Here is a 144,179-nt window from a genome sequence, read left to right on the forward strand (position 1 = left end):
CTGACACCAATGATGGGGCACTATTCCTCCCACTGACACCAATGATGGGGCACTATTCCTCCCACTGACACCAATGATGTGACACTATTCCCCCCACTGACACCAATGATGGGACACTATTGCTCCCACTGATACCAATGATGGGACACTATTCCTCCCACTGACACCAATGATGGGACACTATTCCTCCCACTGACACCAATGATGGGGCACTATTCCTCCCACTGACACCAATGATGGGACACTATTCCTTCCACTGATACCAATGATGGGACACTATTCCTCCCACTGACACCAATGATGGGACACTATTCCTCCCACTGACACCAATGATGGGACACTATTCCTCCCACTGACACCAATGATGGGACACTATTCCTCCCACTGACACCAATGATGGGACACTATTGCTCCCACTGACACCAATGATGGGACACTATTCCTCCCACTGATGGGACACTATTCCTCCCACTGACACCAATGATGGGACACTATTGCTCCCACTGACACCAATGATGGGACACTATTCCTCCCACTGACACCAATGATGGGACACTATTCCTCCCACTGATGGGACACTATTCCTCCCACTGACGGGACACTATTCCTCCCACTGACACCAATGATGGGACACTATTCCTCCCACTGACACCAATAATGGGACACTATTCCTCCCACTGACACCAATGATGGGACACTATTCCTCCCACTGACACCAATGATGGGACACTATTCCTCCCGCTGACACCAATGATGGGGCACTATTCCTCCCACTGACACCAATGATGGGACACTATTCCTCCCACTGTGACCAATGATGGGACACTATTGCTCCCACTGACACCAATGATGGGACACTATTCCTCCCACTGATGGGACACTATTCCTCCCACTGACCAATGATGGGACACTATTCCTCCCACTGACACCAATGATGGGACACTATTCCTCCCACTGACACCAATAATGGGACACTATTCCTCCCACTGACACCAATGATGGGACACTATTCCTCCCACTGATACCAATGATGGGACACTATTCCTCCCACTGATACCAATGATGGGGCACTATTGCTCCCAACTCCCCCTGCATTTGGCCCACGGGCCGCAGTTTGGAGACCACTGCTATAATGTATTGGATTAGTTGTGACCATCATGGGGCGTTTAAAAAAAAACAAGCTGGAACTCCACATTAAGATGATAAAACGGAGGATCTCTGTGTTGGGTGAGAAGTTCTTGTCACACTCTGTAGAACTTCTGATTAGTTTCTCTCTCATTCTGAGTCATTTCTTCCATTCCTCGTAGTTAATCTATTTTTACACTTCCTTCGTGAAATGTTAGGGGTACAGTGTACCCCATTACCATTTCACACAGGGGGGGGGGGGGGCAGGATCTGGGGGTCCCCTTTGTTAAAGGGGTTTTCCAGATTCTGATAAGCCCCCCGCCCGCAGACCCCCACAACCACCGGGCAAGGGTTGTGGGGATGAGACCCTTGTCCCCATCAACATGGGGACAAGGTGCTTTGGGGAGCACCCCAAAGCACCCTCCCCATGTTGAGGGCATGTGGCCTGGTGCGGTTCAGGAGAGGGGGGGGGGGCGCACTCTGTCCCCCCCTCTTTTCTGCGGCCGGCCAGGTCAACGTGCTCGGATAAGGGGTCTGGTGTGGATTTTAGGGGGACTCCATGTCATTTTTTTTTAAATTTGGGGTGGAGTTCCCCCTAAAATCCACATCAGACCTGAAGGGTTCCCCTTAATATCCATACTAGACCTAAAGGGTCTGGTTATTGAATTTGGGGGGACCTCCGCGCATTTCTTTTTTCCGAACCCGGACACAAACTTTTTCCAATTATTCGGGTCCAGGTTCGGGAAAAACCCAAAGTCTGTACCGAACCCGAACTTTACAGTTCAGGTTCGCTCAACTCTAGTTCCGGCACCTCCAGCACAGAATGTATGTAATGGCGAGGGCTACTAGAGTGTGCTGGCTGCTGGGTGATCTATGGTCGCTGTGGGGATCTATTGTTGTGGGGGATCTAGTGTTACTGGGGAGGTTTATTGTTGCTGGGAGGGGGGTCTATTGTTGCTGGAGTGGGGTAAATTGTTGCTGGGAGGGGTCTATTGTTGCTGGCTGCTGTGGGATCTATTGTTGCTAGTGGGGGGTCTATTGTTTCTAGGATTTGGAGGTTATTTTTTAGTGGTGGCTCTAATGTTAAGGGGCGGATCAATTGTTGCTGGGGGTCTATTATTGATAGACCCCAGCCCATATTGTTGTTGACTGCAGGGGATCTATTTTATTGCTTTTCTTCTTATAAGTATCAAATTACATACAAATTACTTGGTTCTGTATTCTCTAAAACTGATGGGACTGGATCCATGGGAAGGTGACTGGAGGTGGGTGGATCCAAGGGAAGGTGCTCGGAGGTAGATGGATACAAGGGAAGGTGCTCGGAGGTAGGTAGGGGGGTGGATCCAAGGGAAGGTGCTCAGAGGTGGGTAGGGGGTGGATACAAGGGATGGTGCTTGGAGGTGGGTAGGGGGGTGGATCCAAGGGATGGTGCTCGGAGGTGGGTAGGGAGGGTGGATCCAAGGGAAGGAGGTTGGATGTGGGTGGATCCAAGGGAAGGTGCTCGGAGGTGGGTGGATCCAAGGGAAGGTGCTCGTGGTGGGTGGGGGGGTGTATCTAAGGAACGGTGCTTGGAGGTGGGTAGGGGGGTGGATCCAAGGGATGGTGCTCGGAGGTGGGTAGGGAGGGTGGATCCAAGGGAAGGTGCTCGTGGTGGGTGGATCTAAGGAACGGTGCTTGGAGGTGGGTAGGGGGGTGGATGGAAGGGATGGTGCTCGGAGGTGGGTAGGGAGGGTGGATCCAAGGGAAGTTGCTCGGAGGTGGATACAAGGGATGGTGTTCGGAGGTGTGTAGGGGGTGGATCCAAAGGAGGGTGCTTGGAGGTGTGTAGGGGGTAGATCCAAGGAATGGTGCTCGGAGGTGGGTAGGGGGTGGATACAAGGGATGTTGCTCGGAGGTGTGTAGGGGGTGGATCCAAGGGATGGTGTTTGGAGGTGGGTAGGGGGGTGGATCGAAGGGATGGTGCTCGGAGGTGGGTAGGGAGGGTGGATCCAAGGGAAGTTGCTCGGAGGTGGATACAAGGGATGGTGTTCGGAGGTGTGTAGGGGGTGGATCCAAAGGAGGGTGCTTGGAGGTGTGTAGGGGGTAGATCCAAGGAATGGTGCTCGGAGGTGGGTAGGGGGTGGATACAAGGGATGTTGCTCGGAGGTGTGTAGGGGGTGGATCCAAGGGATGGTGTTTGGAGGTGGGTAGGGGATGGATCCAAGGACAGTGCTCGGAGGTGTGTAAAGAGGTGGATCCAAGGATCGGTGCTTGGAGGTGTATAAAGAGGTGGATCCAAGGATCGGTGCTTGGAGGTGTGTAGGGGGGTAGATCCAAGGGACAGTGCTCAGAGGTGGGTAGTGGGCGGAGACAAGGGGTAATTCAGAAGAAGGGAGTACCGGCACCTATACAATGAGAAAAAAAGCCCTGGCCAAGGGTCTAGCAGAAATTCTATCCCACATTTTTCCTGTAGCACGTCTTTGTTTTATGTGATCGGGCAATGCCATCCTAGGTGGGTGAAGGTAACCAGAAGATCACACCCTCTCCAGCAGTTTGTAGATGTATGCTAAATTGTCAAAAGTATTGGGACGCCTGCCTTTACACACACATGGGCCCAGATTCAGGTAGAATGGAGCAATATTTGCGTGGGCAAAGAGCAAAGATTTTTCTCTGCGCCCACGCAAATATTTCCATTTGCCCAGCGATTCACGGAGCAGTAGCTCTGTAAATTGCGTGGGCGATATGCTAAACAGCCGGGCGTAAGGCTGCCTAATGTAAATGATCCCGCCGGGGGCGGGAATCATTTAAATTAGGCGCGCTCCCGCGCCGAGCGAACAGCGCATGCTCCGTCGGGAAACTTTCCCGACGTGCATTGCGGCAAATGACGTTGCAAGGACGTCATTTGCTTCTAAGTGAACGTGAATGGCGTCCAGCGCCATTCACGAATCACTTACGTAAACGACGTGAAATTTAAATTTCACGAGCGGGAAGCGCAGCTATACTTTAGCATTGGCTGCCCCTGCTATTAGCAGGAGCAACCTTATGCTAAAGTCGCCGTACGGAAACTCCGTACCTTGCGTGCGCAGGGCCCGCGCAACTTTTGTGAATCGGTGGTAGTATGCAATTTGCATACTATACGCCGATCACAATGGCCGCGCCCCCTAGCGGCCAACGCAAGAATGCAGCCTGGGATGTGAAGGCATAAGGAGGCTTATGCCTGTCATATCTTAGGCTGCAGTCGGTGTAACGAGGTTCCTGAATCAGGAGCACTCGTTACACCGGAGCAAGTAAGCCCTTGCGCCGCGCAACCTATGGTTGCGCGGGCGCAAGTGCTTCTTGAATCTGGGCCATGAACTTTAACGGTATACCAATCTTAGTCCAGAGGGTTCAATATTGAGTTGGCCCCGCCCTATAACAGCTTCACCTCTTCTGGGAAGGCCGTCCACAAGGTTTGTCTATGGGAATGTTTGACCGTTCTTCCAGAAGATTTGGATCAGTACACAAAGGAAGGAGCATAAAGACATGGATGAGCGAGTTTGGGGGTGGAGGAAATTGGAATATAGGGGGTCAATACATCCCAAAGTTGTTCTATCGGGTTGAGGTCAGTACTCTGTGCAAAGCCAATCAAGTTCCTCCACACCAAACTTGCATATCCATGTCTTTGTGGACCTTGCTATAACAGCTTCAACTCTTCTGGGAAGGCCGTCCATGAGGTGTCTATGGGAATGTTTGACCATTCTTCCATTTGTGAGGTCAGGCGCTGATGTTGGATGAGAAGGCCTGGCTCGCAGTCTCCTGTCTAATTCATCCCAAAGGTGTTCTATCGGGTTGAGGTCAGGACTCTGTGCAGGCCAGTCAAGGTCCTCCACCCCAAACTCGCTCATCTCTATCACTTCCATATTGGGAAATATCTCTGGCAGGACGCAGACTACAATACAAACCTGAGAGAGGCTGGAACTGTCCCCCACTTTATACATTGTGTCTGGGGGGGTTGGGCCTTAGAATAGCGCACTGATGCAAGCATGCAGCAAGATAAACCCACACTGCCTTGTGACAGCAGCGACCCATAAATGTGATGCAGAATGTCCGGGACAGGAAACCTCTGTGTACTCACACCCTGCAGGAAGACAACATTGACTCACTGCGACGGCTTGTGAAACCGAAGGTGAAGGAAATGTGCGATTTCCTGCGACATCAAATACAGCTTCACCTTCTGAAGTATACGACCCCGGGGCATGGATGATAATATAGCGCCATCTAGGGTTCGGAGAGGTCAATGGTTTCCCATGGAAGTAGAAAGGGTTGTGCCGACATTTCTAAATAAGAAGCCAGCAGAACAAACGGCAAGAGCGACTTCAGCTTGGGGGCCACACCCGGTCTACACCAGAGAACCAGGCTGCCCTGCCCCTTGCACCAGAGAACCAGGCTGCCCTGCCCCTTACACCAGAGAACCAGGCTGCCCTGCCCCTTGCACCAGAGAAATAAGGCTGCCCTGCCCCTCACACCAGAGAACCAGGCTGCCCTACCCCTTACACCAGAGAACCAGGCTGCCCTGCCCCTTACACCAGAGAACCAGGCTGCCCTACCCCTTACACCAGAGAACCAGGCTGCCCTACCCCTTACACCAGAGAACCAGGCTGCTCTGCCCCTTACACCAGAGAACCAGGCTGCCCTGCCCCTTACACCAGAGAACCAGGCTGCCCTGCCCCTTACACCAGAGAACCAGGCTGCCCCGCCCCTTACACCAGAGAACCAGGCTGCCCCGCCCCTTACACCAAAGAACCAGGCTGCCATACCCCTTACACCAGAGAACCAGGCTGCCCTGCCCCTTACACCAGAGAACCAGGCTGCCCTGCCCCTTACGCCAGAGAACCAGGCTGCCCCGCCCCTCACACCAGAGAACCAGGCTGCCCCGCCCCTCACACCAGAGAACCAGGCTGCCCCGCCCCTCACACCAGAGAACCAGGCTGCCCCGCCCCTTACACCAGAGAACCAGGCTGCCATACCCCTTACACCAGAGAACCAGGCTGCCCTACCCCTTACACCAGAGAACCAGGCTGCCCTGCCCCTCACACCAGAGAACCAGGCTGCCCTACCCCTCACACCAGAGAACCAGGCTGCCCTACCCCTCACACCAGAGAACCAGGCTGCCCTACCCCTTACACCAGAGAACCAGGCTGCCCCGCCCCTTACACCAGAGAACCAGGCTGCCCCGCCCCTTACACCAGAGAACCAGGCTGCCCTGCCCCTCACACCAGAGAACCAGGCTGCCCTACCCCTCACACCAGAGAACCAGGCTGCCCTGCCCCTCACACCAGAGAACCAGGCTGCCCTACCCCTTACACCAGAGAACCAGGCTGCCCTGCCCCTCACACCAGAGAACCAGGCTGCCATACCCCTTACACCAGAGAACCATGCTGCCCCACCCCTTACACCAGAGAACCAGGCTGCCCTGCCCCTCACACCAGAGAACCAGGCTGCCATACCCCTTACACCAGAGAACCAGGCTGCCCTGCCCCTCACACCAGAGAACCAGGCTGCCCTGCCCCTCACACCAGAGAACCAGGCTGCCCTGCCCCTTACACCAGAGAACCAGGCTGCCCTGCCCCTCACACCAGAGAACCAGGCTGCCCTGCCCCTCACACCAGAGAACCAGGCTGCCCCGCCCCTTACACCAGAGAACCAGGCTGCCCTACCCCTCACACCAGAGAACCAGGCTGCCCTGCCCCTCACACCAGAGAACCAGGCTGCCCTGCCCCTCACACCAGGCTGCCCTGCCCCTCACACCAGAGAACCAGGCTGCCCTGCCCCTCACACCAGAGAACCAGGCTGCCCTGCCCCTCACACCAGAGAACCAGGCTGCCCTGCCCCTCACACCAGAGAACCAGGCTGCCCTACCCCTTACACCAGAGAACCAGGCTGCCCTGCCCCTTACACCAGAGAACATGACAGCCATGCAGAACAGTATGATGCAGGCCTGGTCTCGGAGTGGTTAACCACTTAAGACCCGGACCTTTAGGCAGCTAAAGGACCTGGCCAGTTTTTGCGATTCGGCACTGCGTCGCTTTAACAGACAATTGCGCGGTCGTGCGACGTGGCTCCCAAACAAAATTGGCGTCCTTTTTTTCCCACAAATAGAGCTTTCGTTTGGTGGTATTTGATCACCTCTGCGGTTTTTATTTTTTGCGCTACAAACAAAAATAGAGCGATGATTTTGAAAAAAATGCAATATTTTTTACTTTTTGCTATAATAAATATCCCCCAAAAATATATAGAAAAACTATTTTTTTCCTCAGTTTAGGCCGATACGTATTCTTCTACCTATTTTTGGTAAAAAAAAAATCGCAATAAGTGTTTATCGGTTGGTTTGTGCACAATTTATAGCGTTTACAAAATAGAGGATCGTTTTATTGCATTTTTATAAAAAAAAATTTACTACTAATGGCGGCGATCAGCGATTTTTTTCGTGACTGCGACATTATGGCGGACACATCGGACAATTTTGACACATTTTTGGGACCATTGTCATTTTCACAGCAAAAAATTCATTAAAAATGCACTGATTACTGTGAAAATTACAATTGCAGTTTGGGAGTTAACCACTAGGGGGCACTGAAGTGTGACCTCATCTGTGTTTCTAACTGTAGGGGGGTGTGGCTGTAGGTGTGACGTCATCGATTGTGTCCCCCTATAAAAGGGCACACACGATCAATGACGGTGCCACAGTGAAGAACAGGGAAGCCGTGTTTACACTCACCTCTCCTTGTTCTTCAGCTCCGGGGACCGATCGCGGGACTCCAGCGGCGATCGGGTCCCGCGGTCACAGAGCTTCGGACTGGGGGGCGCGGGCGCGCGCCTGCGACCCACAGCTGGGCACTAGAGGACGTACCTGTACGTACATGTGCCCAGCCGTGCCATTCTGCCGACGTATATGTGCAGGAGTCGGTCCTTAAAGGGGTTGTAAAGACAAAAATATTTTCCTCTTAAATTAAAGTCTGACAGTAGCTGATAAAGTAAAAAGTAATGTTTTGCATTATAACTAGTTTGATACCTGTTGAAATCGAGCCGTTTTATTCACCTCCGTCACTCCTGAATCATTATTCTCACTGACTTCCTGGTTTGCGGTGCGCATTCATTCTTGCTACATCACGGCCTAATGGGAACTACAGTTCCCATTAGGCTTAGCCTCCATGCCTGTGAGGGATAAGAGAGCATCTTCACACAGGGCTGTAGTCATAGGGAGGGGGTGAGGGGCACATTCTGCTTTCCACCATGGAAAACGGCTCAGATGCTGGTGGAAAGCAAGAAGAGGAGAGACAGGAAATGGAATTTTCAAACCTGGATTACTGTATTTTGGAGGTCAGAAGGAAAAACGAGGTAAGTGATATTTAAATGCTCTAGCTTACAGCAATCAATTGATCTAATAAAAAACAAACCTTTAGTGTTCCTTTAAGTGGTTAAAGTGTATTCCCCCCCCAAAAAAATTGCATTTGAAAGACCACTGCGCAAATACCGTGTGACATAAAATCTTGCAATGATGGTCATTTTATTCTCTAGGGTCTCTGCTAAGAAAAAAAAAAACATGAATAATGTTTGGGGGGTTATAAATGTTTTAGAAAAAAATAAATACAAATTGCAACCAAAAATTCCAGAAAAGGTCCGGTCAGAAAGTGGTTAATGTCCATGGTTTTGATAATGGATGGTCAACAAGTTCATATAGGTGGGATGGTCAGGAGTCCACAACCGTCTCTCCATACAGTCAATACTTATTTATTACTGGCATTTGAATAGCTTTCCATCTAAGGTCCCCATCTTACATACAGTGGGGGGGAAGAACTATCGTCTCCCCTGCAGATTGTGTCATTTCCCCCCTTACATAGAAATGAAGGCCCAGATTCTCAAAGGCGTTACGATGGCGCAACACCATTAGCGCCGTCGTAACTCCTCATCTGGCCCCGGGTATCTATGCGACTGATTCTTAGAATTACGCATAGATACCCATTAGATCTGACAGGCGTAAGGCTCCATACTGTCAGATCTTAAATGTAATTTTTTTTCCCGCCGCTAGGTGTCGCCGACGTCGTTTTCCCCGTTGCTTATGTAAATTAGCAAATTACGACGATTCCCGAACGTACGCGCGCTCGACTCAGAGAATTTACGTCGTTTCCGTAGCCTTTCCGGCGCGTGAAGTTGCCCCTGGGTCTATGAGGCGCAGCCAATGTTAAGTATGGCCGTCGTTCCCGCGTCGAAATTTGAAAAATCGACGTCATTTGCGTAAGACGTCCGTGAATGGCGCTGGACGCCATTTACGTTAACGTCTAAGCAAATGACGTCGGTGCGACGTCATTTAGCGCAATGCACGTCGGGTAATTTACCCGACGGAGCATGCGCAGCACGCTCGGCGCGGGAACGCGCCTAATTTAAATGGTGCCCGCCCCATTTGAATTGGGCGGGCTTGCGCCGAGCGCTTTTACGATACACCGCCGCAAGTTTACAGGTAAGTGTTCTGAGAATCAGGCACTAACGCTGTAAACCTGCGGCGGTGTAACGTAAATCACATACGTTACGCTGCCCAGGAGCAACGTAATTGTATGAGAATCTGGGCCGAAGTGTCTATAATTTTTATTATAGGTGTATTTTATATGATAGAGACAGAATATCAACCAAAAATCCAGAAAAACACATGATACAAATGTTATAAATGGAGTTGCAGTTCAGTGAGTAAAATAAGTATTTGATCTCCAAGCAAAACATGACTTAGTAGTTGGTAGAGGTCGACCGATATTTGGCCTTTTTTATGAAATCGGCACAGATTTTTGTGCAAATTCGGCCAATTACTGACTGCACTCCTCCCTTCCCCACACTCTAGCGCGGCTCTGCCCGCTCGGTGTGTGAAACTGATGTTTGCAACTGAATGCAGAGAGAGAGAGGAGCTGTCATACTAATGCCCAGAACCAGCAACAGTCATCTGTTCCTGTGCGCCGGCGCGCGCTCCAAATGCACGCGGGTGTGCGTCAAATGTGCGCACGCGCATGTGCCTAGTACACACACACATGCGCGACGGGTGCACGCTCGGCGGGAACACGCGTGTGCTTGTTAAAGCAGTAGTTCCCCCTTAAAACACATTTCTAACAATACATTTGGAAGACTGCTTACACTGCGGGTAGGCTGGCTTTTTTTTTCGTACATACCTCGATATCGCCGTTTCATCCCTCGACTTCCGGGTATGAGTCTTATGGCGGTGGGCGTTCCTAGTTGATTGACGTTCCTCCGACCGGCGCATACTGCGCGTCACGACTTTCCGAAAGAAGCCGAACGTCGCTGCGCAGGCGCCGTATAGAGCCGACTCTATACGGCGCCTGCGCAATGACGTTCGGCTTCTGTCGGAAAGTCGTGACGCGCAGTATGCGCCGGTCGGAGGAACGTCAATCAACTAGGTCCAGCAAGACTCGTATCCGGAAGCCGAGGGATGAAACGGCGATATGCGATATGATCGAGGTATGTACGAAAAAAAAAAGGCCAGCCTACCCGCAGTGTAAGCAGTCTTCCGAATGTATTGTTAGAAATTTGTTTTAGGGGGAACCACCCCTTTAATGCACGATTGGCGCCATCAATCGTGCCGGACTGCTGTCATCACCAGGCACTCCTACCTCGCCACGCTCCCGAGCTTGCTGTCCCCACTCCAGCAGCTCCAGAGCCGGGGCTGTAAGAGAGGCCTCCTCCTGCACACTAGGCTCTGGCTACAAGGTACGTTCCAGTACATAACAGGAGCTGTCAGAATTCAGCAGTGATATCGGGGGTGGGTGGGACCCAGCAGCTATCAAACACCAGCCAATGGGATGGGATCTGGGCGGGCCGCTACGTGTATGTGGCCATGCCCCCCTTTTTAAACAGCCCAATCATTGGCTGGTGTTTGATAGATGCAGGGTCCCGCCCACCCCCGACATCACTGCTGAATTCTGACAGCTGGTCTCTCTGCATTCAGTTACATATAGTGTAACTGTGAAACTGACAAATCCACTCAGTGTGAAACCTGCCAGTGCCAACTGCCAGTGCCACCAACCAGTGGCAACTGCCCCCAAAAAAAGAAAAAACGGCCTAAAATATTGGCCGCAAAAATCTGCATCATATATCGGCCACCCCAATTTCTAAGTATCGGCATCGGCCAGAGAAAAACGCAAATTGGTCGACCTCTAGTAGTTGGTGGAGGTTCCTTGTTGGGAAGCACAGAGGTCGGACGTTTCTTGTAGGTGGTGATCAGGTCTCCACACATCTCAGGAGGGATTTTGGTCTCCACTCTTCTTTACAGATCTTCTCCAAATCCTTAAAAGGAGTTGTAAAAAAGGCAGAAGGTGCATTCCATGCATTAAGATAAACAGCCTCCTGATTGCCGGAGACACAGCGGCGACGCCATTGGCTCCCACTGCTGATGATCAAAGTCCGTTCTCCAATCAGTAGAGTGGGGGGCAGGGCCAAACCGAGGCTCTGTTTTCTGAATGGACACACAGAGCTGTGGCTTGGCTCGGGTGACCCCCATCTTGGCTGTCGGTTGACATCTCGAATTTTCAGCTCCCTCCATGAATTTTCTATAGGATTAAGGTCTGGAGACTGGCTAGGCCACTCCATGACCTTAATGTGCTTCTTTTTGAGCCACTCCTTTGTTGCCTTGGCGGTATGTTTTGGGTCATTGTCATGCTGGAAGACCCGTCCATGACCCATCTTCAGTGTTCTGGCTGAGGGAAGAAGGTTCTCATCCAAGATCTTACAATACATGGCCCCGCCCATTGGCCCCTCAATACGGCAAAGTTGGCCTGGACCTTTATCAGAGAAGCAGCCCCAAAGTATCATGTTTCCCCCTCCCCCGTGTGACTGTAGGGATGGAGTTCTTAGGGTCATAGTCACCTTTTTGCTTCCTTCAAACTCAGCGAGTCGAGTTAATGCCAAAGAGCTCGATTTTGGTCTCATCTGACCTCAGAACTTTCTCCCGATCTTCTCTGAATCATTTAGATGTTCATTGGGAGACTTCAGACGTTCTGTACTTGTGTCTTCCTGAGGAGGAGGACCTTGCGGGTGCTGCAGGATTTCAATCCATGGCGGTGTGTTGTGTTACCAATGGTGTGTTTGGTGACTGTGGTCACAACTGCCTTTATTCTTTCACAAGCTCCTCCCATGTAGTTCCAGACCGAGGACGATTGATGGTTATTTTGTATTTCTTCCATTTGTGAAAAATCACTCCAACAGTTGTCTCCTTCTCACCAAGCTTCTTGCTGAGGGTCTTGTAGCCCATTCCAGCCTTGTGCAGATCTCCAATCTTCTCCCCGACGTCCTCTGACAGATCTTTGGTCTTCCTCATGATGGTGAGATGTGATTGGAGGAAAGAGATTCTGTGGACAGGAGTCTTTTATACACATAACGAGTTGTCGTTAGGAGAACCTTCTTACATTGACAGGACTCATCTGTGTAGAAATCAACTGTGGGAGCGATAATTAGAAAATGGAAGACATACCAGACCACTGATAATCTCCCTCCATCTGGGGCCCCACGCAAGATTTCACCCTGTGGGGTCAAAATGATCACAAGAACGGTGAGCAAAAATCCCAGAACCACACGGGGACCTAGTGAATGACCTGCAGAGAGCTGAAACCAACATAACAAAGGCTACCATCAGTAACACACTACGCCGCCAGGGACTCAGATCCTGCAGTGCCAGACGTGTCCCCCTGCTTAAAGCGTTCACCCAATTATTTATTTTTTGATCTTTTCCCCTTAGATTCCTGCTCGTTTTGTCTAGGGGAATCGGCTAGTTGTTTTAAAATATGATCCGTACTTACCGTTTACGAGATGCATCTTCTTCCGTCGCTTCCGGGTATGGGTCTTCGGGAACGGGCGTTCCTTCTTGATTGACAGTCTTCCGAGAGGCTTCCGACGGTCGCATCCATCGCGTCACTCGTAGCCGAAAGAAGCCGAACGTCGGTGCGGCTCTATACTGCGCCTGCGCACCGACGTTCGGCTTCTTTCGGAAAATCGTGACGCGATGGATGCGACTGTCGGAAGCCTCTCGGAAGACTGTCAATCAAAATAGGAACGCCCAGTCCCGCAGCCCATACCCGGAAGCGGCGGAGAAGATGCATCTCGTAAACGGTAAGTACGGATCATATTTTAAAACAACTAGCCGATTCCCCTAGACAAAACGAGCATTCATCTAAGGGGAAAAAGTGTCATGTGCGGGTGAACCTCCGCTTTAAGCCAGTACATGTCCGGGCCAGTCTGAGGTTTGCTAGAGAGCATTTGGATGATCCAGAAGGAGGATTGGGAGAATGTCATAAGGTCAGATGAAACCAAAGTAGAACTGTTTGGTAGAAACCCACCTTTTCGTGATTGAGAGAGAATGCGGAGTTGCAACCAAAGAACACCATACCTACTGTGAAGCATGGGGGTGGCAACATCATGCTTTGGGGCTGTTTCTCTGCAAAGGGAACACGACGACTGATCCGTGTACATGAAAAAATGAATGAGGCCATGTATCGTGAGATTTTAAGTGCAAACCTCTTCCCATCAGCAAGGGCATTGATGATGAAACATGGCTGGATCTTTCAGCGTGACAATGATCCCAAACACACCGCCCGGGGCAACGAAGGAGGGGCTTTGTAAGAAGCATTTCAAGGTCCTGGAGTGGCCTAGCCAGTCTCCAGATCTCAACCCCATAGAAAACCTTTGGAGCGAGTTGAAAGTCCATGTTGCCCAGCGACAGCCCCAAAACATCACTGCTCTAGAGGAGATCTGCATGGAGGAGATCTGGGCCAACATACCAGCAACAGTGTGTGACAACCTTGTGAAGACTTACAGAAAACGTTTGACCTCTGTCATTGCCAACAAAGGATAGATAACAAAGTATTGAGATTAACTTTTCATATTCACCAAATACTTATTTTTCACCAGAATCTGCAAATAAATTCTTTCCAAATCAGACAATGTGATTGGATTTGTTTCCACATTTTGTTTCTCATAGTTGAGGTCTACCTATGATGACAATTACAGGCCCCTCTCATCTTTATAAGTGGGGGGAGAACTTGCACAATTGGTGGGGACTAAATACTTTTTTGCCCACTGTATGTGTGGAGAACAGAGCTCCGGCGGGTCACAGAAACAAAGAGCGGCGCTATTTGGCACAACTATATTACGGAAACACACACATTGTACATTATATAATACTGTAATAGAGAGGATTATAGGATTTTACAAGCATTTTATCTCAGTTCACACTGGGGATTCCTGACAGGCAGGGAGGGAGAGAAGACATCACATTACATGGTAAGACCTTCCCCGAAAATAAGCCCTAGAGGCCAAAAACGTTTCCAAGATGGCCGCCGACATGCAGAAAAACAGCATGCGGGCTACAAGAAAATGGCCGCCGATACATAGAACCGCATCACCGGTAAAATGGCGGCCATACACGTGTTTAAAAACCCAGCAGAACACAGTCCAGCACACACAGCACCATAAGTACAATAAAAAATAGCACCTCACAGCAGCACAGCCCCCCGGCAGTAACGGAGCCCCCCCAGGTGGACCCCCCACCTTACAGCCGCCACCCAGAACGGGTAAAGAGGGAGAGGAAGGTAGAGAGGAAAGCAGGGCGGACCCTCAATCGACCTCCCCAGGAATGCACCAGCCGAACCACCCTGCCAAGGCAAGGGGATACTACTTACCCGTCCTGCGACCACCGGCTGGAGGCATTCCAGACAGACCCAACGTCCGCGGCAGATACGGCATGGCTGTCGGCCCGGCACACTGTGACACAGCCATAGAGACCGGTCATATGTGTGCCCTGTAGCATACAGCTCACCCGCCACCCCTGGAGCAACGGGGCATGTCGTGGACGGCCCAGCGCGTAGCTAAAGGACGGCACACGCTCGATGGCCGAACATGGGGGGACAACAAGGATCGAGGATCCAGCCTGTCACCCAGTCGGCAGTTGATTGTAGATCCCAGGATCAAAAAAATGCAGGAAAAAAAAAATCAAATAAAAGAGAAAAAAAAAAAAAAAAAAAATCTCCAGAGCACATGGGCTCCAGAAGGGCCATGTCTTCTCCTAACGCTAGGCAGAAAAAAAAAACTGAGGCTGGATGATACAGAGAGTGGGATGTACCCGGGGGACCCGCCCTCTGGGAGGTGCTGTATTGAGAGAAGCGTTTTTAACACTTGAAGTGTTGTTTTTTCTGCCTAGTCTCTCCTGAAAGGAAGGATATATAACCCCTAAGGTCAATACTGCTGTGTCCGTCCATGAATAAGCCCTACTGTGTCTTTTGTTGCTAAAATTAATAGACCCGGCTTATTTTTGGGGAAACACGGTATGATAAAAATGATAGACCCTTCATTTCTTTGCAAGTGGGCGAACCTACACAATCTGCAGGGGAGACGATCATCATTTCCCCGACTGCGCATACACACACACACACTACATCCAACTTGGACAGCAGCCAGTGAACCTATTGGCATGTCTTTGGAGTGTGGGAGGAAACCCACACAAGCTCCGGGAGAACATGCATACTCCAGGCAGATGTTGCCCTGGCTGGGATTTGAACGGAGGACCCCGGTGCTGCAAGGCAAAAGTGCTAACCACTAAGCCAGGGTTTGACAAATGTGCTTGGAATCTAGGAGCCAGCTAAAAAAGTTAGGAGCCAGAAAACGCGACACCCGTCCCGACGAGCTTGCGCGCAGAAGCGAACACATGTGTGAGTAGCGTCCGCATATGTAAACGGTGTTTAAACCACTCATGTAAGGTATCGCCGTGATTGGTAGAGCGAGAGCAATAATTCTAGCCCTAGACCTCCTCTGTAACTCAAAACATGCAACCTGTAGATTTTTTTTAAACGTCGCCTATGAAGATTTTAAAGGGTAAAAGTTTGTCGCCATTCCACGAGCGAACGTAATTTTGAAGCGTGACATGTTGGGTATGAATTTACTCGGCGTAACATTATCTTTCACAATATAAAAAAAAATGAGGATAACTTTACTGTTGTTTTATTTTTTAATTAACCACTTAAGGACCAGACCAATATGCTGCTAAATGACCCAAGGGGTTTTTACAATTCGGCACAGCGTCGCTTTAACAGACAATTGCGCAGTCGTGCGACGTGGCTCCCAAACAAAATTGGCGTCCTTTTTTCCCCACAAATAGAGCTTTCTTTTGGTGGTATTTGATCACCTCTGCGGTTTTTAGTTTTTGCGCTATAAACAAAAATAGAGCGACAATTTTGAAAAAATTCAATATTTTTTACTTTTTGCTATAATAAATATTCCCCAAAAACATATAAAAAACATTTATTTTTTCCTCAGTTTAGGCCGATACGTATTCGTCAACCTATTTTTGGTAAAAAAAAAAAAAAATCGCAATAAGCGTTTATCGATTGGTTTGCGCAAAATTTATAGCGTTTACAAAATAGGGGATAGTTTTATTGCATTTTTATTAATTTTTTTTTTTTTACTACTATTGGCGGCGATCAGCGATTTTTTTGTGACTGCGCCATTATGGCGGACACTTCGGACAATTTTGACACATTTTTGGGACCATTGTCATTTTCACAGCAAAAAATGCATTTAAATTGCATTCTTTATTGTGAAAATGACAGTTGCAGTTTGGGAGTTAACCACAGGAGGCGCTGTAACATTTAGTGTTCACCTAGTGTGTGTTTACTAGTGTAGGGGGGTGTGGCTGTAGGAATGACGTCATCGATCGAGTCTCCCTATAAAAGGGATCACTCGACCGATACGCCGCCACAGTGGAGCACGGGGAAGCCGTGTTTACAAACGGCTCTCCCCGTACTTCAGCTCCGGGGAGCGATCGCGAGGGGGCGGCTATAAACGAATAGCCGGGCCGTCATCCCGGATCGCTCCCCGCGGGTTACCGACCGCCGCATGTGCCGGGGGGGGGGGGGGGTCCCGATCGGACCCCCGACCCACGTCTAGGCAGGCACGTGCAGTTACGTTGATGTGCCTATCCGTGCCACTCTGCTGACGTATATGTACATGAGGCGGTCGGCAAGTGGTTAAAAATAGTGCAATTTTTCCCCAAAAAAGTGCGCTTGTAAGACCGCTGCGCAAATACGGCGTGACAGAAAGTATTGCAACAATCGCCATTTTATTCACTAGGGTGTTAGGATAAAAAATATATATAATGTTTGGGGGTTCTAATTAGAGGGAAGAAGATGGCAGTGAAAATAGTGAAAAATTACATTAGAATTGCTGTTTAACTTGTAATGCTTAACTTGTAATACCAACGGCCACCACCAGATGGCACCAGCTCACACAAGGAAAAGCTGGGGACTTCAGAAAAAAAAAAAAAAAAACTTTTTTTGTCCACCTTCCAAGCCAAGTCGCCACACCAACATTATAAAAGTTGAGTTTTATTACACAGAACAGAGATAACAGAAATAATAAAATAAATAATACAGACGGCGACACTCACAGGCCGCGTAGTGTTTTCAGAAACACTCATAGAAGGCACCCAAACAGATAAATAACAGTTATCCACGTTATATCCGGAGCCCCCCCATCCAGATGTAGTGTGGGGAGGGAAGACCAGCGTAGCCAGCGCAGGATCACCACACTACACCGGCGATGGAGCGACCAACTCGGGTTACACCCCAAACAGCAGCCGCAGATCGGCCAGCGTGAGTTTGGTGAAGGTGGTGCCGTTTCCGGTGAGGACTTTCTTTGCCAATTCCTTCTTCTTCTCCTGAAGTTGGGTGATCTTCTCCTCCACCGTCCCCTCACACACAAACCTGCAGGGGGCAGCACAGAGTGATTACAGGGCGACACCAGACAGGAAAGGCGGAAGAAGCGCCACGTGAGAATTTCACATCTAAAAATGCAGAGAGAGCTTCCGGAAATAAAACAATCTCCTCCGGGTCAGCTCTATACGGGATAATAGTTCTTTATTGCAGGTTCTTACCTGCTTCTGTTCTGTAGCTGTAATGATAGGCTAAGCCACAAGACACCCAAAATGAGGTCCGGGTGAAATAATCTGCCATCATTCTGGTCACAGTGGGTTTCAGTGTAATAAGAAACAACATCACATCCTACTCTAGGGTTGTCCCGATACCACTTTTTTAGGACTGAGTACAAGTACCGATACTTTTTTTCAAGTACTCGCCGATACCGAATACCGATACTTTTTTTTAAATGTGTCCCCAAATGCAGCCATGTCCCCCCACAAATGCAGCCATGTCCCCCCCCCCCCATGTCCCTCCATATCCAGCCATGTCTCCCCCCATATCCCCCCCCATGCAGCCATGTCACCCCATATGCAGCCATGTCCCCCATATGCAGCCATGTCCCCCATATGCAGCCATGTCTCCCCCCTCCATGCAGCCATGTCCCCCATATGCAGCCATGTCTCCCCCATATGCAGCCATGTCTCCCCCCATATCCCCCCCCATGCAGCCATGTCACCCCATATGCAGCCATGTCCCCCATATGCAGCCATGTCTCCCCCCCCCATGCAGCCATGTCCCCCATATGCAGCCATGTCCCCCATATGCAGCCATGTCCCCCATATGCAGCCATGTCCCCCCCCCCCATATGCAGCCATGCCCCCCCCCCCCATATGCAGCCATGTCCCCCATATGCAGCCATGTCCCCCCCCCCATATGCAGCCATGTCCCCCCCCCCCATATGCAGCCATGTCCCCCCCCCATATGCAGCCATGTCCCCCTTACATGCATCCCGCTGCCGCCGACTGGTTAAAACGCGCGGGGAACATTACAGCTTTCATTTGAATAGCTGTAATGATTCGCGCCGCGCTGCGTATAGACACTCCCCCTTGCTCGGGATTGGACAGTTCACCCGAGCAAGGGGGAGTGTCTATACGCGGCGCAAATCATTACAGCTATTCAAAAGGAAAGCTGTAATGTTCCCCGCGCGTATTAACCAGTCGGCGGCAGCGGGGATGCGGCGTAACGGCGGCGGCAGTATTCTATTTGGGTATCGGGGGTATTTGCGGGAGTACGAGTACTCTCGCAAATACTCGGAATTGGTCCCGATACCGATACTAGTATCGGTATCGGGACAACCCTATCCTACGCGATTATTTAATGCATTAAAAACTTCAGCACAGTTCATTCAAGGCCACTTTCTCCTCCCCTCCCCCGAAAACCATGGAATTGGAGGACCCACCTATCTAGCCATTCACTCTATATCCAATCAGGGAGGCCTTTCCTCTAGTCAGGGGTGTCTAACCTGTGGTCTGCGGGCCTAGAGAGGTTTAGCATCCGGCCCGTCTGAATGGACACTGGGGATGCTGTGGCAGCTTACATAGACGAGCCAGGCAAATGCACGCCTGGAGGGATGCTGACAAACATAGTTGATGGGTGCAGGGTGTATGCCAATGAGGTCAGCTGGTGAACTCCTTCCCTGGTCCTACTGGTTTTCTCATCCAATGCTTGTGCACCACCTACCTGAAGAATTTGGTCATTTCATGTCATGGATGGGTGGGTGTCACTATGATAAAAAGGACATGTGGAGGGTGGGTGTTACTATTATAGTAAGACATGCAGGGGGGCGGGTGTCACTAGGATAGGAGGATATGTGGGGGGTGGGTGTCATACTAGAATGTGGAATAAGGGGTGGCACTATGATAGGGAGATGTGGAGGGAGGGGTGGCACTATGATGGGGAGGGACGGGTGGCACTATGATAGGGAGATGTGGCACTATGATAGAGAGATGTGGAGGGAGGGGGTGGCACTATGAAATAGGATGTGGAGGGAAGGGTGGCACTATGATAGAGATGTGGAGGGAGGGGTGGCATTATGATAGAGAGATGTGGAGAGAGGGGTGGCACTATGATAGAGAGATGTGAAGGGAGGGGTGGCACTATGAAATAGGCTGTGGAGGGAGGGATGGCACTATGATAATAGGCTGTGGAGGGAGGGGTGGAGCTATGATAATAGGCTGTGGAGGGAGGGGTGGAGCTATGATAATAGGATGTAGAGGGAGGGGTGGCACTATGATAATAGGATGTAGAGGGAGGGGTGGCATTATAATAGGCTGTGGAGGGAGGGGTGGAGCTATGATAATAGGCTGTGGAGGGAGGGGTGGAGCTATGATAATAGGCTGTGGAGGGAGGGGTGGAGCTATGATAATAGGCTGTGGAGGGAGGGGTGGAGCTATGATAATAGGCTGTGGAGGGAGGGGTGGAGCTATGATAATAGGCTGTGGAGGGAGGGGTGGAGCTATGATAATAGGCTGTGGAGGGAGGGGTGGAGCTATGATAATAGGCTGTGGAGGGAGGGGTGGAGCTATGATAATAGGCTGTGGCCCCTGTGTATTGTCTGTGCGATTCCCTTGCTATGATCGCAGTGGAGATCGCCTATAATTCAGTAGAGAGGACTCCTCTCACCTGTGTATCACCACGTCCTTGCGTTGTCCTACGCGGTATATGCGGTCACACGCCTGGTCCTCCAGTGCCGGATTCCTGAGGGAGAGGAAGATAAATCAGACGCTTCACTTTTGATAACTGCGAAGAGAGATGGAATATGAGAAGGGTGTGGTCAGTAGGGGGTGGAATATGAGAAGGGTGTGGTCAGTAGGGGGTGGAATATGAGAAGGGTGTGGTCAGTAGGGGGTGGAATATGAGAAGGGTGTGGTCAGTGGGGTGTGGAATATGAGAATGGTGTGGTCAGTGGAATATGAGAAGGGTGTGGTCAGTATGTGGGGTGGAATATGAGAAGGGTGTGGTCAGTAGAGAGATGAAATATGAGAAGGGTGTGGTCAGTATAGGGTGGAATATGAGAAGGGTGTGGTCAGTATGGGGTGGAATGTGAGAAGGGTGTGGTCAGTAGAGGGTGGAATATGAGAAGGGTGTGGTCAGTATGGGGTGGAATGTGAGAAGGGTGTGGTCAGTAGAGGGTGGAATATGAGAAGGGTGTGGTCAGTAGGGTGTGGAATATGAGAAGGGTGTGGTCGGCAGAGTGATGGAATATGAGAAGGGTGTGGTCAGTAGAGAGATGGAATATGAGAAGGGTGTGGTCAGCAGAGGGTGGAATGTGAGAAGGGTGTGGTCAGTAGAGGGTGGAATATGAGAAGGGTGTGGTCAGCAGAGGGTGGAATGTGAGAAGGGTGTGGTCAGTAAAGGGTGGAATATGAGAAGGGTGTGGTCAGTAGGGTGTGGAATATGAGAAGGGTGTGGTCGGCAGAGTGATGGAATATGAGAAGGGTGTGGTCAGCAGAGTGATGGAATATGAGAAGGGTGTGGTCAGTATGGGGTGGAATATGAGAAGGGTGTGGTCAGTACCAGGAGGCGGTGCAATTGGAGAAAAGAGGAAATGGGGCGTTACCAGTGCATGTCCAATAGGAAGAGGTGGTTCCCACCAATCAGGTTTAATCCGACTCCTCCGGCACACAGAGACACGAGCATCACCTACACAGGAGAAAGGACCATAAATACATCACCCCAGAGAAGGAATGGAGGTGTCTGTACACCATTCTCCCTCATCCACCGTGTCTGGGTGAGCACTCAGCCAGTGTGACATGTTGGGTATCTATGTACTCGGTGTAACATCTTTTATATGAAGTGTTAATGTGAGATCCGAGGTCTTTTTATTCTCCAGGGTCTCTAATGCTAAAAACATATATAATGTTTGGGGGTTACAAGTAATTTTTTTTAGCAAAAACCCGACAGATTTCACTTGTATGAGAGAAGTGATAGAAATTGGCCCCCGTTGGTAAGTGGATAATGGGAGGACCGTGTCTCATACCTGGGGCCCCCGGGACGTGTCTCATTCCTGGGGCCCCCGGGACGTGTGTCTCATACCTGGGGCCCCCGGGACCTGTGTCTCATACCTGGGGCCCCCGGGACGTGGCTCATACCTGGGGCCCCCGGGACGTGGCTCATACCTGGGGCCCCCGGGGCGTGGCTCATACCTGGGGCCCCCGGGGCGTGGCTCATACCTGGGGCCCACGGGACGTGTTTCATACCTGGGGCCTCCGGGGCGTGGCTCATACCTGGGGCCCCCGGGACACGTCTCATACCTGGGGCCCCCGGGGCGTGGCTTATACCTGGGGCCTCCGGGGCGTGACTCATACCTGGGGCCCCCGGGACACGTCTCATACCTGGGGCCCCCGGGGCGTAGCTTATACCTGGGGCCCCCGGGGCGCGTCTCATACCTGGGGCGTGTCTCATACCTGGGGCCTCCGGGGCGTGTTTCATACCTGGGGCCTTCGGGACGTGGCTCATACCTGGGGCCTCCGGGACGTGGCTCATACCTGGGGCCCCCGGGACGTGGCTCATACCTGGGGCCCCCGGGACGTGGCTCATACCTGGGGCCCCCGGGACGTGTGTCTCATACCTGGGGCGTGTCTCATACCTGGGGCCCCTGGGGCGTGTCTCATACCTGGGGCCCCGGGACGTGTCTCATACCTGGGGCCCCGGGACGTGTCTCATACCTGGGGCCCCGGGACGTGTCTCATACCTGGGGCCCCCGGGACGTGTCTCATACCTGGGGCCCCCGACACGTGTCTCATACCTGGGGCCCCCGGGACGTGTCTCATACCTGGGGCCCCCGACACGTGTCTCATACCTGGGGCCCCCGGGGCGTGTCTCATACCTGGGGCGTGTCTCATACCTGGGGCCCCGGGACGTGTCTCATACCTGGGGCCTCCGGGGGTTTACATTGAACTCCTCCACCACGTCCATGCGCTGTTTGGGATTGACAGAACCGTCGATCGTGGCGTAAGAAAGTCCGATCCGCTTCAAGTGTACGGCTACGATCCTCAGCATGCTGGTCCACTGAGACACGATGACGCTGGGGGAGGGGCGGTACAACAAGGTCAGGGGGAGGGGTGACAGAGGACAGACTTTTATCCATCCAATCCCAATGACAGACACATTACCCAGAATCCTCTGCTCTGTGACAGACAAGGAGACACCATGGAGCTTCTCTCACCTCTTCTGGGGCTCAGCGCTGGAGCTTATGGATTTCAGGTGTGACATCAGAGAGTCGATCTGGAGGAAAAGACAAGGAAGAGGGGGAGGAAAGAGGAGACAAGGAAGAGGGGGAGGAAAGAGGAGACAAGGAAGAGGAAGAAGAGACAAGGAAGAGGAAGAAGAGACAAGGAAGAGGAAGAGGAGACAAGGAAGAGGAAGAGGAGACAAGGAAGAGGAAGAGGAGACAAGGAAGAGGAAGAGGAGACAAGGAAGAGGAAGAAGAGACAAGGAAGAGGAAGAAGAGACAAGGAAGAGGAAGAAGAGACAAGGAAGAGGAAGAGGAGACAAGGAAGAGGAAGAAGAGACAAGGAAGAGGAAGAAGAGACAAGGAAGAGGAAGAAGAGACAAGGAAGAGGAAGAAGAGACAAGGAAGAGGAAGAAGAGACAAGGAAGAGGAAGAAGAGACAAGGAAGAGGAAGAAGAGACAAGGAAGAGGAGACAAGGAAGAGGAGGAGGAAGAGGAGACAAGGAAGAGGGAGAGGAAAGAGGAGACAAGGAAGAGGAAGAGGAGACAAGGAAGAGGAAGAAGAGACAAGGAAGAGGAAGAAGAGACAAGGAAGAGGAAGAAGAGACAAGGAAGAGGAAGAGGAGACAAGGAAGAGGAAGAGGAGACAAGGAAGAGGAAGAAGAGACAAGGAAGAGGAAGAAGAGACAAGGAAGAGGAGACAAGGAAGAGGAGGAGGAAGAGGAGACAAGGAAGAGGGAGAGGAAAGAGGAGACAAGGAAGAGGAAGAGGAGACAAGGAAGAGGAAGAAGAGACAAGGAAGAGGAAGAAGAGACAAGGAAGAGGAAGAAGAGACAAGGAAGAGGAAGAAGAGACAAGGAAGAGGAAGAGGAGACAAGGAAGAGGAAGAGGAGACAAGGAAGAGGAAGAAGAGACAAGGAAGAGGAAGAAGAGACAAGGAAGAGGAAGAAGAGACAAGGAAGAGGAAGAAGAGACAAGGAAGAGGAAGAAGAGACAAGGAAGAGGAAGAGGAGACAAGGAAGAGGAAGAGGAGACAAGGAAGAGGAAGAAGAGACAAGGAAGAGGAAGAAGAGACAAGGAAGAGGAAGAAGAGACAAGGAAGAGGAAGAAGAGACAAGGAAGAGGAAGAAGAGACAAGGAAGAGGAAGAAGAGACAAGGAAGAGGAAGAAGAGACAAGGAAGAGGAAGAAGAGACAAGGAAGAGGAAGAAGAGACAAGGAAGAGGAAGAGGAGACAAGGAAGAGGAGACAAGGAAGAGGAGGAGGAAGAGGAGACAAGGAAGAGGAGGAGGAAGAGGAGACAAGGAAGAGGGGGAGGAAAGAGGAGACAAGGAAGAGGGGGAGGAAAGAGGAGACAAGGAAGAGGAAGAGGAGACAAGGAAGAGGAAGAAGAGACAAGGAAGAGGAAGAAGAGACAAGGAAGAGGAAGAAGAGACAAGGAAGAGGAAGAGGAGACAAGGAAGAGGAAGAGGAGACAAGGAAGAGGAAGAGCAGACAAGGAAGAGGAGACAAGGAAGAGGAAGAGGAGACAAGGAAGAAGAGGAGACAAGGAGGAAACAAGGAGTAAGAGGAGGAGACGACAAGGAGGAAGAGGAGACAAGGAGGAGGAGGAGAAAGAGGAGGAGACGACAAGGAGGAAGAGGAGACAAGGAGGAGGAGGAGAAAGAGGAGGAGACGACAAGGAGGAAGAGGAGACAAGGAGGAGGAGGAGAAAGAGGAGGAGACGACAAGGAGGAAGAGGAGACAAGGAGGAGGAGGAGAAAGAGGAGGAGACGACAAGGAGGAAGAGGAGACAAGGAGGAAGAGGAGGAGGAGACAAGAAAGAAGAGGAGACAAGGAAGAGGAGGAGGAGACAAGGAAGAAGAGGAGACAAGGAGGAGGAGAAAGAGGAGGAGACGACGGCAAGGAGGAAGAGGAAGAGGAGACAAAGAGGAGGAGGAAGAGGAAGAGGAGACGACAAGAAGGAGGAGGAGGAGACAAGAAGGAGGAGACGACAAGAAGGAGGCAGAGGAGACAAGGAGGAGGAGGAGGTCAGACGTTGTGTACCAAAGGCAGATTGTGTCACTAGTGACATTTTTTCTTTTACACCCGGTGATGTCATTACTGGGTCTCTGTGCTTCTCTATACAATGCATGTCTGGTGGGAGGGGCCAGAAGAGTGCTGTACACAGCTTCCTGAAAACATCACAGTACTCCTCCCAAGAGCCCTCAGCTCTGATGCAAGCAGTGGGAGGGCTCTTGGGAGGAGTTATGCAAATATAAAAATATGTCTTGATGGGTGGGTGAGTCAGTCTGGAGGAGTGGGCGTGTATTTTCAGGCAGAGCACCCTAGGTAACGCCCACATGTCACGGCGAGCCTCCACGTTCAAAGGTAAGTGTAATTAGTGGTAGGACACGCCCCCTTCTGAGTCTCCGCCTGATCTCTCCATTCAGCTGGGCGCATGAACTTGCTAATTGCAAAGACAAACACTACATTACCAAAAGTATTGGGACGCCTGCCTTTACACGCACATGATCATTAATGACCTCCCAGTCTTAGGCTCCATTCAGACCCCATTCACACCTTCGCGTTTTGTCGCATGTAGCGTGACGCGAACAAACGCCAGAGGGACGAAAAGCAATGAAAGTCAATGGGGATGGTTCACATCTGCACGCTGATGCGCCTGACGCGCATCGCCTGTAGTCAAAAGAAGTTCCGGACCCTTTTTTGTCGCGCAATACGCGCGTATTTGAGCGTTTTTGGTTTTCCATTGAAATCAATGTAAAACGCCAGATACGCGCGTATTGCGCGACAACAAGCGTTTGCTACGGGCGTTTTGTCAATAGAACTTGTCGCCCATGCAGAAGATTAAAAAAATCTACCAACATAGCAACAAGTGATGAAAAGATGATAGTTTTTCCTATTGGCTAAAAAAAAAACGTCTAAGTACAAAAACGTCGGACAACGCTGTATGCAAACGCGCATATTAGCATGAATACGCGCAAAAAAACTGCCGAAAAAAAACGCCGGAAAACGCCGCTATTGCCTACGCCTAGGTGTGAATGCAGCCTCACACCTAGGCGTTTTTACGCCTGTAGCGCGACGCGCACAAACGCCAGAGGGACGAAAAGTAATGAAAGGCAATGGGGATGGTTCACATCTGAACGCCTAAACGCCTGTAGCTCAAAAAAGTTCCGGACCCTTTTTTGTCGCTCCTAGCGCGCGATATGCACGTATTTGAGCGTTTTTTTTTTTACATTGAAGTCAATGTAAAAGGCCTGATACGCGCGTATTGCGCGTAAACACGCGCTTGTACAAGCGTTTTGACGCCTGTGTTGCTGAAATCCGGAAGAGGTATATTCACCCAGGAAGAGGAATAAAAAATTCCTAGGAGAGCAACAAGTGATGTCAGGGATGATAATTTTTCTTATTGGCTAATATGGAAAAAGACAAAGTACAAAAACATCGAACGCCACTGTGCGAAAACGCGTGCAAACGCGCATATACGCGCGACAAAAACGTCGGTAAAAAATCGCCTGTAAAAACGCCTGTACGCCCTACGCCTAGGTGTGAATGGAGCCTTAGTCCGGAGGGTTCAGTATTGAGTTGGCTCCGCCCTTTGCAGCCATAACAGCTTCAACTCTTCTGGGAAGGCCGTCCACAAGGTTTAGGAGGGTGTCTATGGGAATGTTTGACCAATTCTTCCAGAAGAGCATTTGTGAGGTCAGGCACTGATGTTGGATGAGAAGGCCTGGCTCACAGTCTCCACTCCAATTCATCCCAAAGGTGTTCTATGGGGTTGAGGTCAGGACTCTGTGCAGGCCATTCTGTATATTGTTTGCCTTTACCAAAAAGTGCCCTTGCTATAGCTGTTAGGTTACATACCTCCATACAGGCTAAAAAAACTCCCAGGGAGGTGGCATCACCCCATCCTGCCTCGTTGCTAGGACGTTGCTAAGGTGCTCCCAGCTGCTACAGCTTCCCCCCCATCATAGGAGTGAGCCCCCCCACATGTGTGGTCCACTATCTCTAGACTCCTTTACTGCACTGCTGAGCTAAAATCTACTGCAACATGGAGGAGGGAGCGCAGGCAAAGGGGTTCAAACCAGCTGGAGGCGTCTTAGCAACAGCCTAGCGATGAAGCGGGATGGGAGTTTTTCAGGAGCTATGTAAAGAGATTACACCTAGAGCAAAGCCACAATTTAACTTCAGTCAAAGCTGCACAGGTGCCCCCCCCCCCCCCCCGGCATAGACAGCTCTGTGGTAACCCTTTGAACCCCCAATTTCTGATGACGAAGACGCCCTGTCTGTTATGTCTGGCAGGGGGTCTCTCACACAGCTCATCCCCGGTCACCTTTGTGCTGTTGCAGTCGCTCTCGAACAGCTTGGCGCTGAAGTTGGTTCCGTTGAGGGAGACGGTGGATTTGGGGTCCGGGGTCTGGAGGTCACACAGGGTCAGGGCGTTGAGTTGCTCCTCCAGGGTCAGGCTCAGCCCTTCGCTCTTCATCTCCGTCTGGTCCAAAGTCTGCAGGAGAGATCCGGGCACAGAGAGGAGATACAAGAAATGGATGGGAGGTGAGAGACGCCGGAGAAATGGATGGACAGGAATCACTCAGAACATTTCTCATTACAGGGAATACATAATCCGTTCCAGGAGAATGCTTGTAATCCAAAGCGCTCGCATATCAAAGCGAGTTTCCCCATAGGAATCAATGGGAACCCTGAAAATTCGTTCCACATTGACTTATATTGTATGCAGTACTGCATTTGGCCAGAGGTGGGGCGCCGAAGAGACTCGGAAATACGCGGAGACCGCTCGGATGCACTTGGAAACCCTCGGAGAGACTCGAGAGCGGAGTATTTCCGAGTGCATCTGAACGGCTCCGAATGCCACCGGCGCCCCCCACACCTCTGGTCAAATGCAGTACTGCACACCGCAGAGGCTTGAATCCTCCTTGTTTTGCGAGACGACACTCGCAAACCGAGTCAGGTTTTTTTTTTTTTTTTAAAGTAACAGCTTGTATTGCGAAACGCTCAAAACCGCGTTACTCGCAATCCGAGGTATTCCTGTATTCAGAATCAGCCCTGCCCCACAGAACAGCCCTGACTGGCAGGAGCCACAATGACGTCACTCCTACGTGGGAGCCGCTGCTTATTGCTTATGGGGGGTTGTGAACTAGTGCTTGGAGATTGATATTTATGTTACAAAAGAGGATTTGGGGGGCGGGGGGGATTGGAGATTGATATTTATTTTACAAAGAGGGATTTGGGGGGGGGGGGGGATTGGAGATTTATATATTTATGTTACAAAGCAGGATTTGGGGGGGGGGGGGGGGAGCTTTGAGATTGATATTTATGTTACAAAGCAGGATTTTGGGGGGGGGGGGGGGGGGGAGCTTTGAGATTGATATTTATGTTACAAAGCAGGATTTTGGGGGGGGGGGGGGGGGGAGCTTTGAGATTGATATTTATGTTACAAAGCAGGATTTTGGGGGGGGGGGGGGGGGGGGAGCTTTGAGATTGATATTTATGTTACAAAGCAGGATTTTGGGGGGGGGGGGGGGGGGGGAGCTTTGAGATTGATATTTATGTTACAAAGCAGGATTTGGGGGGCGGGGGGGATTGGAGATTTATATATTTATGTTACAAAGCAGGATTTTGGGGGGGGGGGGGGGGAGCTTTGAGATTGATATTTATGTTACAAAGCAGGATTTGGGGGGGGGGGGGGATTGGAGATTTATATATTTATGTTACAAAAGGAGGATTTGGGGAGGGGGGGGGCTTTGAGATTGATATTTATGTTACAAAAGGAGGATTTGGGGGGGGGGGGGGTAAGAGCTTGGAGATTGATATTTATTTTACAAAGAGGGATTTGGGGGGGGGGATTGGAGATTGATATGTATGTTACAAAGGAGGATTTGGGGGGGGGGAGCTTGGAGATTGATATTTATGTTACAAAGCAGGATTTGGGGAGGGGGGGGGGGGGGATTGGAGATTGATATTTATGTTACAAAGGAGGATTTGGGGGGGGGGGGGGGTATTTGCGCTAGTAGGGATGATTAGGGGGGGATTTGTGCTAGGAGAGGGGAACATTTCTGTTTTGGGAGAATTTTGGATTGCAAGGGTAAGTGTTAAGATTAGTGACCAGTTTTGGGGGGTATTTTTTCTGACACATAATTTTGGGGGGGGGGGGGGGGGGGGGGAGGGGTCCTGGGCACTAGATGTCCTTGTCCCGGCACGGCATACAGGGGACACTTACCGTCTTCAGCAGGGACGGGTGGCAGCAGCACTGACGTAGGCGGAGAAGGAGGGACAGAATGTGCACCGTACTGGTCCCCTGAGCGGGCGGAGCTGAGGACAAGGCATTCTGGGTGGAGCCAAACTCCCGAGCAACTGTGAGGAGGGAAAGGAGAGGCGGTGAGAGAGACGACAGGATAGTAAATCCACCCAAACACATCTAGAGACACCTAACATAGGCACAGAGAACCGGGGGGTGGGGAGATTCCAGACTTACCTTTCTCAAAGGGATTTTCTGCCCCCTTTGGTGTGGTCTGTGCCCCCCCTTCATGTCTCTTCAAGTAATTCTGCAGAGTAGATCTGTAGGGGGAGGTAGAAGGAGATGTTAGAACCGAAGGAGACCATGTGACTGATAGTAATCCCCCGCCCCCCCCGGACACTTCTGAACTGTTCTTATTACTTTACCCACCACACCATCTTCCAATCATCACTTCCTGTACCCACCACACCACTATCCATTCCATGGTCCTCCTTCCCGTAGTCTTCCGTTCCATGGCCCTCCTTCCCGTAGCCTTCCGTTCCACGGTCCTCCTTCCCGTAGTCTTCCGTTCCATGGTCCTCCTTCCCGTAGCCTTCCGTTCCACGGTCCTCCTTCCCGTAGCCTTCCGTTCCACGGTCCTCCTTCCCGTAGTCTTCCGTTCCATGGCCCTCCTTCCCGTAGCCTTCCGTTCCACGGTCCTCCTTCCCGTAGTCTTCCGTTCCATGGTCCTCCTTCCCGTAGTCTTCCGTTCCATGGTCCTCCTTCCCGTAGTCTTCCGTTCCATGGTCCTCCTTCCCGTAGTCTTCCGTTCCATGGTCCTCCTTCCCGTAGCCTTCCGTTCCACGGTCCTCCTTCCCGTAGTCTTCCGTTCCATGGCCCTCCTTCCCGTAGCCTTCCGTTCCACGGTCCTCCTTCCCGTAGTCTTCCGTTCCATGGTCCTCCTTCCCGTAGTCTTCCGTTCCATGGTCCTCCTTCCCGTAGTCTTCCGTTCCACGGTCCTCCTTCCCGTAGTCTTCCGTTCCATGGTCCTCCTTCCCGTAGTCTTCCGTTCCATGGCCCTCCTTGCCGTAGTCTCTTCCTTTCCATGGTCCTCCTTCCCATAGCCTTCCTTTCCATGGTCCTCCTTCCCGCAGTCTTCCGTTCCATGGTCCTCCTTCCCATAGCCTTCCTTTCCATGGCCCTCCTTCCCGCAGTCTTCCTTTCCATGGCCCTCCTTCCCGTAGCCTTCCGTTCCATGGCCCTCCTTCCCATAGCCTTCCGTCCCACGGCCCTCCTTCCCGTAGCCTTCCGTCCCACGGTCCTCCTTTCCGTAGCCTTCCGTCCCACGGTCCTCCTTCCCTTAGTCTTCCGTTCCATGGCCCTCCTTCCCGTAGTCTTCCGTTCCATGGTCCTCCTTCCCGTAGCCTTACGTTCCATGGTCCTCCTTCCCTTAGTCTTCCGTTCCATGGTCCTCCTTCCCGTAGCCTTACGTTCCATGGTCCTCCTTCCCTTAGTCTTCCGTTCCATGGCCCTCCTTCCCGTAGCCTTCCGTCCCACGGCCCTCCTTCCCGTAGTCTTCCGTCCCACGGCCCTCCTTCCCGTAGTCTTCCGTTCCACGGCCCTGCTTCCCGTAGTCTTCCGTTCCACGGCCCTGCTTCCCGTAGCCTTCCGTTTCATGGCCATCCTTCCCGTAGTCTTCCGTCCCATGGTCCTCCTTCCCGTAGCCTTCCGTTCCATGACCCTCCTTCCCGTAGTCTTCCGTTCCATGGTCCTCCTTCCCGTAGCCTTCCGTTCCATGACCCTCCTTCCCGTAGCCTTCCGTTCCATGGTCCTCCTTCCCGTAGTCTTCCGTCCCATGGTCCTCCTTCCCGTAGCCTTCCGTTCCATGGTCCTCCTTCCCGTAGTCTTCCGTCCCATGGTCCTCCTTCCCGTAGCCTTCCGTTCCACGGTCCTCCTTCCAGTAGCCTTCCGTCCCACGGCCCTCCTTCCCGTAGCCTTCCGTTCCACGGCCCTCCTTCCCGTAGCCTTCCGTCCCACGGCCCTCCTTCCCGTAGCCTTCCGTCCCACGGCCCTCCTTCCCGTAGTCTTCCGTCCCACGGCCCTCCTTCCCGTAGTCTTCCGTCCCATGGTCCTCCTTCCCGTAGTCTTCCGTCCCATGGTCCTCCTTCCCGTAGTCTTCCGTCCCATGGTCCTCCTTCCCGTAGTCTTCCGTTCCAGGGTCCTCCTTCCCGTAGTCTTCCGTTCCACGGCCCTCCTTCCCGTAGTCTTCCGGTCCACGGTCCTCCTTCCCGTAGCCTTCCGTCCCACGGTCCTCCTTCCGTTCCACGGTCCTCCTTCCCGTAGCCTTCCGTTCCATGGCCCTCCTTCCCGTAGTCTTCCTTTCCATGGTCCTCCTTCCCGTAGTCTTCCTATTCTTTACCCACCACACCCGTCTGCCAAATCACTAGTGCCTACAACATGCTAATCATTATCTCCTGACCCCCCACCCTCAATGAATAAGCTCCAATCGGTCAGTCAATCACCAGCTTCTGTGACCCCCCAACCCCCGCTATCTGTCAATCACTCCGAGAATTCAAACCCTGGCACTGGCTCCGCCCTCCGCATCATTATACAGCCAGTGGGAGCTGTTCATTCTGGTCTCTATATAGAGAACAATTTCCCGAAACTCCTCAGCCCCTCCCACAGTAATTCTGACCATACAGAGAGCAGACTCCATTCCCGCACCTGGATCTGGCAAAGATGACATCATACACGGCCTGTTCCTCATCCGACAGCTTCAGTTGATGTACCTGGCAGGTCCTCTGGGGGAGATCCACCTGTCAGTATGGAAGCCGCAATGTTATACCATGTATGTGTGTACACCCCTGTGCTCCTGTATACGGTATATACTGTGTGTGTACACCCCTGTGCTCCTGTATACGGTATATACTGTGTGTGTACACCCCTGTGCTCCTGTATACGGTATATACTGTGTGTGTGTACACCCCTGTGCTCCTGTATACTGTGTGTGTGTGTGTGTGTACACCCTTGTGCTCCTGTATACAGTATATACTTTGTGTGTACACCCCTGTGCTCCTGTATATACTGTGTGTGTACACCCCTGTGCTCCTGTATATACTGTGTGTGTACACCCCTGTGCTCCTGTATATACTGTGTGTGTACACCCCTGTGCTCCTGTATATACTGTGTGTGTGTGTACACCCTTGTGCTCCTGTATATGGTATATACTGTGTGTGTGTACACCCTTGTGCTCCTGTATACAGTATATACTTTGTGTGTACACCCCTGTGCTCCTGTATATAATGTGTGTGTACACCCCTGTGCTCCTGTATATACTGTGTGTACACCCCTGTGCTCCTGTATATGGTATATACTGTGTGTGTACACCCCTGTGCTCCTGTATACGGTATATACTGTGTGTGTACACCCCTGTGCTCCTGTATACGGTATATACTGTGTGTGTACACCCCTGTGCTCCTGTATACGGTATATACTGTGTGTGTACACCCCTGTGCTCCTGTATACGGTATATACTGTGTGTGTACACCCCTGTGCTCCTGTATATGGTATATACTGTGTGTGTGTACACCCCTGTGCTCCTGTATATACTGTGTGTGTACACCCCTGTGCTCCTGTATACGGTATATACTGTGTGTGTACACCCCTGTGCTCCTGTATACGGTATATACTGTGTGTGTACACCTCTGTGCTCCTGTATACGCTATATGTGTGTGTACACCCCTGTGCTCCTGTATACGGTATATACTGTGTGTGTGTACACCCCTGTGCTCCTGTATACGGTATATACTGTGTGTGTACACCCCTGTGCTCCTGTATACGGTATATACTGTGTGTGTACACCCTTCTGCTCCTGTATACCAATATATACTGTGTGTATACACCCCTGTGCTCCTGTATACGGTATATGCTGTGTACACCCCTGTGCTCCTGTATACGGTATATACTGTGTGTGTACACCCTGTGCTCCTGTATACGGTATATACTGTGTGTGTACACCCCTGTGCTCCTGTATACGGTATACACTATGTGTGTGTACACCCCTGTGCTCCCGCCCCCCCCCTCCCTCTGTGTAGCACCCCGGCAGAATGAATGAACCGAGAAGACCAATGGAAATAGATCTGGCTAGGCCCCACCCCCTCCATTTACCAGGGGTTTCCCGGTGTGGTCCAGCTGGTCTTTGGTCCTCCGGAGAAGAAGACTCTTGGTGAGGATATTCAGTCTCTCTCCTCCCTTCCTGCTGCCATTATCCACCTGATTCTTCCACAGCTTGTATTCATCGAACGGCGCGCAGCGCAGGAACCTGGAACCAATAATAATGCAAGGTTCACAATGCATAAAATTACATAGAAGGCCACACCCCTCGCCAGTATAAACACAGCAGGCCACACCCCTCCTCTGTATAAACACAGCAGGCCACACCCCTCATCTGTATAAAACACAGCAGGCCACACCCCTCATCTGTATAAAACACAGCAGGCCATAGATCTCTCCTGTATCATGCAGCTTTACAGAACAGGCCACACCCCTCCCCAGTATCAAAGCGCACCCAGCATTTCACACCCCTCCGCAGTATAAACACAGCAGACCACACCCCTCCCAAGTATAAAAAGCAGGCCACACCCCTTCTCAGTATCATGAAGCTTTACAGAACAGGCCACTCCCCTCACTAGTATTAAAGTACACACAGCATGTCACACCCCTCCCCAGTATAAACACAGCAGGCCACACCCCTCCCCAGTATAAACACAGCAGGCCACACCCCTCCCCAGTATAAACACAGCAGGCCACACCCCTCCCCAGTATAAACACAGCAGGCCACACCCCTCCCCAGTATTATGCAGCTTTACAGAACGAGTCACACCCCTCCCAAATATTACAGAGTACACAGCTTTACCCAGCAGGCCACACCTCTCCCAGGTATCACAGAACAAACAAGGCCACACCCACTATCATACAGCAGTACAGAAGAAGACACACCCCTCACCGTAGCAATGAGTAGAGGTCCAGCAGATTATTCTGTATGGGGGTCCCAGTTACCGCCCAGGCGGGCCCCCGGCTCTCAGCTTGCACACCGCACTAACCCCTCCCCAGTATTATGCATCTTTATAGAACAGCCCACATCCCTCCCTAATATTACAGGGCACACATCAGGCCACACCCTTCCCCAGTATAAACACAACAGGCCACTCCCACCATCACACAGTAGTACAGCACATGCCACACCCAATGTCAGATAGTAGTACAGAACAGGCCACACCCAATGTCAGATAGTAGTGCAGAACAGGCCACACCCAATGTCATATAGTAGTGCAGAACAGGCCACACCCAATGTCATAGTAGAACAGAACAGGCCACACCCAATGTCAGATAGTAGTACAGAACAGGCCACACCTAATGTCATATAGTAGTACAGAACAGGCCACACCCAATGTCATATAGTAGTACAGAACAGGCCACACCCCTCCCCAGTATAAACACAACGGGCCACTCCCACCATCACACGTTAGTACAGAACAGGCCACACCCAATGTTGTATAAAGAACAGGCCACACCCAATATCATACAGCAGCACAGAAGAAGCCACACCCAATATCATACAGTAGTACAGAACAGGCCACACCCCTCACCGTAGCAATGAGTAGAGGTCCAGCAGATTATTCTGTATGGGGGTCCCGGTCACCGCCCAGCGGGCCCCGGCTCTCAGCTTGCACACAGCGATGGAGGTTTGGACTTTGGGGTTTTTAATGTTGTGAGCCTCGTCCAGGATGATCCGCGCCCAGGCAATGCGGAGGAGAGGAGATGAGGCCGTCTTGTCCTGAGAAGAGGGGGAAAAAAAAGAAAAAGAGAGATGGATTCTGGGAAGGGAGATTGTGCATCACATAGAGGGGAGAACATGAGCAGATTGTACTCCAGTCTGCATGACTACTACTCCCAACAATCCCCTCCAGTTTAGCTCTATACTTATTGTGGATTCTCACCAGGCAGTGAGCCAATGACAGGAATGGGAAATGCTGAGCATTCTGCAAACACAGAACTACCACAGCGGCTGCCAGAGAGACGTACAGGAAAATCATCGAATAAAATATCCATACATTGCATTTACAATGCCACCGCCAAGGACACTTATCACCATATCCAGGACTAAGAATTCTACTCCACTGTAATCTGTCCATCTGGGGGGGGGGTGTGCAAATATGTTATCAACAAGGAGCTTGGCTGTCATTTCGTCCCGTGACAAGGTAATACAGACCAAACTGTTATATAGATCCTACTTCACACCATGCTTACTGTTTAAACTCAGCAGAATCCCCTCAGCGCTATGCTCCCGATGCGGCGCGGCCGATGGCACGTTCTTTCATATGATGTGGGAGTGTGCTCCGATTAGGAAGTTCTGGTCGGAGGTCACGGCCTTCATTAGCTCGCTGACTGAGATACCCAATATATGTAATCCTCTGAGGTGTTTACTGGGCCACATTGATGACGAGACTTTATCTAAGAATATGCAAACCTTCCTGCGGATAGTACTGTTCTATGCTAAGAAGTCTATAACCTTCCACTGGAAGTCTCCATCCTTACCTACCATTACCTTTTGGCTCACCACCATCAATCGTGCTATACCGCTGTATAAGATGACATATGAGGCCAGAGGGTGTCCAAAAAAATTCTTGAAGGTCTGGGGCTCTTGGGTTGATTCCGAGAGCACCATACCTCCTGCTCCTTGGACTTTGACTGATACCTCTGCCCGTTGAATAGATCTAAGTGAGTAAATTAACGATTCTGTTGTTTTTCTCCCACCTTTCTCTGTGCGTTTTTATGAAAATGCTCAATGTGTACCAGCTACCAAAGTTTTGTAAAATGATGTACCGGGCGATGTTCGCCTAGGATGTGTGTTTGTTGTATTGTCTGTTTTGTATGTACAAAAATTTCAAAATAAAAATGTACCTTTAAAAAAAAAAACAAGGAGCTTGGGATGGAGGACTACGGGAAGGAGGACCGTGGAACGGAAGGCTACGGGAAGGAGGACCGTGGAACGGAAGACTACGGGAAGGAGGACCATGGAACGGAAGGCTACGGGAAGGAGGACCGTGGAACGGAAGGCTACGGGAAGGAGGACCGTGGAACGGAAGGCTACAGGAAGGAGGACCGTGGAACGGAAGACTACGGGAAGGAGGACCATGGAACGGAAGGCTACGGGAAGGAGGACCGTGGAACGGAAGGCTACGGGAAGGAGGACCGTGGGACGGAAGGCTACGGGAAGGAGGACCGTGGGATGGAAGGCTACGGGAAGGAGGACCGTGGGACGGAAGGCTACGGGAAGGAGGACCGTGGGACGGAAGGCTACGGGAAGGAGGACCGTGGGACGGAAGGCTACGGGAAGGAGGACCGTGGGAGGGAAGGCTACGGGAAGGAGGACCGTGGGAGGGAAGGCTACGGGTAGGAGGACCGTGGGAGGGAAGGCTACGGGAAGGAGGACCGTGGGACGGAAGGCTACGGGAAGGAGGACCGTGGGACGGAAGGCTACGGGAAGGAGGACCGTGGGACGGAAGGCTACGGGAAAGAAGACCAGGGAACGGAAGACCAGAAAACGGAAGACCAGAAAACGGAAGACCAGAAAACGGAAGACCAGAAAACGGAAGACCAGAAAACGGAAGACCAGAAAACGGAAGACCAGAAAACGGAAGACCAGAAAACGGAAGACCAGAAAACGGAAGACCAGAAAACGGAAGACCAGAAAACGGAAGACCAGAAAACGGAAGACCAGAAAACGGAAGACCAGGGAACGGAAGACCAGAAAACGGAAGACCAAGGAACGGAAGACCAAGGAACGGAAGACCAAGGAATGGAAGACCATGGGAAGGAGGACCATGAAATTAAAGACCATGGAAACCGATAGTATAGTGTGAAAACCCATCAAGCTCTCTGCTATGGGATTGCTGCTTTTTCAGCACTGTACGGCAAGTTTACCATCGCTCTCTACTCCATGGCCCTCTATTTCATGGTCCTCCTCCATCATCAATAGTCCTTGATTGAGGACATCCTTGTACTCCTTCTCCATCAGGTCACATGCAGCAGAACTCACCTCCAGATCCTGATCCTGGGCCGGACTTTCCCCCTCCTCCTTCTTGGCAGGAATCTCTTTGGACACCAGAGAGTAGGTGGTGACAACAATGTCATACTGAGCCAACCTGACAACAAACACGTCCATTGGTTATACACAGTACAAGTATGTGAAGGGTTAAAATCAGTGATTGTCAACCACTGGGCCACCCACTGCCTGGCTGCGGTTTCCCGTCTCTCACACCCTTTTGGGTGAATTGTGAACACGGCTTCAGTAAGGCTACAAGGCCTGGTGGTCACGGTCTTGTTCTCCTCCAACCCTGAGAGCCGATAGATAGGAACATACGGACATTGAAAAGATAATTTATTGTGTGGGAAGAAGCAAGAGAGGCCGCTGAACCCGGTGATTTCCGATTAGCGTGCGGCCGCCTCTGTACCCAAATTAAAATGTATATTATTTTTTCCCCACACAAATAGAGATTTCTTTTAGTGGTGTTTGATCACCACTGGGGTGTTATTTTTTGCTAAACAAATGGAATTTTTTTTTCAAAAACTATATTTCTTATTTTCTGCTAGAACACGTATGCAATAAAGAAAGAAATCAAATTTCATCATAAATTTTGGCCAAAGTGTATTCTGCTACATGTCTGGTAAAAAAAAAAAAAAAACTGTTATATAATTTTGTATTTATTTATTTTACTAATGGTGGTGATCAGTTACTCTGACCAGCCACAGAGGTAGACGTTACTCTGACCAGCCACAGAGGTAGACGTTACTCTGACCAGCCACAGAGGTAGACGTTACTCTGACCAGCCACAGAGGTAGGTGTTACTCTGACCAGCCACAGAGGTAGACGTTACTCTGACCAGCCACAGAGGTAGGCGTTACTCTGACCAGCCACAGAGGTAGACGTTACTCTGACCAGCCACAGAGGTAGGCGTTACTCTGACCAGCCACAGAGGTAGGCGTTACTCTGACCAGCCACAGAGGTAGGCGTTACTCTGACCAGCCACAGAGGTAGACGTTACTCTGACCAGCCACAGAGGTAGGTGTTACTCTGAGCCGCGTTATTCTGCGCCACCACAGAGGTACGCGTTATTCTGAGCCGCCACAGAGGTAGGTGTTATTCTGCGCCGCCACAGACGTAGGCGTTATTCTGCGCCGCCACAGAGGTATTTTTAGTTTTTGCGCTATAAACAAAAATAGAGCGACAATTTAGAAAAAAAATTATATTTTTTACTTTTTGCTATAATAAATATCCCCCAAAAACATAAAAAAACTATTTTTTTTTCCTCAGTTTAGGCCGATACGTATTCTTCTACTTTTTTTTTTTTTTTCGAAAAATATCGCAATAAGCGTTTATTGATTGGTTTGCGCAAAAGTTATAGAGTTTACAACATAGGGGATAGTTTTATGGGCATTTTTCTTATTATTTTTTTTTTTTTACTAGTAATGGCGGCGATCAGCGATTTATATCGGTACTGCGATATTATGGCGGACACTTTTGGGACCATTTGCATTTTTATAGCAATCAGTGCTATAAAAATGCATTGATTACTATAAAAATGACACTGGCGGGGAAGGGGTTAACACTAGGGGGTGGGGAAGGGGTTAAGTATGTTCCCTGGGTGTGTTCTAACTGTAGGGGGGGGGGGTGGGACTGACTGGGGGAAATGACGGATTGCTGTTCATACATTGTATGAACAGAAGATCAGGCATTTCTCCCCTGACAGGACCGGGAGCTGTGTGTTTACGAGCAATCGCGGGTGCCCGGCGGTAATCGCGACCGCCGGGCACGCGCATCGGCGTCAGGGGCGAGGGCGTGCGCGCCCCTATTGGCTGCTCGGCGAGGTGACGTATAGCTACGTGATCTCGCCCAGCAGAGCCGACCTGCCGCTGTATAACTGCGGCGGCTGGTTGGCAAGCAGTTAAAGGGTCGGCAGAAAGGGGTTAAATAAAATTACGGGGGTTCAGGAGAAATCTCAGATATAAATAGTCAAGTCTTCATCAGAATAAAGCGGAGGCACTGAAGATATAGTGAGGTGTTCTATGTGAGGTGTGTTCTGATGTCTTACAATATACTGAGAGAATATCGCCACCCTACACAGAGGCGCCTGCACTGCACTGTGGGGCGCAGAGGAGAAGCCATGGCACAGCTCCGATATAGAAATACCAGTGGAGTTCTTTTTTTTTTTTTAATAGACTTTTTTTCGAATTTCTCCAGCGGTACTCACAGTCTGGTGTCACTTTCCCGGTTGGGGCCATGGTACAAGTAAACCCGTAATTTACCATCCGATACTCTCCTCTCCACTTCCTTCTTCCAATGGTGGATGAGGGAGGCCGGACAGATGATCAGAGTCCCGCGGGAGACGGTCAGGGCGGTGTCTGAGGAGAAAGAAGACATTTTACCAACACGCTGTCTGCAGAATTCTTATTTTATTTTTTAAGGAGGGCCTGTCTGAGTGGCATAAACCGGGTGACACGAAGCTCTGTAAAGTGAGGATACATATCACTTGTCATACTCACCCCCCTTACATTCCAGTGCTGTACCCCCCCTCCCCCCTCTCTGGCACCTCATCCAATCAAAAAACTGTTTTCCTGACTGGCACCAGCCACATGCGACTCGCGTTCGAGCAACATCCCACTACACCTATGCCAAGCCCCCCGTGCTGCAATGTCCTTAGTGATCCCTGTGCTCCTGTGTACTCCAGCGACTCCCCCATGTCTCCAGCGACTCTCCCCCCCTGTCTCCAGTGATCCCAGTGCTCCTGTGTACTCCAGTGATCCCCCATGTCTCCAGTGACCCCTCATGTCTCCAGTGACCCCAGTGCTCCTGTGTACTCCAGTGATCCCCCATGTCTCCAGTGACCCCTCATGTCTCCAGTGACCCCAGTGCTCCTGTGTACTCCAGTGATCCCCCATGTCTCCAGTGACCCCAGTGCTCCTGTGTACTCCAGTGACCCCCCCCGTCTCCAGTGACCCCCCCCTGTCTCCAGTGACCCCCCCCCCCATGTCTCCAGTGATCCCAGTGCTCCTGTGTACTCCAGCGATCCCCCATGTCTCCAGTGACCCCTCATGTCTCCAGTCCCCCCCCCCCATGTCTCCAGTGCTCCTGTGTACTCCAGTGATCCCCCATGTCTCCAGTTCCCCCCCCCCCCCATGTCTCCAGTGACCCCCCCCCCCCATGTCTCCAGTGATCCCAGTGCTCCTGTGTACTCCAGCGATCCCCCATGTCTCCAGTGACCCCTCATGTCTCCAGTGCCCCCCCCCATGTCTCCAGTGATCCCAGTGCTCCTGTGTACTCCAGTGATCCCCCATGTCTCCAGTTACCCCCCCCCCCATGTCTCCAGTGACCCCCCCCCCCCATGTCTCCAGTGATCCCATTGCTCCTGTGTACTCCAGCGATCCCCCATGTCTCCAGTGACCCCTCATGTCTCCAGTGCCCCCCCCCCCCATGTCTCCAGTGATCCCAGTGCTCCTGTGTACTCCAGTGATCCCCCATGTCTCCAGTGCCCCCCCCCCCATGTCTCCAGTGATCCCATTGCTCCTGTGTACTCCAGCGATCCCCCATGTCTCCAGTGACCCCTCATGTCTCCAGTGCCCCCCCCCCCCCATGTCTCCAGTGATCCCAGTGCTCCTGTGTACTCCAGTGATCCCCCATGTCTCCAGTGGCCCCCCCCCATGTCTCAAGTGTCCGCCCCCATGTCTCCAGTGATCCCAGTGCTCCTGTGTACTCCAGTGATCCCCCATGTCTCCAGTTACCCCCCCCCCCCCATGTCTCCAGTGACCCCCCCCCCCATGTCTCCAGTGATCCCATTGCTCCTGTGTACTCCAGCGATCCCCCATGTCTCCAGTGACCCCTCATGTCTCCAGTGCCCCCCCCCCCCATGTCTCCAGTGATCCCAGTGCTCCTGTGTACTCCAGTGATCCCCCATGTCTCCAGTTACCCCCCCCCCATGTCTCCAGTGATCCCATTGCTCCTGTGTACTCCAGCGATCCCCCATGTCTCCAGTGACCCCTCATGTCTCCAGTGCCCCCCCCCCCATGTCTCCAGTGATCCCAGTGCTCCTGTGTACTCCAGTGATCCCCCATGTCTCCAGTGGCCCCCCCCCCATGTCTCAAGTGTCCGCCCCCATGTCTCCAGTGATCCCAGTGCTCCTGTGTACTCCAGTGATCCCCCCCATGTCTCCAGTGATCCCCCCATGTCTCAAGTGCCCCCCCCCATGTCTCCAGTGATCCCAGTGCTCCTGTGTACTCCAGTGATCCCCCATGTCTCCAGTGGCCCCCCCCCATGTCTCAAGTGATCCCAGTGCTCCTGTGTACTCCAGTGATCCCCCCCATGTCTCCAGTGATCCCCCCATGTCTCAAGTGCCCCCCCCCCCATGTCTCCAGTGATCCCAGTGCTCCTGTGTACTCCAGTGCCTCCCCCCCCCCCATGTCTCCAGTGATCCCAGTGCTCCTGTGTACTCCAGTGACCCCCTCATGTCTCCAGCGACCCCTCATGTCTCCAGTGACTCCCCCATGTGAGATCCAGGCCATGTGCTGCATGTAACCCAGGAGCTCTGAGATCCAGACCATGTGCTGCATGTAAATCCTGGAGACAGATTTCAGAGTCTCTGTGAGCTCAGAAATCTTTTGGCATGCAGTTTGTACTGCACGTTCTGCAGAAAGAGTCAATATAAATACACCAATCCCCCCCCCCCCCCCCCCAACAGCGCGTCACACCGCCCCACCCCCTCCTCCATCTCTACCTGTTTTGGAAATCCAGGTCTCCAGTTTCTTCTCCTCGCTCTTCTCCGACTTCTGCTTCCTCTTCTGGGCGAGGATGAGGGCGATCATCGTCAGCGTCTTCCCCAGACCCATGTCATCCGCTGCCAACACACAACCATACCGGTGACTGCACTGTCCACACCAGGACCGCTCACAGCAAACGCTGAGCCTTCTACACGTCTACTCAGGAAACATCACCAGATATAAATGTAGGCATGTACAACTAGAGCATTGCGGGCCCCATGTAGGGCCCCTCCCCCATTATTAGCTGGGTCCCTGGGACTAAAAGTAACACTTCCTTACGCAATATGAGATCCGGGTCTCAGGGATAACATGGGGAGAGCTGTCATCTCTTTTTATGTGTGAATACTTGCAAGAACATGAGCCAGAAACTGGCTGCAGGGGAGAAGTCTGATGTCAGGCCCTGGCTGGGGCAGTCCAATGCTAGGCACAGAGCAGGAACTGGCTGCAGGGGAGAGGTCTGACGTCAGGAACTAGCTGTGACAGTCCAATGCCAGGCATAGAGCAGGAACTGGCTGCAGGGGAGAAGTCTATCAAGGGCACAGGCTGTGGTGGGGGGGGGGGGGTCCAATTCCTGGCACAGAGCAGGAACTGGCTGCAGGGGAGAAGTCTGATGTCAGGCACTCGTGGGGGGCAGTCCAATTCCAGGCACAAAGCAGGAACTGGCTGCAGGGGAGAAGTCTGATGTCAGGCACTCACGGGGGGCGGTCCAATTCCAGGGGCACAAAGCAGGAACTGGCTGCAGGGGAGAAGTCTGATGTCAGGAACTGGCTGTGGCAGTCCAATGCCAGGCATAGAGCAGGAATTGGCTGCAGAGGAGAGGTCTGAAGCCAGGCACAGGGCAGGAATTGGCTGCAGGGGAGAAGTCTTTCAGGGGCACATGCTGTGGGGGGTGGGGTGAGTCCAATGCCAGGCACAGAGCAGGAATTGGCTGCAGAGGAGAGGTCTGAAGCCAGGCACAGGGCAGGAATTGGCTGCAGGGGAGAAGTCTGATGTCAGGCACTCGTGGGGGGCAGTCCAATTCCAGGCACAAAGCAGGAACTGGCTGCAGGGGAGAAGTCTGATGTCAGGCACTCACGGGGGGCGGTCCAATTCCAGGGGCACAAAGCAGGAACTGGCTGCAGGGGAGAAGTCTGATGTCAGGAACTGGCTGTGGCAGTCCAATGCCAGGCATAGAGCAGGAATTGGCTGCAGAGGAGAGGTCTGAAGCCAGGCACAGGGCAGGAATTGGCTGCAGGGGAGAAGTCTTTCAGGGGCACATGCTGTGGGGGGTGGGGTGAGTCCAATGCCAGGCACAGAGCAGGAATTGGCTGCAGAGGAGAGGTCTGAAGCCAGGCACAGGGCAGGAATTGGCTGCAGGGGAGAAGTCTGATGTCAGGCACTCGTGGGGGGCAGTCCAATGCCAGGCATAGAGAAGGAATTGGCTGCAGGGGAGAAGTCTGATGTCAGGCACTCGCGGGGGCAGTCCAATGCCAGGCAGAGCAGGAATTGGCTGCAGGGGAGAAGTCTGATGTCCAGGACAGAGCAGGGTTTAACAACAAACAACAATAGCACAGATCACAGGCAGCTGAGAGATCCCGATACTTACCCAGAATCCCCCCCTGCGGTTTCTGGTTCTCCCTCCATAGCAGCCAGGCGAGGGCATTTTTCTGGTGTGGGAGGAGAGGAACCTGGGAGACACAGAGGAGGGTGTAAATCATTACAGAGGACTGAGAAACACTATAATGGGGGACCAGTAGGGACAGTATAATGGTGGGACCAGTAGGCAGAGTATAATGGTGGGACCAGTAGGCAGAGTATAATGGGGGGACCAGTAGGCAGAGTATAATGGGGGGACCAGTAGGCAGGGGGGGGGGGACAGTAGGCAGAGTATAATGGGGGGACCAGTAGGCAGAGTATAATGGGGGGACCAGTAGGCACAGTATAATGGGGGGACCAGTAGGCACAGTATAATGGGGGGACCAGTAGGCACAGTATAATGGGGGGACCAGTAGGCACAGTATAATGGGGGGACCAGTAGGCACAGTATAATGGGGGGACCAGTAGGCACAGTATAATGGGGGGACCAGTAGGCACAGTATAATGGGGGGACCAGTAGGCAGAGTATAATGGGGGGACCAGTAGGCAGAGTACAATGGGGGGACCAGTAGGCAGAGTATAATGGGGGGGACCAGTAGGCACAGTACAATGGGGGGGGACCAGTAGGCAGAGTATAATGGGGGGATCAGTAGGCAGAGTATACTGGGGGGACCAGTAGGCACAGTATAATGGGGGGACCAGTAGGCACAGTATAATGGGGGGACCAGTAGGCACAGTATAATGGGGGGACCAGTAGGCACAGTATAATGGGGGGACCAGTAGGCACAGTATAATGGGGGGACCAGTAGGCACAGTATAATGGGGGGACCAGTAGGCACAGTATAATGGGGGGACCAGTAGGCACAGTATAATGGGGGGACCAGTAGACAGAGTATAATGGGGGGACCAGTAGGCAGAGTATAATGGGGGGACCAGTAGGCAGAGTATAATGGGGGGACCAGTAGGCAGAGTATAATGGGGGGACCAGTAGGCAGGGTACAATGGGGGGGACCAGTAGTTGGCACAGATCACGGCACTCCCATCTGATACCTTCAGACCCCGTGGATCCTCGGAGGCGGTCTCGGGACCGGGACAGGACTCCAGACTCTTGTGTAGATGGTCGATGGTCTCACTTGTGGCGTTTCGAATAGCAAAGAGACGTTCTTCGGTCATACGGCCCCCGTACAGACTCTGCCACTGAGGGTCTGAGGAGAGAGGACAGAGGAGGAAATACACCAAGAATGAACGATGTGTGATCTCTCATAGCAACATTCTAATACTCAATTATCCAATCAGATCACCTCCATACAGTAATATGGGCCCCGCCACTCCCCTCCATACAGTAACATGGGCCCCCGGCACTCACCTCCATACAGTAACATGGGCCCCGGCACTCACCTCCATACAAACTCTTGTAGCTCTGACTGGAGCGTGGCCCCGGGGCGTGTACACCCAGGGAACTCGGGGGCAGGTCATGGAAAGACAGCGGCTTCACACCCCCTGTGACCTCCACAGGGCCCGGTCTGCTAAATGGGTTTCCAGGATCTGACTGAATCTTGGGTCTCGTCTCTTGGATGACGCCTGAAAAAAGAACAAGGAGCGAGCAAAGTGACCAATAATGCTTTACCAGTATATACCCGACCTACTGGAGTATACCCGACCTACTGGAGTATACCCGACCTACCAGTATATATCCGACCTACTGGAGTATACAACCGACCTACTGGGGTATACCTGACCTACCAGTATATACCCGACCTACTGGAGTATACCCGACCTACTGGAGTATACCCGACCTACTGGGGTATACAACCGACCTACCAGTATATACCCGACCTACTGGAGTATACCCGACCTACCAGTATATATCCAACCTACTGGAGTATACCCGACCTACCAGTATATATCCAACCTACTGGAGTATACCCGACCTACCAGTATATATTCGACCTACTGGAGTATACATCCGACCTACTGGGGTATACCTGACCAACCAGTATATATCCGACCTACTGGAGTATACCCGACCTACCAGTATATACCCGACCTACTGGAGTATACCCGACCTACCAGTATATATCCGACCTACTGGAGTATACCCGACCTACCAGTATATATCCGACCTACTGGAGTATACCCGACCTACCAGTATATACTCGACCTACCAGTATATACCCGACCTACTGGAGTATACCCGACCTACCAGTATATATCCAACCTACTGGAGTATACCCGACCTACCAGTATATATTCGACCTATCAGAGTATACCCGACCTCTAGGCATGCCTCGGTCCAGCATCTTTGCCCGTTTTCTTTAAAGGTTGTGGGGCCACAGAGGAGTTCTCTCATACTATGTGGTCATGTGACTATTCCCACCTTCTGGTCTGAGGTCACCGTCTACATGGAATGTCAGATGCCTGTGTCGCTGCTTCCACCATTACACAGGCGTTGCTGGCAGAGACATAATGCACAGTATGCCCACAGCCCTTCCGATCACACCAATAAGCTTACTGATCACCCAAAGGGGCCTACCAATCACACCAATAGGCCTACTGATCATCCCACCAACGAGCCTACTGATCACCCCACCAACGGGACTACAGATCACCCCACCAACGGGACTACAGATCACCCCACCAACGGGACTACAGATCACCCCACCAACGGGACTACAGATCACCCCACCAACGGGACTACAGATCACCCCACCAACGGGACTACTGATCACCCCACCAACGGGACTACTGATCACCCCACCAACGGGACTACTGATCACCCCACCAACGGGACTACTGATCACCCCACCAACGGGACTACAGATCACCCCACCAACGGGACTACAGATCACCCCACCAACGGGACTACAGATCACCCCACCAACGGGACTACAGATCACCCCACCAACGGGACTACTGATCACCCCACCAACGGGACTACTGATCACCCCACCAACGGGACTACTGATCACCACACCAACGGGACTACAGATCACCCCACCAACGGGACTACAGATCACCCCACCAACGGGACTACAGATCACCCCACCAACGGGACTACAGATCACCCCACCAACGGGACTACAGATCACCCCACCAACGGGACTACTGATCACCCCACCAACGGGACTACTGATCACCCCACCAACGGGACTACTGATCACCCCACCAACGGGACTACTGATCACCCCACCAACGGGACTATTGATCACCCCACCAACGGGACTACTGATCACCCCACCAACGGGACTACTGATCATCCCACCAACAGGCCTACTGATCATCCCACCAACGGGACTACTGATCATCCCACCAACGGGACTACTGATCACCCCACCAACGGGACTACTGATCACCCCACCAACGGGACTACTGATCACCCCACCAACGGGCCTACAGATCACCCCACCAACGGGACTACAGATCACCCCACCAACGGGCCTACAGATCACCCCACCAACGGGCCTACAGATCACCCCACCAACGGGCCTACAGATTACCCCACCAACGGGCCTACAGATCACCCCACCAACGGGCCTACAGATTACCCCACCAACGGGCCTACAGATCACCCCACCAACGGGCCTACAGATCACCCCACCAACGGGCCTACAGATCACCCCACCAACGGGCCTACAGATCACCCCACCAACGGGCCTACAGATCACCCCACCAACGAGCCTACTGATCCTCCCACCAACGAGCCTACTGATCACCCCAACGAGCCTACTGATCACCCCAACGAGCCTACTGATCATCCCACCAACGGGACTACTGATCATCCCACCAACGAGCCTACTGATCCTCCCACCAATGGGCCTACTGATCCTCCCACCAATGGGCCTACTGATCATCCCACCAACGGGCCTACTGATCCTCCCACCAATGGGCCTACTGATCATCCCACCAACGGGCCTACTGATCATCCCACCAACGGGCCTACTGATCCCACCAACGGAACTACTGATCCCACCAACGGAACTACTGATCCCACCAACGGAACTACTGATCCTCCACTCTTTTACACTCCAGAGAGGCGACATAGAAGTGCCGGCTGATCAAAAAAAAAAAAAAAAAAAATCCCCCACCCACACATTGGAGGTGGATGGAGGAATCCCCCCCCCCCCCCACTATTGTATTCTGTTAGTCCTCCACTGTCAGAATACACTGATCAGTGCTACAGCTCACTGGCTCCAAGTGCTGATCAAGCAAAAATATACCAACAATCCTGTTCAGGAGGAATTATCACTCCATCAATTCCTCTCACACAGGGCCAGTCATAGATAGATGGGAATTCTGCTGAATCCATGTACTGTCCGGCCAGCTTGGCACGCAAGATGTAAATTCCCATTACAGAAGAGTGTATAGAGCACCCTAAGGGGGAACTCTGCCCCCCAGGCCCAATAAAGATCCTCCTCACCTTGTGGTTCCTGTGTGGTCGCAGCAGACAGTGACAGAGAATCCAGAGCGTCCTCCAGCTCCTGGACCTGCTTCTTCAGCCTCTCCCCCTTGTCCGGGAGCGCCTTCAGATTCACAGACGCCAAGACAGCCTGAAATACGGGAAGAGAAATGAGGAGCTCTGTATAGAAGGTGATACATGCAGCGCATTGTATATCAGAACCAAAAACTCTCATCACCGGAATATCCAGAAAGATTTATTAGAGAGGCACCGGGACCTCAAAACGTATATTCAAACAAACTCAGCGATTAACCACTTAAGGACCGCCTCCTGCACAAATACGTCGGCAGAATGTCACGGCTGGGCACAAGCACGTACAGGTACATCGCCTTTAAGAGCCCAGCCGTGGGCCCCGCGCATGCGACCCAGTCCGAAGCTCCGTGACCGCGGCCCCCGATCGCTGTCGGTGTCCCGCGATCGGTCACCGGAGCTGAAGAACGGGGAGAGCTGTGTGTAAAAAAACCTTCCCCGTTCTTCTCTGTGGCAATGTCACTGATCGTGTGTTCCCTGATATAGGGAAAGACGGTCAGTGACATCACACAGCCCCGCCCCCCTACAGTTAGAAACACATATGAGGTCACACTTAACCCCTACAGCGCCCCCTAGTGGTTAACTCCCAAACTGCAATTGTCATTTTCACAGTAATCAGTGCATTTTTATAGCATTTTTTGCTGTGAAAATGACAAGGGTCCCAAAAATGTGTCAAAATTGTCCGAAGTGTCCGCCATAATGTCGCAGTCACGAAAAAAAAAAAAAAGGACGTCAATTTTGTTTGGGAGCCACGTCGCACGACCGCGCAATTGTCAGTTAAAGCGACGCAGTGCCGAATCGCAAAAAGTGGCCCTGTCATTTGGCAGCCAAATCCTCCGGGGCTGAAGTGGTTACAGTGGAACCTCGAATTACGAGGATAATGCATTCCAGGAGAATGCTCTTAATCCAAAGCACTCACATATCAAAGAGAGTTTTCCCAATGAAGTCAATGGAAACAAAAATAATTTGTTCCACACTGACTTCAAATGGGATGCAATACCGCATGCGGCCAGAGGTGGGGGGCGCCGGAGAGACTTGGAAACGGTCGAGGACACCTCAACTGACCTCGGAAAGACTTTCTTCCAGAGATTAGCAGAGGTCAGCCGTGCTGTCCTTGGGCCTTTCTGTGCATTTCCGAATGGCGCCGATCGGCAACGTTTGGCTCTGGTGCCCCCCACCACCTTAGGCCAAACACGGTACTGCACACCGATTTGGCCTGAATCGTGCTCGTTTTGCGAGACACTCACAAAACAGAGTTACGATTTTTAAAAATACAGCGCTCATATTGCGAAACGCTCGTTAAAACGCGTTACTCGCAATCCGAGGTTCCACTGTAATTGAAGAAGCTGAAGGTAGAAGCCGATTGGCTCCCGTGCAGAGCTGCACTCTCCAGTTTTAGTAAATCTCCCCTCAATGTTTGTCAATGTTGATCCCATCCTATAGAAAAGGGCCTCCAGCAAGGGCGTCACTCACCTTCTTCTGCTGGAGCTGAGCTGTGAAGAGCGATCGGAGGCCGGTGGAGTTCTGAGCTTCGCTCTGCGGGAGGAAACCCGGGAAGGAAGTGATTCTGCTCTGGACTGTAGCTTTATTCTTTCCCGCCTGAGAGCTCACAAAGACCAGATCATCGTCATCACTCTCCGGACCGATCTTCTGCTCCTCACCGCCCTTCCCGTCATTGGAAGACAACCTGGAAGGCTCAGCCTTCCCATCGCCTGGTGACCGGTCCTCTTCATCACCCGGCTGAGAACCACGGTCTTTACTGGACACCGTCTCCTGGTGGCCGGGCTCCCTCCGGCAATCAGGTTTCTTCATGTCCTCACCCGGTGTGGGATTTTGTACTTTATTTCCAGACTCTGGCCGATGGGCCCCTTCTCGTCTGTCGTGAAGGTCGGCCCCTCTTATGTCTGAAGAAGACGGCTTCTTGATTTTCAGCCCAGATGGAAGCTTCTTCTCCCTCCAGGTGTGAAAGCAGGCCGGCTCCTCATCTAGGCTCCCGTTTACCAAAATCTCAGGATTTCCCTCAGGATTGGAGTTCTGCCACATGGGCAGAGCCTGGAATTTATTCACCTGCCCCCCAGGATCTGGCTTCTTATCGGAAGTCTTCTTCTGATCGGACTTGCTCTCGGAACGACTCTTCTGATCAGTAATCTTCTGCTCGGACTTTCTCTCCACGTGACTCTTCTGATCAGATTTCCTATCAGTACCAATCTTCTGATCAATATTGACATTAACCTTCTGATCAGAATTTCTATTGGCACCGATCTTCTCCTGATCAGATTGGCTCTCACCTCTCTGTCTCTCTTCCCCACCCCTGTTGACCTTCTCCTGACCATCGCTGGTCCTCCTCTCTGGACAGTCTTTATTCTCATTATCCTGTCTCTTGCCCTCTCGGTTCTTTTCCTTCTCAGACTTCCTATCGCTATGACTTTTGTCCCGATCCTTCCGATCACCATGCTGCTTCTTCTCCTCCTGATCTGACCTCCCATCTTCATTCTTCCTCCTCGGATCATCGCTGGGCTTCCTGTCCTGATCAGGGGGTCTCACTTCCTCCCTCTTGAGATTTTTGTCCACGCTGATCTCTTTCCATGTTGTATGTAAGGGACCCTCATTGAGGACTCTAAAGGGATTCCTCTGAGGTTTATCCGAATATTCCAACAGGAGCTCAGGCCTGAGAACCGTCTTCTGCCTCACTTCCTGTATGAGAAGAGAGAGAGGGAGAGGTGAGATGGAGAGGGAGGGGAGAGAAAAGAGAAAGAGAAGGAGAAGATGTGAGATGGAAGGGGAAGGGACGTTTTATTATCGCTCAAACCTTTGTTGTCGGAAATTCCGACGGCTAATGTCCGATGGAGACTACACACGGTCGGAATATCCGACCAAAAGCTCACATCAAATATTTGTTGCTGGAAATTCCGATCGCGTGTACGCGGCATCAGATATATACCGTATACACTCTCTATATACTGTATATACACTATACACTCTCTATATACCGTATATACTCTATACACTCTCTATATACCGTATATACTCTATACACTCTCTATATACCGTATATACTCTATACACTCTCTATATACCGTATATACTCTATACACTCTCTATATACCGTATATACTCTATATACTCTCTATATACCGTATATACTCTATACACTCTCTATATATACCGTATATACTCTATACACTCTCTATATACCGTATATACTCTATACACTCTCTATATACCGTATATACTCTATACACTCTCTATATACTCTCTATATACAGTATATACTCTCTACACTCTCTATATACCGTATATACTCTATACACTCTCTATATACCATATATACTCTATACACTCTCTATATACCGTATATACTCTATACACTCTCTATATACCGTATATACTCTATACACTCTCTATATACCGTATATACTCTATACACTCTCTATATACCGTATATACTCTATACACTCTCTATATACAGTATATACTCTCTACACTCTCTATATACCGTATATACTCTATACACTCTCTATATACTCTCTATATACAGTATATACTCTCTACACTCTCTATATACCGTATATACTCTCTATATACCGTATATACTCTATACACTCTCTATATACCGTATATACTCTATACACTCTCTATATACCGTATATACTCTATACACTCTCTATATACCGTATATAATCGAGTATAAGCCGAGTTTTTCAGCACATTTTTTTGTGCTGAAAATGCCCCCCTCGGCTTATACTCGAGTCACCTTTTTGCGCCTGATCTCTCAGAATTTGGGGACCCGGTACCGGCCGGCCGTAGGTCCCCTGGACCCCAAACTTGGCACACATGTAGCTCTTCTTCTAAAAGTGTGCAAAGTTTGTTGTCCGGGGAGCACCAATTTTTCAATTGTTGGCACCCCTTCTATAGACTCCCATGTTAAATATAGAAAAAAGTGCAGCGCCAAAGAACCGAGGTACCCCTAAGTAGGGGATCCCTAAGTGTGACTTCGGCCCATTTGGGGGGTATAATTGTTCCCTCATCATTTTTTATTATTTATATATTTGTTTTATCACTTATATATGATTTTTGATTTATATCCACCGCGGACCAGATATGATATCTAGGTCTAATTTATTATCACGTTCACATACTACTTAGGGATCCCCTACTTAGGGGTACCTCGGTTCTTTGGCGCTGCACTTTTTTCTATATTTATTTCACAATTTTTCCATTGTTGTGTTGGCTGCCTCACTATTGGTAGTATTTATTTATCTATTTGTTTTCACTCAAACCTTGTAGTTTAGCGCAATATATTTTTATATAATATCCCATGTTAAACGGTCATTTCTCTGGTGACTTTGGGGACCCGGTACCGGTAGGGTGTAGATCCCCTGGACCCAGAACCTGGCACACATGTAACACCATTTCTCCTCTGCAAGTGTGCAAAGTTTGTTGGTTGTCCGTGGGACCCCACAGCTGGGGAGCACCGATTTTTCAAACCCAGGCACCCCTTCCATAGACTCCCATGTTAAATATCAGTCTAGTCATGGACACAGTGAGGCATGGACACAGTGAGGCATGGGCACAGTGAGGCATGGGCACAGTGAGGCATGGACACAGTGAGGCATGCACATGGACACAGTGAGGCATGGGCACAGTGAGGCATGCACATGGACACAGTGAGGCATGGGCACAGTGAGGCATGCACATGGGCACAGTGAGGCATGGGCACAGTGAGGCATGCACACGGGCACAGTGAGGCATGGGCACAGTGAGGCATGCACACAGGAGACCTTGAAGACCCCACAGCTGGGGAGCACCGATTTTTCAAACCCAGGCACCCCTTCCATAGACTCCCATGTTAAACATCAGTCTACTCATGGACACAGTGAGGCATGGGCACAGTGAGGCATGCACATGGGCACAGTGAGGCATGGGCAAAGAGGCATGCACATGGGCACAGTGAGGCATGGACACCGTGAGGCAAAGTGGGGCATGCACATGGACACAGTGAGGCATGCAGATGGGCAAAGTGGGGCATGCACATGGACACAGTGAGGCATGGACACAGTGAGGCATGCACATGGGCACAGTGAGGCATGCACATGGACACAGTGAGGCATGGACACAGTGAGGCATGCACATGGGCACAGTGAGGCATGGACACTGTGAGGCAAAGTGGGGCATGCACATGGGCACAGTGAGGCATGGGCAAAGTGAGGCATGCACATGGGCACAGTGAGGCATGCAGATGGACACCCTAGTCTTATACTGAAGTCAATAACTATTCCCAGTTTTTTGTGGTAAAATTAGGTCCTCGGCCTATATTCGGGTCGGCTTATACTCGAGTATATACAGTAATAGTGATATACAGTGTCAGTTACAGCTCCCACCCCAGCACTATACACATTACCTGCCATGGAATATTCCCACAATACTTCTTGCCGTCATTCTTACTCTTGGTGCAGCGATAATACAACCTGCAGAGAGAGGAATTACACCAGTCAGGGGAACGTCACCCAACAATACCCCCCGATAATCACATCACAGAACGCTGCCGGGAACCCCAGGAAGCACCTTTGTCAGCTTTGGCCTAAAGCAGGTCTCAAACTGGCGGCCCCTCCAGCTGTTGCGAAACTACAAGTCCCATCGAGCCTCTTTTTGTGGGAGTCATGCTTGTAACTGTCGGCCTTGCAATGTCTCATGGGACTTGCAGTTTCGCAACAGCTGGAGGGCCGCCAGTTTGAGACCCCGCCACTCTTCCTAAATATACTGCATTAAATAAACCCCCAAAATGCCCAAAGAAATATGTGGGCACCCCAATCTAGAACTGGCGGATTTGGGTTCTTAAAGTAGTTCTAAAAAGGCAAAATTTTTTTTTTTTTTACCTTAACCATTTCAATACCGGGGGGGCACTTTCACGCCCTTCCTGCCCAGGCCAAAATTTTCATCTGTCAAGCCCCATACACACTATCAGTTTTCCTGACGGTTTTCTCTTCAGGTTTACCAAAACCATCTAATATGAGGTCAAACCTCAAGAGTTTCAATTTGTATGCAATCAGGCAGGCCCTTGTGCTACATGGTTTTGGTAAACCTGATGAGAAAACCGTCAGGAAAACTGATAGTGTGTATGGGGCTTAACACTTTGAATGACAATTGAGCGGTCATGCAACACTGTACACATGAGATTTGTATCAATTTTGTTCACATAAATAAAGCTTTCTTTTGACGCCATTTATTCACTTCTGGGATTTTTACTTTTTGCCAAATGAAAAAAAGACTGAAAGCTTTGAAAAACAGGTAAATTTCCTCCTTCACTGATGGGCACAGATAGGCTGCACTGGTAGGTACTGATGGGACAGTACTGATAATCAGTGTAGATGTCCCTTTATGACTTAAGCCGGTTATCGGCACCGATGAGCTCCGATAGGTAGCACTGATGGGTACGGATGAGGCAGCACTGATGAGGCGACACTGAGGGGTACTGATAAGGAAACCCTAACAGCCATTAATGTCTAAACTGCTGGCAACAAAAGTGTCCAAATTGGCCCAAAGTGTCAATATTTTGTGTGGTCGCCATTATTTTCCAGCACTGCCTTAACCCTCTTGGGCATGGAGGTCACCAGAGCTTCACAGGCTGCCACTGGAGTCCTCTTCCCCTCCTCCATGATGACATCACAGAGCTGGTGGGTGTTGGAGATCTTGCGCTCCTCCACCTTCCTCCCACAGATGACCAATAGGGTTTAGGTCTGGAGACATGCTTGGCCAGTCCATCACCTTTACCTTCAGCTTCTTTAGCAAGGCAGTGGTGGTCCTGGAGGTGTGTTTGGGGTGGTTATCATGTTGGAATACTGCCCTGCAGTCCAGTCTCTGAAGGGAGGGGATCATGCTCTGCCTCAGTAGGTCACAGTACATGTTGGAATACTACCCTGCAGTCCAGTCTCTGAAGGGAGGGGGGTCATGCTCTGCTTCAGTAGGTCACAGTACATGTTGGAATACTACCCTGCAGTCCAGTCTCTGAAGGGAGGGGGTCATGCTCTGCCTCAGTAGGTCACAATACATGTTGGAATACTACCCTGCAGTCCAGTCTCTGAAGGGAGGGGGTCATGCTCTGCTTCAGTAGGTCACAGTACATGTTGGCATTTATGGTCCCCTCAATGATCTGTAGCCCCCCAGTGCCGGCAGCACTCATGCAGCCCCAGACCATGACACTCCCCCCCACCATGCCTGACTGTAGGGAAGACACACTTGTCTTTGTCCTCCTCACCTGGCCCCTCCCCCCACACACGCCTGACACCATCTGACACCAAATAAGTTTATCTTGGTCTCATCAGACCACAGGACACGGTTCCAGTAATCCATGTCCTTAGTCTGCTTGTCTTCAGCAAACTGTTTGCGGCTCTTTCTTGTGCATCATCTTTAGAAGAGGCTTCCTTCTGGGGACCAATTTGATGCAGTGTGCGGCGTATGGTCTGAGCACTGACAGGCTGACCCCTCCCCCCTCTGCAGCAATGCTGGCAGCACTCATATGTCTTCTTCCCAACCTCTGGAGATGGCGCTGATCACGTGACCTCAACTTCCTCGGAGGACCATGGCGAGGCGGGGGGAGGGGAACCCGTCCTGTTATACCGCTGGATGGTCTTGGCCCCCGGGCTGCAGATCAGTCTCAGGGTCTCGGCAATCTTCTTATATCCTCGGCCATCTTTATGTAGAGACACAATTCTTTATATCAGATCCTCAGAGAGATCTTTGCCATGAGGGGCCATGTTGTCCTTCCAGTGACCAGTATGAGAGAGTGAGAGCGATAACACCAAATTTATCACACCTGCTCCCCATTCACACCTGAGACCTTGTAACACTAACAAGTCACATGACATCGAGGGGAGGGAAAATGGCTAATTGGGTCCAATTTGGACATTTTCACTTAGGGGTGTCCTCACTTTTGTTGCCAGCGGTTTAGACATTAATGGCTGTGTGTTGAGTTATTTTGAGGGGACGGCAAATTTACACCGTTATACAAGCTGTACACTCACTACACAACATTGGGCTCAATTCACAAACTCCCACTCAAATCCCGTGAGGAGGGGGGGCAGAGGGCGTGGCCAAGTCGCTCTGTGTGTGTCTATGGATGCACACAGCCCCAATTCAGAAGCTCGCCCAAAACCAATGCCTCCTCTGCAGCAGGCTTGGTGAGGGGGGAATTCGGAGAGGTGAGTGGACAGCGCTAGTGGGGGGGAGGGGACTCCAGAAGACACGCTCTGTGTATTACCATTGCACAGAACAGGTAAGTAGAACATGTTTATTATTTGAATCCAAAAACTTTAAGCAGCAATAAGGAGAAGTACAATGTGTGTCTGACCTGTAACCTCCGGAGTCCTGCTTCACCATGGTCTGCAGCTCCACCTGATGTTCTTCATGCAGCAGACAGTGAGACGGGGGAAGGCTGAGTACAGAGAAGAGAAGAGGGGGAGGGGTCATACAAGAAAAAGAAATAAACCCTCAAAGATCAAATACTAAAAACTCAAAGTGTATCAAAAGCAGCCAAAAGTTTTTTATTTTCAACATTCGGAAAGTTATTTTCCCGTATTTAATCCACTGGGTAGATTTGCCGCAATTTCTTATCCTGGAGATACCACAGGCCAATCAGGAGACAGTTCTCCCGATCTGAGCCACAGCCAATCAGGACCTCTTATTGGAGTCAGCTTAAAGAGAAATACAATGCATGGCCCGATGTTCACACAGAAAGGTCACTACCCCCCCTAAATAGAGCCCCCCCCCCCCTGCTGCAGTAATATAACCTGTGCCATCCTCCAGCGCTCTGTATCCTCCGTACCCCCCCCCCAGCTATCAGTGTTCTGAGTATCACCGCCCCTCAGTGTGCCTATTGCACCCCCTATGTCTTCCAGACTGCCCCGGTGTCTCCAATTCCTTCCCAGAACACTCCCGTGTCTCCAAGTGTGCCCCAAACCACCCGTGTCTCCAAGTGAACCCCAAACCACCCGAGTCTCCAAGTGAACCCCAGTGCACTCCTACGTCTCCAAGTGGGCCCCAAGTGCACTTCTATGTCCCCAAGTGGGCCCCAGTGCACTCCTATGTCTCCAAGTGGGCCCCAAGTGCACTTCTATGTCCCCAAGTGGGCCCCAGTGCACTCCTATGTCTCCAAGTGGGCCCCCAGTGCACTTCTATGTCCCCAAGTGGGCCCCAGTGCACTCCTACGTCTCCAAGTGGGCCCCCAGTGCACTTCTATGTCCCCAAGTGGGCCCCAGTGCACTCCTAGGTCTCCAAGTGGGCCCCAGTGCACTCCTATGTCTCCAAGTGGGCCCCAGTGCACTCCTATGTCTCCAAGTGGGCCCCAGTGCACTCCTATGTCTCCAAGTGGGCCCCAGTGCACTCCTGTCTCCAAGTGGGCCCCAGTGCACTCCTAGGTCTCCAAGTGTACCCCAGTGCACTCCTAGGTCTCCAAGTGGGTCCCAGTGCACTCCTAGGTCTCCAAGTGGGCCCCAGTGCACTCCTAGGTCTCCAAGTGGGCCCCAGTGCACTCCTAGGTCTCCAAGTGGGCCCCAGTGCACTCCTAGGTCTCCAAGTGGGCCACAGTGCACTCCTAGGTCTCCAAGTGGGCCCCAGTGCACTCCTAGGTCTCCAAGTGGGCCCCAGTGCACTCCTAGGTCTCCAAGTGGGCCCCAGTGCACTCCTAGGTCTCCAAGTGGGCCCCAGTGCACTCCTAGGTCTCCAAGTGGGCCCCCAGTGCACTCCTATGTCTCCAAGTGGGCCACAGTGCACTCCTATGTCTCCAAGTGGGCCCCCAGACCACCCTAAGGCCCCTTTCAGACTGGGGCGGGAGCTGCGGTGGCGGTATAACGCCGCTAAAAATAGCGGCGCTATACCGCCGGAATTGCCGCGGGTATCAGCCGCTAGCGGTGCGGTATTAACCCCCGCTAGCGGCCGATAAAGAGTTAATACCGCCCGCAATGCGCCTCTATAGAGGCGCATTGCGGGCGGTATTGCCGCGGTTTCCCATTGTTTTCAATGGGAAGGAGCGGTGAAGGAGCGGTATACATGCCGCTCCTCTCACCGCTCCAAAGATGCTGCTGACAGGAGATTTTTTTGTCTCCCGCCAGCGCATCGCCTCAGTGTGAAAGCCCTCGGGCTTTCACATTGAGTCTGCAGTGAAGGAGTTTTTCAGGCGCGATAGCAGCGCTATTTTTAGCGCTGTACCGCCTGAAAAACTGCTCAATGTGAAAGGGGCCTAATTCTCTAATTGTGCCTCACAACACCCCTGTGTGTCCAAGTGTGCTCCTGTGTCTCTAGGTGTGGCCCAGTGGACCCCTGTGTCTCCAAATGTGCCTTATAGGAGAGGATTTCCTGTATGGGAGTGGTTATATAGACGAGGATTTCCTGTATGGGGAAGGGGTTCTATAGGAGAGGACTTCCTGTATGGGAGGGGTTATATATACACACAAGGACTTCCTGTATGGGGAAGGGGTTCTATAGGAGGACTTCCTATATGGGAGGGGTTATATAGACGAGGACTTTCTGTATGGGAGGGGTTATATAGATGAGGACTTCCTATATGGGAGGGGTTATATAGATGAGGACTTCCTATATGAGAGGGGTTATATAGACAAGGATTTCCTGTATGGGGGAGGGGTTCTATAGGAGAGGACTTCCTGTATGGGAGGGGTTCTATAGGAGAGGACTTCCTGTATGGGAGGGGTTCTATAGAAGAGGAGATAACTTCCTGTATGGGAGGGGTTATGCCTAGGAGAGAACATCCTGTATGGGAGGGGTTATGCCTGGGAGAGGACTTCCTGTATGGGAGGGGTTATATAGGAGAGAACTTCCTGTATGGGAGGGGTTATGCCTAGGAGAGGACTTCCTGTATGGGAGGGGTTATATAGAAGGGGTTATATAGAAGAGGACTTCCTGTATGGGAGGGGTTATATAGAAGAGAACTTCCTGTATGGGAGGGGTTATATAGAAGGGGTTATATAGGAGAAGACTTCCTGTATGGGAGGGGTTATATAGGAGAAGACTTCCTGTATGGGAGGGGTTATGCCTGGGAGAGGACTTCCTGTATGGGAGGGGTTATATAGGAGAAGACTTCCTGTATGGGAGGGGTTATATAGGAGAAGACTTCCTGTATGGGAGGGGTTATGCCTGGGAGAGGACTTCCTGTATGGGAGGGGTTATATAGGAAAGAACTTCCTGTATGGGAGGGGTTATGCCTAGGAGAGGACTTCCTGTATGGGAGGGGTTATATAGGAGAGAACTTCCTGTATGGGAGGGGTTATGCCTAGGAGAGGACTTCCTGTATGGGAGGGGTTATGCCTGGGAGAGGACTTCCTGTATGGGAGGGGTTATATAGGAGAGAACTTCCTGTATGGGAGGGGTTATGCCTAGGAGAGGACTTCCTGTATGGGAGGGGTTATATAGAAGGGGTTATATAGAAGAGGACTTCCTGTATGGGAGGGGTTATATAGAAGAGAACTTCCTGTATGGGAGGGGTTATATAGAAGGGGTTATATAGGAGAAGACTTCCTGTATGGGAGGGGTTATGCCTGGGAGAGGACTTCCTGTATGGGAGGGGTTATATAGGAGAAGACTTCCTGTATGGGAGGGGTTATATAGGAGAAGACTTCCTGTATGGGAGGGGTTATGCCTGGGAGAGGACTTCCTGTATGGGAGGGGTTATATAGGAAAGAACTTCCTGTATGGGAGGGGTTATGCCTAGGAGAGGACTTCCTGTATGGGAGGGGTTATGCCTAGGAGAGGACTTCCTGTATGGGAGGGGTTATATAGAAGAGGACTTCCTGTATGGGAGGGGTTATATAGGAGAAGACTTCCTGTATGGGAGGGGTTATATAGGAGAAGACTTCCTGTATAGGAAGGGTTATATAGGAGAAGACTTCCTGTATGAGAGGGTTATATAGAAGAGGGCTTCCTGTATGGGAGGGGTTATATAGGAGAGAACTTCCTGTATGGGAGGGGTTATGCCTAGGAGAGGACTTCCTGTATGGGAGGGGTTATATAGGAGAGAACTTCCTGTATGGGAGGGGTTATGCCTAGGAGAGGACTTCCTGTATGGGAGGGGTTATATAGAAGAGGACTTCCTGTATGGGAGGGGTTATGCCTAGGAGAGAACTTCCTGTATGGGAGGGGTTATGCCTGGGAGAGGACTTCCTGTCTTTTTTTGCCAGTGTCCAGTCACCTGTAGGTGGTGTATAACCCGATGGTAAGGATTACTATATCTGCCCTGTGTCCCTTGGATGTACAATAAAGAAATGGATCAGTGGAGATTCAATACGTACTCGGCGGACACGGTGAACGCGCAAGGCGTGGTGCGATTGGCTGAACAAATATAAAAGCTTTTCCCCTTGCTGGGTCCTTCCCGGGTTCCGGTTTTCAGGAAGCACAGACAGCCTATGAGGAGGAGGAAGGAGATCAGAAGGTTAAGGTGACGCTTCCATTATATAATCGGTCTCTGTAGAGGCGACTCGGGTCCCACTCACCATGCTCTGGGCAGCGCACCTTCTCCATTGTGTGGGGGGGAGGGGAAAGACCTCAGGCACGGCTACAGATATACGGAACAGACGCGACCTGCAGGAGACAAGATCACAGAACTCAGTTATGGATCGTCATTCACTGGGAGAATCCTACTTCAGAGCCAACATTTGTCTGGAGACACATAGGAAATGTTCAGAGAAAAGAAACTTCCTCGACACATCCCGCCCCCATACAATCCCACCGTCCAATGAAAGCAACAATGTCCCTGGACAAGAGGAACGTCTCGGACAATGGAGAGGAGGAAGAACGTCCAGGGTGACGGCGGGCAGCAGGAACGTCCCGGGCAGGAGGAACATTTTGGGGGACAGCGGGCAGGAGGAAAGTCCCGGAAGTCGGAGAGGGAGGAAGAACGTCCCGGAAGTCGGAGAGGGGGGGGAGGAAGAACGTCCCGGAAGTCGGAAAGGGAGGAAGTACATCCCGGAAGTCGGAGAGGGAGGAAGAACGTCCCGGAAGTCGGAGAGGGAGGAAGAACGTCCCGGAAGTCGGAGAGGGAGGAAGAACGTCCCGGAAGTCGGAGAGGGGGGGGAGGAAGAACGTCCCGGAAGTCGGAGAGGGGGGGGAGGAAGAACGTCCCGGAAGTCGGAAAGCGAGGAAGAACGTCCCGGAAGTCGGAGAGGGGGGGGGGAGAACGTCCCGGAAGTCGGAGAGGGAGGAAGAACGTCCCGGAAGTCAGAAAGGGAGGAAGTACATCCCGGAAGTCGGAAAGGGAGGAAGAACGTCCCGGAAGTCGGAAAGGGGGGGGGGGAAGAACGTCCCGGAAGTCGGAAAGGGAGGAAGGACGTCCCGGAAGTCGGAAAGGGAGGAAGGACGTCCCGGAAGTCGGAGAGGGAGGAAGGACGTCCCGGAAGTCGGAGAGGGAGGAAGGACGTCCCGGAAGTCGGAGAGGGAGGAAGGACGTCCCGGAAGTCGCAGAGGGAGGAAGGACGTCCCGGAAGTCGCAGAGGGAGGAAGGACGTCCCGGAAGTCGCAGAGGGAGGAAGGACGTCCCGGAAGTCGCAGAGGGAGGAAGAACGTCCCGGAAGTCGCAGAGGGAGGAAGAACGTCCCGGAAGTCGCAGAGGGAGGAAGAACGTCCCGGAAGTCGCAGAGGGAGGAAGGACGTCCCGGAAGTCGCAGAGGGAGGAAGGACGTCCCGGAAGTCGCAGAGGGAGGAAGGACGTCCCGGAAGTCGCAGAGGGAGGAAGGACGTCCCGGAAGTCGCAGAGGGAGGAAGGACGTCCCGGAAGTCGCAGAGGGAGGAAGGACGTCCCGGAAGTCGCAGAGGGAGGAAGGACGTCCCGGAAGTCGCAGAGGGAGGAAGGACGTCCCGGAAGTCGCAGAGGGAGGAAGGACGTCCCGGAAGTCGCAGAGGGAGGAAGGACGTCCCGGAAGTCGCAGAGGGAGGAAGGACGTCCCGGAAGTCGGAGAGGGAGGAAGGACGTCCCGGAAGTCGGAGAGGGAGGAAGGACGTCCCGGAAGTCGGAGAGGGAGGAAGGACATCCCGGAAGTCGGAGAGGGAGGAAGAACGTCCCGGAAGTCGGAGAGGGAGGAAGGACGTCCCGGAAGTCGGAGAGGGAGGAAGAACTTACCGGAAGTCGGAGAGGGAGGAAGAACTTACCGGAAGTCGGAGAGGGGGGGGAGGAAGAACGTCCCGGAAGTCAGAGAGGGAGGAAGGACGTCCCGGAAGTCGGAGAGGGAGGAAGGACGTCCCGGAAGTCGGAGAGGGAGGAAGGACGTCCCGGAAGTCGGAGAGGGAGGAAGGACGTCCCGGAAGTCGGAGAGGGAGGAAGGACGTCCCGGAAGTCGGAGAGGGAGGAAGGACGTCCCGGAAGTCGGAGAGGGAGGAAGGACGTCCCGGAAGTCGGAGAGGGAGGAAGGACGTCCCGGAATTCGGAGAGGGAGGAAGGACGTCCCGGAAGTCGGAGAGGGAGGAAGGACATCCCGGAAGTCGGAGAGGGAGGAAGAACGTCCCGGAAGTCGGAGAGGGAGGAAGGACGTCCCGGAAGTCGGAGAGGGAGGAAGAACTTACCGGAAGTCGGAGAGGGAGGAAGAACGTCCCGGAAGTCGGAGAGGGGGGGGGGGAGGAAGAACGTCCCGGAAGTCGGAGAGGGAGGAAGAACGTCCCGGAAGTCGCAGAGGGAGGAAGAGCGTCCCGGAAGTCGGAGAGGGAGGGGAAGAATGTCCCGGAAGTCGGAGAGGGAGGAAGTACGTCCCGGAAGTCGGAGAGGGAGGAAGAACGTCCCGGAAGTCGGAGAGGGAGGAAGAACGTCCCGGAAGTCGGAGAGGGAGGAAGAACGTCCCGGAAGTCGGAGAGGGAGGAAGAACGTACCGGAAGTCGGAGAGGGCGGAAGAACGTCCCGGAAGTCGGAGAGGGAGGAAGAACGTCCCGGAAGTCGGAGAGGGAGGAAGAACGTCCCGGAAGTCGGAGAGGGAGGAAGGACGTCCCGGAAGTCGGAGAGGGAGGAAGAACGTCCCGGAAGTCGGAGAGGGAGGAAGAACGTCCCGGAAGTCGGAGAGGGAGGAAGAACGTCCCGGAAGTCGGAGAGGGAGGAAGAACGTCCCGGAAGTCGGAGAGGGAGGAAGGACGTCCCGGAAGTCGGAGAGGGAGGAAGAACGTCCCGGAAGTCGGAGAGGGAGGAAGAGCGTCCCGGAAGTCGGAGAGGGAGGGGAAGAATGTCCCGGAAGTCGGAGAGGGAGGAAGGACGTCCCGGAAGTCGGAGAGGGAGGAAGAACGTCCCGGAAGTCGGAGAGGGAGGAAGAACGTCCCGGAAGTCGCAGAGGGAGGAAGAGCGTCCCGGAAGTCGGAGAGGGAGGGGAAGAATGTCCCGGAAGTCGGAGAGGGAGGAAGAACGTCCCGGAAGTCGGAGAGGGAGGAAGAACGTCCCGGAAGTCGGAGAGGGAGGAAGAACGTCCCGGAAGTCGGAGAGGGAGGAAGAACGTACCGGAAGTCGGAGAGGGAGGAAGAACGTCCCGGAAGTCGGAGAGGGAGGAAGAACGTCCCGGAAGTCGGAGAGGGAGGAAGAACGTCCCGGAAGTCGGAGAGGGAGGAAGAACGTCCCGGAAGTCGGAGAGGGAGGAAGAACGTCCCGGAAGTCGGAGAGGGAGGAAGAACTTACCGGAAGTCGGAGAGGGGGGGGAGGAAGAACGTCCCGGAAGTCAGAGAGGGAGGAAGGACGTCCCGGAAGTCGGAGAGGGAGGAAGGACGTCCCGGAAGTCGGAGAGGGAGGAAGGACGTCCCGGAAGTCGGAGAGGGAGGAAGGACGTCCCGGAAGTCGGAGAGGGAGGAAGGACGTCCCGGAAGTCGGAGAGGGAGGAAGGACGTCCCGGAATTCGGAGAGGGAGGAAGGACGTCCCGGAAGTCGGAGAGGGAGGAAGGACATCCCGGAAGTCGGAGAGGGAGGAAGAACGTCCCGGAAGTCGGAGAGGGAGGAAGGACGTCCCGGAAGTCGGAGAGGGAGGAAGAACTTACCGGAAGTCGGAGAGGGAGGAAGAACGTCCCGGAAGTCGGAGAGGGGGGGGGGAGGAAGAACGTCCCGGAAGTCGGAGAGGGAGGAAGAACGTCCCGGAAGTCGCAGAGGGAGGAAGAGCGTCCCGGAAGTCGGAGAGGGAGGGGAAAAATGTCCCGGAAGTCGGAGAGGGAGGAAGTACGTCCCGGAAGTCGGAGAGGGAGGAAGAACGTCCCGGAAGTCGGAGAGGGAGGAAGAACGTCCCGGAAGTCGGAGAGGGAGGAAGAACGTCCCGGAAGTCGGAGAGGGAGGAAGAACGTCCCGGAAGTCGGAGAGGGAGGAAGAACGTCCCGGAAGTCGGAGAGGGAGGAAGAACGTCCCGGAAGTCGGAGAGGGAGGAAGGACGTCCCGGAAGTCGGAGAGGGAGGAAGAACGTCCCGGAAGTCGGAGAGGGAGGAAGAACGTCCCGGAAGTCGGAGAGGGAGGAAGAACGTCCCGGAAGTCGGAGAGGGAGGAAGAACGTCCCGGAAGTCGGAGAGGGAGGAAGGACGTCCCGGAAGTCGGAGAGGGAGGAAGAACGTCCCGGAAGTCGGAGAGGGAGGAAGAGCGTCCCGGAAGTCGGAGAGGGAGGAAGAACGTCCCGGAAGTCGGAGAGGGAGGGAAAGAATGTCCCGGAAGTCGGAGAGGGAGGAAGAACGTCCCGGAAGTCGGAGAGGGAGGAAGAACGTCCCGGAAGTCGGAGAGGGAGGAAGAACGTCCCGGAAGTCGGAGAGGGAGGAAGAACGTCCCGGAAGTCGGAGAGGGAGGAAGAACGTCCCGGAAGTCGGAGAGGGAGGAAGAACGTCCCGGAAGTCGGAGAGGGAGGAAGAACGTCCCGGAAGTCGGAGAGGGAGGAAGAACGTCCCGGAAGTCGGAGAGGGAGGAAGGACGTCCCGGAAGTCGGAGAGGGAGGAAGGACGTCCCGGAAGTCGGAGAGGGAGGAAGGACGTCCCGAAAGTCGGAGAGGGGGGGGAAGAACGTCCCGGAAGTCGGAGAGGGGGGGGAAGAACGTCCCGGAAGTCGGAGAGGGAGGAAGGACGTCCCGGAAGTCGGAGAGGGAGGAAGGACGTCCCGGAAGTCGGAGAGGGAGGAAGGACGTCCCGGAAGTCGGAGAGGGAGGAAGAACGTCCCGGAAGTCGGAGAGGGAGGAAGGACGTCCCGGAAGTCGGAGAGGGAGGAAGGACGTCCCGGAAGTCGGAGAGGGAGGAAGGACATCCCGGAAGTCGGAGAGGGAGGAAGAACGTGCCGGAAGTCGGAGAGGGAGGAAGAACGTCCCGGAAGTCGGAGAGGGAGGAAGAACGTCCCGGAAGTCGGAGAGGGAGGAAGAACGTCCCGGAAGTCGGAGAGGGAGGAAGGACGTCCCGGAAGTCGGAGAGGGAGGAAGGACATCCCGGAAGTCGGAGAGGGAGGAAGGACGTCCCGGAAGTCGGAGAGGGAGGAAGGACGTCCCGGAAGTCGGAGAGGGAGGAAGGACGTTCCGGAAGTCGGAGAGGGAGGAAGGACGTCCCGGAAGTCGGAGAGGGAGGAAGAACGTCCCGTTAGTGGGAGAGGGAGGAAGAACGTCCCGGAAGTGGGAGAGGGAGGAAGGACGTCCCGGAAGTCGGAGAGGGAGGAAGAACGTCCCGGAAGTCGGAGAGGAGAAAGCACTGTTGTTGGGTCACATGACTAACTGCGGAGTCCCAAGGCCCGCCCTCGAGGAGCCTCACCACAATGACGGTATTTGACTGTCAGATTTGATGCTCCTATTCTGATTGGTTGCTCACGCAGATTGTACACTGTGCCCATTGATCATACAATCTGGTTGTACAATCTCCTTACATTGGACGGTCTGTCCCCATATAATGGAGATTGTACAATGTATGGCCGATAATATCGGTTGGGGGATGGGATTCCCTCAATGGGACATAACATGGAGCACCTGGGGCAGTTTCCGGTGTCTCTGTCCTCGGCTCTCCCCGGTATCACCCCCGGTGTTCCCCTCTCTCCCCGGACCCCTCTTTGTCCCCTCACTCACCTACTCCTGACCGGCACCGTCAGCTAAAAACTTCTCCACCAATAGGATGCCGTAAAACCTCCTGTCCTCATACGTCACGCCCCTCGCCAGCCTATCACCGCCCCGCACACACACACGTCACTCTTTTCAAAAAGCGGAACCTGTCAGATGTAGAGGGCGGAGCGTCCGAACAACTACTGACCAATAACAGATCGCGAACGACTCCAGCCAATGACAGAAGGAACCGCCCATCCGCGTCAGTCTATCCAGGGACTGACTTTACCGTTTGGCCAATCAGCAGGCAGAGAACAGCGATCGCTAGAGCGCCATCACACTTACATATCCGCCTCCTCGCCGGGTAGATGTAGCGGGAGCGCGCCTTCGTTTTTGCGATGAGTCCCAAACAGCAGGACTACAACAAAATGGCGTCTTAGCTGTTCTCAGTTGAGAGTTGCTTTGCTCAGGTTTTCATTCTTCCCAGTGAATGAACGGCTCTGTCACTGGAGTGCAGGAATAATAATCATACTCGGGTCTGTTACTCACCAATCATGGGCCTGAGATTCATTCACTGAAGATTCACACATTATTCACCCAACAAAAAATGTGAATGTTGTGTGAAAACATCGATAAATGGGCCCCACAGTGTATATTCACCCCATGGGAGGAGATTTACTAAAACTGTGCATGGGATCCAATCAGCTTCTAGCTTCAGCTTCTTCAATTAACCACTTGTGGACCGCCTAACGCCCATATATGTCGGCAGAATGGCACGGCTGGGCACAGGCACGTACAGGTACATTGCCCTTTAGGTGCCCAGCCGTGGGTCGTGCGCGCACCATAGACCTAGTCCGAAGCTCCGTGACCGCGCCCGCGGGACCTGATCGCCGCCGGTGTCCCAAGATCGGGTCACAGGAAGAACGAGGAGAGGCGAGTGTAAACAAACCTTCCCCGTTCTTCTGTGTGGCAATGTCAGTGATTGTCTGTTCCCTGTCATAGGAAACGACGATCAGTAACATCACACGTCCAGCCACGCCCCCTACAGTAATAATCACTCCCTTAGGTCACACTTAATCCCTTCAGCGCCCCCTAGTGCTTAACCCCTTCACTGCCATTGTCATTTTCACAGTAATCAGTGCATATTTATAGCACTTTTCGCTGTGAAAATGACAATGGTCCCAAAAATGTGTCAAAATTGTCCGATGTGTCCGCCATAATGTCGCAGTCACGAAAAAAAAACCCGCTGATCGCCGCCATTACTAGTAAAAAAAAAAATTATTAATAAAAATGCCATAAATCTATCCCCTATTTTGTAAACGCTATAAATTTTGCGCAAACCAATCAATAAACGCTTATTGCGATTTTTTTTTACCAAAAATATGTAGAAGAATATGTATCGGCCTAAACTGAGGAAAAAAATATATTTTTTATATATTTTTGGGGGATATTTATTATAGCAAAAAATTAAAAATATTGCATTTTTTTCAAAATTTTCACTCTATTTTTGTTTATAGCGCAAAAAATAAAAACCGCAGAGGCGATCAAATACCACCAAAAGAAAGCTCTATTTGTGGGGGGAAAAAAAGGACGCCAATTTTGTTTGGGAGCCACGTCGCACGACCGCGCAATTGTCAGTTAAAGCGACGCAGTGCCGAATCGCAAAAAGGGACCTGGTCCTTTACCTGCATAATGGTCCGGGTCTTAAGTGGTTAAGATTTAACAATAAACCCTGGAAGCTGATTGGCTCAAATGCAAAGCTGCACCAGATTTAGCATTTTCCAGTAGACGTGTGCAGAACCAAAAAAAAAATTTTTTCATTTTGATTCGTTATTTATATTAATTTGTTTAGTTACATTTTTTTTTATTCGTTTTCGAATCAATTTAGAAAGTTTTCGAATTTGAATCGTTTTCCAATTTCCAAAGAGAAAAGAATAGAAAATAAAGGAAGAGAATAGAAAAAATATATATATATTCTATTCCTTTATTTTCTATTCTATTTTATTCTCTTTGGAAATTGGAAAATGATTTGAATTCGAATTTCGTCTGATTTAATTATTTTTTCGTTATTTCGGATTCGTTTAAATTTCGGTACCATTCTAATGTATCCGAATTTCTGAAAAAAAAATGTAATTAAAATTTGGAAAGAAACGAACCGCACTTGTCTATAGCTCCAGTTCTAGTAAATCTCCCCCCATATGACGTGATTGGGGTCCATCCAGTTTATATGACCTGTTCTGTAGTGGAGAACTCTGCGTTCTCTTTAATTACCCAACCCCCCCCCCCAAGTGCTGCCTGGCTCCTGTGCCCACCCTCCCCCACCCACAATCCAGCCACCTTCACTACGTGGGCATTCAGAATTACCACTTTGTACCGAGTATGTGCGCCGCTGTCTCGTCACCTGCTATGGGAACGCTGGAATGACCGCGGGTGAGCATGTGCAGTACAGATCGTAAATTTTAACCACTTGACCTCCGGAAGGTTTTACCTCCCCATTCATGACCAGACCATTTTTTGCTATTCAGCGCTGCGCTACTTTTTCCTGTAATTCTGCTGTCATGCAACACTGGACACACACTACATTTATATATTAGAGCTTTCTTATGGTGGTAGTTGGTAGTTTGATCACCACTGACAGACATCACAACCTTCAGAAACTCATTTCAGGGAGGTGGTGCGTGGACAGTGTTGGTAGGGCAGGGGGAGTGGTGTCAGTAGTTTTTTATTTACACTTTTTCATTTTTTACAATTTGTTTACATTTTTTTTTTGGAGCCCTCAGTGATAATTACGCTCTATGGTGATCACACCGTGCTCTTTTTTTACTTATTTTCAAAGCATATTTTATATAGCGTATATATTCGAGTATAAGCCGAGATTTTTAGCTCTTTTTTTAGAGGCTGAAAATGCCCCCCTCGACTTATACTCCAATCAGCGTACCTAAAATTATTGAGAGGCTGCGGGCGTCCATTGTTTAAAACTCGCGGGCTCCTCCTGGTCCCTTCGGGGATAGGTGGAACTCTGTCTGCTGAGAAACGCCTATCATGAACGTTCTCTCATCCTCACCCATCCCATCAGACACTGTGTTCAATGATCCACCAACAGTGTTGTAACTAACAGCGTTTAAATAAACGCCATTAGGTAACGATGGGCTTCCTGAGGGTAACGAGTAATCTATCAGATTACTTTTTCCCTCACGGCATTACTGGGCGGCGTTACCGCAATTACTCCTACCCGGCCGTGTCAGCACTGCAGCCCGTCACCGTCGGCCATCCATTATTAAAAAGAGCGCACCTCCTGAGTGTTCCGTGATTGTCGAAACACAAATTTTCCCAGCAGAGCCTCTTTTTAGTGTTCAGCCTATCACGGATGTCCTCTCGTCCGAGGCCGAGGCTGAGGATGAGAGGACATCCGTGATAGGCTGAACACTAAACAGAGGCTCTGCTGGGAAAATTAGTGTTTCGCCTATCACGGAACACTCAGGAGGCGCGCTTTTTTATTAATAGAGGGCCGCCGGCTCCCTCTCCCCTCCTCCTCCCTCCCTCACAGTCCGGAGCCGCCCGCCCGCCCGCCGAGTCACCGACAGCCAGGCTACAGAGCATAGCACAGCAGGGAGCGGCCATCCCAGCCATGGCACCAAGCCAAGGACGTAAGGTAAGCACTCCACCACCGACTGTGGTGGAGTGACTGTGCTAAAAAAAAATTGGAACGGCCTTCTAAATCAAACTTCTTCTTCTGTAAGCAGGACAAAGGTAGAACAGGAACTGCTGAAAAGTTACATTGTATAAAAGATTTCGGGGCAGATTCACGTACAGCGGCGTTTTTTTTTAACGGCGCATGCGCCGTCTGTGGGGGTATCCCAGTGTGCATGCTTGAAATTAAACCGGAACCAGACAATGTTTACGACGGTGACGTCATTCTACGCAAATCCCTATTCGCAAATGACTTACGCAAAGACGTAAAAAATTCAAAAGGCGACGAGGGAACGACGGCCATACTTAACATTGAGTACGCCTCATAATAGCAGGGGTAACTATACGTTGGAAAAAGCCGAACACAAACGTCGTAAAAAAATGCGCCGGCCGGACGTACGTTTGTGGATCGCCGTAAATAGCTCATTTGCATACTCGACGCGGAATTAGACGGAAACGACACCTAGCGGCCGCCGAAAAAATGCACCTTAGATCAGACGGCGTACTAAGACGTACGCCTGTCGGATCGATCCGAGATGTGGATACAAAACAAAGATACGACGTGGGAAATTTGAAATTACGCGGTGTATCAAGAGATACGCCGGCGTAATTCTTTTGTGGATCTGCCCCTTCATCTCCAAGTAAATAAATGTCATGATTTTAAAGAATCTGGGCCAGATTCTCAGAAGAGTTACGACGGTGTATCTCAGGGAACACCGTCGTATCTCTGTTTCTGAGCCCGGGTATCTATGCGAGTGATTCCTAGAATCATGTTCGCATAGATACGGCCTAGATCCGACAGGTGTAAGTCACTTACACAGTCGGATCTTAGATGTAATTCGACGTTGGCCGCTAGGTGGCGTTTACGTTCAGTTCTCATTTGACTATGCAAATTAGCCTGATACGCCGATTCCCAAACGAATTTGCGCCGCGTAGTCGTTGTTTACGTTGTTTCCGTAAGCGTAAGGTTACCCCTGCTATATAACAATATAAAAAGCCGCGCCAGGTATCAAAAACAAAAATGAATATAGTAGTTCAACAGTCCACAAATGGTATAAGTAAGTGGATTTTAGATTGGTTCTCCAACAGAGACAGAATCGCTGTATTGATCAGAGGCTGATTTGCATGTAGAGATGTTTAGCTTTTCAATGCACCAGGTGACATGCATACAGTGTGTGAGATCCCACCACCGGAATTGTATATCAGCTTACCAGATAGCAAGCCTTTAGTGCAGTTGGCTATAGCCCAGCCATGGCCTTTGAATCCCCTGGGCTAAGATGTTTCAAAATTCCCAATCAAATGGCAGCCTTGAAGTTGAAAGTGGTGTGTGTTTGCGATTTAGGACGCCCCGCACCTCATCAATAACCACAGTAACACGACAAGCGTAACCCAATCCGGTTCACATGCAGGCAGGAAGATAGAAAGGGACGCAATAGCGTGATATCGTAGGTAACAGATTTATTAAAAAAGTAATGTACTTACACTTAGGCAGTATAAACACAGCATGTAAATAGGTAAAAAAAGCCGGCCGGCTTACGGAGCCCTCCTCCTAGGCGTGGTGACGTCACTGACGCTGCCTCCAGACGCGTTTCGTCCTATTGGACATTCTCAATACTAAGTCGTCCGCGAATACGACTTTACGTCAATGTCGCTCACGTCGGCGTCATTGACGTTTTCCGTCGTGAGCTGGAGCATGCGCACTGGGCTCATTTTCCGCCCGGCGCATGCGCAGTTCGATCGGCGCGGGGGCGCGCTTAATTTGAATACAAGCCGCCCCCTTTGAATTACGCGGCCATACGCCGGGCCATTTACACTACGCCGCCGCAAATTACGGAGCAAGTGCTTGAAGAATACAGCACTTGCTCCAGTAAGTTGTGGTGGCATAGTGTAAATGGCTTACACTACGCCAACGCAGAATCTTAGAGAATCTGGCCCTCTGTCACTAAAGTGGAACTTTCATTGCTTTTTTATGATTTTTATTATTTTAAGTGTTAAAAAAAAAAAACACAAAAAAAATTAAATCTACCTTGCACCGTCTTTTTGGCGCAAAAGAGGGTGCAAGGTAGATTTTATTTTTTTGTTGGAGGCACCCCATAGCTGTCCCCTTTTCAACATTTTAGCACCCACTTTGACCCGAATTAGCGTCCACCTAGCCCTCTATTAGCACCCACCTTGAGCTCTATTAGTGCCCATCATGCCCTTCATCAGAACCGACTTTGCACCCATTTAGCACTTACCTTGTGTCTCATTATTGCTCACTTTGTGCCTTGTTAGTGCCTACTTTCCAGCCCATTGCTGGAGATTTTGTAACAGCCTCACTGTGCCTGTAACATGCATGTTACAGTAAGGTGACCAGGGCCGGATTCCAGACAAGGCCAACAAGGCCAGGCCTCGGGGCAGCAATGGGTGCAGGGGCGGCACTGCGGCTGAGAGAAGAGGACACTTTTACTTTCATATCGGGAGTTCCCCCCTGTCATGCGGATGGTGAGAGGAGAAAAAACAGAGGGAAGAGGAGGTGAGATAGTTCTTGGCAGCAGCAACCCCCCTCCCGGTTCTCAATGTCATTTTGTCATTTTTGGCAGCAACACCCCCCCTGCTTCTCAGTGTCCGGCCGAAAAAGTCCCCCCTATTTCTTGCGCAGGTGGGGGCGGCATTGAAGGAACTGGCCTTGGGGTGGCAAAGGGAGTAAATCCGGGCCTGAAGGTGACCAGATTTTTAAAATGAAAACTGGGGGCATATTTTATTTTTTTACTAGTAATAGCGGCAATAAGCGACTCAATCACCACTGCTGCACCACCTCACAGCCTGTCAAGTCTTACTCTCCGGTCCCTGGCTACTACTCGGTGGGGAGCGGAGGAAGATTACAAAGTAAAGCCAAGGAGATAAGCAGGCGGCTGGCCGGGACTTGAGCCAAGACAGAAGAACATGTGAGCGGAGCTGAATGGGCATGTGCCCGAAACTGAAGAAAAATTTCCTCCGCTCCGACCAGCACATAATCATCAGAAAGGGGCTCAGATGATGGAAAAAATACACCCCCCTTAGCTAGCGGCGGAGCGGGGGGGTGTAATTCAGATTTTTTTTTTGTTTTGCACTGACTGTCTTTGAAATTTTCCCAGCCCCTGTTCTAATCCAATCCGGAGACAAAACCGGGGACAGACTTGGTCCGGGGACAGTGTCCTCAATCCGGGGACTGTCCCCTGAAACCGGGGATGTCTGGTCACCCTATGTTACAGGCACAGTGAGGCATGTTTACAGATGGCACAGTGTCGTCTTATACGCCGGCAAAAAATAAGTCAGTTACTTTGCTGAGTAACTAGTTACTTTCCCAATGAAGTAACTGAGTCACTAACTCAATTACTTTTTCGGAAAAGGAATAAGTAGCTGTAACTAATTACTTTTTTAAAGGAAGATGAGCAACACTGTCCGCCAATCACGGATGCCTTTTCATCCTCGAACAAGTGGACGTCCGTGATTGGCGGAACACTGAACACAGTGTCTGCTGGGAAACCGAGTCCGAGGATGAGAGGACGTCCGTGATAGGCGGAACTGTGTCTGCTGAGAAACGCCTATCACGGAAGGGACCAGGAGGAGACAGCGAGTTTTAAACAATGAATGGACACCCGCAGCCTCTCAATTTCAGGTACAGTGACGATGGGCACAGTGACGATGGGCACAGTGACGATGGGCACAGTGACGATGGGCACAGTGACGATGAGCACAGGGAGGATTGGCACAGTGAGGACGGGCACCATTCAATGGGTGGGCACTTCTCGACAGAACACTGATTCTGTCGAGATAAAGGAATTGGTTTGGGATAAAGAAATTGGTTTGGGATAGAGGAATTGGTTTCGAATAAAGGAATTTTTTTTTAGTATAAGGGAATTGGTTTGGGTTTGGGATTGAGGAATTGGTTTGAGATAGTGGAATTAATTTGGGATTGAAGAATTGGTTTGGGATTGGGAATTGGTTTGGGATAGAGGAATTGGTTTGGGATAGAGGAATTGGTTTGGGATAGAGGAATTGGTTTGGGATAGAGGAATTGGTTTGGGATTGTAGAATTGGTTTGGGATAGAGGAATTGGTTTGGGATAGAATAATTGGTTGGGGATAAAGGAATTGGTTTGGGATAGAGGAATTGGTTTGGGATAGAGGAATTAGTTTGGGATAGAGGAATTGGTTTGGGATAGAGGAATTGGTTTGGGATAGAAGAATTGGTTTGGGATAGGGGGATTGGTTTGGGATAGAGGAATTGGTTTGGGATAGAGGAATTGGTTTGGGATAGAGGAATTGGTTTGGGATAGAGGAATTGGTTTGGGATAGAGGAAATGGTTTGGGATAAAGGAATTGGTTTGGGATAGAGGAATTGGTTTGGGATAGAAGAATTGGTGTGGGATAGAGGAATTGGTTTGGGATAGAAGAATTGGTTTGGAATAGAGGAATTGGTTTGGGATAGAGGAATTGGTTTGGGATAAGGGAATTGGTTTGGGATAGAGGAATTGGTTTGGGATAGAGGAATTGGTTTGGGATAGAAGAATTGGTTTGGGATAGAGGAATTGGTTTGGATAAAGAAATTGGGTTGGGATAGAGGAATTGGGTTGGAATAAAGGAATTGGTTTGGGATAGATGAATTGGTTTGGGATAGAGGAATTGGTTTGGGATAGGGGGATTGGTTTGGGATAGAGGAATTGGTTTGGGATAGGGGAATTGGTTTGGGATAGAGGAATTATATTGGGATAGAGGAATTGGTTTGGAATAAAGGAATTGGTTTGGGATAAGGGAATTGGTTTTGGATAAAGGAATTGCTTTGGGATAGCGGAATTGTTTTTTTGGGATAGCGGAATTGTTTTTTTGGGATAGAGGAATTGGTTTGGTATGGAATTCTTTTGGGATAGATGAATTGGTTTAGGATAAAGGAATTGGTTTGGGATAGAGGAATTCTTTTGGGATAGATGAATTGGTTTGGGATAGAGGAATTGGTTTGGAATAAAGGAATTGGTTTGGGATAAGGGAATTGGTTTGGGATAGAGGAATTGGTTTGGGATAAAGGAATTGGTTTGGAATAAAGGAATTGGTTTGGAATAAAGGAATTGGTTTGGGATAGAGGAATTGGTTTGGGATATAGGAATTAGTTTGGAATAGATGAATTGGTTTGGGATAGAGGAATTGGTTTGGGATAGAGGAATTGGTTTGGGATAGAGGAATTAGTTTGGGATAAAGGAATTGGTTTCGAATGAAGGAATTGGTTTGGGATAAGGGAATTGGTTTGGGTTTGGGATTGAGGAATTGGTTTGAGATAGCGGAATTCATTTGGGATTGAAGAATTGGTTTGGGATTGGGAATTGGTTTGGGATAGAGGAATTGGTTTGGGATAGAGGAATTGGTTTGGGATAGAGGAATTGGTTTGGGATAAGGGAATTGGTTTGGGATAGAGGAATTGGTTTGGCATAGAGGAATTGGTTTGGCATAGAGGAATTGGTTTGGGATAAGGGAATTGGTTTGGGATAGAGGAATTGGTTTGGGATAGGAATTGGTTTGGGATAGAGGAATTGGTTTGGGATAGAAGAATTGGTTTGGGATAGAGGAATTGGTTTGGGATAGAGGAATTGGTTTGGGATAGAAGAATTTGTTTGGGATAGAGGAATTGGTTTGGGATAAGGGAATTGGTTTTGGATAGAGGAATTGGTTTGGGATAAAGAAATTGGTTTGGGATAGGGAGATTGGTTTGGGATAAAGGGATTGGTTTGGGATAAAGGGATTCGTTTGGGATAAAGAAATTGGGTTGGGATAGAGGAATTGGGTTGGAATAAAGGAATTGGTTTGGGATAGATGAATTGGTTTGGGATAGAGGAATTATATTGGGATAGAGGAATTGGTTTGGAATAAAGGAATTGGTTTGGGATAAAGGAATTGCTTTGGGATAAAGGAATTGTTTTTTTGGGATAGCGGAATTGGTTTGGGATAGAGGAATTGGTTTGGTATGGAATTCTTTTGGGATAGATGAATTGGTTTGGGATAGAGGAATTGGTTTGGAATAAAGGAATTGGTTTGGGATAAGGGAATTAGTTTGGGATAGAGGAATTGGTTTGGGATAAAGGAATTGGTTTGGGATAAAGGAATTGGTTTGGAATAAAGGAATTGGTTTGGAATAAAGGAATTGGTTTTGGGATAGAGGAATTGGTTTGGGATAGAGGAATTGGTTTGGGATAGAGGAATTGGTTTGGGATAGAGGAATTGGTTTGGGATAGAGGAATTAGTTTGGGATAAAGGAATTGGTTTCGAATAAAGGAATTGGTTTGGGATAAGGGAATTGGTTTGGGTTTGGGATTGAGGAATTGGTTTGAGATAGCGGAATTCATTTGGGATTGAAGAATTGGTTTGGGATTGGGAATTGGTTTGGGATAGAGGAATTGGTTTGGGATAGAGGAATTGGTTTGGGATAGAGGAATTGGTTTGGGATAAGGGAATTGGTTTGGGATAGAGGAATTGGTTTGGGATAGAAGAATTGGTTTGGGATAGAGGAATTGGTTTGGGATAGAGGAATTGGTTTGGTATAAGGGAATTGGTTTGGGATAGAGGAATTGGTTTGGGATAGAGGAATTGGTTTGGGATAAGGGAATTGGTTTGGGATAGAGGAATTGGTTTGGGATAAAGGAATTGGTTTGGGATAGAGGAATTGGTTTGGGATAGAGGAATTGGTTTGGGATAGAAGAATTGGTTTGGGATAGAGGAATTGGTTTGGGATAGAAGAATTGGTTTGGAATAGAGGAATTGGTTTGGGATAGAGGAATTGGTTTGGGATAGAAGAATTGGTTTGGGATAGAGGAATTGGTTTGGGATAGAAGAATTGGTTTGGGATAGAGGAATTGGTTTGGGATAAGGGAATTGGTTTGGGATAGAGGAATTGGTTTGGGATAGAGGAATTGGTTTGGGATAGAAGAATTGGTTTGGGGTAGAGGAATTGGTTTGGGATAGAAGAATTGGTTTGGGATAGAGGAATTGGTTTGGGATAGAGGAATTGGTTTGGGATAAGGGAATTGGTTTGGGATAGAGGAATTGGTTTGGGATAGAGGAATTGGTTTGGGATAAGGGAATTGGTTTGGGATAGAAGAATTGGTTTGGGATAGAGGAATTGGTTTGCGATAGAGGATATGGTTTGGTTTGGGATAGAGGAATTGGTTTGGGATAGAGGAATTGGTTTGGAATAGAGGAATTGGTTTGGAATAGAGGAATTGGTTTGGAATAGAGGAATTGGTTTGGGATAGAGGAATTGGTTTGGTTTGGGATAGAGGAATTGGTTTGGGATAGAGGAATTGGTTTGGAATAGAGGAATTGGTTTGGAATAGAGGAATTGGTTTGGAATAGAGGAATTGGTTTGGAATAGAGGAATTGGTTTGGGATAGAAGAATTGGTTTGGGATAGAGGAATTGGTTTGGAATAGAGGAATTGGTTTGGAATAGAGGAATTGGTTTGGGATAGAAGAATTGGCTTGGGATAGAGGAATTGGTTTGGGATAGAGGAATTGGTTTGGGATACGGGAATTGGTTTGGGATAGAGGAATTGGTTTTGGATAGAGGAAATGGTTTGGGATAGAGGAATTGGTTTGGGATAGGGAGATTGGTTTGGGATAAAGGGATTGGTTTGGGATAAATAAATTGTGTTGGGATAGAGGAATTGGGTTGGAATAAAGGAATTGGTTTGGGATAGATGAATTGGTTTGGGATAAAGGAATTGGTTTGGGATAAAGGAATTGGTTTAGGATAAAGGAATTGGTTTGGGATAGAGGAATTGGTTTGGGATAAGGGAATTGGATTGGGATAGAGGAATTGGTTTGGGATAGAGGAATTGGTTTGGAATAGAGGAATTGGTTTGGGATAAAGGGATTGGTTTGGGATAAAGGGATTGGTTTGGGATAGAGGAATTGGTTTGGGATAGGGGGATTGGTTTGGGATAGAGGAAATGGTTTGGGATAAAGGAATTGGTTTGGGATAGAGGCATTGGTTTTGGATAGAGTAATTGGTTTGGGATAGAGGAATTAGTTTGGGATAAAGGAATTGGTTTCGAATGAAGGAATTGGTTTGGGATAAGGGAATTGGTTTGGGTTTGGGATTGAGGAATTGGTTTGAGATAGCGGAATTCATTTGGGATTGAAGAATTGGTTTGGGATTGGGAATTGGTTTGGGATAGAGGAATTGGTTTGGGATAGAGGAATTGGTTTGGGATAGAGGAATTGGTTTGGGATAAGGGAATTGGTTTGGGATAGAGGAATTGGTTTGGCATAGAGGAATTGGTTTGGCATAGAGGAATTGGTTTGGGATAAGGGAATTGGTTTGGGATAGAGGAATTGGTTTGGGATAGGAATTGGTTTGGGATAGAGGAATTGGTTTGGGATAGAAGAATTGGTTTGGGATAGAGGAATTGGTTTGGGATAGAGGAATTGGTTTGGGATAGAAGAATTTGTTTGGGATAGAGGAATTGGTTTGGGATAAGGGAATTGGTTTTGGATAGAGGAATTGGTTTGGGATAAAGAAATTGGTTTGGGATAGGGAGATTGGTTTGGGATAAAGGGATTGGTTTGGGATAAAGGGATTCGTTTGGGATAAAGAAATTGGGTTGGGATAGAGGAATTGGGTTGGAATAAAGGAATTGGTTTGGGATAGATGAATTGGTTTGGGATAGAGGAATTATATTGGGATAGAGGAATTGGTTTGCAATAAAGGAATTGGTTTGGGATAAAGGAATTGCTTTGGGATAAAGGAATTGTTTTTTTGGGATAGCGGAATTGGTTTGGGATAGAGGAATTGGTTTGGTATGGAATTCTTTTGGGATAGATGAATTGGTTTGGGATAGAGGAATTGGTTTGGAATAAAGGAATTGGTTTGGGATAAGGGAATTAGTTTGGGATAGAGGAATTGGTTTGGGATAAAGGAATTGGTTTGGGATAAAGGAATTGGTTTGGAATAAAGGAATTGGTTTGGAATAAAGGAATTGGTTTTGGGATAGAGGAATTGGTTTGGGATAGAGGAATTGGTTTGGGATAGAGGAATTGGTTTGGGATAGAGGAATTGGTTTGGGATAGAGGAATTGGTTTGGGATAAAGGAATTGGTTTCGAATAAAGGAATTGGTTTGGGATAAGGGAATTGGTTTGGGTTTGGGATTGAGGAATTGGTTTGAGATAGCGGAATTCATTTGGGATTGAAGAATTGGTTTGGGATTGGGAATTGGTTTGGGATAGAGGAATTGGTTTGGGATAGAGGAATTGGTTTGGGATAGAGGAATTGGTTTGGGATAAGGGAATTGGTTTGGGATAGAGGAATTGGTTTGGGATAGAGGAATTGGTTTGGGATAGAGGAATTGGTTTGGGATAGAGGAATTGGTTTGGTATAAGGGAATTGGTTTGGGATAGAGGAATTGGTTTGGGATAGAGGAATTGGTTTGGGATAAGGGAATTGGTTTGGGATAGAGGAATTGGTTTGGGATAAAGGAATTGGTTTGGGATAGAGGAATTGGTTTGGGATAGAGGAATTGGTTTGGGATAGAGGAATTGGTTTGGGATAGAGGAATTGGTTTGGGATAGAAGAATTGGTTTGGAATAGAGGAATTGGTTTGGGATAGAGGAATTGGTTTGGGATAGAAGAATTGGTTTGGGATAGAGGAATTGGTTTGGGATAGAAGAATTGGTTTGGGATAGAGGAATTGGTTTGGGATAAGGGAATTGGTTTGGGATAGAGGAATTGGTTTGGGATAGAGGAATTGGTTTGGGATAGAAGAATTGGTTTGGGATAGAGGAATTGGTTTGGGATAGAAGAATTGGTTTGGGATAGAGGAATTGGTTTGGGATAGAGGAATTGGTTTGGGATAAGGGAATTGGTTTGGGATAGAGGAATTGGTTTGGGATAGAGGAATTGGTTTGGGATAAGGGAATTGGTTTGGGATAGAAGAATTGGTTTGGGATAGAGGAATTGGTTTGCGATAGAGGATATGGTTTGGTTTGGGATAGAGGAATTGGTTTGGGATAGAGGAATTGGTTTGGGATAGAGGAATTGGTTTGGGATAGAGGAATTGGTTTGGAATAGAGGAATTGGTTTGGGATAGAGGAATTGGTTTGGTTTGGGATAGAGGAATTGGTTTGGGATAGAGGAATTGGTTTGGAATAGAGGAATTGGTTTGGAATAGAGGAATTGGTTTGGAATAGAGGAATTGGTTTGGAATAGAGGAATTGGTTTGGGATAGAAGAATTGGTTTGGGATAGAGGAATTGGTTTGGAATAGAGGAATTGGTTTGGAATAGAGGAATTGGTTTGGGATAGAAGAATTGGTTTGGGATAGAGGAATTGGTTTGGGATAGAGGAATTGGTTTGGGATACGGGAATTGGTTTGGGATAGAGGAATTGGTTTGGGATAGAGGAAATGGTTTGGGATAGAGGAATTGGTTTGGGATAGGGAGATTGGTTTGGGATAAAGGGATTGGTTTGGGATAAATAAATTGTGTTGGGATAGAGGAATTGGGTTGGAATAAAGGAATTGGTTTGGGATAGATGAATTGGTTTGGGATAAAGGAATTGGTTTGGGATAAAGGAATTGGTTTAGGATAAAGGAATTGGTTTGGGATAGAGGAATTGGTTTGGGATAAGGGAATTGGATTGGGATAGAGGAATTGGTTTGGGATAGAGGAATTGGTTTGGAATAGAGGAATTGGTTTGGGATAAAGGGATTGGTTTGGGATAAAGGGATTGGTTTGGGATAGAGGAATTGGTTTGGGATAGGGGGATTGGTTTGGGATAGAGGAAATGGTTTGGGATAAAGGAATTGGTTTGGGATAGAGGCATTGGTTTTGGATAGAGTAATTGGTTTGGGATAGAGGAATTCGTTTGGGATAAAGGAATTGGTTTGGGATAGATGAATTGGTTTAGGATAAAGGAATTGGTTTGAGATAAGGGGATTGGTTAGGGATAAAGGAATTGGTTTGGGATAAAGGAATTGGTTTGGGATAACAGAATTGGCTTGGGATAGAGGAATTGGTTTGGGATAGAGGAATTGGTTTGGGATAAGGGAATTGGTTTAGGATAAAGGAATTGGTTTGGGATAGAGGATATGGTTTGGGATAAAGGAATTGGTTTGGGATAGAGGAATTGGTTTGGGATAAAGTAATTGGTTTGGAATAAAAGAATTGGTTTGGGATAAAGTAATTGGTTTGGAATAAAGGAATTGGTTTGGGATAGACGAATTGGTTTTGGATAGAGAAATTGGTTTGGGATAGAGGAATTCGTTTGGGATAGATGAATTGGTTTAGGATAAAGGAATTGGTTTGGGATAGGGGGGTTGGTTAGGGATAAAGGAATTGGTTTGGGATAAAGGAATTGGTTTGGGATAAAGGAATTGGTTTGGGATAGGGGGGTTGGTTAGGGATAAAGGAATTGGTTTGGGATAAAGGAATTGGTTTGGGATAAAGGGATTGGTTTGGGATAACAGAATTGGCTTGGGATAGAGGAATTGGTTTGGGATAGAGGAATTGGTTTGGGATAGAGGAATTGGTTTGGGAATGAAGAATTGGTTTGGGATAGAGGAATTGGTTTGGGAATGAAGAATTGGTTTGGGATAGAGGAATTGGTTTGGGATAGAGGAATTGGTTTGGGATAGAGGAATTGGTTTGGGATAGAGGAATTGGTTTGGGATAAAGGAATTGGTTTGGGATAAAGGAATTGGTTTGGGATAAAGGAATTGGTTTGGGATAAGGGAATTGGTTTGGAATAGAGGAATTGGTTTGGAATAGAGGAATTGGTTTGGAATAGAGGAATTGGTTTGGTTTGGGATAGAGGAATTGGTTTGGGATAGAGGAATTGGTTTGCAATAGAGGAATTGGTTTGGAATAGAGGAATTGGTTTGGGATAGAAGAATTGGTTTGGGATAGAAGAATTGGTTTGGGATAGAGGAATTGGTTTGGGATAGAAGAATTGGTTTGGGATAGAGGAATTGGTTTGGGATAGAGGAATTGGTTTGGGATAAGGGAATTGGTTTGGGATAGAGGAATTGGTTTGGGATAAAGTAATTGGTTTGGAATAAAGGAATTGGTTTGGGATAAAGTAATTGGTTTGGAATAAAGGAATTGGTTTGGGATAGAGGAATTGGTTTTGGATAGAGAAATTGGTTTGGGATAGAGGAATTGGTTTGGGATAGATGAATTGGTTTAGGATAAAGGAATTGGTTTGGGATAGGGGGGTTGGTTAGGGATAAAGGAATTGGTTTGGGATAAAGGAATTGGTTTGGGATAAAGGAATTGGTTTGGGATAAAGGAATTGGTTTGGGATAGGGGGATTGGTTAGGGATAAAGGAATTGGTTTGGGATAAAGGAATTGGTTTGGGATAAAGGAATTGGTTTGGGATAACAGAATTGGCTTGGGATAGAGGAATTGGTTTGGGAATGAAGAATTGGTTTGGGATAGAGGAATTGGTTTGGGATAGAGGAATTGGTTTGGGATAGAGGAATTGGTTTGGGATAGAGGAATTGGTTTGAGATAGAGGAATTGGTTTGGGATAAAGTAATTGGTTTGGAATAAAGGAATTGGTTTGGGATAAAGTAATTGGTTTGGAATAAAGGAATTGGTTTGGGATAGACGAATTGGTTTTGGATAGAGAAATTGGTTTGGGATAGAGGAATTCGTTTGGGATAGATGAATTGGTTTAGGATAAAGGAATTGGTTTGGGATAGGGGGGTTGGTTAGGGATAAAGGAATTGGTTTGGGATAAAGGAATTGGTTTGGGATAAAGGAATTGGTTTGGGATAGGGGGGTTGGTTAGGGATAAAGGAATTGGTTTGGGATAAAGGAATTGGTTTGGGATAAAGGGATTGGTTTGGGATAACAGAATTGGCTTGGGATAGAGGAATTGGTTTGGGATAGAGGAATTGGTTTGGGATAGAAGAATTGGTTTGGGATAGAGGAATTGGTTTGGGATAGAGGAATTGGTTTTGGATAGAGAAATTGGTTTGGGATAGAGGAATTCGTTTGGGATAGATGAATTGGTTTAGGATAAAGGAATTGGTTTGGGATAGGGGGGTTGGTTTGGGATAAAGGAATTGGTTTGGGATAAAGGAATTGGTTTGGGATAAAGGAATTGGTTTGGGATAAAGGAATTGGTTTGGGATAGGGGGGTTGGTTAGGGATAAAGGAATTGGTTTGGGATAAAGGAATTGGTTTGGGATAACAGAATTGGCTTGGGATAGAGAAATTGGTTTGGGATAGAGGAATTGGTTTGGGAATGAAGAATTGGTTTGGGATAGAGGAATTGGTTTGGGAATGAAGAATTGGTTTGGGATAGAGGAATTGGTTTGGGATAGAGGAATTGGTTTGGGATAGAGGAATTGGTTTGGGATAGAGGAATTGGTTTGAGATAGAGGAATTGGTTTGGGATAAAGGAATTGTTTTGGGATAAAGGAATTGGTTTGGGATAAAGGAATTGGTTTCGGATAAAGGAATTGGTTTGGGATAAGGGAATTGGTTTGGGTTTGGGATTGAGGAATTGGTTTGGGATAGATGAATTGGCTTGGGATAGAGGAATTGGTTTGGGATAGGGGGATTGGTTTGGGATAGAGGAATTGGTTTGGGATAGAGGAAATGGTTTGGGATAAAGGAATTGGTTTGGGATAGGGGGATTGGTTTGGGATAAAGGGATTGGTTTGGGATACAGGAATTGGTTTGGGATACAGGATTTGATTTGGGATAAAGGAATTGGTTTGGGATAGGGGGATTGGTTTGGTATAAGGGAATTGGTTTGAGATAGAGGAATTGGTTTGGAATAGAGGAATTGGTTTGGGATAGAGGAATTGGTTTGGAATAGAGGAATTGGTTTGGGATAGAGGAATTGGTTTGGAATAGAGGAATTGGTTTGGAATAGAGGAATTGGTTTGGGATAGAGGAATTGGTTTGGAATAGAGGAATTGGTTTGGAATAGAGGAATTGGTTTGGGATAGAGGAATTGGTTTGGGATAGGGGGATTGGTTTGGGATAGAGGAAATGGTTTGGGATAAAGGAATTGGTTTGGGATAGGGGGATTGGTTTGTGATAGAGGAATTGGTTTGGGATAGGGGGATTGGTTTGGGATAGAGGAAATGGTTTGGGATAGAGGAATTGGTTTTGGATAGAGTAATTGGTTTGGGATAGAGGAATTAGTTTGGGATAGATGAATTGGTTTAGGATAAGGGAATTGGTTAGGGATAAAGGAATTGGTTTGGGATAACAGAATTGGCTTGGGATAGAGGAATTGGTTTGGGATAGGGGGATTGGTTTGGGATAGAGGAATTGGTTTGGGATAGAGGAAATGGTTTGGGATAAAGGAATTGGTTTGGGATAGGGGGATTGGTTTGGGATAAAGGGATTGGTTTGGGATACATGAATTGGTTTGGGATACAGGATTTGATTTGGGATAGAGGAAATGGTTTGGGATTAGGGAATTGGTTTGGGATAAGGGAATTGGTTTGGGATAGAGGAATTGGTTTGGGATAAGGGAATTGGTTTGGGATAGCGGAATTGGTTTGGGATGAAGGAATTGGTTTGGGATGAAGGAATTGGTTTGGGATGAAAGAATTGGTTTGGGATAAAGGAATTGGTTTGGAATAAAGGAATTGGTTTTTGATAGAGGAATTGGTTTGGGATGGAGGAATTGGTTTGGGATAGAGGAAGTGGTGTAGTGAGTAGCACTCACACCTAGCAGTAAAAAGGGTTGCTGGTTCGAATCCCAGCCACATGCTGATAGGTTAATTGGCTGGGATAGAGGAAATGGTTTGGGATAAAGGAATTTATTTGGGATAGAGGAATTTGTTGGGAATAAAGGAATTGGGTTGGGATGGAGGAATTGGGTTGGGATAGAAGAATTGGTTTGGGATAGAGGAATTGGTTTGGGATAGAGGAAGTGGTGTAGTGAGTAGCACTCTCACCTAGCAGTAAAAAGGGTTGCTGGTTCGAATCCCAACCACATGCTGATAGGTTAATTGGCTTCTTTCTAAAATTGGCCCTAGTATATGAATGTGAGTTAGGGACCTTAGATTGTAAGCTCCTTGAGGGTAGGGACTGATGTGAATGTAAAATATATATGTAAAGCGCTGCCTAAATTGACAGCGCTATATAAGTACCTCAATAATAATAATATTGCGGCGTGGGTAAAAGTATTCATTTGGATCTAGCACACCCTGCTGGTGTAAGCTGAAACAGCAAGTGACTGAGAAAGCACGCTCCATGCTTAGAGGGTGATAACCGGCATCCGCAGGCTGAGCACAGCCCTCTGCTTCCTCCAGAGTCACAAATAATAAAAATGATATAACAAACGATAACGATGTGCATGGCAGCCAATCACATCTGAGTATAAGTGAAGCCAAAAACCTGGAAGACTTCAAAAAGAATTCTGATAGGTTGTTACATTTTATAAATGTCTTTTTGCCGTAAAGACAAAACATGTAACTTTTCTCTGAGCATCGCCCCCTCCTCGGGAGTGTCATCGCCCCCTCCTCGGGAGTGTCACAGGAAACGCTGCGGCTTCTGCACAGGATGTTCTATGAATTGGCTCACTTATCAGATATATACTGTATACCGGAACTGACACCCAATGTCACCATTTTATTACCAGAGACTCCGAGACGTGAGATGGAAACCCGTCCACCCCAACTAGACAAGACCCTAGGGCAGTGATGGTGAACCTCGGCACCCCAGATGTTTTGGAACTACATTTCCCATGATGCATTGCTCATGCACTCTGCAGTGTAGTTGAGCATCATGGGAAATGTAGTTCCAAAACATCTGGGGTGCCGAGGTTCACCATCGCTGTCCTAGGGGGCAATACAGAAGGCAGGCAGCTAGAGCTCCCCCTACTGATCTTACAGTAGACTGAAATATGATTGGTTGTTGGGAGTTACTGTCATCCTAAATCACTAGGGGCCATATTCTGAGTAAGGATACGATGGAGTATCTCAGGATACTCCATCGTAACTCCCTTTTTTGGCCAGTGTATCTATGCGACTGATTCTTAGAATCATTTTCGCATAGATACGCTTAAGATCCACCATGTGTAAGTCACTTACACTGTCGGATCTTAAATGTAATTACTCCGCCGGCCGCTAGGTGGCGTTTACGTTCAGGTCTCATTTGTTTATGCAAATGAGCCTGATACGCCAATTCCCGAACGAATTCGCTTCACGTAACCGTCGCTAACGTCGTTTGCGTAAGCGTAAACTTACCCCTGCTATATGAGGGGTAAGTTTACGCAAGTCCCACGTAGGCCATGTTAAGTATGGCTGTCGGGTCCGCGTCGTGTTTTCCCGTCGGCTACGTCGTTTCCCTAAGTCGTTCTTGAATACGACTTTACGTCAATGACGCACACGTCGGCTTCATTGACGTTTTACGCCGAGAACTGGAGCATGCGCACTGGGCTATTTTAAGCCCGGCGCATGCGCAGTTCGTTAGAATCGGGGGCGCACTTAATTTAAATAGAAGCCGCCCCCTTGGAGATACGCGTGGCTACGCCGGGCCATTTACACTCTGCCGCCCCAAACTACGGAGCAAGTGTTTGGGGAATACAGCACTTGCTCCTGTAGGTTGGGGCGGCGGAGTGTAAATGGCTTACGCGCCGCCCGCGGGAAATCTACGAGAATATGGCCCTAGGTCTAAAATAAAAAAACTTTGGACCTTAACTTTTTGGTAATAGTTGCTGGAAACTGCACTTTAAATTATTTCTTTGTTATTGATAAAGTAGAGTTTAGTATAGGGAGGCTGCAATCTTACAGGATGTAACGTTTTATTATTGGTAGAGCGTGGAAGGGTTGGAGCGGCTGCCAGGTTTTTATTGCTATTACGTTGTAAGATTGCGAAAATTCTTTCTATGATATACACTCACCGGCCACTTTATTGGGTCCCCTTGCTAGTAGCGGGTTGGACCCCCTTTATTAGGTCCCCCTTGCTAGTATAGACCTTAGATAACTTACCAATGTTTGTTACCAAGCAACTGAACGGGTGTACCTAATAAAGTACCCGGTGAGTATATGTTCACAATTACCTGCACCCAGATATTAATGGGGTGCCAGCTTGTTCATCAATAGGCCAACAATAGTCTGCCTAAAGCCCGGAGTTGAGCTATATTAAGACCAAGTTGCCAGACCATTTCTTTCAACAACAATTTTACATATGTGCATTTATCATATTATATTCATGTTATCTACGTGTAAAATCCTCCTTTGTGTAGATATCCAAAAGCCCCGAGACTGCTAATTGGTGACACCATCTTGGATGTGATGTCAGCAGCCTCGGCAGATTCATAGCTGTCACTCAAATGACACTCTATAGTATTCCCCTTAAAGCGGGGGTTCACCCTTAGAGGGCACTTTTTCCCCTTAGATTCCTGCTCGTTTTCTCTAGGGGAATCGGCTATTTGTTTTAAAATATGTGCAGTACTTACCCGTTTTCGAGATGCATCCTCTCCGTCGCTTCCGGGTATGGGCTGCGGGAATGGGCGTTCCTTCTTGATTGACAGTCTTCGAGAGGCTTCCGACGGTCGCATCCATCGCGTCACGATTTTCCGAAAGAAGCCGAACGTCGGTGCGCAGGCGCAGTATAGAGCCGCACCGACGTTCGGCTTCTTTCGACTACGAGTGACGCGATGGATGCGACCGTCGGAAGCCTCTCGGAAGCCTGTCAATCAAGAAGGAACGCCCGCTCCCGAAGACCCATACCCGGAAGCGACGGAAGAAGATGCAGCTCGAAAACGGGTAAGTACAGCTCATATTTTAATACAAATAGCCGATTCCCCTAGACCGAACGAGCAGGAATCTAGGGGAAGAAAAAAAAAATGTATTAAATGGGTGAACTCCAGCTTTAACTACTTCCCCGGCAGCTTCATAAATGTTTACGTATGTAGGCAATGGGATGGCCAGAGGAGCTGGGCCACCACAGACAGTATTTAGACAGTCTTGGGAAAAGGAGGGACAGTCACAAGCTCTCTCTGGGGACAATTCAGTTTTGGAAGCTCCCTATAGGGTCTTAAATGTGTCCAAAACTCTCCCAGAGGTCTATAATGTGTCCCAAGCTCACTCTCTGAGGTCTCCCATGTGTCCCAAGCTCTCCCTGATGCCTCCCATGTGTTCTGAGCTCTCTCTGAAGACTGCATGTGTCCCGAGCTCTCTCTGAGGTCGCCCATGTGTTCTGAGCTCTCTCTGAAGACTGCATGTGTCCCGAGCTCTCTCTGAGTTCGCCCATGTGTTCTGAGCTCTCTCTGAAGTCTTCCACATGTCTCTAGCTCTCTCTGAGGCCTCCCATGTGTCCCAAGCTCTCTCTGAGGCCTCCCATTTGTCCCAAGCTCTCTATGTGGTGTCCTATGTGTCCCAAGCTCTCTCTGGGGTCTCCCATGTGTTCTGAGCTCTCTCTGAGGTCTCCCATGTGTCCCAAGCTCTCTCTGAGGTCTCCCATGTGTCCTGAGCTCTCTCTGAGGTCTCCCATGTGTCCTCAGCTCTCTCTGAAGTCTTGTATGTGTCCCAAGCTCTCTCTGAGGCCTCCCATGTGTCCCAAGCTCTCTCTGAGCTCTCCCATGTTTTCCAAGCTCTCTCGGAGGTGTCCTCTGTGTCCCAATCCCATATGTCCTGAGCTTTCTCTGAAGCCTCTCATGTCTCCAAAGCTCTCTCTGAGGTCTCTCATGTCTCCCGAGCTCTCTCTGAGGTCTCCCATGTGTTCTGAGCTCTCTCTGAAGACTCCCATGTGTCCCGAGCTCTCCCTGAGGTCTCCCATGTGTCCTGAGGTCTCCCATGTGTTCTGAGCTCTCTCTGAAGACTCCCATGTGTCCCGAGCTCTCTCTGAAGTCTCCCATGTGTTCTGAGCTCTCTCTGAAGACTCCCATGTGTCCTGAGCTCTCCCTGAGGCCTCCCAGATCTCTCTCTATGAGATCTGCCATGTATCCCAAGCCTTCTCTGGAGCCTCCCATTTGTCCCAAGATCTCTCTGGGGCCTCCCATGTGTCCCAAGCTCTCCCTGAGGTCTCCCATGTGTTCTGAGCTCTCTCTGAAGACTCTCATGAGTCCCAAGATTTCTCTGAGGTCTGTAATGTATGCCAAGTTCTCTCTGAGGCCTCCCAAGGATCCCAAGCTCTCCCCGACATATGCCATGTGTCTTAAGCTCTCTAAGGCCTCGTACACACGACAGAGTTTCTCGGCAGAATTCACCGAGAAACTCGGTCAAAACCCGGATTCTGCCGAGAAACTCTGTCGTCTGTACAGTTTTGGCTCGATGGAGCCGCCGAGGAACTCGACGAGAAAATAGAGAACATGTTCTCTATTTTCTCGTTGTCCGCGTTGTTCTATGGGAGAAGGCGGCCCGCCGAGCTCCTCGGCGGCTTCATCCCAAAACTCGACGAGGAACTCGACGTGCCAAGCACGTCGAGTTCCTCTGTCGTGTGTACGGGGCCTCAGGCTTCCCATGTGTCCCAAGTGTTCCCTAAGATCTATAATGTGGCTCAAGTTCTCTTAAAGATCCCCCATGTATCCCAAGCTCTCTTTGAGGTTTGTAATGTGCCCTAGATCTCTTTGAGATCTCCATTGTCTCTCCAGCTCTCTCCAGAGTCCCCTATGGATTCCAAGTTCTTAGTGGAGTTTCCCATTTGTCCCCAGCCATCGCTAGGGTTTCTCATGTGTCCCCATATTCTTTTAGCTTCTTCAATGTGTCCAAAGCTCTCTCCAGGGTCTCCAAAGTGTCCTGAGTTCTCTCTGGTGTTCATTGTATCCCACACTTTCTCTGGGGTATTCAATGTGTCCTAAGCTCTATCCTGGCACCTAAGTTTTCTTTGAGGTCTCCAATGTTTCCCAAAGTCTCTCTGGGTTCTCTATAGTGTACTGAGCTCTTTTTGGGTTCTCCATAGTGTACTGAGCTCCCTCTGGGATCCCCCATATGTGTCAAAATCCCCAAAGAGTTCCCTTATGTCCTGAGGTACCTCAAGGGTTCCCTTAGGTGCTGATCTCTTCTCTTCAGGGTCCCCTATGTATGCCAATCGCTCCAAGGGTCTGCTATGTGTACTAATTTCCTCCCTAAACCCCCCAAAGCGTGATGAGCTTTCCTTGTGTGCCACTCTATCTTTTGGGTTTCCTGTGTGTGCCACTCTCTCTCCAGGGTCCCCTGTGCATGTTGATCTCTGCTGGGGGTCTCGTAAAGTCCGACCGTGTGTATCCTCCATCTGACTTTTTTGGTCGGACCTTAGATAGAGAATCTGTTCTCTTTTTGTCCGTCGGACTTCCGACCGGCTCACGAGGGACTTTTGCATGGTCAAAAGTCTGACCGTGTGTACCCTGCATACCAATCAGCTCTCTTCTTCACAGCAACAGGTGATTTCAGTGTTACAGCCTCTCCAGCAGCACCCCTCCCATCGAGTGAAGCATGTGTAACTAAAGATGGCGCCTCCATCCGGAGCTACACCCAACATGATGACGCCCAGATCCTGGAGGAAGTTCACCTTACATGGACATGACCAATCAGAAGCTACGAGTATCTAGATAATGCTTTGCTTATGATGCACTTGCCCACGACACTCCCCGCTCACACTATATAACCCCATGTATCCAGACGCAAATAAAGGAAGTACCACACATCTGAGCACGCTTTCAGTGTGGCCTTTCTCGTGCGTGCACTAAATCATATAGGCCTAATTAGGAGGGGGGCAGATACCCACCAGACAATTAGTCTGATCCAAAACAACATGAGGAATGTTCAAAAATTGGATGGCAGGTGACACCCTGCCCCCCCCCCCCACTAAAAACAATACAATGTCATAATAAAGCACATTGATGATTGGCCAATTTAAGGGACAGCGATTCTCTGGTAGAGCAAGCTTTAGGTAAATTCTTCTTATTGGAGGAAGGAATTTTGACTGGTGAAAACAAATAATGTCAGTGCTGTGTATAGAATTCAGTATCTGACTATTGACTGCTCTTTCACTTTCATAAAAAAAAATACAGGAAGGGTGGGGGTGGGGGGCATGTTTAAATAGTCGTTGGGGAATAGAGATGGAGCGTTCCGTGTCCTGTGTCCTCCTGCTGCTCTGCGGACTCTGGAGCTCGGTGTGTCCAGGTGAGTGTACCGGGGAAGGAGGGACTGATGAAGAACCAGGCTGTATATATATACTTCTCTATACGGCACTACCAGCAACACCGTATACTGTATATTCTACACTTCCTCTTTATATAGCCAGACTGTATAACTACAGGCATTGCATGACACAGAATAGTGACTATACACAGCGTATGTATACAGGGGAATATATAACTGTATATACAATGAGGTCCATCAGACCCAATATAGCTATATATATATATATATATATATATATATACACTGCCTACATACACATGGACCATACAGCTGTATTTTCACTGCAAACATATATCAAGCCCCATACAGGGCCACATATCTATATATACACTGTGTACATACACTCACCGGACACTTTATTAGGTCCCCCTTGCTAGTAGCGGGTTGGACCCCCTTATTAAGTCCCCCTTGCTAGTAGCAGGTTGGACCCCCTCTATTAGGTCCACCTTGCTAGTAGCTGGTTGGACCCCCTTTATTAGGTCCACCTTGCTAGTAGCAGGTTGGACCCCCTTTATTAGGTCCCCCTTACTAGTAGAGAGTTGGACTTCCTTTATTAGGTCCCCCTTCCTAGTAGCGGGTTGGACCCCCTTTATTAGGCCCCCCTTGCTAGTAGCGGGTTGGACCCCCTTTATAAGGTCTCCCTTGCTAGTAGTGGGTTGGACCCCTTTATTAAGTCTCCCTTGCTCATAGCAGGTTGGATCCCCTTATTAAGTCTCCCTTGCTAGTAGCGGGTTGGACCCCCTTTATTAGGTCCACCTTGCTAGTAACAGGTTGGACCCCCTTTATTAGGTTCCTCTTGCTAGTAGTGTGTTGGACCCCGTTTATTAGGTCCCCCTTGCTAGTAGCGGGTTGGACCTCCTTTATTAGGTCCCCCTCGCTAGTAGAGAGTTGGACCCCCTTTATTGGGTCCCCCTTGCTAGTAGCGGGTTGGACCTCCTTTATTAGGTCCCCCTTGCTAGTAGAGAGTTGGACCCCCTTTATTGGGTCCCCCTTGCTAGTAGCGGGTTGGACCCCCTTTATTAGGTCCCCCTTGCTAGAAGTGGGTTGGACCCCCTTTATTAGGTCCACTTTGCTAGTAGCGGGTTGGACCCCCTTTATTAGGTCCCCCTTGCTAGTCCCGGGTTGGACCCCCTTTATTAGGTCCCTATTGCTAGTAGCGGTCCCTCCAACTCTCTACACTTATTACACAGCCTGCACCTAATAGGGACCATCTAGACGCATGGGTGCTCAACCTGTGGCTCTCCAGCTGTTGCGGAACTACAATTCCCATGAGGCATTGCAAGCCGCTGACAGGTACAAGCATGTCTCCCAAAGGCTGAGGCATTATGGGAATTGTAGTTTTGCAACAGCTGGAGAGCCACAGGTTGAGCACCCATGATCTAGAGATAGAGGAGGGGTAGATGGATCAGAGAAGGGGACATAAGAACAGAGATGGGGGAAAAGAGAGATGGGGGCAGGTAGAGATTACATAGGGGCAGTGCAGGGGGGGAAAGAGAGATGGGGGCAGTTAGAGATTACATAGGGGCAGTGCAGGGGGGGAAAGGGAGATGGGGGCAGTTAGAGATTACATAAGGACAGAGCAGGGGGGAAAGAGAGATGGGGCAGGTAGAGATTACATAGGGGCAGAGCAGGGGGAAAGAGAGATGGGGCAGTTAGAGATTACATAGGGGCAGAGCAGGGGGGAAATAGAGATAGGGGCAGTTAGAGATTACATCGGGGCAGAGCAGGGGGGAAATAGAGATGGGGGCAGTTAGAGATTACATAGGGGCAGAGCAGGGGGAAAGAGAGATGGGGCAGTTAGAGATTACATAGGAGCAGAGCAGGGGGAAATAGAGATGGGGGCAGTTAGAGATTACATCGGGGCAGAGCAGGGGGGAAAGAGAGATGGGGGCAGGTAGAGATTACATAAGGACAGAGCAGGGGGGAAAGAGAGATGGGGGCAGTTAGAGATTACATAGGGGCAGTGCAGGGGGGAAAGAGAGATGGGGGCAGTTAGAGATTACATAGGGGCAGTGCAGGGGGGAAAGAGAGATGGGGGCAGTTAGAGATTACATAGGGGCAGAGCAGGGGGGAAATAGAGATGGGGCAGTTACAGATTACATAGGGGCAGAGCAGGGGGGAAATAGAGATGGGGCAGTAAGAGATTACATAGGGGCAGTGCAGGGGGGAAAGAGAGATGGGGGCAGTTAGAGATTACATAGGGGCAGTGCAGGGGGGAAAGAGAGATGGGGGCAGTTAGAGATTACATAGGGGCAGTGCAGGGGGGAAATAGAGATGGGGGCAGTTAGAGATTACATAGGGGCAGAGCAGGGGGAAAGAGAGATGGGGCAGTTAGAGATTACATAGGGGCAGTGCAGGGGGGAAATAGAGATGGGGGCAGTTAGAGATTACATAGGGGCAGGGGGGAAAGAGAGATGGGGCAGTTAGAGATTACATAGGGGCAGTGCAGGGGGGAAATAGAGATGGGGGCAGTTAGAGATTACATAGGGGCAGTGCAGGGGGGAAAGAGAGATGGGGCAGTTAGAGATTACATAGGGGCAGAGCAAAGGTGATGGGACAAAACAAGACATTAATGAGGCCCCTTTCACACGGGACAGACTCTGCTTTGCTCAGCGGGGTATCTGTCTGCTGACTGCCCACTGAGCAGAGCAAGAGGATAACCGATCTGCGTCTGCTCCATTTATGCCAAGTGGACACACACAGCCCACCCTGCTCTATGGGCAGTCGGATATAACCGGACCGCTTGTCTGTTTATACCCGACTGGCATCTGTCCTGATCCACCCACACAGAGGGTAACGGATCCCCCTTCAGTTTGTTTTTGTTGGGTCAGATTGAAGGTAGGTGGGTGTAAATAGACATCTGGGTGAGATTGAAGGTAGGTGGGTGTAAATAGACAAAAGTCCCTTTACATCCACCGCTCCATAGAGGACCAATCAGGTCTGCCTGAATAAGTGACAGGTGGACCCGGTTGGACCCTTCATGTGAAAGTATATACGTTGGCAGAATGGCACGGCTGGGCACAGGTATGTCACCTTTAAGAGCCCAGCCGTGTGTCGCGTGCACGCGGCCCGGGCTGAAGCTCCGTGACTGCGCCCGCGGGACCCGATCGCTGCCAGTGTCCCACGATCGGTCACAGAGCTGAAGAACGGGGAGAGGTGAGTGTAAACAAACCTTCCCCGTTCTTCTCCGTGTCGCTGTCACTGATCGAGTGTTCCCTGATATAGGGAAAGACGATCACTGACGTCACACGTCCAGCTCCACCCCCCTACAGTAAGAATCACAAACTAGGACACACTTAACCCCTACAGCGCCCCCTAGTGGTTAACCCCTTCACTGCAAATGTCATTTTCACAGGAACCAGTGCATTTTTTTAGCACTTTTCGCTGTATAAATGACAATGGTCCCAAAAATGTGTCAAAATTGTCCGATGTGTCCGCCATAATGTCGCAGTCACGAAAAAAATCTCTGATCGCCGCCATTAGTAGTAAAAAAAATATTATTAATAAAAATGCCATAAAACTATCCCTTATTTTATAAACGCTAAAACTTTTGCGCAAACCAACCGATAAACGCTTATTGCGATATTTTTTTTACCAAAAATAGGTAGAAGAATACGTATCGGCCTAAACTGAGGAATACATTTTTTTTTTTTATATATTTTTGGGGGATATTTATTATAGCAAAAAGTAAAAAATATTGTTTGTTTTTTTCAAAATTGTCGTTCTATTTTTGTTTATAGCGCAAAAAATAAAAACCGCAGAGGCGATCAAAGACCACCAAAAGAAAGCTCTATTTGTGGGGGAAAAAGGACGTCAATTTTGTTTGGGAGCCACGTCGCACGACCGCGCAATTGTCAGTTAAAGCGACGCAGAAAGGGGCCAGGTCCTTTACCTGCGTAATGGTCCGGGGGTTAAGTGGTTAAACAGTTCCACCGATAACAAAGTGCATTGAAGGTTGACATCCAGGGGCTGAAATGCCAAAAAATGGATGCAGGTTGGATGATCAGTGGAATGACAAATTTAATACAACAGGGTTTGACAAATTTGCTTGGAATCTAGGAGCCAGAAAGCGAACGCATACGTGAGTAGCGCCCGCATATGTAAACGGTGTTCAAACCACACAAGTGAGGTATCACCGCGATCGTTAGAGCGAGAGCAATAATTCTATCCCTAGACCTCCTCTGTAACTCAAAACATGCAACCTGTAGAATTTTTGAAGATTTTTAAGGGTAAAAGTTTGTCGCCATTCAACGAGCGGACGCAATTTTGAAGCGTGACATGTTGGGTATCAATTTACTCGGCGTAACATTATCTTTCACAATATAAAAAAAATTGGGCTGCGGCTGGGGTCTTAAAGGCAACATACAGGTACATGCCTGTGCCCAGCCGTGCCATTCTGCCAACGTATATCGGGGTGAAGGGGTCCTTAAGTGGTTTATTCTGCTTTATCCTTCTTTCACCCAGTGAACACTTTATTATTCTCGGTTAAACTGCATCTTGTGTGGAATGTTGTCTGTTACAGTTGGGACAGGTAATCAGTATAAGGTAACGGTATATAACGGTATTATTATTACTGTGTGGTATCATTGTGGTTCCCAACTGCCAGTGGGTTCCACAATCGTTGTGTTGTCCAGTTGTGCCAAGGGAGGATTCGAGCCAAACTTCTGAGGTTGATAGGCAGAGCACAGACCCAAATCTAAACCAGCAGCTCCTCCGGGGGTAGTGCTACACGTACATTGACTGGCAGCCCTATGAGCCCTTCATATAGAGCAGACCCCCCCTGCTGAGCGCCACCAATAAAGGGGAAGTGTGATGTGACAATAGGAAATGAGATTGTTAAACCGCAACAGAAGCACCAAACATTATATAACATGAGAGCATTATGGGAAGAAATGATCCAATCACTGAGCGGAGGAGAGTGTGAAGAGATGAAGGGCAGAGAACAGGCAGATGGGGAAGTTTTCCACTCTCTTATTTACTGTATATATATATATAAAAAACAAAAGCAGAACAGGAAACGCTGAAAAGCAAAAATAAAGTAAAAAATGCAAGTGCTGCACAATGTTTATAAACACGCCAGAGCAATCCCAAGATAAGTACATAACAGCAGGGTGAAAATACAAAACAAAAATGGGATGAATGGCATATACAGGAGGATGAATGGCATATACAGGAGGATGAATGGCATATACAGGAGGATGAATGGGATATACAGGAGGGTGAATGGCATACACAGGAGGATGAAAGGCAAATACAGGAGGGAATCATGAGAAATATCAATATCTACACAATAGAATGTCCGCCAACTGGGAAATATGTTATATGAAGGAGGGGGTGTGATAAAAAGGGAGAAACTGATGTGTTGGGGGAGGAACCTTAAGGTAAAGGAGGGGAAACTGTAGGGTAAAAAAGGGGGGCTGTGATTAAGGATGAGCCGAACACCCCCCTGTTCGGTTCGCACCAGAACTTGCGAACACACCAAATGTTCGTGTGAACTTTAGAACCCCGTTAAAGTCTATGGGACTCGAACATTTGAAATCTAAAGTGCTAATTTTAAAGGCTAATATGCAAGTTATTGTCCTAAAAAGTGTTTGGGGACCCGGGTCCTGTCCCAGGGGACATGTATCAATGCAAAAAATTTTTTTTTAAAACGCCCGTTTTTTCAGGAGCAGTGAATTTAATAATGCTAAAAGTGAAACAATAAAAGTGAAATATTACTTTAAATTTCGTACCTGGGGGGGGGGTGTAAAGTCAGCATGTGAAAAAGCGCATGTTTCCCGTACATAGAACTGTCCCTGCACAAAGTGTCATTTCTGAAAGGAAAAAAAGTCATTTAAAACCGGCTTTGCGGCTCTAATGAATTGTCGGCTCTGGCAATTACAGAGATGATTCATTCATAAAAAAAAAAGCTGGGGGTCCCCCCAAATTCCATTACCAGGCCCTTCAGGTCTGATATGGATATTAAGGGGAACCCCGCCGTAAATTTAAAAAAAAATGACGTAGGGTTCCCCGCAAATATCCATACCAGGCCCTTCAGGTCTGGTGTGGATTTTAAAGGGAACTCCACCCCAAATAAAAAAAAAATGACGTGGAGTTCCCCCAAAAATCCACACCAGACCATTATCCGAGCACGTTAACCTGGCCGGCCGCAGAAAAGAGGGGGGACAGAGTGCGCCCCCCCTCTCCTGAACCGCACCAGGCCACATGCCCTCAACATGGGGAGGATGTCCCCATGTTGATGGGGACAAGGGCCTCATCCCCACAACCCTTGCCTGGTGGTTGTGGGGGTCTGGGAACGGGGGGCTTATCAGGATCTGGAAGACCCCTTTAACAAAGGGGACCCCCAGATCCTGGCCCCCCACCCTATGTGAATTGGTAATGGGGTACACACAGACACCGTAGAAAAAATTCCTTTATTAATAAAAAAAAAAAATCCAGCGGTGGTAATCCACTGTCGATGCGGCTCCCTGCTCCAATGTTGTGTTCTATCCAGCGACGGATGATCTCTCCAGTGACGGGTGATCAGCGGTCCGGTCCAGCGATGAGAAGATCCATCCATCCAGAGCGCAGCAGGTGAGCTCCACTCTCCGCTGGACACAGCCCAGCGGAATGACACGCTGGAGCTTTGACATTACTTATATAGGGGAAGCGGCCACCCGTCACGTGACCCCGCCCCCTCTGACGCACCCTCGTACGTCACTGGGAAAGACACACGGTGTCTGTGTGTATTTTTTTTAACTATTTACACTTCCTTCGTGAAATGTTAGAGGTACAGTGTACCCCATTACCAATTCACATAGGGGGGGGGCCAGGATCTGGGGGTCCCCTTTGTTAAAGGGGTCTTCCAGATTCTGATAAGCCCCCTGCCCGCAGACCCCCACAACCACCGGGCAAGGGTTGTGGGGATGAGGCCCTTGTCCCCATCAACATGGGGACATCCTCCCCATGTTGAGGGCATGTGGCCTGATGCGGTTCAGGAGAGGGGGGGGCGCACTCTGTCCCCCCCTCTTTTCTGCGGCCGGCCAGGTTAACGTGCTCGGATAAGGGTCTGGTGTGGATTTTTGGGGGAACTCCACGCCATTTTTTTTTAAATTTGGGGTGGAGTTCCCCTTAAAATCCACACCAGACCTGAAGGGTCTGGTATGGATATTTGGGGGGAACCCCACGTTATTTTTTTTTTAAATTTACGGCGGGGTTCCCCTTAATATCCATTCCAGACCTGAAAGGCCTGTTAATGGAATTTGGGGGGACCCCCACGTTTTTTTTTATTTTTATGAATGAATCATCTCTGAATTGCCAGAGCCGACAATTCATTAGAGCCGCAAAGTCGGTTTTAAATGCCTTTTTTTCTTTCAGAAATGACACTTTGTGCAGGGACAGTTCTATGTACGGGAAACATGCGCTTTTTCACATGCTTACTTTACACCCCCCCCCCAGGTACGAAATTTAAAGTAATATTACACTTTTATTGTTTCACTTTTAGCATTATTAAATTCACTGCTCCTGAAAAAACTGCCATTTTTAAAACTTTTTTTTGCATTTATACATGTCCCCTGGGACAGAACCCGGGTCCCCAAACACTCCCCTGGGGCAGGACCCGGGTCCCCAAACACTTTTTAGGACAATAACTTGCATATTAGCCTTTAAAATTAGCACTTTAGATTTCTCCCATAGACTTTAACAGGGTGTTCCGCGGCTTTTCGAATTTGCCACGAACACCCCTAATTGTTCGTTGTTCGCCGAACAGGCAAACAGGCAATGTTCGAGTCGAACATGAGTTTGACTCGAACTCGAAGCTCATCCCTAGCTGTGATATAAAGGAGGAGGGCTGTGATATAAAGGAGGAGGGCTGTGATATAAAGGAGGAGGGCTGTGATGTGAAGGATTGTCCTGTAAAAAGGGGGTTTGTGCTTTTCTGCGAGAGGGGACTGGAGACACATGTAAAAGGGGGATGTAAAGTGGGAGACTATGCTGTGATAGAGGGGGACTGTAATGTAAAGTGGGAGACTATGCTGTGATGGAGGGGGGGCTGAGATATAAAGTGGGAGACTATGCTGTGATGGAGGGGGGCTGAGATGTAAAGTGGAAGACTATGCTGTGATGGAGGGGGAGCTGAGATATAAAATGGGAGACTATGCTGTGATGGAGGGGGAGCTGAGATATAAAGTGGGAGACTATGCTGTAATGGAGGGGGAGCTGAGATATAAAGTGGGAGACTATGCTGTGATGGAGGGGGGCTGAGATGTAAAGTGGGAGACTATGCTGTGATGGTTCTCAGATATAAAGTGGGAGACTATGCTGTGATGGAGGGGGGCTGAGATGTAAAGTGAGAGACTATGCTGTGATGGGGGGGGGCTGTGCTGTAAAGTGGGAGACTGTGCTGTGATGGAGGGGGGCTGAGATATAAAGTGGGAGACTATGCTGTGATGGAGGGGGGCTGAGATGTAAAGTGGGAGACTATGCTGTGATGAAGGGGGGGGGCTGAGATGTAAAGTGGGAGACTCTGCTGTGATGGAGGGGGGGGCTGAGATGTAAAGTGGGAGACTATGCTGTGATGGAGGGGGGCTGAGATGTAAAGTGGGAGACTATGCTGTGATGAAGGGGGGGGCTGAGATATAAAGTGGGAGACTATGCTGTGATGGAGGGGGGCTGAGATGTAAAGTGGGAGACTATGCTGTGATGGAGGGGGGCTGAGATGTAAAGTGGGAGACTATGCTGTGATGAAGGGGGGGGCTGAGATATAAAGTGGGAGACTATGCTGTGATGGAGGGGGGCTGAGATGTAAAGTGGGAGACTATGCTGTGATGGAGGGGGGGGGGGGCTGAGATGTAAAGGGGGAGACTATGCTGTGATGGAGGGGGGCTGAGATGTAAAGTGGGAGACTATGCTGTGATGGAGGGGGGGGGGGTTGAGATATAAAGTGGGAGACTATGCTGTGATGGAGGAGGGAGTGGTGTTGGGTGGAATGCTCTCTATTGTTCTGGAACAATAAAGTTGGTTTTAGGTTTTTGGAAGTAGCAGCGTGGGCCTTCATTACATTGGGGAATGAAGTCATAAGAACTTTCCGTGGTCCTCTTAATGATCAGGTTTTTCTTGGAGGGAGTATTGATGTAGTTGTGTTCTCTTCTCCCCCTTCCTCTCCCTTCACCATTGGTGATCAATCAGAATTGAGGGGAGTTCACTTCCTGACCCGACCATCAGACATCTCTCCTCGGTTCTCCGGGACGGTTCTGGTCGGTGATGTGGGGTGAAGACCATCCCCCGTCTTCTGCACAGGATTTCATTGATCTCGTCTCTCTTCTCTCTCTGCAGTTGCTCTCGCAATTAATGAAACGGTGGGCCGTGATGTCACTCTGACGCCTCATTATACCGGAGATCCCTCAGAGATCAACTGGAAGATAAATGGTAACAAACTGGTGGACATGGAACTGAGGCCCCGGGTGGATATTGTATTTTACCATCTTCAGGACAGAGCGACTATCAATCATACCGATGGAGTGCTGACCATAAGGAAGCTGACTAAGGGGGACTCCGGGGTCTACAAGGCCGAGGTTTTGGTGAATAATGTTTATCAAGTAACAGAAATAAATCTCATGGTTCTGGGTAAGTGTGTCTAAAGAGACCCTGTCATGAATCCAATAGCTGTGAGGGAACCTCAGATGGAAGCTGCTCTCCTCTAATGTCCCGACACACAAACTCTACGAGTGATCCCTGCCCTGAAACCCGTAAGGCAGTGGTTCTCAACCTTCTAGGGCCGTGACCCCTTGATAAAATTTCCCAAGTTGTGGGGACCCCTAACAGTAAAATTATTTTCGTAGCATGGGTTGTCAGCACCCAAGGCAAGACAAGTAATTTATGCCCCTAACCCATTTAGCACTCCCTTTTACTGTCTCCGGCTTCACTGTGTCTCCAGCTCTGTGGTGTCTCGTAGCAGTGACACCTATGCTGAAATCAGGAGATAGGGTCTCCTCCAGCCTCTCCCACTTCACATTCCTCACCAGTCAGCTGACCTCTAGTCTTTGCCCCCCCAGCCATGCTGGTAACTGAATGGGCGCCTGCGAAGAGGCTGAGTGGGCGGCTGCGGGCTCCAGGAACAGCCCAGATTGGTGGCCACATGCTCCAGGAACAGCCCAGATGGGTGGCCACATGCTCCAGGGACAGCCCAGATGGGTGGCTGCAAAAATGCAGTGGGAGAGTGATGCAGGCTTCAGGAACAGCCCAGGATTCGGTGACCCCTGGAAAATCATCATTTGACCCCCGAGGGGGTCCCGACCCCCAGGTTGAGAACCACTGCCGTAAGAGGTCCATTAGCAATGGAACAGCTTCCACCTGGGGCTTCTCACACTGGTATTTTCCTTTAAAATTCTTTATAGACCGGATACATCCTAAATATAGAACCATTTATCCAACTGTCCATCCAGAGCCTCTGGTTTATAGACCGGATACATCCTAAATATTGAACCATTTATCCAACTGTCCATCCAGAGCCTCTGGTTTATAGACCGATAACATCCTAAATATAGAGCCAGTTATCCAACTGTCCATCCAGAGCCTCTGGTTTATAGACGGGATACATCCTAAATATAGAACCATTTATCCAACTGTCCATCCAGAGCCTCTTGTTTATAGATCAGATACATCCTAAATATAGAGCCATTTATCCAATTGTGCATCCAGAGGCTCTGGTTTATAGATCAGATACGTCCTAAATATAGAAGCATTTATCCAACTGTCCATCCAGAGCCTCTGGTTTATAGACCGGATACCTCCTAAATATAGAGCCATTTATCCAACTGTCCATCCAGAGCCTCTGGTTTATAGACCGGATACATCCTAAATATAGAGCCATTTATCCAACTGTCCATCCAGAGCCTCTGGTTTATACACCGGATACATCCTAAATATAGAGCCATTTATCCAACTGTCCATCCAGAGCCTCTGGTTTATAGAACGATACATCCTAAATATAGAGCCATTTATCCAACTGTCCATCCAGAGCCTCTGGTTTATAGACCGGATACATCCTAAATATAGAGCCATTTATCCAACTGTCCATCCAGAGCCTCTGGTTTATAGACCAGATCCATCCTAAATATAGAGCCATTTATCCAACTGTCCATCCAGAGCCTCTGGTTTATAGATCAGATACATCCTAAATATAGAGCCATTTATCCAACTGTCCATCCAGAGCCTCTGGTTTATAGACCGATAACATCCTAAATATAGAGCCATTTATCCAACTGTCCACCTAGAGCCTCTGGTTTATAGACCGGATACATCCTAAATATCGAACCATTTATCCAACTGTCCATCCAGAGCCTCTGGTTTATAGACCGATAACATCCTAAATATAGAGCCAGTTATCCAACTGTCCATCCAGAGCCTCTGGTTTATAGACGGGATACATCCTAAATATAGAACCATTTATCCAACTGTCCATCCAGAGCCTCTGGTTTATAGACCGGATACATCCTAAATATAGAGCCATTTATCCAACTGTCCATCCAGAGCCTCTGGTTTATAGACCGATACATCCTAAATATAGAGCCATTTATCCAACTGTCCATCCAGAGCCTCTGGTTTATAGATCAGATACATCCTAAATATAGAGCCATTTATCCAACTGTCCATCCAGAGCCTCTGGTTTATAGAACGATACATCCTAAATATAGAGCCATTTATCCAACTGTCCATCCAGAGCCTCTGGTTTATAGACCGGATACATCCTAAATATAGAGCCATTTATCCAACTGTCCATCCAGAGCCTCTGGTTTATAGACCAGATCCATCCTAAATATAGAGCCATTTATCCAACTGTCCATCCAGAGCCTCTGGTTTATAGATCAGATACATCCTAAATATAGAGCCATTTATCCAACTGTCCATCCAGAGCCTCTGGTTTATAGACCGATAACATCCTAAATATAGAGCCATTTATCCAACTGTCCACCTAGAGCCTCTGGTTTATAGACCGGATACATCCTAAATATCGAACCATTTATCCAACTGTCCATCCAGAGCCTCTGGTTTATAGACCGATAACATCCTAAATATAGAGCCAGTTATCCAACTGTCCATCCAGAGCCTCTGGTTTATAGACGGGATACATCCTAAATATAGAACCATTTATCCAACTGTCCATCCAGAGCCTCTGGTTTATAGACCGGATACATCCTAAATATAGAGCCATTTATCCAACTGTCCATCCAGAGCCTCTGGTTTATAGACCGATACATCCTAAATATAGAGCCATTTATCCAACTGTCCATCCAGAGCCTCTGGTTTATAGATCAGATACATCCTAAATATAGAGCCATTTATCCAACTGTCCATCTGTTTTTAAATTCTAGCAGTAAAATGTCTCACTGCTAAAGCACCAGCCAACAAGAGTCCATTGTCTGCCATTGTTTAGGAGGAAAGGTGATTTGTTGTTCATTGTTTTGTTTTCATAGATGAGAGCGTCACACCCGCATTCACCAGCAGCACGGGTCCACCAAACATCCATGTAACAAGTAAGTTGTACATTCCTAAATTATAAACAAAATAAATAATCCCCTCCCCAGAGAACACAGCGGGAAACAACCCAAAATCCACGTAGAAAAATACACTGACTGTGGACACCCGCCAATACATCCTTCCCTCCTCCATCTTTATGTACACAACAATCCCGAAACACATCATCTTCCTCCTGTACGTGTTCTTCTCTCCTCCACCTTCTCCTTTTCACAAAAAAACCCAGTAACACCACCCTTCCTACCCTACATGGTCTTCTCTCCTCCACCTTCTCAATGAACACAACAGTCCTGGACACATCACCCTTCTTACCCTACATGGTCTTCTCTCCCCCACCTTCTCAATGAACACAACAGTCCTGGACACATCACCCTTTCTACCCTACGTGGTCTTCTCTCCTCCACCTTCTCAATGAACACAACAGTCCTGGACACATCACCCTTCCTACCCTACATGGTCTTCTCTCCTCCACCTTCTCAATGAACACAACAGTCCTGGACACATCACCCTTTCTACCCTACGTGGTCTTCTCTCCTCCACCTTCTCAATGAACACAACAGTCCTGGACACATCACCCTTCCTACCCTACATGGTCTTCTCTCCTCCACCTTCTCAATGAACACAACAGTCCTGGACACATCACCCTTCCTACCCTACATGGTCTTCTCTCCCCCACCTTCTCAATGAACACAACAGTCCTAGACACATCACCCTTCCTACCCTACATGGTCTTCTCTCCTCCACCTTCTCAATGAACACAACAGTCCTGGACACATCACCCTTTCTACCCTACGTGGTCTTCTCTCCTCCACCTTCTCAATGAACACAACAGTCCTGGACACATCACCCTTCCTACCCTACATGGTCTTCTCTCCTCCACCTTCTCAATGAACACAACAGTCCTGGACACATCACCCTTCCTACCCTACATGGTCTTCTCTCCTCCACCTTCTCAATGAACACAACAGTCCTGGACACATCACCCTTCCTACCCTACATGGTCTTCTCTCCTCCACCTTCTCAATGAACACAACAGTCCTGGACACATCACCCTTCCTACCCTACATGGTCTTCTCTCTCACACCTTCTCCTTTTCACAAAAAAAAAACAGTAACACCACCCTTCCTACCCTACATGGTCTTCTCTCCTCCACCTTCTCAATGAACACAACAGTCCTGGACACATCACCCGTTCTACCCTACATGGTCTTCTCTCCTCCACCTTCTCAATGTACACAACAGTCCTGGACACATCACCCTCCCTACCATACATGGTCTTCTCTCCTCCACCTTCTCAATGAACACAACAGTCCTGGACACATCACCCTTCCTACCCTACATGGTCTTCTCTCCTCCACCTTCTCAATGAACACAACAGTCCTGGAGAAATCACCCTTCCTACCCTACATGGTCTTCTCTCCTCCACCTTCTCAATGAACACAACAGTCCTGGACACATCACCCTTCTTAACCTACATGGTCTTCTCTCCTCCACCTTCTCAATGAACACAACAGTCCTGGACACATCACCCTTCCTACCCTACGTGGTCTTCTCTCCTCCACCTTCTCAATGAACACAACAGTCCTGGGTACATCACCCTTCTTAACCTACATGGTCTTTTCTCCTCCACCTTCTCAATGAACACAACAGTCCTGGACACATCACCCTCCCTACCCTACATGGTCTTCTCTCCTCCACCTTCTCTTGTTTACAAAAACAACCCCAGTAACATCACCCTTCCTACCCTACATGGTCTTCTCTCCTCCACCTTCTCAATGAACACAACAGTCCTGGACACATCACCCTTCCTACCCAACATGGTCTTCTCTCCTCCACCTTCTCAATGAACACAACAGTCCTGGACACATCACCCTTCCTACCCAACATGGTCTTCTCTCCTCCACCTTCTCAATGAACACAACAGTCCTGCACACATCACCCTTCCTACTCTACATGGTCTTCTCTCCTCCACCTTCTCAATGAACACAACAGTTCTGGACACATCACCCTTCCTACCCTACATTGTCTTCTCTCCTCCACCTTCTCAATGAACACCACAGTCCTGGACACATCATCCTTCCTACCATACATGGTCTTCTCTCCTCCACCTTCTCAATGAACACAACAGTCCTGGACACATCACCCTCCCTACCCTACATGGTCTTCTCTCCTCCACCTTCTCAATGAACACAACAGTCCTGGACACATCACCCTTCCTACCCTACGTGGTCTTCTCTCCTCCACCTTCTCTTTTTTACAAAAACAACCCCAGTAACATCACCCTTCCTACCCTACATGGTCTTCTCTCCTCCACCTTCTCAATGAACACAACAGTCCTGCACACATCACCCTTCCTACTCTACATGGTCTTCTCTCCTCCACCTTCTCAATGAACACAACAGTTCTGGAGAAATCACGCTTCCTACCCTACATGGTCTTCTCTCCTCCACCTTCTCAATGAACACAACAGTCCTGGACACATCACCCTTCCTACCCTACATGGTCTTCTCTCCTCCACCTTCTCAATGGATACAACAATCCTGGACACATCACCCTTCCTACCCTACATGGTCTTCTCTCCTCCACCTTCTCAATGAACACAACAGTCCTGGACACATCACCCTTCCTACTCTACATGGTCTTCTCTCCTCCACCTTCTCAGTGAACACAACAATCCTGGAAACATCACCCTTCCTACCCTACATGGTCTTCTCTCCACCACCTTCTCAATGAACACAACAGTCCTGGACACATCACCCTTCCTACCCTACATGGCCTTCTCTCCTCCACCTTCTCAATGGATACAACAGTCCTGGACACATCACCTTTCCTACCTTACATGGTCTTCTCTCCTCCACCTTCTCAGTGAACACAACAATCCTGGAAACCTCACCCTTCCTACCCTACATGGTCTTCTCTCCTCCACCTTCTCAATGAACACAGCAGTCCTGGACACATCACCCTTCCTACCCTACATGGTCTTCTCTCCTCCACCTTCTCAATGAACACAACAGTCCTGGACACATCACCCTTCCTACCCTACATGGTCTTCTCTCCTCCACCTTCTCAATGAACACAACAGTCCTGTACACATCACCTTTCCTACCTTACATGGTCTTCTCTCCTCCACCTTCTCAATGGATACAACAGTCCTGGAGAAATCACCCTTCCTACCCTACATGTTCATCAACCCTCTTAAATCTCTCTATGCACACAACTAACCTGGTGTCATGTACCTGTATGGGAAACCTCAGATGACGAGGGTGGCCTCATGCACAATTCCCATCCGAGCATTCTTGAACGTTGGGACAGAGCTGCCAGGGCAATGTCAACAGGTGCCCGGTAGCTGGAAATGAAGACTTGAACTTGGGATCACTGGAATCAAGTAAGCACAAGAGTGGGGGTACCCAGAATACACCAAGTTCAGTAGGGTCCAAAGCCGGGTCCCAATACGAATTCGGAACATTCAAGTAGGAAGGCACCAAATTGTGAGAATGATCAAGGTCAGGGACAAACAGAGGTTGGTAATGTGCAGGTGGCAAGGTACAGAATTGATAGGCAAAATCTTGGTCAGAAGTACAGGCCAAGGTTGGTAACAAAGATCGTCAGCAAACATAGACAGGCAAGCACAATCCAGAAGCAGGTCAGAAGAATGCCAGGTCAGCAACAGGATCAAGCAGGTTCAGAATCAGGGGTAACAGAAACTCACGCTAAAATACCATTCGGCAATGATCTCATGCAAAGGTTAGGTTTAAGTAGCCAACTAGGTACCAGTATCTGTGGTGGACATGTCTGTGTATGGACACATCAACCCCAGTCACATCACCATCTCTCCTCTGCATGCTCCCCTCTATCTCACCCTCTCCATGTACAGAACAACCCCGAACATATCACCCTTCTTCTCATACATGCTCTCTCCTTTACCTTCCCTATATACAGGACAACCTCGGGCACGTCTTCCTACCTCCCATACAGGTATGAGAGGTACCTTCTGTATGTACACATCAACTTCAATCACGTCACCCTTTCACTCATACATGTTCTTCTTTCCTCCAACTTCTCCAAGCACACAACAATTGTTCCTCCTATACACCTTCCTCTCTCCTACACCTTCTTTATGTACATGACAATACCAACAACATATCACACTTCCCCTTGTATATGTTCCTATCTTCTATAAATTCTCCATGTACACAAAAACGCTGGTCCCATCACCAAGGCCACTGTTAGAAATCATGGGGTCCAGTACAGCCTTTCTGATGGTCCCTTCCCAACGCTGCCTACACCCCACCCACCCTCTGGGGTGCATTGGAACAGTCTCACTGACTTTATCCATCTACTACTCGAAAATGAAAAAAAAAAATGGAAAAAAAGGTCCTACTCTGCTTCCACCTCTTGGGCCCCTCTGTTGACCTCGTGGGGCTGAGGGAAATGAATGTTAAGCCCTGGTAAGCAAGTATAAGTGGGGTGTGGTCTAGTAAAATCCATTTATTAATTTAGGCAGAAATGAACGATAAAGCTTCACCAGGCCCCCATGTTCAGCTGATGGGGCCGGGGCCCAGTACAACAGGACGGTTGTACTGCCTTTTCAGAAGCCCTGCCCATCACCCTTCCTCCTGGACATGGTCTTCACTCCTCCACCTTCTCTTTGTACATATCAACCCCAGATATATCACCATTACTCCAGGACATGGTCTTCTGTCCTCCACCTTCTCTTTGTACATAACTACCCCAGATACATCACCCTTCTTCCTGGACATGATCTTCTGTCCTCCACCTTCTCTTTGTACATAACAACCCCAGACATATCACCATTCCTCCAGGACATGGTCTTCTTTTCCTAGCCTTCTCTTTGTACATAACAACCCCAGACATATAACCATTCCTCTAGGACATGGTCTTCTGTCCTCCACCTTCTCTTTGTACATAACTACCCCAGATACATCACCCTTCCTCCTGGACATGGTCTTCACTCCTCCACCTTCTCTTTGTACATATCAACCCCAGACATATCACCATTCCTCCAGGACATGGTATTCTGTCCTCCACCTTCTCTTTGTACATAACTACCCCAGATACATCATCCTTCCTACTGGACATGGTCTTCTGTCCTCCACCTTCTCTTTGTACATAACAACCCCAGATACATCATCCTACCTCCTGTACATGATCTTACATAGTTACGTAGTAGGTGAGGTTGAAAAAAGACACAAGTCCATCAAGTCCAACCTATGTGTGTGATTATATGTCAGTATTACATTGTATATCCCTGTATGTTGTGGTCGTTCAGGTGATTATCTAATAGTTTTTTTAAACGATCAATGCCCCTCCCCCGCTGAGACCACCACCTGTGGAAGGAAATTCCACATCCTTGCCGCTCTTACAGTAAAGAACCCTCTACGTAGTTTAAGGTTAAACCTCTTTTCTTCTAATTTCAATGAGTGGCCACGTGTCTTTTTAAACTCCCTTATGCAAAAAAGTTTTCTCCCTATTGTGGGGTCACCAGTACGGTATTTGTAAAGTAAAATCATATCCCCTCTCATCGTCTCTTCTCCAGAGTGAATAAGTTCAGTGCTCACAACCTTTCCTAATAACTAATATCCTCCAGACCAGAGGTGGGCAAACTACGGCCCGCGGGCCGTATACGGCCCGGCGGACCTTTTAATCCGGCCCCCGGGCGGATCGCTAGAAATCTGAATTTGAAGTCTGAATTTGCAGCCGAAAGAATTGCGGGTGTTAGCCGCACCTCTTTCCCGCCCCCCCGCTGGTGCAGCCGAAGAAGCCATTGGAGCTGGCCACGCTTCCTTTCCCGCCCCCCGCTGACGGCATTCCCAGACGCCCGTCACCACGTGGAGTGAGTGTCCCCGAATTAAAAAAAGTCCCCCAATTCCCGCCAAGTAATGACCCGGTCCCGACTCCTCACCTCACACTGTGCACACTGCACAGGCTGCTGTAGGAGACCCGAGACGGCCGAGGACTGCAGGCAGCAAAACACTGACAGGACAAAGATCTCATCATCATCATCATCAGGTACTTGCTTGTGGGGATGCTGTCAGCAATTGATGGCACACTGGCACCAATTGATGGCACACTGGTGGCACACTGGCAGCAATTGATGGCACACTGGCAGCAATTAATGGCACACTGGCAGCAATTGATGGCACACTGGCAGCAATTGATGGCACACTGGCAGCAATTGATGGCACACTGGTGGCACACTGGCAGCAATTGGTGGCACACTGGCAGCAATTGATGGCACACTGGCAGCAATTGATGGCACACTGGCAGCAGCAATTGATGGCACACTGGCAGCAATTGATGGCACACTGGCGGCACACTGGCAGCAATTGATGGCACACTGGCAGCAATTGATGGCACACTGGCAGCAATTGATGGCACACTGGCAGCAATTGATGGCACACTGGCAGCAATTGATGGCACACTGGTGGCACACTGGCAGCAATTGATGGCACACTGGCAGCAATTGATGGCACACTGGCAGCAATTGATGGCACACTGGTGGCACACTGGCAGCAATTGATGGCACAATGGCAGCAATTGATGGCACAATGGCAGCAATTGATGGCACACTGGCAGCAATTGATGGCACACTGGTGGCACACTGGCAGCAATTGATGGCACACTGGTGGCACACTGACAGCAATTGATGGCACACTGGTGGCACACTGACAGCAATTGATGGCACACTGGCAGCAATTGATGGCACACTGGCAGCAATTGATGGCACACTGGTTTATGTATGTCTTAGTGATTGATTAACATCACAACTTCATTGATTTGAAATTGATACCCTTATTTTTTGTATGATTTTTGCTTTTGCTCATCACTGCCACACACATGCAGCCATGCATTGCACGTGTGTGGCAGTAATGAGCAAAACTAAAAATCATACAAAAAAAAAGCTATCAATGAAGTTGTGATGTGAATCAATCACTTAGACAATAAGACATACATAAACCATAATTTATGACACGGCATACATTGTCGTTTGGCAGGACTTTATGGGGACAATGTCTGCAGTCTCTGATCCTCTCTAGTATCATGTCTGCAGTCTCTGATCCTCTCTGGTATTATGTGCGCAGTCTCTGATTCTCTCTGGTATCATGTCTGCAGTCTCTGATCCTCTCTGGAAATTACCACTAATATGAGTCACAAATAGTGAAAAATGTTCATTGTTTTGGGAAATTTTGTTTAATAATTTAAAAAAAAATTCTTGTAAGTCAACCTCACTTTTTCATTGTTTAACTATAACAAGTACTCGTACCAGTTGTCCAACAATGATATTTACTGCTTTTTATAAAGAAATACAATTGATTTTATGCATTTTATGTATTGAGTTTAGCCTTTTGGCCCGGCCCTCCAAAATATTTTTAGTTTCTCATGTGGCCCCATCGAAAAAATAATTGCCCACCCCTGCTCCAGACCCTTTATTAGCTTTGTTGCCCTTCTCTGTACTCGCTCCATTTCCAGTACATCCTTCCTTAGTTTAGTATCGTCCGCAAATACAGAGATTGAGCTGTTTACCCCATCCTCCAGGTCATTTATGAACAATATAAATAGGATTGGTCCCAGCAGTGAACCCTGGGGGACCCCACTACCCACTCCTGAGCATTTCGAGTACTTCCCATTTATCACCACCCTCTGAACTCGCCCCTGTAGCCAGATTTCAATCCATGTACTCACCCTATGGTCCATGTACTCACCCTATGGTCCATGTACTCACCCCATGGTCCATGTACTCACCCTATGGTCCATGCCAACGTAGCTTATTTTGTACAGTAAACGTTTATGGGGAACTGTGTCAAATGCTTTTGCAAAATCCAGATACACCACGTCTACGGGCCTTCCTTTATCCAGATGGCAACTCACCTCATAGAAGGGTAGTAGATTGGTTTGGCAATAACTATTCTTCATAAATCTATGCTGATTACTGTTAATGATACCGTTCTCATTACTAAAATCTTGTATATAGTCCCTTATCATCCCCTCCAAGAGCTTACATACTATTGATGTTAGGCTAACTGGTCTGTAATTCCCAGGGATGTATTTCTGGGCCCTTTTTAAATATTGGTGCTACATTGGCTTTTCTCCAATCAGCTGGTACCATTCCAGTCAGTAGACTGTCAGTAAAAATGAGGAACAATGGTCTTGCAATTACTTGACTGAGTTCCCTTAGTACTCACAGGTGCAAGCCACGCGGTCTCGGTGATCTTATCACACTTCCTCCTTGTATATCTTCCTCTCTTCTATAAATTCTACATGTACACAAAAAACACTGGTCCCATCACTCTTCCTCCTGGACATGACCTTCTCTCCTCCGCCTTCTCTTTGTACACAACAACCCCGGTCACTTCATCCTTCCTCCTGGACATGACCTTCTCTCCTCCGCCTTCTCTTTGTACACAACAACCCCGGTCACTTCATCCTTCCTCCTGGACATGACCTTCTCTCCTCCGACCTTCTCTTTATACACAACAACCCCGGTCACTTCATCCTTCCTCCTGGACATGACCTTCTCTCCTCCTCCTTCTCTTTATAAACAACAACCCCGGTCACTTCATCCTTCCTCCTGGACATGACCTTCTCTTTATACACAACAACCCCGGTCACTTCATCCTTCCTCCTGGACATGACCTTCTCTCCTCCTTCTCTTTATACACAACAACCCCCAGTCACATCATCCTTCCTCCTGGACATGACCTTCTCTCCACCGCCTTCTCTTTATACACAACAACCCCAAGCACTTCATCCTTCCTCCTGGACATGACCTTCTCTCCTCCGCCTTCTCTTTATACACAACAACCCCGGTCACTTCATCCTTCCTCTTGGACATGACCTTCTCTCCCCCGCCTTCTCTTTATACACAACAACCCCGGTCACTTCATCCTTCCTCCTGGACATGACCTTCTCTCCTCCGCCTTCTCTTTATACACAACAACCCTGGTCACATCATCCTTCCTCCTGGACATGACCTTCTCTCCTCCACCTTCTCTTTGTACACAACAACCCCGGTCACTTCATCCTTCCTCCTGGACATGACCTTCTCTCCTCCGCCTTCTCTTTGTACACAACAACCCCGGTCACTTCATCCTTCCTCCTGGACATGACCTTCTGTCCTCCGCCTTCTCTGTATACACAGCAACCCCGGTCACATCATCCTTCCTCCTGGACATGACCTTCTCTCCTCCACCTTCTCTTTGTACACAACAACCCCGGTCACTTCAACCTTCCTCCTGGACATGACCTTCTCTCCTCCGCCTTCTGTTTGTACACAACAACCCCAGTCACTTCATCCTTCCTCCTGGACATGACCTTCTCTCCTCCACCTTCTCTTTATACACAACAACCCCGGTCACTTCATCCTTCCTCCTGGACATGACCTTCTCTCTTACTTCTCTTTGTACACAACAACCCCGGTCACATCATCCTTCCTCCTGGACATGACCTTCTCTCCTCCGCCTTCTCTTTGTACACAACAACCCCGGTCACTTCATCCTTCCTCCTGGACATGACCTTCTGTCCTCCGCCTTCTCTTTATACACAACAACCCCCAGTCACATCATCCTTCCTCCTGGACATGACCTTCTCTCCTCCACCTTCTCTTTATACACAACAACCCCGGTCACTTCATCCTTCCTCCTGGACATGACCTTCTGTCCTCCGCCTTCTCTTTATACACAACAACCCCCAGTCACATCATCCTTCCTCCTGGACATGACCTTCTCTCCTCCGCCTTCTCTTTATACACAACAACCCCGGTCACTTCATCCTTCCTCCTGGACATGACCTTCTGTCCTCCGCCTTCTCTTTATACACAACAACCCCGGTCACTTCATCCTTCCTCCTGGACATGACCTTCTCTCCTCCGCCTTCTCTTTATACACAACAACCCCGGTCACATCATCCTTCCTCCTGGACATGACCTTCTCTCCTCCACCTTCTCTTTGTACACAACAACCCCGGTCACTTCATCCTTCCTCCTGGACATGACCTTATCTCCTCCGCCTTCTCTTTGTACACAACAACCCCGGTCACTTCATCCTTTCTCCTGGACATGACCTTCTCTCCTCCGCCTTCTCTTTGTACACAACAACCCCGGTCACTTCATCCTTCCTCCTGGACATGACCTTATCTCCCCCGCCTTCTCTTTGTACATAACAACCCCGGTCACATCATCCTTCCTCCTGGACATGACCTTCTCTCTATACACAACAACCCCGGTCACATCATCCTTCCTCCTGGACATGACCTTCTCTCCTCCGCCTTCTCTTTATACACAACAACCCCGGTCACTTCATCCTTCCTCCTGGACATGACCTTCTCTCCTCCGCCTTCTCTTTATACACAACAACCCCAAGCACTTCATCCTTCCTCCTGGACATGACCTTCTCTCCTCCTCCTTCTCTTTATACACAACAACCCCGGTCACTTCATCCTTCCTCCTGGACATGACCTTCTCTCCTCCGCCTTCTCTTTGTACACAACAACCCCGGTCACTTCATCCTTCCTCCTGGACATGACCTTCTCTCCTCCTTCTCTTTATACACAACAACCCCGGTCACTTCATCCTTCCTCCTGGACATGACCTTCTCTCCTCCGCCTTCTCTTTATACACAACAACCCCAAGCACTTCATCCTTCCTCCTGGACATGACCTTCTCTCCTCTGCCTTCTCTTTATACACAACAACCCCAGTCACATCATCCTTCCTCCTGGACATGACCTTCTCTCCTCCTTCTCTCTATACACAACAACCCCGGTCACATCATCCTTCCTCCTGGACATGACCTTCTCTCCTCCTTCTCTTTATACACAACAACCCCGGTCACATCATCCTTCCTCCTGGACATGACCTTCTCTCCTCCGCCTTCTCTTTATACACAGCAACCCCGGTCACATCATCCTTCCTCCTGGACATGACCTTCTCTCCTCCGCCTTCTCTTTATACACAACAACCCCGGTCACATCATCCTTCCTCCTGGACATGACCTTCTCTCCTCTGCCTTCTCTTTATACACAACAACCCCGGTCACTTCATCCTTCCTCCTGGACATGACCTTCTCTCCTCCGCCTTCTCTTTATACACAACAACCCCAGTCACATCATCCTTCCTCCTGGACATGACCTTCTCTCCTCCTTCTCTTTATACACAACAACCCCGGTCACTTCATCCTTCCTCCTGGACATGACCTTCTCTCCTCCTTCTCTTTATACACAACAACCCCGGTCACTTCATCCTTCCTCCTGGACATGACCTTCTCTCTCTTCCGCCTTCTCTTTATACACAACAACCCCGGTCACTTCATCCTTCCTCCTGGACATGACCTTCTCTCTCTTCCGCCTTCTCTTTATACACAACAACCCCGGTCACATCATCCTTCCTCCTGGACATGACCTTCTCTCCTCCTTCTCTTTATACACAACAACCCCGGTCACTTCATCCTTCCTCCTGGACATGACCTTCTCTCCTCCTTCTCTTTATACACAACAACCCCGGTCACTTCATCCTTCCTCCTGGACATGACATTCTTTTTCTTCCGCCTTCTCTTTATACACAACAACCCCGGTCACGTCATCCTTCCTCCTGGACACGACCTTCTCTCCTCCGCCTTCTCTTTATACACAACAACCCCGGTCACTTCATCCTTCCTCCTGGACATGACCTTCTCTCCTCCTTCTCTTTATACACAACAACCCCGGTCACTTCATCCTTCCTCCTGGACATGACCTTCTCTCCTCCGCCTTCTCTTTATACACAACGACCCCGGTCACTTCATCCTTCCTCCTGGACATGACCTTCTCTCCTCCTTCTCTTTATACACAACAACCCCGGTCACTTCATCCTTCCTCCTGGACATGACCTTCTCTCCTCCGCCTTCTCTTTATACACAACAACCCCGGTCACATCATCCTTCCTCCTGGACATGACCTTCTCTTTATACACAACAACCCCGGTCACTTCATCCTTCCTCCTGGACATGACCTTCTCTCCTCCGCCTTCTCTTTATACACAACAACCCCGGTCACTTCATCCTTCCTCCTGGACATGACCTTCTCTCCTCCGCCTTCTCTTTATACACAACAACCCCCGTCACTTCATCCTTCCTCCTGGACATGACCTTCTCTCCTCCGCCTTCTCTTTATACACAACAACCCCGGTCACTTCATCCTTCCTCCTGGACATGACCTTCTCTCCTCCGCCTTCTCTACTTACGTAATATCTCTGGACATGTCAACCTTCCACCCCTCCACTTTTCTCTTCTCCGGGCAGTCTCTGCTCTCCGCACTACCTCTAGCTGTTAATTATTTGCTCTTGCTGTGCATTTACAGGTCCTTCATTCAGCAGAAGCCATGGCCCCCCGGAAACCAAAAAAACAAGTAAGTTATATCTTTCTTCATTGTGAACAAAAGGAATAATATTGCCCATCACCAGGGAACACCTTGGGTAGGAGTCCTCCATCCACACAGAGGACTCCCACAAACACTTCTATGGGTGACAACTGTAAACCATGCCTCATAATGGATGTTTGCGCGGCCAGTTATAGGCTTCAACGGAACACGTGACTACGTGATAACCCAGAAAGACAACAGCCTACAACATGAAATTCCTGAATATGAACGTTGATAGGACTGCCAGGTACTATTTTCATGATAAACCTTTAGACCTCATTCACACCAGGTGCGTTGACCTGTACTGATCTCAGTTGATCAACACATGCTCAACACAAGGCCAAAGAAAAATAATTTCTGTCTATGCGTCCTGGTCATACCAGTGAATGTGTTGGGGGCATTGTGGAAGACAAGTGTCATCACACATCAATGGAGCAATCAGATCCCTATAAGTCCCCCCACAAATCCCCAAGTCCCTTTTGGGGGACAGGATGTGGGGAAAATGCCCTTGTCCTTCAACTGGGAAAAAACATACCTTGCAAGGGGGGGGGTTGTCTTTTTTCCCTTGCCAGGTCACCCCTCAATGTTGAAAGCCCCCCTCCCTGTACCTGGCAACATGCCTTTCAACATTGGCGGCAGTGGCGGCCGGTCCATAATGGGCACAGGGGTGCCACCCCTTAGTTTGGATGCAGGGCTTGAAATTTTCTATATGATTTATCATTTTTTTTTTTTTATTGTTTGGCATTTGCAGAGTCTCACACAGAAGGCCCCTCATCCAGAATCACCACACACTCAACCAAAGTAAAACAATCTGGAATGTCAGGTAAGTTATACGGCCTTACATTACAGACAAAACAAATAGTTCCGCCCCCGAGGAGCACAAGGAGGCACATCCCTCCATCTATGGTATGTTATGAGGAAGGCTTCAGCCGAAACGTGCTAAAATTCTGCGAATCAACAATTTTGTAACCTATAAAGAATGGATACAAAGAAGCCTCCGAGTTGCTGGCTAATATCTTTAAAGCGGGGTTCCGGGGCATAATTTTTTTTTTTTCCAAGCTAAAATTAATCACATTAAATAGTCTCTAAAACATATTAATAGCTCCCCAATCATTCCAGAAATCATTGCAAACACTTGCCTTATATCCTCCAGCTCATGTTGTGGGCGTATCCATCATATGTGTGGGCGTATCCATTATGTGTGTGGGCGTATCCATCATATGTGTGGGCATGTGAAGCAAGTGGCGGCTGGTGCTCAAAATATTTGGGGGGCACAAACAAACGAAAAAAAAATCATCAATTGCAGCCTCACTGTGCCCATCAAACGCATCCACTGTGCCCATCAATAGCCACCACTGTGCCCATAAATTGCCACCACTGTGCCCCATCAAACGCAGCCACTGTGCCCATCAATTGTAGCCACTGTGCCCATCAATTGTCGCCACTGTGCCACGCCATCAATTGTCGCCACTGTGCCATGCCATCAATTGTCGCCACTGTGCCATCAAACGCATCCACTGTGCCCATCAATTGCCACCACTGTGCCCATAAATTGCCACCACTGTGCCCCATCAAACGCAGCCACTGTGCCCATAAATTGTAGCCACTGTGCCCATCAATTGTCGCCACTGTGCCACGCCATCAATTGTCGCCACTGTGCCATGCCATCAATTGTCGCCACTGTGCCATCAAACGCAGCCACTATGCCATCAATTGTCACCACTGTGCCCATCAATTTTTGCCACTTTGCCATCAATTGTTGCCACTGTGCCATTAAACGCAGCCAATGCGCCATGCCATCAAACTCAGCCACTATGCCATGCCATCAAACTCAGCCACTGTGCCACCAATTGTCACCACTGTGCTCATCAATTGTCACCAATTCCACAGCCAACCTTTATTCAGATGGCTGGCGCTCACCAAGGGGCCGGCCATCTGAATAGTGGGCGGCAGCGGCGACATTACATAGATCCATGCAATGCACGAATCTCTATGCATTGTACACTAAGTTGAGTGACAGCGCAGGGGAGAGAGGGGGCGGCACTCCTGCGACCACTATGAACGCACCGCCGCTGTGTGAAGCCCTGTTCCTTTTTCTTCCTGGTTTTCAGGGAGAGGTGCATGCTGGGCGATTTTTAGGCACAGTAAAGCCCAGAGACTCCTGGGAAATGAGTGTCGTCATTTCCCAGGAGGCAATGGGGTCTTTGGACAGGAAGTTGAACCACCTAGGACCAGGAACTGGGCAGATTACGAAATCTGCCTAGTAACAGCCAGATAGAAGTAATTGAGCACCGGCTTTCTGTTCTCATATCTCTTAATACAGCAATTGGGCTTGAGTGAGTTTCACCTTCACCCCTCCCTCTTCTCACACTCAGGTGGATTTACAATGCCTTGAAAAAGTATTCATACCCCTTGACATTTTCCAATTTTTTTATGTTATAACCAAAAACAAGAATGTATTTTATTGGGATTTTATGTGATAGACCAACACAAAGTGTCACATAATTGTGAAGTGGAAGAAAAATTATAAATTATACAAATAAATATATGAAAAGTGTGTGTGTGTGTGTGGGGGGGGGGGCATTTGTATGGCGCCCCCTTTACTCTGATAACTAAAATCTAGTGGAACCAGTTGCCTTCAGAAGTCACCTAATTAGTAAATAGAGTCCACCTGTGTGCCATTTAATCTCAGTATAAATACAGCTGTTCTGTGAAGCCCTCAGAGGTTTGTTAGAGAACCTCATACCTCCCAACTGTCCCTGATATGGAGGGACTGTCCCTGATTTGGAGCAATGTCCCTCTGTCCCTCATTCTCCTCATTTGTCCCTCTTTTTCTTCTGATCTATACAGATGTATATAAAATGCACTTTTTATCTATCAAAAAGTGTTTCCCGGAGCTAAACCTTTCATCTGATTTCTAAATTGCTGCATTTGTAAATTCCAAAAGCCAATATAAAGGAATAGTAGTGGTAAAAAAAGCACTTTTTGTACAATTCTCCTTTAAGGGGGCGTGGCAAGGGGTGTGTCCTATGCTTGCATACTTTTGCTGATAGGTATCCCTCATTCCCATCTCAGAAAGTTGGGAGGTATAGAACCTTAGTGAGCAAACAGCATCATTAAGGCCGAGGAACACACCAGACAGGTCAGGGATAAAGTTGTGGAGAAGTATAAAGCAGGGTTAGGTTATAAAAAAAATCTCCCAAGCTTTGAAGATCTCACGGAGCTTCTGTTCAATCCATCATCGGAAAATGGAAAGAGTATGGCACAACTGCAAACCTACCAAGACACGGCCGTCCACCTAAACTGACCGGGCCGGGCAAGGAGAGCATTCATCAGAGAAGCAGCCAAGAGGCCCATGGTAACTCTGGAGAAGCTGCAGAGATCCACAGCTCAGGGGGGAGAATCTGTCCACAGGACAACTATTAGTGGTCTCTCCACACATCTGCCCTTTATGGAAGAGTGACAAGAAGAAAGACATTGGAGAGAGAAAGACAGAAGAAGTCCTGTCTGCAGTTTGTGAGAAGTCATGTGGGGGAGGGGACACAGCAAACATGTGGGGGAGGGGACACAGCAAACATGTGGGGGAGGGGACACAGCAAACATGTGGGGGAGGGGACACAGCAAACATGTGGAAGAAGGTGCTCTGGTCACATGACACCAAAATTCAACTTTTTGGACATTGTCCTGTATTTGTCTCCATCCATCTTCCCATCAACTCTGACCAGCTTCCCTGTCCCAGCTGAAGAAAAGCATCCCCACCACATGATGCTGCCACCGCCATGTTTCACGGTGGTGATGGTGTGTTCAGGGTGATGTGCAGTGTTAGTTTTCCCCACACACATAGCATTTTGCTTTTGGAGCAAGGTCCATAAAGACATGGATGAGCAAGTTTGGGGTGGAGGAACTTGACTGGCCTGCACAGAGTCCTGACCTCAACCCCATAGAACACCTTTGGGATGAATTAGAGCAGAGATTGTGAGCCAGGCCTTCTCTTTCAACATCAGTGCCTGACCTCACAAATGCTCTTCTGGAAGAATTATCAAACATTCCCATAGACACCCTCCTAAACCTTGTGGCCGGCCTTCCCAGAAGAGTAGAAGGTGTTATAGCTGCAAAGGGCGGAGCCAACTCAATTTTGAACCCTACAGACTAAGACTGGGATGCCAATAAAGTTCATGTGCTAGATTCAGAAAGAAGATACGACGGCGTATCTCCTGATACGCCGTCGTATCTCTGAGTCTGGCCGGTCGTAACTATGCGGCTGATTCATAGAATCAGGTTACGCATAGATCTCCCTAAGATCCGACAGGTGTAAGTGACTTACACCTTCGGATCTTAGGCTGCAATCTCACGCTGGCCGCTAGGTGGCGCTTCCGTTTGTTTATGCAAGGAATATGCAAATGAGGAGTTCCGCCGATTCAGAAACGAACGACCGCCCGGCGCTTTTTTTTTACGTTGTTTGCTTTCGGCTTTTTCCGGCGTATAGTTACCCCTGCTATATGAGGCGTATCCTATGTTAAGTATGGCCGTCGTTCCCGCGCCGAGTTTTGAATTTTTTACGTTGTTTGCGTAAGTCGTTCGCGAATACGGCTGGATGTAATTTACGTTCACGACGAAAGCATGACGAGTTGCCGACGTCATTCGGAGCATGCGCACTGGCATTCAGTCGCGGCCGGCGCATGCGCAGTTCGTTCGGCGCGGGGACGCGCCTGATTTAAACGTTACACGCCCCCTACCTGCGGAATTTGAATTCCGCTGGGGGATTTACGATACGCCTCCGCAAGTTTACGGGCAAGTGCTTTCTGAATAAAGCACTTGCCTCAAAAACTTGCGGCGGCGTATTGTAAATGAGATCCGCTCACCTATCTGAATCTAGCCCCATGTGTGTGTAAAGGCAGGCGTCCCAATACTTTTGGTTATATAGTGTATATACAGTATATGTATATAATTTGTATTTTTTTAGTGTAATCTCTTTATTATGTAAGACCAAGGACAGATGACAGGTCCTCTTCATTTAATAGACATTGGGGGGTAGATTCAGATAGGTGAGTGGATCTTTAGATCCGCGTAATCTATCTTATTTACGATCCGCCAGCGCAAGTTTTTGAGGCAAGTGCTATATTCAGAAAGCACTTGCCTCTAAAGTTGCGCCGGCGGATCGTAAATCCCCCGGCGGAATTTAAATTCCGCGGCTAGGGGGAGTTTACTATTTGAATCAGGCGCGTCCCCGCGCCGATCGTACTGCGCATGCGCCGCCGGCTAAATTTCCCAGCGTGCATTGCTCCAAATGACGTCGCTAGGACGTCATTGGTTTCGACGTGTACGTAAATTACGTCCATCCGTATTCGCGATCGACTTACGCAAACAACGTAAAAAATTCAAAACTCGGCGCGGGAAAGACGGCCATACTTAACATAGGATACGCCGCATATAGCAGGGGTAACTATACGCCGGAAAAAGCCGAACGCAAACGACGTAAAAAAAAAGCGACGGGCGGGCGTTCTTTCTGAATCGGCAGAACTGCTCATTTGCATATTCCTCGCGTACAAAAAACGAAACGCCACCTAGCGGCCAGCCTGGAATTGCAGCCTAAAATCCGACGGTGTAAGTCACTTACACCTGTCGGATCTTAGGGAGATCTATGCGGAACTGATTCTATGAATCAGGCGCATACATACGACGGACGGAACTCAGAGATACGACGGCGTATCAGGAGATATTTGCGGCGTAATTTGGAGCATGCGCACTGGGATACTTTCACGGATGGCGCATGCGCCGTTCGTTAGAAGTGTCAAATATGTGGGGTCACGGGTAATTAGCATACAACACGCCCCTTACCAGCCTATTTTGAATTAGGCGGGCTTACGCCGGCCCATATACGCTACGCCGCCGTAACTTCGGGCGCAAATTCTTTCTGAATACGGGACTTGCCTGTCAAAGTTACGGCGGCGTAGCGTATATGAGATACGCTACGCCCGCCTAAAGATAGGCATTTCTCTGTGAATCTAGCCCATAGTCTCCTTTGCCCCCCCCACCGCTTACCCGGATACACTAGCTGAGGAATGACAGCTCTGAACCTGTAAATGACGTAACATGCGTTGCTTCCGGGTTCATTTTTAGCAGTGGGATTGAAGGGAGACACGACTAAGCCCCATTGGGTATGAAATGCGTCAACTGGTCTTGTCTCTCTGATGGTATCTTGATTTTTTTTTTGTATCACAATTAAATGGTTGTCTTTTTTCTTTCTCTGATGTGCGATCCATACAAGTTTATTTTCTTACCGTGGTCCTACGTTTCCGTCATCCCACTCTCTTCCTCTATGGTCCCCCCTCTTTCTCTATGGTCCCCCCCACTCTCTTCCTCTATGGCCCCCCCACTCTCTTCCTCTATGGTCCCCCCTCTTCCTCTATGGTCCCCCCCACTCTCTTCCTCTATGCCCCCCCACTCTCTTCCTCTATGGTCCCCCCCACTCTCTTCCTCTATGGTCCCCCCCACTCTCTTCCTCTATGGCCCCCCCACTCTCTTCCTCTATGGTCCCCCCACTCTCTTCCTCTATGGTCTCCCACTCTCTTCCTCTATAGTCGTCCCACTCTCTTCCTCTATAGTCGTCCCACTCTCTTCCTCTATGGTCCCCCCACTCTCTTCCTCTATGGTCGTCCCATCATCTTCCTCTATGGTCGTCCCATCATCTTCCTCTATTGTCCCCCCACTTTCTTCCTCTATGGTCGTCCCACTCTCTTCCTCTATGGTTCCCCCACTCTCTTCATCTATGGCCCCCCACTCTCTTCCTCTATGGTCGTCCCATCATCTTCCTCTATGGTCGTCCCATCATCTTCCTCTATGGTCGTCCCATCATCTTCCTCTATGGTCCCCCCACTCTCTTCCTCTATGGTCATCACATCTTCTTCTTCTATTGTCATCCCACACTCTTTCTTTATGGTCATCCCACTCTCTTCCTCTGTGGTCCCTCCACTCTCTTCATCTATGGTCCCCCCACTCTCTTCCTCTATGGTCATCACATCTTCTTCTTCTATTGTCATCCCACACTCTTTCTTTATGGTCATCCCACTCTCTTCCTCTGTGGTCACCTCACTCTCTTCTTCTATGGTCATCTCACTCTCTTCCCTTTTGGTCATCCCACAGTCTTCCTCTATGGTCATCCCACAGTCTTCCTCTATGGTCATCCTGCTCTCTTCCTCTATAGTCATCTCGCTCTCTTCCTCTATGGTCATCCCACGCTCTTCCTCTATGGTTATCCCGCTCTCTTCCTCTATACTCATCCCACTCTCTTCCTCTATGGTTATCACGCTCTCTTCTTCTATGGTCACCCCACTCTCTTCCTCTATGGTCATCCCGCTCTCTTCCTCTATAGTCATCCCACTCTCTACCGCTATGGTCATCCCTCTCTCTTCCTCTATGGTCATCCCGCTCTCTTCCTCTATAGTCATCCCACTCTCTTCCTCTATAGTCATCCCGCTCTCTTCCTCTATGGTTATCCCGCTCTCTTCCTCTATGGTCATCCCACTCTCTTCCTCTATGGTCATCCCACTCTCTTTCTCTATGGTCATCCCACGCTCTTCCTCTATAGTCATCTCGCTCTCTTCCTCTATGGTCATCCCACTCTCTTCCTCTATGGTTATCCCACTCTCTTCATCTATACTCATCCCACTCTCTTCCTCTGTGGTCATTCCGCTCCCTTCCTCTATGGTCATCCCGCTCTCTTCCTCTATGGTCATCCCGCTCTCTTCCTCTATGGTCATCCCGCTCTCTTCCTCTATACTCATCCCGCTCTCTTCCTCTATGGTTATCACGCTCTCTTCCTCTATGGTCATCCCGCTCTCTTCCTCTATAGTCATCTCGCTCTCTTCCTCTATGGTCATCCCACTCTCTTCCTCTATGGTTATCCTACTCTCTTCATCTATACTCATCCCACTCTCTTCCTCTATGGTCATCCCGCTCTCTTCCTCTATGGTCATCCCGCTCTCTTCCTCTATGGTCATCCCACTCTCTCCATCTATACTCATCCCACTCTCTTCCTCTATGGTCATCCCGCTCTCTTCCTCTATGGTTATCACGCTCTCTTCCTCTATGATCATCCCACTCTCTTCCTCTATGGTTATCCCGCTCTCTTCCTCTATACTCATCCCACTCCCTTCCTCTATGGTCATCCCGCTTTCTTCCTCTATGGTCATCCCACTCTCTTCCTCTATGGTCATCCCACTCTCATCCTCTATGGTCATCCCGCTTTCTTCCTCTATGGCCATCCCCACACTCTTCCTCTATGGCCATCCCCACACTCTTCCTCTATGGCCATTCCCACACTCTTCCTCTATGGTCATCACGCTCTCTTCCTCTCTGGTCATCCCACTCTCTTCCTCTATGGTCATCCCCACACTCTTCCTCTATGGTCATCACGCTCTCTTCCTCTATGGTCATCACGCTCTCTTCCTCTCTGGTCATCCCATGCTCTTCCTCGGGGATGGAGGGGAAGGTTCTGGGCGGTGTTGCCTTTGGAGCCCTGTAATAGTGATCAGGCGGCTCTAGAGCCTCCTGGATCACTTTTACCTTAAAAGCAGCTCTGAAGCAGCACTCTCCCTGACTTCTCCCATACCTCCCATGGCCTGCAGGAAGGGGACGCTATGTCCACCTATTGTGGTTGGACTTCATCCAACAAGATCATTTCCCCATCTTGAATTTGTAGAACTCTAATGCCGGTTTTCTTTTCTTTTCTTTTTTTTACAGCCTCCACCAGAACAGTCATTTTAGTTGTCTTCGGTCTGGTTGTGATGGGGGTCATTTTAGGCTGTTTATTATGGTGTTTTTGTTCCGGTAAGTAAAGACAAATTCATTCATTACTTTAAAAGAAGTCTTTGTGTGTTTCTATGTTTCTTTGTATATTTTCTCCCATTCTTATTGTAACGTTATCTATTCAGGGATCACCTTCACACTTTGTGGTCTATTTATGAAACATTTGCTGGATGAATGTCACAAGCATTCTTCCAGTCCACACAAGTTTTTCCCGTACATCCTCTAATACGATATTTCCTATGATCGTCAGCTCCATCTAATGGCCAAAATGCGGTATTTTTCAAAATTGAGGTATTTCAGGAAGGAAAAATACCACCTTTTTTGGCCACTAGATGGGGCTGACGATCAGAGGAAATAATCATACTGCAGAAAATGTGTGGAAAATTGGTGTAGGCCGGGCAAATGCCTGTGATATTCATCCAATTGTGTTCACAGATCAACGAGAACATCCGGGGATCTCTGCCACATTAAAATAGAGCAATATGTCTGAAGAATTTCCCATTGATTATATAGAGACAATATTGTAGTCTGTTGGTCCTATTAAATTGTATGGACAGCCAAAACTTTTTTTTTTTTGTGGATAGAGTAGAGAAGGGCTAAAGATGAAGATTTTCTTATATTTTATCTTCTCTGGTTCCCCCCTCCCCCCTCATCAACATGATAATGACATTATTAAATAAAGTTTTTGCATTACCATTACATACCTTATTTAGTCCCAGTGACACCTTGATGTAAGGAGTACTTTGATGGGGCACCTGATGAAGGGGGGTACACTGATGGGAGCACCTGATGTAAGGGTGTACACTGATAGGGAACTTGGTGTAAGGTGGTACTCTGATAGGGGCACTTGGTGTAAGGGTGTACATGGAAAAGTGGAAATGGATGGACAGCCGCACTCCAAAGGAACTTGAAGAAGTAGTCTTTATTAATAAAAACTGGACATGTAAATCCAAATATACAGTCACATAAGGGGACAGCCGACGCGTTTCACACACAGTTAGTGCTTAGTCATGGCTAAGCACTAACTGTGTGCGAAACGCGTCGGCTGTCCCCTTATGTGACTGTATATTTGGATTTACATGTCCAGTTTTTATTAATAAAGACTACTTCTTCAAGTTCCTTTGGAGTGCGGCTGTCCATCCATTTCCACTTTTCCATGTTTGCCTAGTGCATTGCCAGCACCTTGGATTCCTGGGAGGTTCCTTGATTTGTCTGCTAAAGATCCACCTGGAGCGGTGACTCCTTTTCTCTGGTGTAAGGGTGTACACTGATGGTGGCACTTGGTGTAAGGAGTACTTCGATGGGGCACCTGATGTAAGGGTGTACACTGATGGGGCACTTGGTGTAAGGTGGTACTCTGTTAGGAGCACCTGGTGAAAGGAGGCACTGTGATGGGGGGTCACCTGGACTGAGGGGGTACTCTGGTGGGGTCCCCTGGTATTAGGGGGTACTCTTTTGGGAGCACTTTCTGTAAAGAGTACTCCGATGGGGCACCTGGTGTAAGGGAGTACTCTTATGGAAGCACTTGCTGTAAAGAGTACTCCGATGGGGCACCTGGTGTAAGGGGGTACTCTTATGGGAGCACTTGCTGTAAAGAGTACTCCGATGGGGCACCTGGTGTAAGGGGTACTCTGATAGGGGCACCTGGTGTAAGGGTGTACACTGGTGGGAGCACCTGGTGTAAGGAGGTACTCTGATTGGTCACCTGATGTAAGGGGGTACTCTGGTGGGATCACGTAATGTAACAGGGGTACTCTGGTGAGCTCACCTAGTGCAAGGGGTACTCTGATGGGGCACCTTGTTTAAAGATTTACAATGATGGGAGCACCTGGTGTAAGGGGGTACTCTGATGGTGTCCCCTGGTGTAAGGGGGTACTCTGATAGTGGCACCTGGTGTAAGGGGATACTTGGATAGGGTCATCCGATGTAAGGGGTGCTCTGATGTGGTCACCTGGTATAAGGATGTACACTGATGGGGCACATGGTGAAAGGGGGTACTCTGATGGGGCACCTGGTGTAAGGAGGGACTCTTATGGGAGCACCTGGTGTAAGGGTGTACAGTAATGGGAGTTCCTGGTGTATGGGGTTACTTTGATGGGCGCAGTTGATAAATAGGGTATTGGGAAGGGGCACCTGATATATGGGGTACTCTGATGGATGCATGTGATAAAAGGGGGGAAATGATAGGGGGCACCTGATCAAGTGGTGCTCTGATGGGGGCACTGTGATGGAAAGGGGCACTGTGATTGGGACACCTGATGGAAAGGGGACACCTGATGTAAGGGGGTGCTCTGATGAGGACACCTGATGTAAGGGGGTACTCTGATGAGGACACTTGATGTAAGGGGGGCATCAAGGAACTGCTTTGCAAACTGCGTTGGTGGCCACAATTCTATTTACTAATATTTCATCTTTTATATATTTTAAGGGAAAAAAAGAAAACAGACTTATAATACAACGGATCTCTACACCGCTGGACTGTTGGGTGCAGAAAAGAGCGGTGAGTTCCCAGGATTTGCCAATAATGTTTCCTTCGCTTGCTTTAGAATTCACCAACACATAGACCACCTCCTGCCATGAGGGCCACCCAATAATTGCCAAAGGGCCACACGTGGTGCCCAGGCCACAGGTTGGGTACCAGGGTCTCGGTCACATTCAGCTGGACTTGTCCTGTAATAATGAAGTTGCTTTGCTGCTCATCCATTGTGCACATAAACTTTTGTTTACAGTTTTTTTTTATATATTATTTATTTATATATCCACATTGCAATTTTTTCTCATTCATTTATTATTGATATTTTTTGCACTGGATGTTTTATTTCTTATTTTATCCACTGAGGGATTCATTTATTCTCACTTATATGTTTTTTGGAAATTAATTTAGAAAAAATATCTGATGACCGAAACTTTTTTAGTCAATCATATATTTCGGATTTTCATTATTCTCACGTTATTCATCCTTCTCATCATTGGCCCAGATTCAGGTAGATCCGCGCAATATTTGCGTGGGCAAAGGGCAACGATTTTTGCTCTGCGCCCACGCAAATATTTCGATTTGCCCAGCGATTCACGGAGCAGTAGCTCCGTAAATTGCGCGGGCGCTATGCTAATTTGCCCTGCGTAAGGGCGCCTAATGTAAATGATCCCGCCGGGGGCGGGAATCATTTAAATTAGGCGCGCTCCCGCGCCGAGCGAACAGCGCATGCTCCGTCGGGAAACTTTCCCGACGTGCATTGCGGCAAATGACGTCGCAAGGACGTCATTTGCTTCTAAGTGAACGTGAATGGCGTCCAGCGCCATTCACGAATCACTTACGTAAACGACGTGAAATTCAAATTTCACGAGCGGGAAGGGCGGCTATACTTTAGCATAGGTTGCCCCTGCTACAGCAGGAGCAACCTTGCGCTAAAGTCGCCGTACGGAAACTCCGTACCTTGCGTGCGCAGGGCCCGCGCAACTTTTGTGAATCGGTGGTAGTATGCAATTTGCATACTATACGCCGATCACAATGGCCGCGCCCCCTAGCGGCCAACGCAAGAATGCAGCCTGAGATATGAAGGCATAAGGAGGCTTATGTCTGTCATATCCTAGGCTGCAGTCCGCGTAGCGATGTTCCTGAATCAGGGGCATTCGCTACGCGGGAGCAAAACAGCTATTGCGCCGCGCAACCTATGGTTGCGCGGGCGCAATAGCTTCTTGAATCTGGGCCACTGTTGTTGATGCTTGGAGGGTTTCAAGGAATAAGGGGTGAAACACATTTTAACTGGTCATTAATGGTATTGTGCATATATTAATCATTTGCTTAGTATTTAATTGGTAAGCGCCATTACACCCCCTCCTCTTTTCATACTATTGCTGGTGCGTGAGCATCTCTTGGTAGTGGCTGCTGCCTATATATTTATTTTAATTTATTTTATCTATAATTTTAATATTGGTTTTTAGTGCCCTTGGTTAGAGTGGTTTTGAGCATTAGTTCCCCCCCTTACACATGAATTATCATTACTGTCCCATCTCATGTAATCCGAGATATCAGTTCTCAGTCATCCTTTGCCCCTATTGGACATAGGATGACCCTAGACCCAAGAGTCATTGGTGACGCTGGCACAGGAGTACCCCACATCCTTCAAAAGTCTCTGGGTGTCACGGGCCATTCCGTTACAGGGACTATTTATGTCAATTGTTCAAGAGGACGATTGATGTGTTCATTGACTAATATTTACATTTTCACATGTTCTAAGAAGAAACAGAAGCTGGCAATGATGTGAAATCCGGAGTGAGGGGATCTTCTTTGGATGCAACAGAAACAGGTGGGTGTCAGGGAAGGGTGGGTGTCAGGGAATGGTGGGTGTCAGGGAATGGTGGGTGTCAGGGAATGGTGGGTGTCAGGGAATGGTGGGTGTCAGGGAATGATGGGTGTGAGGGAATGGTGGGTGTCAGGGAATGGTGGGTGTCAGGGAACGGTGGGTGTCAGGGAATGACGGGTGTCAGGGAATGGTGGGTGTCAGGGAAGGGTGGGTGTCAGGGAATGGTGGGTGTCAGGGAACGGTGGGTGTCAGGGAATGGTGGGTGTCAGGGAAGGGTGGGTGTCAGGAAATGATGGGTGTCAGGGAAGGGTGGGTGTCAGGGAATGGTGGGTGTCAGGGAATGGTGGGTGTCAGGGAACGGTGGGTGTCAGGGAACGGTGGGTGTCAGGGAACGGTGGGTCTCAGGGAACGGTGGGTGTCAGGGAACGGTGGGTGTCAGGGAAGGGTGGGTGTCAGGGAAGGGTGGGTGTCAGGGAATGATGGGTGTCAGGCAATGATGGGTGTCAGGGAATGGAGGGTGTCAGGGAAGGGTGGGTGTCAGGGAAGGGTGGGTGTCAGGGAAGGGTGGGTGTCAGGGAATGGTGGGTGTCAGGGAATGGTGGGTGTCAGGGAAGGGTGGGTGTCAGGGAATGGTGGGTGTCAGGGAATGGTGGGTGTCAGGGAAGGGTGGGTGTCAGGGAATGGTGGGTGTCAGGGAATGGTGGGTGTCAGGGAATGGTGGGTGTCAGGGAAGGGTGGGTGTCAGGGAATGATGGGTGTCAGGGAATGATGGGTGTCAGGGAATGGTGGGTGTCAGGGAATGGTGGGTGTCAGGGAATGGTGGGTGTCAGGGAATGGTGGGTGTCAGGGAATGATGGGTGTCAGGGAATGATGGGTGTCAGGGAATGGTGGGTGTCAGGGAATGGTGGGTGTCAGGGAAGGGTGGGTGTCAGGCAATGGTGGGTGTCAGGGAATGATGGGTGTCAGGGAATGATGGGTGTCAGGGAAGGGTGGGTGTCAGGCAATGGTGGGTGTCAGGGAATGGTGGGTGTCAGGGAACGGTGGGTGTCAGGGAACGGTGGGTGTCAGGGAACGGTGGGTGTCAGGGAACGGTGGGTGTCAGGGAACGGTGGGTGTCAGGGAATGGTGGGTGTCAGGGAAGGGTGGGTGTCAGGGAATGGTGGGTGTCAGGGAATGGTGGGTGTCAGGGAACGGTGGGTGTCAGGGAACGACGGGTGTCAGGGAATGGTGGGTGTCAGGGAAGGGTGGGTGTCAGGGAATGGTGGGTGTCAGGGAACGGTGGGTGTCAGGGAAGGGTGGGTGTCAGGGAATGGTGGGTGTCAGGGAATGGAGGGTGTCAGGAAATGGGTGTCAGGGAATGGTGGGTGTCAGGGAATGGTGGGTGTAGTGGAATGATGGGTGTCAGGGAATAATGGGTGTCAGGAAACGGGGGGTGTCAGGAAACGGGGGGTGTCAGGAAACGGGGGGTGTCAGGAAACGGGGGGTGTCAGGAAACGGGGGGTGTCAGGGAAGGGTGGGTGTCAGGGAATGGTGGGTGTCAGGGAATGGTGGGTGTCAATTGCCGCCACTGTACCATCAAACACAGCCACTGTGCCAATCAAATGCAGCCACTGTGCCCATCAAACGCAGCCACTGTGCCATCGATTGGCGCCACCGTGCAATCAGTTGCAGCCACTGTGCCCATCAAATGCAGTCACTGTGCCCATCAAATGCAGTCACTGTGCCCATCAAATGCAGTCACTGTGCCCATCAAATGCAGTCACTGTGCCCATCAAATGCAGTCACTGTGCCCATCAAATGCAGTCACTGTACCCATCAAATGCCGCCACTGTGCAATCAAACGCAGATACTGTACCCATCAATTGCCGCCAGTGTGCCCATCAAATGCTGCCAGTGTGCATCCCCCGCACACCCGGCACTTACCTGTCTCGTTGGGGTAGTGGGTCACGCGATGTCCTCCCCACGCCTCCATGTCTTCTCGTGTCCTCTCTTCTCGTCGTTTCAGCCAATAAGGTGACAGATAACAGACCTGAGCACCTGATTGGCTGAGAGGCGGTTCAGTGTTCATTTGCTTTCCTAACGCAACGCTGAGTGAATTGCGAGCGCCCAGCATGGCGCCCGCTGTTCACCTTTTTGGACGCCTATGGCTCTATTTAGGTGCTTCCAAAAAATACCCTGCCACTGTAATTCAGGCTCACGGCGCCCGAAAAAGGGCCGGGCACCTGAATAGGGGGCGGCAGCGACGACCATGGATGGATTCATGCACTGCATGACTTTCCTCATCAGACCGTTCTACAGATTACATGACTTCCTCTCAAAGATCGATGAGTACGGCTAATGGCACGGCTAGGCACAAGCATGTACAGGTACATCCTCTTTAAGTGCCCAGCCGAGTCGCGGCCGCGGTCCGAAGCTCCGCGTCTGCGGCCGCGGAACCCGCGGACCCGCTCGCCGCTGGAGTCCCGCGATTGGTCCCCGGAGCTGAAGAACGGGGAGAGCTGTGTGTAAACACGGCTTCCCCGGTCTTTACTGTGGCGCCGTCATTAATCGTGTGTTCCTAGGCATGTGCATTTCGTTTCGTTCCGAATCGAAATTCGGACGAATTTTTCATTATTCGGACATTCGGATGCATACGAATTCCCGAATTGCAATATTAATGAATTTACCGAATCCGAACGAACGTTTTCGATTCCGAATCGAAAACCCGCGGACGAAATTCGATCGGAATTCGAATTTTTTTTTTCGAATTCCGATCGAATTTCGTCCGCGGGTTTTCGATTTGGAATTCAAATTTTTTTTTTTTTTTTTTCGAATTCCGATCGAATTTCGAAATTATATTCGAAGAGAGAATTTTCGAATTCGACCGGATTTTTCGAAATTCGGTCGAAAACGAACGAGTTCCGAAAACGAATTTAACACATGTAACGAACCTAACTTAACGAAATTAATTAAATAACGAATTAAAACGAAACGAAACGAAACGAAATTTTCCCTTTTGCACATGCCTACCTATGACAACATTTTTTATTCCTCAGTTTAGGCCGATACGTATTCTTCTACCTATTTTTGGTAAAAAAAATCGCAATAAGCGTTTATCGATTGGTTTGCGCAAAATTTATAGCGTTTACAAAATAGGGGATAGTTTTATTGCATTTTTATGAGTAGGAGCAGCCTTATGCTAAAGTCGCCGTACGGAAACTCCGTACCTTGCGTGCGCAGGGCCCGCGCAACTTTTGTGAATCGGTGGTAGTATGCAATTTGCATACTATACGCCGATCACAATGGCCGCGCCCCCTAGCGGCCAACGCAAGAATGCAGCCTGAGATATGAAGGCATAAGGAGGCTTAGGTCTGTCATATCCTAGGCTGCAGTCCGCGTAGCGATGTTCCTGAATCAGGGGCATTCGCTACGCGGGAGCAAAACAGCTATTTGCGCCGCGCAACCTATGGTTGCGCGGGCGCAATAGCTTCTTGAATCTGGGCCACTGTTGTTGATGCTTGGAGGGTTTCAAGGAATAAGGAGTGAAACACATTTTAACTGGTCATTAATGGTATTGTGCATATATTAATCATTTGCTTAGTATTTAATTGGTAAGCGCCATTACACCCCCCCCTCTTTTCATACTATTGCTGGTGCGTGAGCATCTCTTGGTAGTGGCTGCTGCCTATATATTTATTTTATCTATAATTTTAATATTAGTTTTTAGTGGTTTTTAGAGTGGTTTTGAGCATTAGTTCCCCCCTTACACATGAATTATCAGTTCTCAGTCATCCTTTGCCCCTATTGGACATAGGATGACCCTAGACCCAAGAGTCATTGGTGACGCTGGCACAGGAGTACCCCACATCCTTCAAGAGCCTCTGGGTGTCACGGGCCATTCCGTTACAGGGACTATTTATGTCAATTGTTCAAGAGGACGATTCATGTGTTGATTGACTAATATTTACATTTTCACATGTTCCAAGAAGAAACAGAAGCTGGGAATGATGTGAAATCCGGAGTGAGGGGATCTTCTTTGGATGCATCAGAAACAGGTGGGTGTCAGGGAATGGTGGGTGTCAGGGAAGGGTGGGTGTCAGGGAATGATGGGTGTCAGGCAATGATGGGTGTCAGGGAATGGAGGGTGTCAGGGAAGGGTGGGTGTCAGGGAAGGGTGGGTGTCAGGGAAGGGTGGGTGTCAGGGAATGGTGGGTGTCAGGGAACGGTGGGTGTCAGGGAATGACGGGTGTCAGGGAATGGTGGGTGTCAGGGAAGGGTGGGTGTCAGGGAATGGAGGGTGTCAGGGAAGGGTGGGTGTCAGGGAAGGGTGGGTGTCAGGGAAGGGTGGGTGTCAGGGAATGGTGGGTGTCAGGGAACGGTGGGTGTCAGGGAATGACGGGTGTCAGGGAATGGTGGGTGTCAGGGAAGGGTGGGTGTCAGGGAATGGTGGGTGTCAGGGAACGGTGGGTGTCAGGGAATGGTGGGTGTCAGGGAAGGGTGGGTGTCAGGGAATGGTGGGTGTCAGGGAAGGGTGGGTGTCAGGAAATGATGGGTGTCAGGGAATGGTGGGTGTCAGGGAATGGTGGGTGTCAGGGAATGGTGGGTGTAGTGGAATAATGGGTGTCAGGGAATAATGGGTGTCAGGGAATGGTGGGTGTCAGGGAATGGTGGGTGTCAGGGAATGGTGGGTGTCAGGAAACGGTGGGTGTCAGGAAATGGGGGGTGTCAGGAAACGGGGGGTGTCAGGGAAGGGTGGGTGTCAGGGAATGGTGGGTGTCAGGGAATGGTGGGTGTCAATTGCCGCCACTGTACCATCAAACACAGCCACTGTGCCAATCAAATGCAGCCACTGTGCCCATCAAATGCAGTCACTGTGCCCATCAAATACAGTCACTGTGCCCATCAAATGCAGCCACTGTACCCATAAATTGCCGCCACTGTGCAATCAAACGCAGATACTGTACCCATCAATTGCCGCCAGTGTGCCCATCAAATGCTGCCAGTGTGCATCCCCCGCACACCCGGCACTTACCTGTCTCGTTGGGGTAGTGGGTCACGCGATGTCCTCCCCACGCCTCCATGTCTTCTCGTGTCCTCTCTTCTCGTCGTTTCAGCCAATAAGGTGACAGATAACAGACCTGAGCACCTGATTGGCTAAGAGGCGGTTCAGTGTTCATTTGCTTTCCTAACACAACGCTGAGTGAACTGCGAGCGCCCAGCATGGCGCCCGCTGTTCACCTTTTAGGACGCCTATGGCTCTATTTAGGTGCTTCCAAAAAATACCCCGCCACTGTAATTCAGGCTCCCGGCGCCCGATAAAGGGACGGGCACCTGAATAGGGGGCGGCAGCGACGACCATGGATGGATTCATGCAATGTATGACTAGTATACATTATTTCTTCCGAGGGATTAATAATTCGTTGGGGTGTTAGGGATGAGAGCAAACATTTTATCCAGGGCTCAAGTCCTGCGGGAACGCGTGGGAACGGAGTTCCTGCACTTTTTTCACAGCAGGAACGCCGTTCCCTTTGCAGGACTAGAGCAGCCGAGCCGCCCGAGCCAATCCTTCACTAAGCGGCGATGCCCAGCTCGAGTCACTGTCAGGGGCAGGTGAACCTTAGTAATCCTTTATGTTACTGGCTGCTTCCTGTATATGGATTTATCGGGTAGTGTGCGGGTATTCCTTCACTTCCTGTATATGGATTCATCGTGTAGTGTGCGGGTATTCCGTCACTTCCTGTATATGGATTCATCGGGTAGTGTGCGGGTATTCCTTCACTTCCTGTATATGGATTTATCGGGTAGTGTGCGGGTATTCCGTCACTTCCTGTATATGGATTCATCGGGTAGTGTGCGGGTATTCCGTCACTTCCTGTATATGGATTTATCGGGTAGTGTGCGGGTATTCCGTCACTTCCTGTATATGGATTCATCGGGTAGTGTGCGGGTATTCCGTCACTTCCTGTATATGGATTTATCGGGTAGTGTGCCGGTATTCCTTCACTTCCTATATATGGATTCATCGGGTAGTGTGCGGGTATTCCGTCACTTCCTGTATATGGATTCATCGGGTAGTGTGCCGGTATTCCTTCACTTCCTGTATATGGATTTATCGGGTAGTGTGCCGGTATTCCGTCACTTCCTGTATATGGATTTATCGGGTAGTGTGCGGGTATTCCGTCACTTCCTGTATATGGATTTATCGGGTAGTGTGCCGGTATTCCGTCACTTCCTGTATATGGATTCATCGGGTAGTGTGCCGGTATTCCTTCACTTCCTGTATATGGATTTATCGGGTAGTGTGCGGGTATTCCGTCACTTCCTCTATATGGATTTATCAGGTAGTGTGCGGGTATTCCGTCACTTCCTGTATATGGATTTATCGGGTAGTGTGCCGGTATTCCGTCACTTCCTGTATATGGATTTATCAGGTAGTGTGCGGGTATTCCGTCACTTCCTGTATATGGATTTATCGGGTAGTGTGCGGGTATTCCGTCACTTCCTGTATATGGATTTATCGGGTAGTGTGCCGGTATTCCTTCACTTCCTGTATATGGATTTATCGGGTAGTGTGCCGGTATTCCGTCACTTCCTGTATATGGATTTATCGGGTAGTGTGCCGGTATTCCGTCACTTCCTGTATATGGATTCATCGGGTAGTGTGCCGGTATTCCTTCACTTCCTGTATATGGATTTATCGGGTAGTGTGCGGGTATTCCGTCACTTCCTGTATATGGATTTATCGGGTAGTGTGCGGGTATTCCGTCACTTCCTGTATATGGATTTATCGGGTAGTGTGCGGGTATTCCGTCACTTCCTGTATATGGATTCATCGGGTAGTGTGCGGGTATTCCGTCACTTCCTCGATGCCGCAATGTCTCCTGGGAGCTTTTGTCATTGTTCCCAGGAGACATTGCGGAGGTCTGCCGCGAGTTATCGCGGGATTTAGAAAGTTGCGGTTGCGGTTTAGTAATTATGCATATGAGCGTATCATTTTTTTTTTTTGGTGGGGGAGTGGATCTTGGGTGGGAGTTCCCACACTTTTTTCCCCAGGACTTGACCCCTGATTTTATCGAACTTAGATTTAGCTTTCAGGGCAGTCTGAAGATATGGATTCAGAAGATCGCTCCCTGCTGTCCTCCGCAAGGTGCCCCCCCCCCCCCCCCCCCGGACAACCTTCTCCTGAACTGCTTTACACTTTCCTCATCAGACCGTTCTACAGATTACATCACTTCCTCTCAAAGATCGATGAGTACGGCTAATGGCACGGCTAGGCACAATCACGTACAGGTACGTCCTCTTTAAGTGCCCAGCCGTGGGTCGCAGGCGCGCGCCCGCGACCCGGTCCGAAGCTCGGTGGCCGCGGGACCCGATCGCCGCTGGAGTCCCGCGATCGGTCCCCGGAGCTGAAGAACGGGGAGAGCCGCGTGTAAACACAGCTTCCCCGTGCTTCACTGTGGCACCGTCATCGATCGTGTGTTCCCTGTTATAGGGAAACACGATCAATGATGTCACACGTCCAGCCCCGCCCCCCTACAGTTAGAAACACAAATGAGGTGACACATAACTCCTTCAGCGCCCCCTTGTGGTTAACTCCTAAACTGCAATTGTAATTTTCACAGTAATCAGAGCATTTTTAATGCATGTTTTGCTGTGAAAATGACAATGGTCCCAAAAATGTGTCAAAAGTGTCCGAAGTGTCCGCCATAATGTCGCAGTCACGAAAAAAATCGCTGATCGCCGCCATTAGTAGTAAAAATATTTTTTTTATAAAAATGCAATGAAACTATCCCCTATTTTGTAAACGCTATAAATTTTGCGCAAACCAATCGATAAACGCTTATTGCGATTTTTTTTACCAAAAATAGGTAGAAGAATATGTATCGGCCTAAACTGAGGAAAAAAAAACGATGTTTTATATATTTTTGGGGGATATTTATTATAGCAAAAAGTAAAAAATATTGCATTTTTTTCAAAATTGTCGCTCTATTTTTGCTTATAGCGCAAAAAAATAAAAACCGCAGAGGTGATCAAATACCACCAAAAGAAAGCTCTATTTGTGGGGAAAAAAGGACGCATATTTTGTTTGGGAGCCACGTCGCACGACCGCGCAATTGTCAGTTAAAGAGACGCAGTGCCGAATCGCAAAAACTGGCCGGGTCCCGTATCCGCGGATAAATCCTCTGAGGATTTTGATCCGATGGAGTGTACACACCATCAGATCGAAATCCGCGCCGAATTCCCATCGCGGTGATGTGTCGCGCCGTCGCCGCGATGATGACGCGGCGACGTGCGTGACGCTGTCATATAAGGATATCCACGCATGCGTCGAATCATTACGACGCATGCAAAGGGATGGGTTCGGACGGATCGATCCGGTGAGTCTGTACAGACCACCAGATCGATCCGCTGGAGCCGATTCCAGCGGATAGATTTGTTAGCATGTCTACAAATTTTTATCTGCTGGAATTCAGAAATATCCGCGGATAAATATCCGCTGGAACGTACACACCAGGGGATCTATCCGCTGAAACCGATCCGCTGAGATTTTTCAGCGGATGGATCCTCTCGTGTGTACGGGGCCTAAGGCAGCTAAAGGACCCAGGCAGTTTTTGCGATTCGGCACTGCGTCGCTTTAACTGACAATTGCGCGGTCGTGCGACGTGGCTCCCAAACAAAATTGGCGTACTTTTTTCCCCCCACAAATAGAGCTTTCTTTTGGTGGTATTTGATCACCTCTGCGGTTTTTATTTTTTGCGCTATAAGCAAAAACAGAGCGACAATTTTGAAAAAAATGCAATATTTTTTACTTTTCGCTGTAATAAATATCCCCCAAAAATATATAAAACAATGTTTTTTTTTCCTCAGTTTAGGCCGATACGTATTCTTCTACGTATTTTTGGTAAAAAAAAATCGCAATAAGCGTTTATCGATTGGTTTGCGCAAAATTTATAGCGTTTACAAAATAGGGGATAGTTTTATTGCATTTTTATAAAAAAAATATTTTTACTACTAATGGCGGCGATCAGCGATTTTTTTCGTGACTGCGACATTATGGCGGACACTTCGGACACTTTTGACACATTTTTGGGACCATTGTCATTTTCACAGCAAAAACATGCAGGCGGGTCTGTGCGGTGAAATCATTCCCGTGGCACTGGTATAGCTGCATTTAATTGGCACTGATCAGGCTGTATTTAATTAAGGTGGTGGGGTGGGGGGGGTCGGCGCGATGCCCAAATATGAGATGTGACGTCTTTTTGACCCCAGATCTCATATATAAGAGGACCTGTCATGCTTTTTTCTATTACATGGGATGTTTACATTCCTTGTAATAGGAATAAAAGTGATAATTTTTTTTATTTTTTTTTTCAGTGTTAAAAATTCTAAAATAAATAAAAATAAATGCGAAAAGCAAAAAAAATTTTTTTTAAAGCGCCCCGTCCCGACGAGCTCGCGCGTAGAAGCGAACGTATACGCGAGTAGCGCCGACATATGAAAACGGTATTCAAACCACACAAGTGAGGTATCGCCGCGATCGTTAGAGCGAGAGCAATAATTTTAGCCTTAGGCCTACTCTGTAACTCAAAAAATGCAACCTGTAGAATTTTTTAAACGTCGCCTATCAAGATTTTTAAGGGTAAAAGTTTGACGCCATGCCACGAGCGGGCGCAATTTTTAAGCGTGACATGTTGGGTACCATTTTACTCGGCGTAACATTATCTTTCACAATATATAAAAAAATTGGGCCAAATTTATTGTTGTCTTATTTTTTAATTTAAAAAAGTGAATTTTTTCCAAAAAAAGTGCGCTTGTAAGACCGCTACGCAAATACGGTGTGACAAAAAGTATTGCAATGACTGCCATTTTATTCTCTAGGGTGTTAGAAAAAAAAATATATATATATAATGTTTGGGGGTTTTAAGTAATTTTCTAGCAAAAAAAAAATGGTTTTGTCTCGTAAACACCGACTCCAGCACAGTGGTCGCCAACCTTTCGGACCACTAAACTCACAATTTTGAATTCCGTGGACCACATGAATTTTAAATGCCTTATACACACAATGCTCCGGCTCTGTGCCCCTCCCCTCCTGGATCACACTGCTACCTTATACACACAGTGCTCTGGCTCTCTGCCCCCCTCCCCCTGGATCACACTGCTGCCTTATACACACAATGCTCTGGCTCTCTGCCCCCCTCCCCCTGGATCACACTGCTGCCTTATACACACAATGCTCTGGCTCTCTGCTCCCTCTCCCCCTGGATCACACTGCTACCTTATACACACAGTTCTCTGGCTCTCTGCCCCCCTCTCCCTAGATCACACTGCTACCTTATACACACAATGCTCCGGCTCTCTGCTCCCCTCCCCCTGGATCACACTGCTGCCTTATACACACAGTTCTCTGGCTCTCTGCCCCTCTCCCCCTGGATCACACTGCTGCCTTATACACACAGTGCTCCGGCTCTCTGCCCCCCTCTCCCTAGATCACACTGCTACCTTATACACACAATGCTCTGGCTCTCTGCTCCCTCCCCCTGGATCACACTGCTGCCTTATACACACAGTGCTCTGGCTCTCTGCCCCCTCCCCCTGGATCACACTGCTGCCTTAAACACACAATGCTCGGGCTCTGTGCCCCCTCCCCCTGGATCACACTGCTGCCTTATACACACAATGCTCCAGCTCTGTGCCCCTCTTCCCCTGGATCACACAGCTGCCTGATACACACAGTTCTCTGGCTCTCTGCCCCCCTCCCCCTGGATCACACTGCTGCCTTATACACACAGTGCTCCAGCTCTCTGCCCCTCTCCCCCTAGATCACCCTGCTGCCTTAAACACACAATGCTCAGGCTCTGTGCCCCCCTCCTCCTGGATCACACAGCTGCCTTATACACACAATGCTCTGGCTCTTTCCCCCTTGATCACACTGCTGTCTTAAATGCACAATTCTCTGGCTTCCTTGCCCTCTGTGTGCATGCGGGCCCAGACCTGCATGCACAAAAGGAGAGGGGGGCTCCTCCACCCGACCTCCTCCTTCATGGGGCCCTTCGACCTGCACACACAAAAGGCTCCTCCCCCTGATGTCCTCCTCCATGGGGTCCACCGCCCCGGCACCTGACAGCAGGCCCAACTTGCACACAGGTGGGATCAGCCCACCTGTCCACCTTCCCCTGCATCCTGGAGGCTGGGCCGCTCTAACATAATAAAGATAGCCTGGGTTGTGACCCATGGTCCGGGCCCCTCAGACAGGAGGGCCCCTTACAAGTGTACCGGCTGTACCCCCCCCTGATGGCGGCCCTGGCTGTGAATCCACGGTAACATGGAAATCCAAACCTCATCCCATCCCTGCAGATGATGTCTTCGAGCCCCAAAGACAAAATTCTTGCTCCTCTCTCTCTCTCTCCACACATCTCTCAAACCATATCATTCTTTATAATAAAGAGAACACTGGAGACGGGTCAAGTCAATATCTGCATGTTGAAGGCCACAAGTTTGGATGTTCTGGAAACAATATACTGTGGCTCAGTGGCGGTTCGTCCATAGAGGGCGCTGGAGCGCCGCCCCCTCTGGCTCTCGCCCGCCACTGAGTCTAATAACATACATTCATGTATTGCATGAATGTATGTTATTGTTGCCAGCTGCCGCTGGTCTATTCAGAGATGGCCGGAACTTGAGCGCCGGCCACCTGAATAATGGCAGCTGGTTGGCTGTGCGGAAGTGCCTATCGGAGCCAGTGGCTCTGATAGGCTTTCCGAGTACAGCCCTCGGCTCCCGGATGTCTTATCCTCGGGACGTACGGGGGGGGGGGCGTTCCTTGGATGAGACTGACGGCCGTCTCAGCCAATCAGGTTCGCCGATTCTGGTTATCGGTAACCTGATTGGCTGAAGCGTCACCAAGGCGGGAGAAGACATCGAGGGACGTGGAAGGAGTAAGGTAAGTGCATTTTACAGGGCACAGCGGCGACAATGGGCACAGAGGCGACAAAGGGCACAGTGGCATCAATGGGCACAGTGCTGACAAAGGGCACAGTGGCATCAATGGGCACAGTGCTGACAAAGGGCACAGTGGCATCAATGGGCACAGTGGTGACAAAGGGCACAGTGGTGACAATGGGAACAGTGGTGACAATGGGAACAGTGGCAACAATTAAAGGGCACAGTGACATGCACAGTGGCAACAATGGGCACAGTGGCGACAATTAAAGGGCACAGTGGTGACAATTGAGGGGCACAGTGGCTGCGTTTGATGGCATGGCACAGTGACTGCTTTTGATGGCATGGCACAGTGGTGACAATTGATGGCACAGTGGCTGCGTTTGATGGCATGGCACAGTGGCTGCGTTTGATGGCATGGCACAGTGACTGCGTTTGATGGCATGGCACAGTGACTGCGTTTGATGGCATGGCACAGTGACTGCGTTTGATGGCATGGCACAGTGACTGCGTTTGATGGCATGGCACTATGGTGCGAATCGATGGCATAGTGACTGCATTTGATGGCATGGCACAGTGGCTGCGTTTGATGGCATGGCACAGTGACTGCGTTTGATGGCATGGCACTATGGTGCGAATCGATGGCATAGTGACTGCATTTGATGGCATGGCACAGTGGTGACAATTGATGGCACAGTGGCTGCGTTTGATGGCATGGCACAGTGGTGACAATTGATGGCACAGTGGCTGCGTTTGATGGCATGGCACAGTGGCTGCGTTTGATGGCATGGCACAGTGACTGCGTTTGATGGCATGGCACTATGGTGCGAATTGATGGCACAGTGGCTGCGTATGATGGCACAGTGACTGCGTTTGATAGCATGGCACAGTGGCTGCGTATGATGGCACAGTGACTGCGTTTGATAGCATGGCACAGTGGTGACAATTGATGGCACAGTGACTGCATTTGATGTGCACAGTGAGGCTGCAATTTTTATTTTATTTTTTTTGTTGGCGCCCCCCCAAAAAATTTGAGCACCAGCCGCCACTGCTGTGGTTCACGAAGGGAAGTTACTTGAAGGCCACTTTAGGTTCAACCAGAAGATTGTAACACAAGCAACCGATCATTACTTCTTGATGACCTCAACTGAGAGGATTGTATTTCAGATTTGGTATTGTAGGAATATTGTACTAATGTTTATTATTTTTGGACAGAAAGTGAAAAAAACATACAGGGGGTTCTAAGTCTTCACCATACAGGGGGTTCTAAGTCTTTACCATACAGGGGGTTCTAAGTCTTCACCATACAGGGGGTTCTAAGTCTTCACCATACAGGGGGTTCTAAGTCTTCACCATACAGGGGGTTCTAAGTCTTCACTATACAGGGGGTTCTAAGTCTTCACCATACAGGGGGTTCTAAGTCTTCACCATACAGGGGGTTCTAAGTCTTCACCATAAAGGGGGTTCTAAGTCTTCACCATACAGGGGGTTCTAAGTCTTCACCATACAGGGGGTTCTAAGTTTTCACCATACAGGGGGTTCTAAGTCTTCACCATACAGGGGGTTCTAAGTCTTCACCATACAGGGGGGTTCTAAGTCTTCACCATACAGGGGGGTTCTAAGTCTTCACCATACAGGGGGGTTCTAAGTCTTCACCATACAGGGGGGTTCTAAGTCTTCACCATACAGGGGGGTTCTAAGTCTTCACCATACAGGGGGTTCTAAGTCTTTACCATACAGGGGGTTAAGTCTTCACCATACAGGGGGTTCTAAGTCTTTACCATACAGGGGGTTAAGTCTTCACCATACAGGGGGTTCTAAGACTTCACCATACAGGGGGTTCTAAGACTTCACCATACAGGGGGTGCTAAGTCTTCACCATACAGGGGGTTCTAAGTCTTCGCCATACAGGGGGTTCTAAGTCTTCGCCATACAGGGGGTTCTAAGTCTTCACCATACAGGGGGTTCTAAGTCTTCACCATACAGGGGGTTCTAAGTCTTCACCATACAGGGGGTGCTAAGTCTTCACCATACAGGGGGTTCTAAGTCTTCGCCATACAGGGGGTTCTAAGTCTTCACCATACAGGGGGTTCTAAGTCTTCACCATACGGGGGGTTCTAAGTCTTCACCATACAGGGGGTTCTAAGTCTTCACCATACAGGGGGTTCTAAGTCTTCACTATACAGGGGGTTCTAAGTCTTCACCATACAGGGGGTTCTAAGTCTTCACCATACAGGGGGTTCTAAGTCTTTACCATACAGGGGGTTCTAAGTCTTCACCATACAGGGGGGTTCTAAGTCTTCACCATACAGGGGGGTTCTAAGTCTTCACCATACAGGGGGGTTCTAAGTCTTCACCATACAGGGGGTTCTAAGTCTTCACCATACAGGGGGTTCTAAGTCTTCACTATACAGGGGGTTCTAAGTCTTCACCATACAGGGGGTTCTAAGTCTTCACCATACAGGGGGTTCTAAGTCTTTACCATACAGGGGGTTCTAAGTCTTCACCATACAGGGGGGTTCTAAGTCTTCACCATACAGGGGGGTTCTAAGTCTTCACCATACAGGGGGGTTCTAAGTCTTCACCATACAGGGGGTTCTAAGTCTTCTACACGTCATGCAAAACATAGGTGCAGTACTCCCAACTTCTGGGTCACCCCTTGTCTTCGGCCCCTACCCACCTCCGAGCAATGTACCTTAGTTCCACCCCCTACCCCTACCCACCTATCAGTTTTGCCCCTTTTAGAGAATACACAACCAAGTATCATTTTTTGGTGCTAAGTAATTTATATGAAATGTGTTAATGATAACAAAAAAAGCAGTAAAATTAATCTCCTGCAACCAGCAACAATAGACCCCCTCCCAAAAACAATAGATCCCTCCAGCAACAATAAATCCCTCCAGCAACAATAAATCCCTCCAGCAACAATAGATCCGACCAGCAATAATAGGCACACCCCATCAACCATAGACCCCAGCAGCAACAATAGATCTCCCAACAACTACACTGCACCTTATCAGCAACAATAGTCCCCCCACCCCCCAGCAACAATAAATCCAATGCAACAATATAGCCCCCCAGCAAGAATAGATCATCTCCAGCAACTATAGACCTCTGAGCATGAGAGAAAATTCTGGACAGCCGCACTCCAAAAATTAGCCTTTATTTGTAAGATATAGCTATGATTAAGCACTGTTTGATGGTGTGAAACG

The 144,179-nt window shown here is 49.3% G+C and overlaps 2 protein-coding genes across 6 annotated transcripts in view; one reads left to right on the top strand and one right to left on the bottom strand.

The window, feature by feature from the left end:
* Positions 1 to 17,494: 17,494 nt before the first annotated feature.
* On the bottom strand, positions 17,495 to 66,347 carry TTF2 (transcription termination factor 2). Of its 2 annotated transcripts, none has more exons than XM_040334134.1 (24): positions 66,253 to 66,347; positions 60,721 to 60,808; positions 60,520 to 60,631; positions 56,571 to 56,654; positions 53,625 to 53,691; positions 49,697 to 50,917; positions 48,155 to 48,284; positions 45,136 to 45,318; positions 44,788 to 44,942; positions 43,748 to 43,829; positions 42,120 to 42,239; positions 39,603 to 39,753; positions 37,391 to 37,496; positions 34,938 to 35,125; positions 33,457 to 33,610; positions 32,014 to 32,105; positions 29,548 to 29,630; positions 29,293 to 29,426; positions 27,388 to 27,558; positions 23,050 to 23,108; positions 22,755 to 22,908; positions 21,442 to 21,524; positions 20,505 to 20,579; positions 17,495 to 17,888 (listed from the first exon to the last, which is right to left on the bottom strand). In XM_040334134.1, exons 2-24 carry the CDS (start codon positions 60,746 to 60,748, stop codon positions 17,744 to 17,746), a joined length of 3,777 nt encoding a protein of 1,258 aa, XP_040190068.1. In that variant the 5' UTR covers positions 60,749 to 60,808; positions 66,253 to 66,347; the 3' UTR covers positions 17,495 to 17,743. The 2 variants fall into 2 exon arrangements, with proteins under 2 accessions (XP_040190068.1, XP_040190069.1); XM_040334135.1 differs by lacking the exon at positions 66,253 to 66,347 and adding an exon at positions 65,945 to 66,199.
* Positions 66,348 to 90,917: 24,570 nt separating this feature from the next.
* LOC120921614 overlaps positions 90,918 to 144,179 on the top strand; it is a 55,380-nt gene continuing 2,118 nt past the window's right edge. For 2 of the 4 annotated variants that reach the window (XM_040334120.1, XM_040334123.1), the window contains exons 1-8: positions 90,918 to 90,996; positions 100,330 to 100,620; positions 103,470 to 103,529; positions 115,880 to 115,927; positions 116,691 to 116,762; positions 124,682 to 124,768; positions 127,176 to 127,247; positions 133,017 to 133,085. In XM_040334120.1, coding sequence (XP_040190054.1) covers positions 90,933 to 90,996; positions 100,330 to 100,620; positions 103,470 to 103,529; positions 115,880 to 115,927; positions 116,691 to 116,762; positions 124,682 to 124,768; positions 127,176 to 127,247; positions 133,017 to 133,085 — 763 coding nt within the window. In that variant the 5' untranslated portion in view covers positions 90,918 to 90,932. The remainder of the gene's footprint in view (positions 90,997 to 100,329; positions 100,621 to 103,469; positions 103,530 to 115,879; positions 115,928 to 116,690; positions 116,763 to 124,681; positions 124,769 to 127,175; positions 127,248 to 133,016; positions 133,086 to 144,179) is intronic. The other 2 variants (XM_040334122.1, XM_040334124.1) reach the window with 1 other exon arrangement.

Source organism: Rana temporaria (genome assembly GCF_905171775.1).
Source record: "Rana temporaria chromosome 2 unlocalized genomic scaffold, aRanTem1.1 chr2j, whole genome shotgun sequence".
NCBI lineage: Eukaryota > Metazoa > Chordata > Amphibia > Anura > Ranidae > Rana > Rana temporaria.

What these genes read in the sequence shown, in the direction of transcription:
- TTF2 (XM_040334134.1), bottom strand. Translation starts at nt 60,748, where the DNA reads ATGGAGAAGGTGCGCTGCCCAGAGCATG. An exon ending in CGGGAAAGTGACACCAGACT is followed by an intron (nt 37,497 to 39,602) that starts GTGAGTACCGCT and finishes GTTTGTTGTCAG; the next exon opens with GTTGGCTCAGTATGACATTG. An exon ending in GTCATCTTTGCCAGATCCAG is followed by an intron (nt 29,631 to 32,013) that starts GTGCGGGAATGG and finishes CTCCCCCTACAG; the next exon opens with ATCTACTCTGCAGAATTACT.